The sequence below is a fragment of the Haemaphysalis longicornis genome, unplaced genomic scaffold, assembly GCF_048455015.1.
Source record: "Haemaphysalis longicornis isolate Haplotype H1 unplaced genomic scaffold, Haemaphysalis longicornis Haplotype H1 scaffold_33, whole genome shotgun sequence".
NCBI lineage: Eukaryota > Metazoa > Arthropoda > Arachnida > Ixodida > Ixodidae > Haemaphysalis > Haemaphysalis longicornis.
The window spans coordinates 2131659-2275259 of NW_027526346.1; the positions used below are offsets into that span (position 1 = coordinate 2131659).

The 143601-nt window shown below is 47.7% G+C and overlaps 4 protein-coding genes across 4 annotated transcripts; 3 read left to right on the forward strand and 1 right to left on the reverse strand.

Moving 5' to 3' along the window:
* The first annotated feature begins 1406 nt into the window (after positions 1 to 1406).
* On the forward strand, positions 1407 to 41685 carry Amnionless (amnion associated transmembrane protein). Its single transcript, XM_077705436.1, has 12 exons — positions 1407 to 1560; positions 8381 to 8544; positions 15909 to 15993; positions 17789 to 18039; positions 20875 to 21009; positions 22189 to 22288; positions 24351 to 24430; positions 26330 to 26486; positions 31770 to 31865; positions 34395 to 34512; positions 39469 to 39604; positions 41542 to 41685. Exons 1-12 carry the CDS (start codon positions 1518 to 1520, stop codon positions 41641 to 41643), a joined length of 1467 nt encoding a protein of 488 aa, XP_077561562.1. The 5' UTR covers positions 1407 to 1517; the 3' UTR covers positions 41644 to 41685.
* Positions 41686 to 43471: 1786 nt separating this feature from the next.
* On the reverse strand, positions 43472 to 81972 carry Yata (N-terminal kinase-like protein yata). The gene is made up of 19 exons (XM_077705456.1): positions 81576 to 81972; positions 81342 to 81401; positions 81161 to 81241; positions 80925 to 81044; positions 76969 to 77186; positions 74865 to 74955; positions 72396 to 72551; positions 71735 to 71893; positions 70686 to 70793; positions 68758 to 68964; positions 66284 to 66346; positions 62134 to 62322; positions 61104 to 61179; positions 57247 to 57396; positions 55845 to 55996; positions 51824 to 51940; positions 48145 to 48297; positions 45442 to 45544; positions 43472 to 43678 (listed from the first exon to the last, which is right to left on the reverse strand). The coding sequence occupies exons 1-19, from the start codon at positions 81687 to 81689 to the stop codon at positions 43530 to 43532; spliced, it is 2466 nt and encodes an 821-aa protein (XP_077561582.1). The 5' UTR covers positions 81690 to 81972; the 3' UTR covers positions 43472 to 43529.
* Positions 81973 to 87638: 5666 nt separating this feature from the next.
* On the forward strand, positions 87639 to 103535 carry LOC144177864 (uncharacterized). The gene is made up of 6 exons (XM_077705444.1): positions 87639 to 87854; positions 89511 to 89552; positions 99110 to 99148; positions 99946 to 100029; positions 100253 to 100321; positions 103371 to 103535. Exons 2-6 carry the CDS (start codon positions 89532 to 89534, stop codon positions 103533 to 103535), a joined length of 378 nt encoding a protein of 125 aa, XP_077561570.1. The 5' UTR covers positions 87639 to 87854; positions 89511 to 89531.
* Positions 103536 to 112357: 8822 nt separating this feature from the next.
* Positions 112358 to 124111, forward strand: LOC144177855 (uncharacterized). Its single transcript, XM_077705437.1, has 3 exons — positions 112358 to 112551; positions 114852 to 114884; positions 123817 to 124111. Exons 1-3 carry the CDS (start codon positions 112447 to 112449, stop codon positions 124105 to 124107), a joined length of 429 nt encoding a protein of 142 aa, XP_077561563.1. The 5' UTR covers positions 112358 to 112446; the 3' UTR covers positions 124108 to 124111.
* Positions 124112 to 143601: the final 19490 nt, after the last annotated feature.

Below are 143601 nucleotides of genomic sequence, written 5' to 3' on the forward strand. Positions count from 1 at the left end.
CCCCATAACCTGTGTAGTTTCGGTGCCTTAAACCCCATAAACTTTCTAGCGTGGCCAGATAACGTCACAAGCGCTTTTCCTAGCAAGATAGCAGCATCTGTAGCGAAAGAAAAGAACGGCGCGGCCACCGCGAGCGCCATTTTACCGCAGACCCCCGGAATGAACTGTGACCGCTTTCATATCGTCCACTACTCTCTATTTTTCCGTCGCAGCTACGGAGCTTTTAAATCCGCATTGGTTTTTAGTTGTAACAGTATGTGGTCGCTCTCTCGCGGCAACCGCAATGGGAAGTTTCTCCTCTCATATTGCCCCGTGGTTGGCATGCACGCAAGAAAATAGCAGCTACGCCGTTTCTGCAAATTCCCACTGCGTAGACCAGGGGTTATTTTCGAAGGCGAAAGCATTCTTTACACCCTCGTACAAAACAACAACGCCGGCGTTGTTGTTTGGTACAGCAAAAGACGCATCTTTAAAGAGTAGAAAAATGGCTGCGGCTTACCTCCGCTAACCGTGGATATGGAAAGCAAAAGCTTGGCTTAGTTGGTTGAGTCTTGGTTTCGCTTGGTTAACCTTTGATTTAGCTGCATTGCCGACCCCGCCTCAAAGCCGTTCGTTTCAAGCAACGCTCACAGAAGGAGGCCGGGCGAATGTAAAAACGCTATGAATAACATTGAAGAGATTGTGTCTCCTTGTCTGACGCCCTTCCCTAGAGGTTTTTATACTGCATTCCTTAGGGAGGTCTATCTGTTTACCCATTGTAGATATCCTCGACTATTATTACTTAATGCCCCACAAGTAACGACATAAAGCTAAAGGGCTATAATATAAAATAAAAGCCCACCCCGTACCACATACGTATCACGGGTGACGCCAATTAAAAATAAACAAACTGGACTGAGGTCAACTAGAGTTTTGACGAGAAGGAAATACCCACCGAAGTGGAAAATAAAAGGGAAAAATGCTACACAGCGACACCACAGCCAGGAGAGCGGGCCCGGGGAGACTCCCCTGATCTCCCCTGGGACGGTAGCAGGAAAGGTTGGGATAAGGACAGAAGAATTAAAGACTGCTTTAAAAGAAATGCAAGGGGGCAAAGCACCCGGTGAAGATCAGATAACATCACACCTCTTGAATTATGGCGGGCAAATTGAGTTAGAAAACTGGCAAACCTGTATGCGCAATGCCTGGTGACCGCTCTAAGATATAACCATCCTTAATTCAAACCTCAGCTGCCCACTGTACGGATCTGCAGATTCAATGAAGCGCGACGTCACTGACGGAAACAATCTCACGACTCTACGGCGGTGGGCGTTAGCGGGAGGCGGAATTTGAACCAAGAGGAAGGGGAGTTGCTCGCGACGTTCTGCCCCCGGCGTAATCGAGAGAGCGCCCGAAGCAGCGAAGTGTAGGATGTCACTAGTAAGACGCGTGCCTTTAGAAGCAGTGGGCCATCGTCGCCGCTGCCCTTGCACCTGGCCTCTTGGCGGCTGTTTTACGTCGGCAGCGCTGCGGAAGCAATGTTCGGGGCCCTGCTGTGCTTATCGCTGCTTTCCCTACCAGGTAGGTGTGCGCATAAAGTAGCGTTGAGCCTTAAGTAGACTCTGCAACACTTCCGATAAATGCTTTCACTCTTTCGTTCGCGCCTGGAAGCACTGCGGTAGCTACAGCTATCGCCAGCCCGGAGTGGCACTGCGGGATTTGCTCGTCACTGCTAATGCGCCTTCCGTTTCTGCTTTGCTTTTGTGGCATCTTTTTGAAGCGGCTGCCGAATTCGTTTATTGGTACAACCGAAAGGAAGCCGGTCAATAGCCGCCACGCCACTGTAATGACGTAATTCCAGCGCTCTAAGCACGACAAGACCGGGAAAGAGGAAAATTATTTTTAGCAATTTTTGAGCAAGTTATCTGACGCGCATAGAGCAGTAATTTTGGGGTGGGGTACTTTGTGACCCCCTTATTCTAAGTACTGAGTGTGTTTGTTGACTACGTTCTGAAAGCATTTTGGACCTAAAGAGAAGTCGAAAAGTTTGGCAGGGTCACTTTAAGGTTTGCTTCAGATGTTTTACTCAAAGTACAGCGAGGCGTCGCGACCATGCCTAGAACCGCCTTGTAACGAAGCTTCAAAGCTGTCGAAGCAAAGGAAGGCTTAAGGGCCACATTGTGCGAAAAACCTGCGTTCTTGTGAAAAGTTTGTAGCACTAACACAATTAAGGACGAAGCGAGTGGACACAGACTGTGCGTATACTTCTAACAGTTTTAGTAATGGAAGGTTTCCTGTGTATACATGTAACATTGTCACTCATCAAAATACGTATTTAATCAATGACATCCGACACAGAAAATCAAGCTCTTTCTTTCTTTGATAAGCCCGCTGAGGAGTACTGACGCAGTGGTCCTCTGCGTTTACTACAATAAAAGCGTTATCAAAAAAGAGCCTGATTTTCTGTGGCGGATGTCACGTGATGAAGTACGTATTATGCTATCAAACATTTGCAATATCCTACCATCAGGACTAAACCAACACTTTAGGGGTTCTTGTTGTTGTTCCTGATGTTGTTCGGTACAGAAAATGGAGCCCGTGGTGAAGAGCAAATGAAAAACACAATTGATTTCATACGGGAATCGAACCCCGGTGTCCAGTTTTATCTCCTTTACGGTCGCAATAAATCCCTTAAAACGACTACAGTCATCCGCCTTGCCGCCGCTCTAGTATAGGAGAAACAACGATAAAGCGCACGGTCATTCAGTGCGCATTGCAACGCATATAAATATTCCCATTTCCCTCTCGCTTAGAACGTTAGAACGCGCTACCAAGTGAAGCTGTAAATAAATACTAATCTAGATCAATTTGTTTCATTCGTGGAGCAGCTAACGGAGCCTGTATATTAATTTTTCTTGATGTAAAATCACAGAAAGTGTCTTGCGGTGTTGCATTTTACTGTCGTGACTTTACATCTCTTTTCCCATGTGTAGCTTGGGGTTTATAGTAGATTTCTTTTCCCGTGTACGTGAAGTGTTCCAATGTACGTATTTACTCGTCGTCTAATGATCGCACTATTTTTCCAGGAATATGACGCAAATTTAGTGGTGCGTTCATTAGGCGAGGTAAATTTTTTCGCGAAAAACGTTTCAGCGCAGAAAACGCAAGTGGCACGCCAGAATTTTTACGATAGGTCTTATGAACATAATATGCTTAATAAAATATAATAAAAACTCCACGGACCACCACCAGTTACGTTGCAAGGTGACTCAAAATGCAGTGTTTTTTGCTGCGAGGTGAGAACAGGTCAACCAATAAGTGGCTGCTGCTGTCACAGTGTGGGACAACAAGACACGGCTGCCGACGCAGCAAGCCGAGCGCGTTTTTTATTTGTCTTGTGAGCACATTATGTGGATTCAGTGAGAGTTTCTTCCGCACCAATGATGAACTCATGCTTGCCGATGTCTCTAATCGGCAAGTCCGCGGCAATCACGTAGCCATGTCCGCTTTGAAAGAGGAGGAAACATAGGTAAGCACGACCATCGTCATGTAGACATGGCACACAACGACATATGGCTGCGGCAAGTTCAGGGTGAGGCCATTGCGCAAAAAAAAGTCGCATTTTGACGACGATTTCAGGGGTGCGATCATTACGCGAGTGCGATCATTATGCAAGTAAATACGGTAGGTATTATACTGTTGATGTATTATATACCTACTTGGTATCAAAAAAGGGCTCCTCTATTCCTCGTATCGTCCCTTAAAAATATTGCATTTCTTTGACCTTATTGTATATTATTATATACCTGTGATGTTCTATGCCCGATGGGTCTCCAGAAGACCTACAGTACCGATAAATAAACAAATAAAAGAGCCCAATACGTTCCCTCCGCGCCACCTGAGCACGTTACCAGCGGCCGAGCAAGAGCTGGTCCAGTGAATGCACGCTGACGTCATCTCGTTAGACTGTTAAACTATTGAGCTATTCTCCGTTAAGCTATTCTCCGATTTTTGTTGACGGCTGTCGAATAGAACAAGTCCACGCCAGCCACGGATGACTCGATTCTGGGGAAGCTGTAGCGTGAAGTGTCGCCAGCCCGCCTGTCAATGTAATTCGCGCTGAAAGACGAAGAAACGAGAACGAATGAAGAAACGCAAATCCAGCAATTAGAAGTTTCAAAGGGACCCTGCAACACTTTTTTCAACTTTTTTTGAAATCTTAAACGCTTGCAGAACGTAGTCACCCAACACCCTCAGTACTTAGATTAGGGGGTCGGAAAGTACCTCAGCCAAAAATTACTGTTCTATGCCCGTCAGATAACTTGTAAACTCGCTCAAAAGATTTTTCTCTCTTTCCCGGTCTTGACGTTCTTCGTCGGCTCGGATTACGTCACTAAGGCCATGTAGCAGCTGTTGTACGGTTTTCCTTCAGTTGCAGCAATGAACGCTTTTTGATAGCAACTTTAAATCAAGCCACAAAAACAAAGCAGAAATGGAAGGCGTATCTGGTGCGACGAGCGAATCACGCAGTGCCGCTCCGTGCTGGCGATAACTATAGCTTCCGCAGTGGTTTCAGACACGAAGGAAAGAGTGAAAGCGCTTATCGAAAGTGTTGCAGGGTCCCTTTACTAGGTATTGCCAAGAGAAGCCATAATGCTTTCGCTTTCAAAGCACGTCAGCAGACTCAAGAGCCACGAGGAATTTTCTATTGAGCACTTGAAAGTTCCTTTCTTCTACTGCTTTGCAGTCCTTGTTAATGACATTGTTGCCCTACAGGCTTCATAAATTGATAAAATCTAAGGTTTCACCTCGTCTGGTCGGGTAAACGGTTCATTTAAAAGCGTAAGAAATACGTCTCGGCTTCCGCACGGAAGCCTTGTTCAATGAGCGAATAATACCGAAGCGTGAAGCTTTTAAGTACGCCGGAGTAATAGCCCCAGTCATCTTGCATACGTCGGAGGGAGATTGCCTTGATTGTGGTTCAGGGTTTTTTAGGTCCCTTGTGTAATCAGAGACTCGAAATATCGGCGTGACAGCCATTTCGTCTCTCTGGTGATAACTGATGCGGCTTCACACTCTAGTTTGTGTTCAAATTGATTCAACCTCCGGATTGCTTTTGTAAGAATTCACATCCCGTCAGCCTTGTGCGATGTCACGACTGTCATTTCTCATACTTTTCGCAACTTCCTTCGCTCTCGATTGTCACAAACTCGAGCGTACGACGTCCACAAAGTACTGTATAGCTTTTTCATATTATTGTACAGCGCCTAATTCTTGTTAAAGTCGTCCTATTCATTCAGTTCGGTTCTATTCGCCCCGAGAAAACACTAGAACTCTCTCGCACGAAGCGGCGGTAACGCCGCTTACTCGCCGGCTCGCCGGCAAGAAAATACCAAAATAAAAGCTCCGCCGCTCAGCTTTCACCGAAGCTTCGAGTTCTTTCGAGGGGGCGAGCGTAGCTTTGCCAGTGCTAAGGCGCGCCGATTATTCCAGAAGGGAGAAAGAGGGAAGTTGTTCGCTCGACGGCGGCAGGCGCGTTGTGTGTTGTGCCCTCTCTCTCCGCGCCGGCACAGTTATAAAAAGAGAAGCCGCGCCGAAGCAAATCAGCTACGTTTGGACGTCGTGATGTGACAACGGCTTCTGCCAGTTTGTGCACCACACCATCGGTGACCCGCGCCCTGGAGGACTCCAACGTACTCCCGGGCCTCGAATCACCGTGATCGTCTCGGACGGCCTGGCCTACGACGAAGCCACTCTTCCCAGGTAGCCGAATCACTTCCGACAGCGGTGCATCGTCCGGCCCGGCCGGTGAATATTGTGGGATTCTGTCTCGCATATGCATCGAACTGTCTTTCTTTTAGTTGCTTCTTTTACCTCGTAATATTCCTGGTCAAAGCTCCCTGTTGTACCTTTTGTATTTGAACTGTTTCCCGCAATTGTATTCGTTTTGAGTTACATCTCGTTAACGCTACTTGTCTTCGTGTTTGTACCGTGTTTTGCCTGTCCAAATATAAGTCTCTGTTGTTGTTTAGTTCAAGGCTCTGACTCCTTCTTTCCGCTCTGGTCGGCGAAAGCCGCACATCAGACGGCCGCCCCCTTCGTCACCTGTGCCCTGTAGATTCGGTGGGGTTGTTTGCTCGCTTGAGTCCACTCCCCATATCTTCTCACAGCGCACTTAATTAAGGAAACGGTGACATCGATCTTCTCGCGAACGAGCTTACGGGACGCGCTCGTGTATCCAAACCTCACTGGAGAGTAATCGAATAATAAGGAATAATGAATAGCGGAGAATAATAATAGACAAGTGCGTAACAAGTATTTACTATGAGCTATCTCACACAGCTGCTTTAACATGTCTACTAGTTAAAGAGCAAGCTAACAGCAAATATTTAGTCTTTCATCCACTAAAACCAGCAGACAATCCTTTCATACATTATTTCGCCTTTCAATTGGGCTGCCTTCCGGATGCTGCCCGTGTGAAACCGACTTTTGTTCCGGACAATACGTCTGCCTCTGCACGGCTATTGTGTTGTCCCCTCATACAACTGAAGTCTAACCGTCCTCTAAGTTTTACAGCGGAGCTGCACTGGTTCGCATACATTTGTCTGTCCGTGTCAGAAAACTCAGAAATGAAACTCCTGACGCTCCGCAACTCTCTGAAGCGCAAGGCGTTCCACAGCGCGCGCGTCAACTCGGCTGTAGCGAAAGGCGACCATCAACGCTTGTACACCGCAGGTGAAGTAAGGACGCGGAAGAACGCAGTCAAAAGAGGGAACAGACGGGCAGCGAAATCCACCACTGCTGTCCACTCTCCGAATACATGGCGGCAGGGACGATCGGTGGCCCAACGCGTAGGAACCAGATCGAAGCCATTCGAAAGCGTGAGGCGGAAGAAGATCACAAAGCGAATCGTCTCAAGCGGCAAGAAGGTGAAGCCCTTTGACAATGCGGACTAGAAGCAAAGCGTCTTGGGTGTTCAATCGGGCATTCATGCTTTCGCATTCACAGCCCTCGGTGTCTTCGGACTTTCTTGCCTGCATTGTTAGCGGAAAATTCAAAACTTAATTTAAGTTCTCTATCCAGGGTAAATTAACAGCATATTCAATCGTGGACAAATGAAAAGCGAACACGAAATTGTGAACCAGAACCCGTAAAATTTTTAAAAATTAGCAGTGGCTTAGCTCGGCTGTGCCAGGATATACGTAGCGTGAGCAGCTGGTTATTCCATGGTTTCCTGGTTTTCTAGGATTAGCTGATTATCATGCTTACTGCGGCTAAAACGATTTCCAATCCAATCCAATCCAATCGAAATTCAATCCAATCCGATCCAATCCAATCCAATCCAATCTACTCCAGCTCAGTCCCGTCCAGTCGCGGCGGCGGCGGCGGCTCCAGCGCGCCAGCTGTGCGCCGTGAGACGTCACTGCTCCGCGAGCATGCTCAGCACGGCTCTCCAGGAACCACGCGAAACTGCTCAACCTCTGCCAGTGTAGCTCACGCTGTAAAACACTATTCGTGCAGGTTCAATAATGGCTCGCTATTCGTACATTTGGAAAGCCGCATTTCCCGGCCTTGTTACTGTAATCAAGCCACGTGTCACTTGCATGGAAAGAAATCGCGCTATTTGGGTGTTCCGGTTCATATTTTGTAGCCTGAGCTACACTGGCCGAGGTTGAGCAGTCTCGCGTGGCTCCTGGAGAGCCATGCGGCGCATGCGCAAGGAGCAGTGACGTCTCACGGTGCACAGCTGGCGCGCCGGAGCCGCCGCCGCCACGACTGGATTGGATTGGATTTGATTGAATTAAATTCAATTGGATTGGACTGGATTGGATTGGAAATCGTTTATTAGCAGTAAGCATGATAATCAGCAAATCCTATACAACCAGGAAAGCTAAAAATAACCAGCTGAACCTTAGTTCACGCTACGTATATCCTGGCATAGCCGAGCTAAGCCACCGCTATTTTTTTGTGTGATCATGTTTCATTTGTCCATGACTATACGTCGCCCGTGGGTTGTTGGCGTATTCATGGGAGGTTGTGGCCAGTACTACACCAGGGTGGCCAATCCTGCTCTGGTGAGGAAGTGCGTTACCGGCAATGGTCGCCGGGGTCAGGCCGCACCCCAAGCCTCATTCTGCAATTCCATCAACACGCGGATTTCTTTTAATCCGGTGGGAATTGTCTGGCACCGGGATTCGAACCACGGTCCATCTGTACGCGAGACTGATGCTCTATCTCTATGCCACCGCTGCAGGGCTTTTGCCCTGCAGTGGGCGTAGATAGGATGACGGCGACGACGACGACGACGATGATGATGATGATGATTATCATGATGCTGCTGATGATGATGATGATACGTCGCCTATGGAAAACTGACCCATTGTCTCTTGCCATTTCGTAGGTTCGAGCCGGGCGGCCGTGAAGCGCTGGCTTCCGGACACCCGGTGGGAGAACGGGAAGAACTGGGAAGGGGGAAAGGTTCCATGCCCTGGCCAGCGGGCGTCCCTGGGACACGTTCAGGGACTCTCCGTCTACCTCAGCTCAGCCGCTGAGCTCGGAGCACTGGTACGTAAGTTCATGCTTACAAGGAGAGAACCGCGAGCGAATGATATGTCTCTCAAAAGGAAAAGCGAAGGGCCTAATTCCCCGGCACAAGTGGCACAGACACTAGTATTCACTGCTTCCACTGCACACTTAAACGGCACAGCTGTAAACAAGAGATGAGGGGGTGCGAATAGCCAGTGATGCTTCCGCCATTTTGGAGTGGAGGGGACTTTATTTCAACTTCCGGGAAGTTACTGGACAGTCTACAGTCTGTCAAGTTCAGTAAACGGCAGGGAAACCCTGTGCATAAAAAGAACCAACGAAAAAGGACGCAGGACACGAGAACAAGGAGCACAAACACTACGCTGCTGTTTGTGCTCCTTCTTCTGATGTCCTGTGTCCGTTTAAAGTAAGCTTTCTAACTCTACCAACAAACGGTTCTTTCGTGGCGGGCGGGACAACAAACTCCCAACGCGTCAGAGGCGGTGGCGGGGTAGGGGGGGAGGGGGGGGGACGGAGGGTTAATCACTCACGGAGCACACTAGAGATGACACGACGAATTTACCCAGCGTTTCCCGCGGAAAAGCGCCTGCTCACCGGCGGTGGCGGCGGCGGTACGGCTTTGTCGTCTGCTTTAGCGACGGTTCGTTTGGGCCTGCGCTGGTACAGCTTCGCGTCCAATGCGCGGTGCCTTCGCACGGCTTGATTAACTTGTTCGACAGCAGCACCTCCAGGGTAACCCGCACCCGACGGAATTAAGTGGCCGTACGGCAAACATACGTCAAGGATTGGTTTGCAGGGCGGGGAAACAAAATGTACAAACAACATACAGACATCTGGCCGCTAGAGAAACGCAACCTTTTGCGCACTGCTTGCCACGAATGGGACTCTGTTTTCTAAAATGGTGATTACCAATTCGGTTGTGTTTTAAGAGGTACTACAAAAGGCGAAACTAAAAACTGCTTCTGATAAATAGTGATTATAAAAGTTCCCTCAGCTTTCGCGAAATTCTCAAACTTACTAAACTAACTAGTTTAAATCGGTATAAACGGCAATCACTAAGCTCACATGCCGAATTGTTTCGGTGCCCGCGCTCGTGTCGCGCGGTGATGTAGCCCCAAGCTAGCACATCAGGATGACTGGGTTCGTCTGTCTCACGCTTCTAAAGACGCTCCTCCCCGCTTCCTTTCTCCCGACTCATGGCCGGGCTACAGCGGCGGCGTCCGCCGCTCTAGCCCCGCCGTGGCCGACGCTGCTGCTGCGTTCGGGACGTCGCCCCGTGAATTCCAGGTAACGGCTGGCAGAATCTCTGGTTTCACTCTTCGTAGAGCCACGTGTGTGAATTCAAGTAACGTCGCATGGGAAATTCTTGTGGGTGTCGTTTAAAGCTTTGCTTTCCAACCACCTTCACCGCGTGGATTGGAGCCAATTTTTTCCGCTGGTCCTTTTTATGCACAGTATGAAGCAACTTTCCCAGCATTTTGCCCTCAGGGAAACCCTCTTATGCTTTTTAGGGTGCAAACACTGCCAGAACCAAGGCCCTCGAAATGCAAATAAATGACACGGAATTAGGGGCTCAACGACTAAACACGGAAAGGGAAGCCAGTAGTACAGCGCTCTACGGAAGCATAGTGTTCTGCCTCTGCACTAGTGTAACGAAAGTTTGGCTGATTTTCTAATGAATACGGCCAACTTTCAATGTGAGGACAAAAGCGTGGAGGAAATCACGCGCCCCCGGTTTGAGACGAAACCGACCCTCTTCGGATAGCGCGCCCATTGCCTTAACAGCTCGGCCACCGAGGCGGGTATAAACTTCCACCCCTTCTGGGATATGTATTTTAGCAGCGGAGTTGTTCAAGCTTGAGCTTGGTCCGTTGGCGTTACCTAAAAAATACTAAGAAAAAAAACTCCCCCCCCCCCTCCCCGAAGGGGATCGTGCGGAAATGCGAATGCATTGGGTGCACCGATGAGTGCGCTGCGGCAAGCAGTAACGGAGAGAGGCGTGCGCTCCACTGCATTTATATACATTTTCCGAGTGCAGCGAGCGGAGAGAGGGTACGCGGAGAGGAGAGAGAGACCCGCGCAACACGCCCGCCCCGCGCGCGAGCTCTCTCTCTCGCCGAGCTCCACGATGCGAGCTCCCTCACACGCCCGAGCGCGCTCCTCCTCTCCACTCACTCTCCGCTACTCCGCACGAGCTCCGCGATGCGAGCGCCCTCACACGCCCGAGCGCGCTCCTCCTCTCCCCTTGCCCTCCGCTACTCCTGCCCGAGCTACCACCTGCTCCGGTTGCTAGGCGCGCCACCGCTGTTGCTAAGGGCGAGGAGGAGCGCGGAGAGATAACACCTGCGGGCGCACGCCGACGGAGCACGACAACCCCCGACTGTAGCGGCGCGGGTCCGCCGCGCCGAGACGACGACGACGACGACGAAGGCAGAACTACGAGGCGCGCGCTCACGTACGCTCGCGCTGGAGGAATGCAGGCGCACGCCGACGGAGCACGACAACCCCCGACTAAGAAATGCATTCGCATTTAAAATCGTGCCGCCTCTAAAGGGTGCACCACTGCAGATAGGGTATTACAACAGTGAGGCCGGCTTTCGCGCCTGTTCGAGTGTGAACACAAAGGGCATATACGTCTGCGCACCTCTTCCTATAAAACTTTAAAAATGAGTTGTTTTTTTTTTATTTAATATTTGCGCAGCTTGCACTAGTGGTGCAACACTGGAGAAACAGAGGAACTGGAGGTCGACCTCCCCCCTCCCCCTTCCCTGGGATCCGCTGTCAGTGTGGGGAACATGGAGGAAGAAAAAGTTAGGAGACGGCGCCGCCGGAGAAACGTGAAGCCTATACATAAAAAGTAAAATCGAAGTCGGCCCAGGCGTCACTGCACCACGTGACCCCCCACCGCACCGCCTCTGTATGGGCCGCCGCGCTCTTCAATTTCGTCTGCTCGAAACTGCTCTGCGGCCCGTTGTCGCGAAGCCTGCTATATGTTGGTTTTTTTTTTTTCACGGCTTTTGTCTTCCGCACGTACGCGGCACTCCTGCCCGCACACGGGCATGAGATCGCCGAGCAGACAAATGCAGGAAGGACGGGGAACAGCTACGGCCAACGAAACACGAGAGATGCCCCGGAGTCGGAGACCGCCGCCGCCGCCGGCCCACCCGACCTTGGAGGGCCGACTGCGGCGGCTTGAGAAAGGGAAACGGCGGAGGGAGCGGCTTCAACGGACCTGGGCTTGCGAAGGCTAGCTGCGTGACGTCATGCCGTCTCCTAACTTTTTTTTCCTCCATGGTGGGGAACCGTTCGGAACGGCCTTGTAAAATGCGGCTAAACTTTGCCTCACCCTTCGACACTTGGCCTAGCCTAGCAAGAACATCGCAAAACATAACAAAACTTAGCAAAGCCTCGCAAAATCTTGCAAAACTTACCGCAACCGGAAGAAGCCAGGTGGACCCCCGGCTCCGCTGTTTCGCCGGCCTTGCAGCACTAGCGCAAGCTGCGCCAATTTTCTAACCTACAGACGATACTACTACTAAGTGTATACCCAACGCTTGGCCTGCCCAGCGTGAAGGATATACAGTCAAACCCGTTTATAGCGAACTGCAATATGCACCGCGATTAGTTCGATATATCCAATAGTTCGATATAGCCGAACACGCCTATAACGAGCTTATTGTTACGAGTTCGCAATCCGCGGGAGCCCCCCGCCCGCTCCCCAACTCCGCCATCCGCGTATGCAGAAACGAACACAGTACAGTAGCCATTACCAGACCAAAATAATCCATTTATTGCAAGTATCAAAGCTACTTTCCGCCTTAACTGCCCACGCTGCAAAAAAAACGGTGATTTTTGTTTTCACTTTCGTTTTGGCGGCTTCAACTAGCATAGCATTCTCTACACGAAACATTGTTTGCACCAGTTCGAGTCCGCGTCCTCAAAAATCTAAGAAGCATTGGCGGAGCACATCGATTGTTGAAAGCGCTTCATTATAAGCATTGGACGGATTTCACTGGCGACATCATCGGGAACGTTGTCGAGCTCTTCCCACAGTTCGCCGATGCTGCTGTCTTGGTCCGCACTCACTGACTGGGCGGGTTCCGTCGCGAGTCCCGCGCATCGGAAACAGTTCCGGAAAGTATTGAGCGTCACGTCGCTCCGTGCGAGGCGCAATGTCTCAGTCGCGGCCAATCCACATCTCACTCGCCGCTCCGAGATCATGCATTTCGGCGGCCATTCTAGGCGCCCAGAGTTCGATATATCGGATGTGAACTTCGTTATAAGGAATATGTTTCCCATGTATTTCCGTAACTGAATTATTTTTGTTCGATATATAGCATAATTCGCTCTATCCGGGTTCGTTATAGCCGGGTTTGACTGTACCTTCTTTTCAACCCCTCGGCAGCGATTCCAGCGTCTTTGTGTCAAGAGCAGCGTACTGGTGGGAAACGCTCTTATGCACCAAATGGCACCAAGACTACCACAGCAGAGGTCCTCGCTAAGCGTATAGCATCATCTAACTGAGAATTACGGGCTCGGTCAACAAATACAGAAAGGGAAGGCAGCAGCCTAGAACGCCATAAGGGAAGCATAGCGGAACGTATCCCTTGTGGTCGGCCCTCCTTGCCTTCCGCTCTAAGTTATTGATTCATTGGTTCACGAACTGCTGGTACCACTGGTGTATGCAGTAGAGGGCCAACGAGGCCACACTCCCCTCCTTCGAAATTTTCGATCTTGCAGGAGAGCGGGGAGGGTAAAACGGGTGAGGAAAACAAAAACATAAATGTAATCAAACAAAACGCGAAGACGCAGAATATAACGTAATATGTACAGCTAAACACTAACTAAACCATAACAAAATCTGGCTATTAGGCGAAACTCCAACGGTATCGTAAAAAAGTTTGATATATCGATGATTCGATATATAATTTTTTTGCATAGCATTTCCAAGAGGATGTTTGGACTGTTCGATATATCTGGGTTCGTTATATCCGGGATCAACTGTAAAAAAACTCACAATGAATACAAGCAGTGCAAGAATGCTGACACGTGAGTATAGACAATACTGACTGTCCTCAAATAACGACTACCGATCATTATTTTTATGTTGCAAGCTACGCACCAATGATATGAGGATTAGATGCGCTCTGACCACGTCGATCAGCTATTTTGCGATATCACGTGAAAAAATGAACGAAACAATCAGAAGTACGGCATCATCGAGGTATTTTTTTTTGTTAATTTCAATAAATTCCTTATTTGAGTCTCAAATTTCTCATAATTTTTCTCCTTTCATGCCCTCCTTGTCACTTTAGAAGGGGCGATTGGGCGAGGAAAAAATTCTGCAGAAATTCCGAGAATTGTCTATACTAACGCGTAAGCATTCTTGCACTGCTTGTATTCATTGCGAGTATTTTTACAGTCGACCCCGGATATATTGAACGCAGATATATCGAAATATTGCATATATCGAACAGTCCAAACAGCTCCTTAGAAATCCCATGCAAAAAAATCTATATCTAATTCCGATATATCGAACTTTTTTACGGTCCCCTTGGAGTTTGATATATCCGGGATCGCCTTAGAGCCAGATTTTGTGATGCGTTGGGATATTCTTCGTCTCTTTAATTCGTGTTTAGCTATACATATTACGCTTTGTTTTTCGTCTTCGTGTTTGGTTTTATTACATTTCTGTTTTTGTTTTTATTCGTTTTCCTGTTCTACCGATTAGACGTGTTACCTTCACCAATTACGCATTTGTGTACAGATCCAGGTCGTTACGCACTTCTTTCTCTTTCACGATATTTACTTCATGTTCGGATTTGTTTGTGGGGCGGGGAATTTGGCATTTTTTACATTTTTATTGGTTACCTCACCTGATTTTTAGTCATTCCTGCCCATTTCTTCAAACTTTTGATATTTTGTTTCCTTCTCAGGTTTTCTTCGACAAATAATCTCTATTTACACTATTATTACGATTGCATTTGTTTGCTTAACTAATTATGCATTTTTGAGCAGATGCCGGACGTTACACAGTTGGTGCTTTGGGGTATTTAGTAAAGAATGCTCCCGCTATGATGCATGTGCACGCGCACCATCAAGCAGCCACCGGACGTCCGTCGGCCGTCCACTCTACGTCTATTCCGGCTCTAGCGGACCTCCGCATGACGTCCGTTTCAGGGACGATGGACGCACCATGTACGTCCGTGGGGCGTCCGGTTTTCACACTTCTATACATCCAGTCGGACGTCAGAAATTGGCGGTATTTTGGATGTTCAGTAAAAAAAATTACGCCCACCTCCCCTCGCGGGAACCCTGGTGTGATGCAACGCTGAGGGGGGTCAAGCGCAAACGGAGAGCAACCGTCGACCGAAAGGCCGCCAGAGAGCGGCACACCGGTTATATGCGCAGCGCGCCCGAAGGAGAGGAGACCGTGGAGAGAGAGAGTACTGCACATGCGCAGCACCGCGCGCAGCGCCGCCCACCGGCGGAGTGAGAGCGCGCTGGGCCGCACACCCGCAGATGTTGAGAGAGAGTGTTCGCTCTCACCTGGGCACGCGCCGGCGCCAGTGCGTCTGCCGCGGCTATGACGCAACACAATCCAACACAATCCATTTTATTCCAATTCAATCCAAATCCAAGCCAAGCCAAGCCAAGCCAATCAAATCGAATCCAATGCAATGCCCCTCGCGAGAGAGTGTTCGCTATCGGAGAGGAGAGGGGGTGAGCGAAGAGTGCGGACGCCGACGACGACGACGACGGACGCACGCACGAAGGAACGGGCCGCCGACAAGAGATGCTCTCAGCGTCGCATCTAAAATTTCCAGAATCACATACCGAGAAGCTAATGTTCCTACAACGAATAGTACACGGCGCAAGGCTAACGCACTACCGGGCAGACGGCACACCGTGAACTTGCTTCACATGTTTCGTTAGCGGTTCTCAATTCCTATATATCTTTCCCCAAAGAAATTATCGTTGGAGTTGTTGAAGTGCATCAAAAAAAATTAAAAATTCGACTTAATCTCAGAAATATTCAGATGAAACTTGCAACCTTCAAGCCAAGGCGTTGATGTACGAAATCTTTTCAATTGAAAAGCACAGTAGCATTTTCGTTTTTGCTTTTACATTCAGTTTACGCCATTATTTGATGCTTCGTAGTAACTTTTTACGTCCGTTGGCGGATGTCATTCGAACTTGTACATCCGTTTACGGATGTCCACTGTACGTCCGAAAATGTACGTCCAAACATGGACATACAGTGGCCGTCCAAACTGGGCCTTGGATGTTCGGCTGTCTCTGGGACGTCCCACAGACGTCAGAGGTTGTTCGTGCACCTTTATTGAACAGCTATAAGTCATTTAGTCGTTCCCTCTTCGCAGGTGTTCCCGAAGACCGGGGAACTAGTGCTTGAAGAAGGTGCGGCCCTAAGTTTTGATGTCCTCGAGACAGACGGAGACTGCGTTGGTGAGTGCATTAATGGCGTTTACGGCACCCGTGAGCTGATCCGAATTTTGCCTCTCGACACGGTGTCCCGCAGTGATCGCTTTCAAATAAAATCAAAGCAGATGTCTTGATTTTAGGGGAAATGATGCGTACAGTCTTTGTCAAAATTTTCTAGGCCACGCCAAAGGTTCCCGGGCCACAAAGGATTCAGAGCAAAAGCTTAACCTTTAGCTGTGACCAAATTATTTTACGTAAGTAAGGAAAGTATTTCATCTCGTTTTCTGGAAAAAAATCGTTTCAGCTTCGCTCGGGAGGTAACCGTTTTACCTTGAATATTTTTCTGGCCTATGCCTTTATTGCATGACCTAGAAAGAAAGTTTAAAAAAAACTGTACATGTAAATATACAGACTGGGGTGCCAAGTCCATACGGCAAAAACGGAACATCAGTGGTTAATTATATATATATATATATATATATATATATATATATATATATATATATATATATATATATATATATATATATATATATATATATAGCGAATCAGAATAGGAAATGAGGGGCTTTTATCTGTTTCAATGACCTACCACAACCTCCTCTTTGCTTTTAGAGGTTTTCTTGGTTGCCAACCTTTATTTCTGAGTTATATACACACACACACACACACACGCACACATATATATATATATATATATATATATATATATATATATATATATATATATATATATATATAAGACAGAAAATAAGGGTTGGCAGTCAAGAAAACCTCGGAAAGCAAAGGGGAGGTTGTGGTGGGTCATAGAAAGAGATGAAGAATTTTTTGAGTCGAAAAGAAAGTGGTGAAAAAATGCCCGCCGGGTGGGATCCGAACCCACGACCTCCAGAATACCGGTCTGGTGCGATAACCACTACGCTACCGGCGGGGCTGTTTCCCCAGCACTTTCTCGGGTATTTATGTTAAGGTATTTTTGTTTCCTGCACTTCATCTCTTTCATCTTCATCTTTCTTCATCTCTTCAATTCTTCATCTCTTTCTATGACCCACCACAACCTCCCCTTTGCTTTCCGAGGTTTTCTTGACTGCCAACCCTTATTTTCTGTCTTATTTCACGGAGCCCCTCATTTCCCATTTTCTGATTCGCTACATGCTTAGCGAGGGCCTCTGGTCTGGCAGTCTTGGTGCCAAAGGGAGCTTAAGAGGGTTCAACGCTGGTCGACCACTCTCGACATGTCGTAGACACTCGAGTCACGGCCCGGGGGTTAAAAAGAAGGTCCCCTTCACCCCGAGTAGTCCGAGTGGCGCCAGCTACCACCCCCAAGTGCAGGAAACAAAAATACCTTAACATAAATACCCGAGAAAGTGCTGGGGAAACAGCCCCGCCGGTAGCGTAGTGGTTATCGCACCAGACCGGTATTCTGGAGGTCGTGGGTTCGGATCCCACCCGGCGGGCATTTTTTCACCACTTTCTTTTCGACTCAAAAAATTCTTCATCTCTTTCTATGACCCACCACAACCTCCCCTTTGCTTTCCGAGGTTTTCTTGACTGCCAACCCTTATTTTCTGTCTTATTTCACGGAGCCCCTCATTTCCCATTTTCTGATTCGCTATATATATATATATATATATATATACTAAGGTGTGGCCGCAAGGTTCGAGAAAGAGCTCAACAGCGGATCACCAGAAGGACCAAATAAGCTTTCGCCTTCACATTCTTTGAAAGTTCTAAGCATCAGCCGTCATTTTTTTACTCTATTTTCCTATGCGACTTTTCATTCGTTGGTAGCAGAGGCGCACTGCTCATTGTTTCGCAGGAGAGGCACAGTTCGTGGCGCAGGAGCGCGTCCACTGGTACAACCCGGACCACTGGGCATTGCGGGAGTCCTCACAGCTTCTGCCCGAGTCAGTGGAGAGCCGGCCCGACTCCGATCCGAGGCCACCGGCGGTGCCCGACGCCGAGATGGTGCCGTGCCCCACCGACTTCGTCATCTTCGAAAACGAAAGCTTCCACGTCGACACCGACGGTCTCACGCCGTTCGTCCGCGAGATCCAGATAGGCGATAGGGTGAGATGGCATATGACGTTGTCAGTAGCGAGTAGCAAAGTATCCCGCGTCCAGTATGTCCCACCTATATACTTTTCAGTGTCCTGGATTTGTTAAGGATTTTTTTTTTTTTTGGGGGGGGAGGGGGGGAGGGTTGAAGGCTTTCCTTGTAACTGCCACATCTTTCAAGATTATCATTTCCAGCTAGACTCAATAATTTATCAATGGCCTGAAATCAACATGGAATCTTCTCGTAATAGTACGTTTACGTATGGTCTCCACTTTAATTCACAAGTTTTTCTGAAGAATTCACTGAACCTCCTAATTCATACGTTCTATATAAAATACTCCATTACAAAGTCACCCTTTTCAGCGCACCATGCAAGGTTATTCTTTCCAAAACAAAACAATGGTATGCTCTGCTCCTTTGGAGTAGTAGTAGTATAAGCGTTTATTGGCGAGCGGGGGAGATGACCTTCATTGGTCTTGAAGGGATCATCCTTGGAGGTTGATTTCCCTAGACCGGGATTCATGGCCTTTCGCAGTATGCACGAACGGCCCGGGTCACCAGGCCACGATGGTTCTTCATGCGTACAGGTACGCACTGGTGTCAGCAGGACCTACCACTGATCCGGTGATCGTGTCGAGGTCTCCGGGAGTTCCTTACCGCCCTTAAACTTCCTCGCTCATGTGGTATGAAGTGTTGGGTGTTCCGCTGCAGAACTTGCATTCGTAGCTGTATAATGTGGGGAAACATTATATATGCAATTGTGGGCAAGTGGGAATGAATTTGTCTGAAGTCTGCGGGGTTGTGCTTCTCCTTCTTTGGTGAGCTTTGAATGGAGAGGCGGGTATTTTCTTCGTGTAAGCCTGTGGTGTTCCAAGGTGTCCCAGATTCGTTTGGCAATGGGCTGGCTATGTGGCATCCCTTGGGGGAGGGGGTTCCCGACAAGGACATTGCCCGGAGGAAGAGGTCTTGGGATGTGGCGTCAGCCGCTACGTTACCTCCTAGGGATTCGTGCCCAGGTTTCCACACAATGTATGTTTCTAGTGGGTTTTGGCGTGCTTGAATTGTCTTGGATATTTGAAGCGCCGTGCTAGAATTTTGTCCTTTTTGGTAATTCCGGCAGGCTGCTTGCGAGTTCGGGAGCAGTGTGATAGTGTCACGAAGTCAAAGACGACGCACTTGTCTTCAAGGAAAACACGTTTATTGGAGCGAAACTTGTGCTCCCCTAACAACTCAAAGAATACACAGGCGGCGAAGCAGCAGTCAACAAAGTGACGTGTGCAGGCGAGCTCCGGCGATTCGAATGCCGCGGCGTCTGCTCTGCAGGCTTTTATCATTCGGCGCGAGTGTTTCTGGAACCGTCGATTTACATCCAGAACATTGTAGATCAAAGAAGATCATTTTGGGCTAGTGAATTTAGGGCGAAACAGTCTGCTTATCTGAATGAGCCCGTGCGGCATAAAAATAAAGAATGGAAGACGCGCTTTGCTTGGGACACAGATAACAGTGCCGAGCGTGGCCGGGCAGTAAACAAACAATAAATAAACAAACCCATGCATGGTTCGCGGCAATAAGCTCTTGGGTTTCCGGCAATGGGCTGTTGATAAGCGCAGCCGCTGCCTCCTCTGCCGAGTCCGTGTCTCCGGTCCTAATTGCTGCCGATGATAGGTGGGAACCTTCGAAATTTATAAATCCCACAGGCACCTGTGTGTGTGGTAAGCCAGTGACGCGTTGCCAGAAATAATTTGCGGGAGATATTGCATACACGCTGCCGGGAACAAAATTAATGAAATGAAGCATATCATGCGCCCAGAGAATATCTTATTTTCGCTTTCTTAATCTTTTTACGTTCTTTTTTTTTATTTTAATATGAGGATATGCAGTGTGTAAATAGCATTAGCGAAAATAGGGCTTAAAAAATGGGGTGAATGTGCCGCTCAAAATTTCGGGTTCGGGGGAAGTTCTGACACCGAAATATCCCCCTTCCCTTTTGGCTACGCCCCTGTCGTAAGCGCACGCCCGTAATGTAGCGTACGTGGCAATAAAAGCTAGAGAAAACAACGAGAAGGGCCCCGACTCGTGTTTCTTTCCTTCCCATTTCAAAAGCTCACGGGTACTCCACTCACTCAGCAAACTGGTCAAAATTATATAAGCACTATACCCCGCATCCCGTTTATTATAGTGTTTACAAGAGTAGTGTTTATTAAGTTGATTACAAGAAGAAATGTCTTGTGTTTTATGGTTTGTGGAAGTTGGGCTGGGGGAATAAAGGTTCGTAGTTCTTGTGCCCGGAGAGACGCCCAACACGAGGTCACCTCGCAAGCCCCCTTCTTTGAGTGAATGTCCAAAGGGCGTAAAAGCGAATGCCTGTTGTTGACTCGATTCATTGTTGTAGTTAAGTAATGGCGGGGTATTGAAGCGATGCCCCGTCCTGTTGGAGTAAAGACCAGTCCCAGACGAGTTGGTCGATGGTGGTTCAAGTAATATGAAAAAGGCGACAGGAAAATGGGAGGGGAAGGCTGTGTCATGGCGTCGGGTTTTCTTCTGCCGAAACGTCCGTACCAGGAGCAGCGGTCATGGATGTCCGGGATGACAGCCGCTCTCCTAGTGGCCTTGTGCAGAAGTCTGCGGGAGTTTTAGCACATCAGCGGGTATCTGCAGTCTTTGACAGTGTTCAAAATAGCCTTGCAACACATTTTACGCACATCCCGCCACTGAGCAAACCTCGAAGAACTTCTTTTACGAAAAACTTTTTCAGTCGACTCGGGCTCGTGGAAGCAATGCTGCCCCCAGCTATTGATCGCCAATGTTGTCATTAAAAAAATGTTTTCCACGCTCTAAACACGCAGATTTATGGCGGCCCCGAGATGTCCCAGCTGCTGGCCTCAAAAGAGGGCAAAGCCATGTTCAGCGGGGACGTCAAGAGCGGCACACCGGACTGCGATAAACCGGAGGGCTGCTCCTGTGGGAATGACCAGCCGGAAGTGAGCGATAAGTATAGGCATACTTCGATATTTTTTTCGCTAGCCGTGCTAAACAAGCGACTTTATGCGCGGTATATTTACCAATCTTCGCGTCCAAAACGTCAGCCTTAGATCATACAGCAATGTAATATGATTACGAGTACGACTTTTATGTTGAGAATTCGATGAAGCTTGTGGTCCCTGCGTGCTCGTGTTAAAGGGGCCATAAGGGCAACATAAAGCCTAGATCAATTTTAAAGAACTGTGGGCGTTAGCAACCCGCTCAACTCTACTCTGGCTTCATTGCCTTCACAAAAAAATATCCCTAAATATTGAACATTTCTAAATTTCCTAGTTCGCACTGCCAGCAATCAGGCAATATGGCTATACCTAAAAAGAGGTCATCCGGACGTTAATGAAGTAGCCTGACGGACGCAGACTAGAGGTGCCACAACAATAGCACAGCTGTAGTTATCACTGTGTTAAATCTATGTCAGCACACGAATGGCCCAATCAAACGAAACTAGAGCCCCAGTACAGCCGCACAGACATGCTTCTTGGCGGTGGTTTGTCATCATGACAGAGTGAAATAGTGAATTGTGCCGTCGCCTTATGTTTTCTTGTGATATATTAATCGTTAGATCTTTGTTTTAAATTTAGCATTGGTATTATTCGGTCAAAGTAATCTCTTTAATTAACCGAGCTTGAACTTTGTCTCATGGTCACTTTAATAAGGGCGTGCCACATTTTAGTGGGTGATAGCGCTAATTTTGTAGCGCAAGCTACACTACCCTACCTCGGGCAGTCTTGGCGGGGTGACCAGTTTTGCCCTTCCTGCAAGCGCCCGTCACGGAGCAGCGTCCCCATAACGGGGACAGATAGGCAAGGAGGGAACGGAGACGTGCGCGGGACCGGTGCGCAGAACGAGGCGGAGGAAGGCGAGGAGACCGCCGCCGCAGAGGTAAACGCGCAACGAAGGAAGTCCGCAGAACCGTGTGTGATAGAGGAAGACGAACACCCAGCTGCGGTCCCTCGTACAGCGGCGAGGCTTAAACAACACCGTGAGGCGAAAAAGAAGAACAACGACACTGTTGCGTACAGCTTCGCTACCTTCGAGTCTTGCAAATTAGTGGGAGCGTCCTTCATTTTTGTCCGCTAAATTTGGGGGAAGTTCGTCCCACAGCCGGTGTTTCTGCGCAGCCCCTGGAAAGAATCTGCCTGCAGCACGCTCCGAAGTGTTCCGAGAACTTGCCCTGCCAGGACTCCATCGTGCTGATAGGAAACTGCTGTCCCATATGCGGTACGTGGAGTTCACTTGAGCCTGCCGTGAGCGGGGGTCCGGGGGCTCGGGGTTCACCCCATAAGACCATTATTGGGAAGCCCGGGCGACAAAGGGAAAAAATTAGTCGTTCCACTCAATGAAAAAGCTGTCGGAAGTGCAGAGCTGTGATTCGCCATATAGCTGTGATTCGTTGTCCGCTCACTGCTACCATCCATCACGCTCTTTGCTGCCCTGTCTCACTCTTCTCTTGATTAATAGAACGGAGGTTTGTCCAATGCAATTCAAATTTCCCGTCTTCGCAGTGCTCGCTCCCCCCTGCCTGAAACTGCACCAGCGGGAGTTCTGTTCTTTCTGTGCTTGCTTTTCCTCCCGCACGTGCCGGCGTTGCGTTGCACTGCCACTTTTTTTCGCTTGCTATCGTAAAAACGAACCGAATGAGCGTTCCTAACTGAATAAACGCGGGCGCTGCCGGTTAATTACGTATATTTTGCCACAAATGTACCTGCACTTTTCTTTGCGCTAAACAACAGGGAGTTGTAGGACAAGTGCCAGCGGTTCACGAGTCTCGAACACTTAAGGCTACATAAACCGCTTGGTTTTCGAAGCCTCTGTGGGACGCCGCGACGACGGAATGCCGTGGGTCTCTACGTCGGTCCAGCGAGCGAGCGAGCTACGACGACAAGTCGAGCCCCTAAAGTGCTCTGCACTTAAGAGGGATATGTTATATGGGCCTGCGTATACACTTGTCACGCAATAATGGTCCTTCCTACGGGGTCTCCCACTGCAATCGCACGAACCAATCACAGTGCTGGCCCCGCGTCTGCGACGCTTCGGTCGCTGCGCCCTCCGGGATCTCTTACAGCAAACACACGACCCAATCACAGCGCAGGCACCTTGACTCATGGCCTTCGGTCGTAGTGCCCTCTGACGCGTCTCTAGAAGTGGACCTACGCTCCGGTACCGAATAAGGTCGCCGACCCCCCATGTTTGCCAGGATAGGCTCCTCAGACGTACAGGTTCCTTTTTTGTTGTTTTGCAATAGTCTGCGCGTTTTCGCCTAAGTTGGACCAAGGTTTCGGGAAAAAACGCCTCCTTGAGGCGTGGCAGTGGTCGCTGTGCGCTTTGTGCCGATATCACAAGTTGTATGAAATGCACGCGCAGAGCATCACGTGATTTATTTATTTATTTATTTATTTATTTATTTATTTATTTATTTATTTATTTATTTATTTATTTATTTATTTATTTGTTTGTTTGTTTGTTTGTTTGTTTGTTTGTTTGTTTGTTTGTTTGTTTGTTTGTTTGTTTGTTTGTTTGTTTGTTTGTTTGTTTGTTTGTTTGTTTGTTTGTTTGTTTGTTTGTTTGTTTGTTTGTTTGTTTGTTTGTTTGTTTGTTTGTTTGTTTGTTTGTTTGTTTGTTTGTTTGTTTGTTTGTTTGTTTGTTTGTTTGTTTGTTTGTTTGTTTGTTTGTTTGTTTGTTTGTTTGTTTGTTTGTTTGTTTGTTTGTTTGTTTGTTTGTTTGTTTGTTTGTTCATTCTTTAATACGCGTGCCTAGAGCAGATGCCAGAACACCCCTGTGGAGAGCATCCATAGGCCAGAATACCCAGGCTGTGACTGATTTTCCGTGCCCTTGCATCCAGGTCTTGCTGTATAAATTAACGTAATCATCAAATGAGCCAGAAGAACGCGAATAAATAAAGAAGCCCTTCCTGTGCGATACCCGAGTGTAAAAGAAGTGAGATGTTCGACTTGTGACGCTTTTCAGTAACCTACCCATGCAAAGGAAACTTCCTGAAGTGTGCCACACAATGTAAGAATGCTTCCGTTTGTGGGCTCAGTAAGCACGGAGTGTAACCTTTACTGGAAATTAGTGACTCGCAAATGCGTCAAAATCTCGCCCAAACATCGCATTTTGTGGTTTCTTTTCGTTTTCCTCAGCACTCTCGGTAACGGTTCATGTTGGCGGAAGTGAGTTATGGCAATGCTTAGTCGCTATCTAAATACAACGGGCTTAGGTTACAATCATGATAGACAGCATTGAAATGTGGCCGCTAATCAGACCCTGCTCTTTGTATTTGCAGCTTCGTCGGTGTCGCTGCACGTCCTGCCAGGCTTCGTTTTTGACAACGTCGTGCATCTGCTCTTCAATCACATCATCAAGGTGAGCCCGTGTGACTTACGGGGAGTACTCGAAGCGTAAATACCGTGTTAGCACGATTCTAACGCGCTACTTTTTTTTCTGTAAAAGTAGCCCTAAAATTTGCATGCACGTTAGAATCGGGATCGAAATCGAAATGGGCTTTCAATGTTTCCCGCTTTGGTTTTAATGCTCGCACGAGCTGGATAAGCAAGTTTATGAAGCTGAAGGGATCTTTAATGTCGCAGTTACGTGCGTCAAATCAAATTTATTCTGCCAGGTACGTTGTGTCACGGTATTTACACCCGTGCGGTAGAACCGGCATCAAATTAATTTTTCGAATTTCCATATGCAAACTTAACTGCACGTTAAAATCGGAGGTGCGTTACAATCGGGCAAATACGGTTGCTTGCTCATTCTCGTGAAATACTCCCCGTACGGTGTAGTTCATGTCGTCTGATAAAGTTATGGCAACTACACGTTTACTTACACGAGTCTCAATATACGACGGTGGCGTCCTGCAGGGGGCCAAGTGAATGAGGACAAACGGGCTAGTACCGTATTTTCGCGCGTATAACCTGCACCAAAAATGCGAAAATTTCAGTGGCAAAGTGTGGGTGCGGGTAACACGCGGGCTTTTTCCTCTAGTGCCGCTTCACGGCAATGCCCGTTGTGCCGTGATGCTTCACTACGCGTTGTGCCGTGAAGATGACCTTGTATACAACAGTGAGGACTGCAGCTCAAGTGATAGCTCTAGCGAGAGCAGTTACACTGAGTGAATTGTGGCTTTCGTTTCGCAATGTATTCTACTTGCTAAATATATATGATTTTTCTGTCTGCATAGTAGGTGGTGTGTTGCTGGAGCCGTAGCTTTGGTGCAGCCTTCCCGGTACCAAATGTGCGGGCAATACGCGAGGGTTTTTTTTTTTTCTTTTCTAGCAAGGTGAAAGTGGGGGTGCGGATTATATGCAGGGGTGGGTTATACGCGCAAAAATCCGGTAGGTAACCGCTAATCGGGCTCACTGGACTGGAGCTGTGGGACCAAAACCATGCCGTGGCCATGCGATTGGGAGAGTGTAACGTCATCAGCCTGCAAACAGGGTAGAAGCTCAGGTACTGAGACGAGGTGCGGAATCGAGAACGGTCTGAGATCGAGTCATTCCCGGCAGTAAGCGCCGCAAACTTCACTGCGATTCGCTTTGAGTTCTGGCGTAATATAAAAGCATTACGTGTAACATTGTGTGGCAAACTGGCGTTGGCATTACTTCGTCGGGAAAATGGTTGCCGCTGTAGGAATTAAAAACGTACAGAATGTCTGAATTTGCTGTTAACGGCCTATGTGAAATCATTTCGATAAATTACATTAATTAGTTACCAAAAGAAAATGGGTACAGCGGTGTTAGTATGGGAATGATCTTATTGTAGGGTTGAATGCACCGACGCAACGCAGGCGATGAGACGCGCCGTAGTGGAGGGCTCCGGATTAATTTTGCCCACCTGGGGATCTTTAACGTGCACCGAAATCTCATACACACGGGCGATTTTGCTTTTCGCCTGCACCAGAAGAGTTCGTACGGGAAAAGAACTCTGGTCCCAAGAATAAGAGCCGAATGCATTGCAACGTGCTTCAAGAAAGAGAACCTAGTGCACGTGTTACTGGCGTCATATCGCGTGACAGGTGCAAGTGACAGAATGTGACAAAACAGGTACCCCAAGCCACAAAGAACATTGATGTTGTGGAAGTTGTGGTCACATTAAAAAAAACCGTAATGTCTCCCACGTTACTTAATATGCTTGCAGTGCACGTGTGAGTTTGGGTAATGCATCCTACAGAGTAGCACCAGCGAAGTGCTCTCGGAATCCCCCACCCTCACGTAAAAAAAGGCTTAAGTGTCTTCTTGAATTTTAATTTTTACTTTTCAGCCGAAGTATGGAGGATATGTGCAGGCCTACGTGCATCGTACCTACAACGACCTCATTCAAATCATTGCTGTCGACCTTGGGAGCACCAGAGACAGCATGCCAATGGCACCCGGCTATGCACACAAGCTCGCCACCGATATCTACAACACTTTAACAGGCAAGGAATGCAATCACGATTACTGCGTAAAGTTCTGCCTATTTTAGTATTAGTACAGTAGGCTCGCGATAATTCGAACTCGAAGGGGATTTTGTTTGGACTATAAGAAGTTTTAATTATCACAGGTTTATAAGTATAACCAGAGTCCTTCAATGCTTCTCTGGTCATTGAACTCCCGGCCAAGTTTCGTACAGGGACAAAGGCTACCGCAAGTGGCGCCACCGCAGATCGGAGGGCATCGGGCGGCCGCCGCTGCTCTGTAGCCAGACCGGCAGACAGAAACGCAGTAGCAGCATGCCCGTTCGCACCAAATTTTTTCGCCACTCACAAAATGATAAGTCCATTTCAGCGGCCCACAACAAATAAAGCGAAAGCGCACTGCTGATAAGGCGGCGACCGTCTGTTTTATCTTACTCCGTGGTTCGTTCCCTGCCACATGCGCTCTGGCCACGCCCCCGGCTGCCCTCCGATCAACACCAGCGCCGCGGCGCGGCAGCGTACGAAGCTCTCCCATAGCGTGACGGCGAAGTTTCATGACCAGAAAGGCATTGAAAGACTCTGGTATAACCCTGTAACATACACTGGCCAACATACCAAATGGTGTTGTAATGCAATATTCCCATATATAATAATACAAAATTCACACGCAATACTGAAGTGCTATTTACACTTAAAAAACAATCAAGAATATTTGAGTGCTATATCTTTGCAGCAGAGTTGAAAAATTTTTCTTTTTTTTTTCTTCCTTTCCCAATCCACACACTCTTGTTGGCGCGCATTGTTTCACTTTGACATGTGCATGAACGTATAATCGGTTTTACTTGACATTGTTAGTAATATCAGACTGCAAATGTGCAGCTACAAGCGGCAAATGCAGCCGGTATTTTCCGGTAAGGACAAGCAAAAAGTATGAATGTCACGCAACCGAGCAGTTCGAATTAGGCGGCTTTAAAATAGATTTAAACGTAACGGGCCAACTAAACTTTTGAAATATGTTTGAATTAACCGAGAGTTTGAATTATCCTAGTTTTAGTTATCGCGAGTCTACTGTATTATTTGGTATTTAATAATATAGCTGCTCCTACGGTATGGCACATCGAGACGATCTCCTGTTGCGCACAAGGAACTGCTGTTTTTCTCCGCCAGTTACCTTACTCTTTATAGAATCGAAATAAAAAATTCCAGGGAGCTCGTATTATGCACTCTAAAGAACTTCAGGTGGTTCACATCTGTTCACGGTAAAAGTCTCCGAGTGTTTATCATAGTGCACACTGAAAATCCCATTTGGTTTGTATAGATGCTCAACAGGGATCACTTCACGATTTCCAAAGGTGCATGTCAATTAACTCCAGTAGATTATCTTACAAGGCATAATAATCGATGCAAGTTAAGGAACCCTATAGGGGGTTCCTTTGTAGCTAGTTTCAATTATGCATCATTCCATTACTTAGCGAAATACTAAATATAGCTTCAGTTAACTTTTATGTTCCATAAGTGAGAACACCCGATGTCCGATGTGACTCAACAAACTACTGCAGTGACGTCACACTAGCTCCATGTTGCCTGACGGCATTCCAGTCTTCAGACAACTTGACATTTGCAGGGTTTATAAAGATATATGCAAATTATACAGGTTATTTTATAGAGATAGCAATGTTAATGTTTGCCGTTTGCTCGGTACCATCCCACTATTTCTTTAACACCAAAGTTGCACTTATAACAAAACTAAGCTACACTGACCGAATCTTCCAAGCCACCTGGAAATTTGAAGAAGTGGCGTTGCCTTCAAATTGCCGTGATCGTCATACATAATTTTTTTAATGTCAAAGCATTAATCCCATTGATCAAAAAACCCGGAGTTGTGTCGTCGGAATCGTTATTGGAAGCAGCGAAATATGGTCTCTGTAGAAGCGAGACAGCCCCTGAGTTCCCATTGGCTGCAACGCGTAATGAAGCGCATCACGCACACGCCTTTCAAGGTTGTCAATCATAGTGGACACGCCTCACAAATGAAAAATGGAGTAGCTTCGCGCTAGTGGAGCGAAGACTGGGAAAACAGCGAAGCTGGCGGCCCCACCTAGCGTATTCTTGGTTCGGCCAAGTTTTCTGCGTGGTTATGCTTTGATACTCGGTCAAGCTGCATGCGTAATGTCGTCGTTAGACCCCAAAGAGCAATGACCACTCGGACATTTAAGTATGTACAATGTATGCGTGCCCATCAGCTTTGCGGTGAAGCTGCAAGAGTAGTAGAGGGCGCAGCGGGACGAACGTCTGCTCAAAATTTTACAGCGAAGCTGTTAGCCTCTAGATAAACTGAAAATTCCCTACCGTAAACAAAAAAAGCGCTTCGAAAGCGCGGCAAATTTTCAAAGAAAGTGCTACGAGTTGTGCCGCGCCTCCGCCAGATGACGCCACGGGTCCCGCGACCGATAGAAGACGCAGTGCAACATCCCCCTCGCGAGGTGCACGATCAAATGCAGAGCATTTCCGGGGGCGCACGACGTTAAGTAGTTTGCGTTACGTTAATGTTGTTGCACTTGTGGCAACTGCTGACGAGAGAGCGCTCGTCAGCAGTAATTTTAATGAGTCAACGATATAAGGCGCGTTCGTAACGTCCCATTCTGTGTCGGCTTTGTGGCGCAGTGGGTAGAGCACCATGTATATTGCGTTCCGCCCGCAGGGTCGAGGGATCGAAACCGGGCGCCGGATAGTATTTTTTTATATAGTAGGGAGGGGTGCGGTGCGGACTACGGACGTCAACGCGGGTGACATCGTGAGTTACTGAAATGCTCTGCATTTAAAACACCTCAACGAAGATGCTTCAACGTAGACGAAATGAAGCTGGCAGGAGCACCACGCCTGTGCACAGGAGAAACGGATGTCCCCGTCAGAACACTATAGGTGACCGGTAAAAAGCGCCAAGGCTCATGGGTATGTCATCTGCTACCGCCGCTTCCGGTTCGAGATCTCTCCTGCCCTCCCGTACACCGGCAGCTTTCGCGCGCGCGTGTGTGCATATGTTGTTGGTTTGTCCCAAAGTTCTTACCCCCGTGAAAATGGGAAGAGCATTTCTAGCAGGAAATCATCAATTGCAGCTTCATTGAATTGATTTACAGATGCTAAGATTCTAGCTGAAATCGACTGCGTCCAACTAGAAAAATTATTAGTCCACCCAGATATGATTATTTCCAGCTTGCAGAGTTCTTTTTTTCTTCCAGCTGCACTTACAAATGCTAGCTGGAAGTAATAGCTGAAAGAAAATTTCAATCCATTTCCTTCCAGCTGAACTTACAAATGCTAGCTGGAAGTAATAGCTGAAAGAAAATTTCAATCCAGCTGGAAATGAGCTAGAAACTGAATTTATAGCTAGAAATATTTCTAGCTGGTAGAAATTTCTGGTTCAATAATCCAGCTAGAAAAAGTATTATTTTCCCCTAGGTATACCTTTCAGAGAAGCCTCTATACTAGGTGACAACTTAGGAACGGCACCGGAAGTTGGCGCTGTGCCTTATCACCGTAGCCGGATGTTTCTCCGCGCGGCGCAAGTAGGGCGTTACTGGGAATATTTTGAACATGCGTGAGCCGTTTCCGTAATTTTTTGGACTTATTATGTTTATAAACGACTCCAGTGACGACAAACAAACTGCGTGAGACAAGGCAGACGATATCACGCATTCATAGCAAACCCCTTTCGAAACACGCGCGCACTGGCGTCATGGGTCCGGCGCTTTGGCGGAGTGATACACTACATGAGGTGGTGCCGTTCTTGAGTTGTAACCGAGTGTAGTAGTAATAATCATTGTTATTCATTTCATGCGCGATGCATGAGCGTATATTTTTCGGTGGAAACACATATAAACACGCACACACGGGCGTGAAAGCCGCCGGCGTACGGGAGGCCAGGAGAGCTCTCGAACCGGAAGAGGCGGGACTCCACGGGAGGAGACAATGTACCCATGCGCCTTTGCGCTTTTTACCGTGGCGGTACGCGAGTGCTGGCCATCTTTCAGCTGCGCAACAGTCATTATCAAGCCAGGGAGCTTAGAGCGGCACACCACCGCACTCGATCATGCCCGTGCAGCGGCTGTGTCTGCTTTATGGCTGCGCCCACAGTACCAGCACGTCCGTTAGGCGCCACGTCTTCCCCACAGCTTTCAAAGCGTTGTTGTATATTCAACCCTCATCAAAAGTAATTGAGTGACAAGTTGGGTGTCCGTGGACTTTTCTTATTCATCGCACTGTTTTGAGAAGCTGGTGTCAAAGAAAGAAAGCCCGCGATCTGACACACCGGGCTAGTCAGGAGTAGGGCGAGCAGTGGCGTGTCTGTCCCCTCTTGTCCTACAAAGAAATCACGCAGCACTACCGCCTGCAACGAACAATGTACCCTCTTACACGCAAAAAACCTCACAAAAGAACAAGAACGCCACCTTCGAGGTATCCAAACCAACACCTTTCCCCACCCAACTAGAGCCACAGTCTCCTGTACTCCTCGCAGTGCCGCTTCTGTGAGGCTCCGGGCACGCTTTACCATATTGTATGGGGCTGCGATAAGAACCCCAACCTACTCCCCCCTGTCCTTCCTCTCCCCTGAGCACTGGGAGAGAGCACTGTCCAGCTCGGACCCTGACGACCAGCTTTGGCTCGTGAAGAAAGCCCAAGAAGCCGGACGGTCCCAAGACTTCCTGGAATAAGGACTCTTCCCCAAGGCGAACTGATTCATAGGGACTTTTATCCCCCCTCCTCCTTCCAACGACTCAAACCTCACTCCATTACCGTGGTCTTTGAGAAAAGTAGCTGTTACTGTTTAAAACACTGCTTTTAGTAGCTGTTTGAGCCTCATGCACTAAACAAAGGCAACAAGTGGCGTGGGGCACAAATCCAAGGGTGTTTCCTGTTTCAATTCCCAGGTGAAAATAATATTTTTTTCTAGCTGGAATATTTAACCAGAAATTTCTTCCAGCTAGAAATATTTCTAGCTATAAAATTCAGTTTCTAGCTCGTTTCTAGCTGGATTGGAATTTTGTTGCCTGCTATTACTTCAAGCTAGCACTTTTCAGTTCAACTGGAAGAAAAAAAACTCTGCAAGCTGGAAATAATCGTCTCTAGCTAGACTAAAAAATTTTCTAGTTGGAAGCAGTGGAATATTCCACCTAGAATCTGTAAATCAAGTCAGCAATGAAGCTGTAAATTATGATTTCTGGCTAGATTAAATGCTCTTCCCATTTTCACGGGGGAAACTTCCTCCTTAACTAGCACTTACCTTCCCGCTGATTCCCCCCACAGGCACTGAAGCCGGGCACTACAAAGTTTCCAGTGCAAGCATCAGTGGAAGTGTCAAGTGGAATGGCAGTTCAACGGCTACTGGCGGCGCATCGCAAGGTCAGCCGACCGTTCAAGAAATCCCTCCATTATAAGTGATGGCTTGCATCAATGCAAGCTATATCATTAATGTGGTCCCTTTTGGGGAACACGTTGGGGGAAGTAGTGTCTGTCCGAAATGAGGAATACACAAGCAGTCATTGTGAATTGAGCCAGAGCAGGCATGCTACGCCCATTAGGCCATGGTCAGCAACCTGCAGTCGTATTATGTCGTACCTTATTATCACGTTATGTGGTTTCGTATTATGACGTTGTATTATGATGCTCGTGGTGTCATATTATGTGGTGTCGTATTATGACGTTATGTGGTGTCGTACGTATTATGACGTATTATGACGCTCGTGGTGTCGTATTATGACGCTCGTGGTTTTGTATTATGACGTCAGAACCGCCCCTCCCCTTGTCACTTCCTATCTGAAGGCCGACACGGCAGTTGGGAACCCAAATTGGGTTAGAATGAGGTTGTACCCCAAATGGGGTTAGAAAATGAACATCATTCTTATTCCAGAATTGGACATATTGTTACGTGGCAGCAAGCCAAATGAGACAAAGCATGGAAGATGCGAGCGGTGCATTTAGGTACATGATGTGCCGCGGAGCAATGCGTTTTATTTACAGGCAGCCATGACTGCTCGAACCACGAGTCCATGCCATCCACCGTTTTGCCGCCGTCGGTGATGGGTCCCCCGGAGCTATGCGCCAGCGCCAACTTGCGCTTCCCGTAACAATATTACTGTCTGTCAATTCGCCTAATTTTTTGTCTCTGACTGCAAAGCTTCCCCGCACCCCCTCTCCGCATTGCTTTGCCGTCCAGCGCCCGTCGTGTAGGCTTGATGAAACTCAGCCCTCAACCTCAAAGGGTTGCCAACTCCTGCATTACGCCATACACAGTTGTTCCAAACTCATTTGTCATGGTAGCTTCGTGGTTTTTTGGGTGTATACAAGCAGAGAAGGGTGTCCGTTTTTCACGCTAGTTTTGAGGGCATCATGGAGAGCTACTCCCTTCCCAATTTCCCTCTGCAGGGGTTTATCCAGAACTTCTATTTTGGAGGGGTGTCGACATCCTCCTTGCAGGGGGGGGTGTATATATCCCGGGGCAGGGTGCTCGTGGTTGTGGAATCTTTTTGGGGGGGTGTCGATATCCTTTGGGGGGGGGGGTGTTAGGAGTCTGTTGGGGGTGTGTGTATATATCCCTGGGCAGGGTGCTCATATATGTACGTGGAATTTCTCTTTTTTTGGGGGGGGAGGGGGTGTATATACCCCTGGGCGGGGTGGGGTGCTCGTGATTGTGGAATTTTTTTTGGGGGGGGGGGGTGTTTGGGGCGTGTTGAGAGGGGGGGGTATAAATCTCTGTCCCTCTGGCTATTCACTCGCTTCCAGGACGGGCATATAAATGGCACACTAAGTTTAATGCTGCAATGAAGAATGCAAAGTAACCTGGAGGGTCTTAACAGCAGGGTGAAAACACCCAGCAAAAGACCACGTGCCTTGGACAACACAAGCAAAAAGGATTGACCTTAGCCAAGTACAGTATAGCTTTTAAAGTTAGTTTTGGTGGCCTCACCTAAAATTTTGCGGGAAAGAAACGGTACTTTGATCATTCATAAGTGTAATAAAAAGGATTCACTGAAACAGTGGAGTGTGCGAGGTGGTGGCAGGAAAGGGAGAGTAGGGCATCCCACCGCCTGTAAGCGCCATAATATCTCCTAGAGTGTTTACGATGATTACGAAAATTTGGCTACCACTTTTGAGGCCAGGAAATTTCGGAGTTAACTCCAAGGCAGTCAAATAGCAAGACTTGAATGTCAGTAGCTCTCAAGTTGTGAATACACTTTGACATTGGATCTGTAATAGTTTTTAGTGGCGAAGCCCCTTAATGGCTGGGGCTGTTGGCGTCTCCTGTTGTCTTCGAAACTGTCCTCATGGAGTCACGGTACTAATACACCGGAAAATTGGTTTACGCCTCGCGCTAGAACGTAACGCGTACTGAGAAAAGCACCGGGGCCCTCGTTTACGCCTCCCGCTAGAGAGCTTCGTGCTTCAAAGACAAGAGACTTTTACAGCAAAGCTGTATACCTAGCTCTACCCCGCGACGGTTTCATCTCCGTTGGCAAAAACGTCAAGGCGCCAAGAATACCCTTATACATTGCATGCTTCACCCCCTCCCCAGATTTCACGTTAGTGGAGATCTGGCCCGGGATTTTTTATGATTTTCTCTATCATCAACGTTTGTCCCCTGCATCCAATGTCACCATTGGCGACTACCTATGAGTGGAGGGTTTCTTCACTAACTACGCAAACCAACCCAGGCGAAAAAAATAATTGGAGGACCATTTAGGCCTGCCGAAAAAATGGAACCATTTGAAAATGCAAATTGCTCCATTTGGCCCCATTGTGTTCTCGACAGGTCCAATTGGACCTCCATTTGTTTTTTTTTTTTTTTTGTTTTTTGTGTTTTTTTTTTGCCTGGGAAATTGAAACCACCGAGTTGTTGCTGATGCCCACTTTTTTTTCTTTTCCTTTTTACAGGCGGCTCAGTAGCGGGGATAGTGTTTGGCATACTGTTCTTACTATTACTCATTGCTGGCCTTGCGTGGTTCCTGATTCGGCGCTACGGGCCGCTGAGGCGCCCCAAAGCATTGTTCCGGTACGTGTACCAGATTCTCTTTTTGTATGCACGAACAGCACAAAATTACATTTTAACCGGATGCGAAATGTAATTAAAGAAAGAAGAAAACGTGGCGCAAACTAGACGTGGACGAGGAAGACAAGGTACCACATGTAGGTATTTGAGAAACCAGGGCACAGAGGTGTTGAACTTAACGAAACCGCTGATTACCTGGCAGGAGTAGCTTTGAATCGTCCTCTGGTTGATGCTGTGCCCCCGATAGCCTACGTTGTTGCAACTAGGTTTCGAAGGTACTGTTCGCTGGACAGGATCCCGCCAGACAGTATCGCTGGCTGCCCTGACATTGAGCACCTCCGGTACTCTCGGAAGTGTGACTTTGCGCAGTCTCGACTGTGCGAGGTCACACGTGACTTGCTTTCCCTGCCGAACACTTAGTTTGAATTTTTATCTACACCGCGCACGCATAGCGCCATCGGCCATTAGCGGCTTCTGTCAAGAGGAGGAAACAATTGACCACTTCCTGTTGTCTTGCCGGCGGTTGTCTTGCCGGCGGTTCTCCTCCCTCCGAAATCGTTACCTGGAGGTTCTCCTACGGCGACTGGGTCTCGCCTTGTCGGTGCCTAATTTATTGTCATTTGGGGCAGTCGGGCTTGGTTAGTGCAACGGGGATGTTTGTCGCGCTCTTCACTCCTTTATTGCCGAATGAGGTAGCTTGCCATGTTAATCAATCGCATCAACCAATTTTGAATAGTTTATTTAAATACCTGTTGGTACAGCAGTATTTAATTTTTTTTTGGTTCCCAAATTGTTAGCATCACTGTACCCTATTTTCCCTTAGTTTGAAACTAATTCATAAGCTTCTTCAACAGTGAAACCACAATCAGACTTGCCCAATCCCCTAGAGTGCACGTACGCGCCATTCTTGTTCTGGACCTACCAATGAGCGTTTTCCGAACTTTTTTTTTATTTGCGATAGTATGCCCGTTGGCATAAATACTATGCTACAAGTATAGGTTAACTCCCGTTTCGCGAACAAACGCAAGGAGGGAGCGGTGGTGGGGTCCCCATATCCACCGATGGAGGTCAGGTGGTCTGCCAGGGTGGAGGCCTGTGCCTCGAAGGTGTCGTGTTCTGGTCGCTTGCAATGAAGGGCACGTCCACAGCAAATGTTCTGTGTCGGCATCTTCGGCAGGAGCCGTGCAAAAGGGGCAGTTCTGGTCGAACGGGGCATGGATGGCCACTCCCGGGTAACAGCGGGAGAGAGGGCTACACCAACACAAAGTCTTCGCAGCAAGACCTCCTCCCAGCGAGCGAGTCGGCTAGGGAGGTCCGTTCCACACGGTGGAATTAGAGCTCGTGTGGCGCGACGAAGATCTTCTTTCCTTTGGAGAAACTGTCCTGGGGTATCTAATGTCAGTAAAGGCAATGGTCGTGGAACAAATGCAGTGTGGCAGGCACCATCCGCCGCAATGTGAGCGGGAAGCGTATTTCGCCGGAACCACGAGAGCCGCAGAGGGCATGGGTACGTATCCAGTATGTCATGAATGTCCCTCGAGATAGCCGAGTTGTTATTCACTCGACGTAAATCGCCGCCGTGGAGTCTGTATAAATTTGTAAAGTAGTACCTCCAGGGGCTTGATGAAGAACAGGAGTTAGTGCTTGCAACCCGTCCCGGATGGCCGTAAGCTCAGCCAGCATAGACGGTAGGGTGCGGTGTGTTTCGTAGAAGCACGTTTGACAGGCCTCTGGGCCTCTGGGTGGGAAGGACATTGTAGTGTTGTCGTCACCACGTCGCCCTTGGCCCCAGCGTCCACAAATGCCTGCACCACCTGGGGTTGAGAATCAGCCGCCAGTTCTTGTGCGACCGGGAACAGCGTGTCAGAATGTCCGTTGGATCGACTGTGCAGTCGCGTTAGTGGCCTGTTGTCGGTCACCTGGTGGTATAGCCAAGGTGGCCTGGTAACGGCGCAGGCTAGAGATTTGGGTAGCGAACGACCCATGTAGTTTCCTAACGCCGCTGCCTCAGCAACAAAGGTGAGTTTATGCATGCGGGCGGACCGACGCTGATGGACAAGCTCATCGAAGGTGTTAACTTGAGCTTCAGCCTGAAGATCAGGGATCGGTGTTATCCTAGGGAGGCAGGAAAGCACATAGGGGCGCGATATACTCTGGCGTTGTCTCGTAGCGCATCGCCGGGGGTGACCATGTCTCGCGCATTTCGCCATACTTTCCTCCGCTTTCCTGCTCGCTCTGTCTTCGGCGGCGTCTTCGTTCTCTCGGTTATATCGCAGTATATATCGGTTATATCGAACTTGTAGTAATTTATACAGTTGACTGCATACAACGTGTGACATCTTTGCTGACACAACCTCCGAGCTTGAGGGTGTAGCAGGAATGTATGTGGTCGGGACACTTTTTCTTAACTTTCAGCGCTTGACTTTACATCAGAAATCTCTTTCAAAAAGGCTACATCGGCCCAAGCACTTGACAGTACAACAGGGAAAACAAGCACAAAGTTCATCATATCAGTAATTGCACGGTTGTCATGATGTGTAGATGAATTGTGATATTGTAAAGTCTGTACAAAACGTTGTAGATGGAACACTTTGTATAAGGGCAAGTAACAAATCCCTTCAACTTACTTTTTGACAGAACTAACAGCTGAGCAGACGCCTTGTCGCATCCCTCACCAGTGGTTGCCATGCGCTACAATGCGCAACCATGAACAGAACAGCTGAACCCTACCCACACTAGATTTCAAATTCCAGCACGCGGCATGAGAAAACACACGTTGCTGACATCGTCACTGTTTAGTGAGGGACCCTCAACACATTGCCTTTTTTAATGCGCGGCTAAGTGCCTGCTTCTGTGGTTCCACAGCGCCATTGTCACTCATTGTAACCAAGTGAACGAAGGGGACATTGAAGACGAACGAGATAGAACAAGCAGGAAAGCATGGCAAAAGTGTAAGGGGGAGGGCAGCATGCCGAGACGACGCGATACATTTTCTCCGGCGGCGACGCACTGCGATATAACCGAGAGAATGAAGACGCCACCGAAGACAGAGCGAGCAGGAAAGCGGAGGAGGAAAGAATGGCGAAGGTGTGAGGGGGTGGGCAGTATGCCAAGACGACGCGATACATTCTCTCCGGCGGCGACGCACTGCGATATAACCGAGAGAATGAAGACGCCACCGAAGACAGAGCGAGCAGGAAAGCGGGGGAGGAAAGTATGGCGAAAGTGTGAGGGGCAGGGCAGTATGCCGAGACGACGCGATACATTCTCCCAGGCGGCGACGTACTGCGATATAACCGAGAGAACGAAGACGCCACCGAAGACAGAGCGAGCAGGAAAGCGGAGGAAAGTATGGCGAAATGCGCGGGACATGGTCACCCCCGGCGATGCGCTACAAGACAACGCCAGAGTATATCGCGCCCCTATGTGCTTTCGCTGATGCGGCGATCACTTAGCAAGACGCAGCAGGTATGCAACATTGCAGTTTACCCTGCATGCAAATTTCCCATTAGGCAGTATCGTAATGTTCGGCCAAATTTTTTTAAAGGAGTACTGACACGAAATTTCAAAGCTGAGATAACTATGTAAAACGCTTCCTTTTTATCAGGAGATATCTCCCAGCAAATTTCAACAGCAACCGTTCAGCGAAACATATTTAAAATTCATTTTAATCTTCGCCCGCACGAGAAAGCCCAGAGCGGGCCGACGTGACATCATCTGCTAGGTGCCCCAAACATTAACTCTATGCCCCAAACTGCCGACGTCGGGGCTCCCGTGACGAAGCCGACGCGCTGGCTGTGGTTGGCGCGCGCTGCTCGGGCGTGTGTACACGTCATGGTTTTGGGACTGACGTCATGCTGCCCGGGCCTGTGGGGACGGCGAAAACCTCGGCCGGTCTGGGCGCGCGCGTGCGCTCGCTCGCGCGCGCTTCCAGAGAGGCAGCGATACGGCAAGAATGGTGACGTCATGTTATACATGCTGTCATGGCGGCCGCTCGGCGTTTTTCAGTCGAAACCGAAACTGGCACGAATAAACGACGCCGTAAATGAATGTTTACGCTGCGCTCGACCGTCTAATCTGTCATTCTATGATTAGTGGGCTGGTAGGCACGCATAGCAGCGAAAAAAACGTAACATAAAAATTTCGCGTCAGTACTCCTTTAACATCGAAGCTGTTTAGCAAATCGTTAGTTTTCGTGCCCGGAGTTAAAAATAGCAAGAAATTGTTGAGCGCAAGTGAGCGCATGGCAACCCCCCAGAAGTTAAAAAACGAAGAAAATGTCGTGCGCTTGTGTGCGTGCCTCCTGGTGACCACCCAGCGTCCCTGGCGCAGGTTTGTCAAGCCAAGCATACCCACTCAAAGGGATTGGCCAAGGTTGCCCAAAAAAACCTCCAGTGTTCGCGGCAATCGTGGGAACACTTGTCCGGAACGACAGTCTCCAACATTCGCTGTAATCAGGGCATCATTTCCTCAGAACGAAAAAGACACGTCGTAGCGTACGCCCCTCCAAGGTGATGTCCAATGATTATCACTTCCAAAAAAATGAATGAAGCTCACACTTATAGCAACAAAGATGGAGTAAAGGTTGTTGCGGTAGCCAAGAAGAAGCAAATCGGCTGCAACCGTAGGCCTAAACCGTCGTGATTTTCATGAAGGCTGTTTAAAGCTTCGCTATCTGCAAATCTGATGCGTTAGTGTGAGCTTACTTAATTTTTGTACCATGCTATGAATGCGTGCAGGCTCCATACAGTGGACTAGCATCATGACCCCTTTATCATGAGGACAGTCATGCGTCATCCAGTGGAATGAGTACAGGAACCATGATTTGTTCGCTCTATACTCTCAACGAGCAAATAAAGGGCTGTGTGTGCATGCTTTAAGCACACTGCACTTTCCTGGCAAAGCATTTACATTAATATGTTCAAATGCAAGCAATGAAAGTGAAATTACAAATTCCAGTGGGAGGCCCCTGCTGCCAATGGCTCGCTTTGACGACGGTCGCATCGAGCTGGAGTTGGGCACCACACCTCATGACGCCCTGGTGCCTTCCGGAGATGAGTCCAGCTTCGAGAATCCATCGGCTGGACCCTTTGAGGTAAGAGCGTCTACCGTATTTACTCGCATAATGATCGCACTTGCGTAGTGATCCCACCCCTGAAGTTCGTCGTCAAAATACGATTATTTTTTTTTAATTTCCCGCGCAATGATCACACCCCGAACTTGCCGCAGCCATATGCCGTGTGTGTGCAGCCAAGTCCAGCTGACGATGGTCGTGCTTACCTATGTTTCCTCCTCTTTCAAAGTGAACATAGCTCCGTCATTGCCGCAGACTTGCCGATATTAGCGATATTGGCACTCATGAGTTCATTATTGGCGCGGAAGAGACTCGCACTAAATGCACATAATGTACTCAGAAGACAAAGAAGAAAATGCGCTCAGCTTGCTGCGTCAGCAGCCGTGTCCCGCACTGTGACAGCAGCAGCCACTTATTGGTCGACCTGTTCTCCCCTCGCAGCAAACTCGTTCCAGCGCGTTCCACAATTCAAGGAAACAGTATATTTTGAGTCACTTTGCAAGGCGGCTGGCGGTGGTCCATGGAGATTTGATTATTTTTTTATTGATTACGTTTATTAAGTTCATGAGACCAACCGGAAAAATTCTGACCTCCAACTTGCTTGCATTTTCTGCTCTGCAATTTTTTTCGCGAAAAATTTACCTCGCGTAAGCACCCCTAAATTTGCATCATATTTTTGCAAAAAAAAGTGTGATCGTTACGCGAGTAAATATGGTAGTTACTTGATGTCCTATTGCATTGTCCTGGATGGACTGAACATGTGTGCCATTCAAGCTCACTAAAGTTTAAGGAGCCATGTACACAAAAAATGTTTGTGAAGAAAAAGCTTATGTTACGTTACTTCAAGGAAATTCTCACATTCCTACACCTGGCAAGTGATCGATATTCCATGCAAAGATGATTTCACATGTCTCAGTTCAAAAGAAAACATAAGTAATACTGAAAGCTAAAAATTTGTAGATTGCCCTGATCTCAAAGTTTTCTCATTGAAAACGCATTACTGGATCATCAGATATTTGTGATGTTTCTTCTGTTCAGCTCAAAGAGCAGGGCCGTTTCTACATTACGTATCAGTGGGAAGAAAGCAAAACACGTTAATTCTTCAACCCAACACTCCATGGGATCTGGCCAGCACTGCACAGCCATACTGCATAGATAAACTTATGTGCATTGTGTTGCTGGATGTTGTCAACAGGTTGGCAGCCCACGAGTTCTTTTCAATCAGAACAATCGTTAGCCCCTCAAAACACTTTGGATCAAGGGGCATGTTTGATCAGTCTTTAAATTTAGCGAGTTCAGTTCCCCGTCGAAAAAGACAAGAAAAGTTTCTGTAGTTTGTCGTATTTTTGCGTCGTACTGTCGTCTTATCGTGTCGCGATTCTGATGCTCTGTCGTGTGACGTATTCCTGTCCTGATTTTGATGTTCCGTCCTGCCAAATTTCTGTCTTGGCATGATCTTGATTTCCCATCAGTAGTTGCACATGGTTTGAATGTCATTGCCGAATGTGAAGAGTAGCGTAAATGGCAGTTCTGTTGTGACTGTAGGAATGTTTGTTGTTGAGAAAATTTTGACTTCGTCATTACAACAGAAATGTGTCGTAACTACAGATGGCTTTGGTGTAACAACAGGACTTCTGTTGTCAAGACAAAATGTCTTGTCGTATGATAAAAGTTAATGTTAGGTTTTTGCGGTATTCCTGTTGCGATTTTACACTCGGTTGCTACTAGTGATACCAATATATATGACAATGTGCTTACGTTTCACAGTAATGTTTGTAACAACAACAGGACTTCTGTTGTCAAACAAAATTTCTTGTCGTATGATAAAAGTTCTTGTTAGGTTTTTGCGGTATTCCTGTTGCGAATTTAAACTCGGTTGCTACTAGCGATACCAATATATATGACAATGTGCTTACATTTCACAGTAATGAACAAAGCCGACCTCTTTTCCTTTGCAGAATTTCCCCCATTTTGGGCCCAGCGAGAAGCAGTCGGGGGCGTTCTCCAATCCAGTATACGATGAAGAGAAGAGCGACAAGACCCAAGATCCTGACTCATAGCGATGAAAAAAACAATGTCAATAAAAGACCTGGTGATATGGCTTTCATTATCTCTTTAGCACTAGAATATCCAACTAAAACTTCAGCCACGGAAGACCCCAAGCGGACAAGAGATAATGGTTTTGATTGTTTCAGAAAGGTACGTTTTCTTAAAACTCACACAAAGAACTGCTTAAAGCCAGGATATAACCAAAGCATAACCTGATGCTGCTTTAATTTTACCAGCCACATGCTTTTCAGCATCTATAATCTCCATCTGTATGCAATTTGTGAACCCCAAATACAACTGGCCTTGCACGACTAACCGCCATTTCTAACCTAAGCAAAATGAAATTTAAGCAGGCAATAAGCGTGGCTGTAAGATAACAGGATGCAACAACAGCCTCTGTTCTGGCACAAGCAAGAGAGGAATGTGACAACCTAGAAGCAGTCTGCAAGTCATCAGCTGAATGTGCTCTGCCACACATGGTCTGCCACACAAGCAATATGGTTTTCTGACTGCATTCTTTTTCCAAATACTAGCGCATTTTTCATGCAAGTTAAAAACAAAAACAAAAAAAGGAGTTTAACGCTACATTCTAATAAGACGTTATTACAAGGCACTCCATCCTTATGAAGATTGAAAGGTTTGATTATGCAGTCATTGTCAATGATACGAGGCCACAGGATTCCTTCTTTTCTTTCTAGGCGCAACATTTCCGTGAAGTTTACACGCAGGGATGGGTTATACACGTGAAAATACAATACTCTTCACAGCTTTCCGTTTCATATGGCTTTGTCCTGAGGTATTGTTAACCTTGAAACAACTAGCAGGGTTAGTACAGGCTTCAAAAGCAAAAATGCAAGGGTTTTCAAGGACTTTCAAGGACCAGAAAACAAATTTTCAAGGTCCTCGTCTAATGTTTTATCAGGGATTATTTTATAACTTTCTCAACACAATGCAAAAGTTTTTTTATTGCAGAATACCTAAGCACATTAGTGCACATTTAGATAGGCGCTAACGGGTTCGTCAATGCTCCCCCAGCTCTATTTTTTATTTCATGGTCGGTAGTTAAAGGTTTTTCTTTTTTCTTGGTGTTTTGCTCAGGCTGTTTGATTTCAAAAGTTCGTTAATGTTACCTGCATCTCCTGCTTTGTCAGCAAAGTATCAGTTGAAATTAAATCCGCAAGTGTTGCTGCAAGGCAGGATGAACAATGTGCACGTCCACCATTTGCACATAAAAGCAAACGCAGATGGAGCGTATGAGGCACAGCAAACATGCAAGGAGCGAGCGTCCACAGACTAGATGGAAGATGCAAGATAGAGAACAGAAGCTGGCTTTCACTGGATTGTATAGTGACATGGATTGGATTGACAAGTGCCTGCTCTCAATGTTGCCTTGTAATAAAAAAAATCCACCAAACTTGTCATTTCACGCAATACACTTACTTGATTGTTACGTTTCTTTACATTTGTTAGCACCAAAAAATCCACGACAAACACTTTAAATTCTTGTGAAAAGACAGGGCCATCGATTCTCTCTGGAAAAATCAAGGGTTTTTAAGGACCATTTAAAAATTCCAGGACTTTCCAGGCCTTGAAATTGGCACTTCTAAATTCAAGGGTTTTCAAGGTTTTCAAGGACCTGTGCGAACTCTAAACTAGGAAACATGCTATTTTTTTGCAGAGTGCACTAAGTCCCCTGACAGTGACTGCCAATCAAAGATTGAAAGCACCTAAAATCTCCTGCACGTAACAGCTTCTGGTTATAACCGGTCACCCTTTGGTTCTCCCGCTCACACAGCCAGAAAGCCCATTGCAGAGGTAATGTGAAGGGACAGGCAAGTCTTTTGTAAAAACACTCGAGTACTCCGCATTTATTCACACGTTCCTTTCTTGCAATGCCCTAGAATTCCTTCTTCACTCCTAGCTTCATGGGTCCGGCTGCCTGCCGAGCCGCTCTCCGTTCGAGCAGTTCCTTCTGCCGCTGCTGCCGTCGTGCCTCTCGCTGTTGCCGTGATTCCTCACTCTTTGAGTCACCCTTGCCTGCAAGGCCTGAAAAACACGGAGCACATTCCGAGTTGTTGTTGTTGTTGTATCCATTTATTTTAGACAATTCAAAACTGCCTTGGATGGCATGGCAAAAGGCAAACAAAACTGCCTGACGGGCCCTGCCACCCCCCCGTTTCATATTTCTACTACAATCCAATCCAATCCAATACTGAAAAGCATGGAGCACATTTTGAGTTAATTTCATATTTCTACTACAATCCAATCCAATCCAATACTGAAAACCACGGAACACATTTTGAGTTAGTTTTATATTTCTAATCCAATCCAATCCAATTCAATACTGATTGGTTGTAGGGTTTAATGCGCCAATGCAGCGCAGGCGATGAGGCGCGCCGAAGTGGAGGGCTCCGGATTAATTTTGACCACCCGGGGATGCGCCGAAATCTCGTACACACGGGCGTTTTTGCTTTTCGCCTCCATCAGAAAAGCGGCCGCCGCGGCCGGGAATCGAACCCGCGACCTCGTGCTCAGCGGCGCAACGCCCAATTCAATACTGAAAAGCACGGAGCCCGTTTTGAGTTAGCTTCATATTTCTACTACAATCCAATCCAATCCAATTCAATAGTGAAAAGCACAGAGCCCGTTTTGAGTTAGTTTCATATTTCTGCTACAATCCAATCCAATACTGGAATTCAATGCACTCACTGGCCAGAGCAGGAGCGTGTACACAGTGCACGAATGCTTGATCAAATCACATGGGATGGAAGAAGACAGCCCAAATTATTTTAATAAAAAGGGGAACACTCCAAGTGTACGCCAAAATGATCAGTTCCAAAAATGTTGAACCGAAGAGAACTCTATGCTTCAGCACTTGTAGGAAATAAACAGCATTAGATGTGGCAAACATATGGACCAATAAAAACTTGCGACCATGATCTGTTCGTTGGGCTCAAATGAGCTGTACGCTTTCTTCGAGGTCGGCTTTAATTTGACCCCACAAGTAATTATGGAGAAATGTCCTTCACACTTCAGTTGGTAATCCATGGCCTCAGCTCTAGGACGTCGCAAGCTGACATGGGCCAAGAAAAAGGCAAGTCACAAGTGTCAGGTCAGAAGTGAGCACTTTGGATTTGTATTGCTTTTTCTGCATCCTTTGCCATTCTGGGCTGTTAGCAGGCAGTCCTTACATATCCACAACAAGCACTTCTTAACAGAGGCAGAGTTCTGGTATCTTTCGGACATATTTCTCAAGACGGTGTTCTGTTCTATACAAATTACCCCTTTATTAGGGCATACACTGGAAAAACCAACCCAACGAGCGTTCCTATCTAAATAAACGCAGGGGCGGCCGGTTAATCACGCTTATTTTGCCTCAAACGTACCTGCAGTTTTCTCAGCGCTAAACAACGGGGAGATGTATGACAAGCGCCAGCGGTTCACGGGTTTCGAACGCTTATGACTACATAAACCTCTTGGCTTTCGAAGCCTCTGTGGGACGCCGCGACGACAACGGAACGCCATGTGGCTCTACTTGGGTCCAGCGAGCAAGCTACGACGATAAGGCGAGCCTCTAAAGTGCTCTGCGCTTAGCAGAGAGACCACAGAGCACAAACACCCAGGGACAACAATAGTCTATGCTCTGTGGTACCTCTTACTTGCCTTCGTTACATCAGCGCTGGCGCCAATACTTCGAATCAATAAACAATACCTCGCGAAATATTTTGAAAGCAAGCTTTAGTGCCACCAAGAAGGGTCTCGAACAACTGAATTGCTGAGACATAGAGGGAGGGATGACGGCGGCTGACCTTTGCCGTTTGCTCCCCAGCTGTCCCAGTCGTCATTGTTTTCCCAAGCATTCTCCGTGGAGCCCGAAGATTGCTGTTTCGATGCGGTGGTCGTAGGTTTGGACTGCAAAAAGCAACGTTGAAGAACTCTTGAACAATGCTGAAGAAATGAAGAAAAAAAAGTCCATTTACCTGCCCCATCATCTCCCCCCTGCCCCTCCCACCCTGCCATAAGGCATACACACCTTCAGAGATTAGCTGCACACAACAATCAAAGTGCAAGCTAGTCTGCTGAAGGCTAGAACTATATAGATTCTTGCAACTGAGATTAGATTCGGTTGATATGATTGATTGATTGCAGGGGTTTAATGTGCTGACTCAATGCAGGCGATGAGGTGCGCTATAGTGGAGGGCTCCGGATTAGGTTTGACCACATGGGAATCTTTGACGTGCGCCGAAATCTCGTACACGCGGGCGTTTTTGCTTTTCACATCCATCAGAAAAGTGGCCGCCGCGGCCGGGAATCGAACCCACGTCCTCGTGCTCAACTGAGATTAGATTCGGGGCCCAATCCTGGGAAAAACTAGCAATGCTCACTTTGAGCTAACCAGCTGTCAATGCAATCAAACCAAGCACAGCGACATACGCCTACTCGAACACCCAGAATTGGTATCACAAGTTAAAGCACTCACAAAAACAAAATACAAGCTTGGTTTACTAGAAGGACCGGTTTGTCCCAATAATAATATCATCACGAACCTTAAAAAAATAACAATAGAGCCAAACCCGGTTATATCAAACTCGCAAAAAAAAAAAAAAAAAACATCAGTTCGATATACCAAATAATTCGATATAACCAAGCTAAGGAACTGAACGTCATAAAAGCACATACCATTTATAAAAACACAATAGACAAAACTGCCTTACTTTTACACGAAATACACCTGTATCTTCTTCTGCTTCAATAACCTCACTACCTGAGACAGCACACAACTCTCCACAATGTGTGAAGAGTCTGAGCAGCTGAGGCTGCAATCTTTCACATTTTCAAAGGAGCGCCAGACTAGTGCGAGTGCACCATCACCTCGGAGGTTGTGGAGAAAGAATTGTTGATCGTTGTTGCGTTCTTCGTTTCACCCACTTTCTCTTGCGCTTGGTGCATGTCAGCAACGTATTCTTCCAAACACTCCCATGGTCGTGAAAACATCGTCCACACTCACAAACTCGCCGACCATTGATCCGGCAACAGCGCACAAACATTCCGACAGCTCGCTCCACACTTCAGCAACGTCGGCGGTGGCTTCGTTGCGCTCCCCAGGATTTCCAAAGACATCACTGGCACACACAAGCCCTTAGATTTGAAAGATTTGAAGTAATTTTGGGCAGTTTCTTCGGTGATACCCGCCGAGAACCTACTTCAAGAAGCTGTTCTCAGGAACCTCATCCATTGCGAGAACCTCATCCATCCTCAACTTCTCACCTGGATCGAATCAATTTACTGTTGCCAGCTTCCTGGCGAAAGGCAAATTCTGCCGTTTTGAGCTAGATGCAGGTCCTTAAACCTTGGTGGCACCAGTGGCAAGAAATAATTTCGAATGCCCATTTCAAACACCAAAGTTTAATGAGCTGTAAAATTAGTTCCAAGTGGTGCATCAACAAAAAAAAAAAAAAGATTCTCTCACTGCACTCACCAGGGTTCATAGTACTGGAAAATATAGATTGCAGTTTTATGGCCAATACTGTTTTGTCCACTGTTCCTCCAGAAGTGGGTAATTATCTCTAATTATCTTGGGAACTAATTGACTTACTCAAAAAATAATGCCATTTTTGAAATCAGTGGAAAGAAAGCAGCACGACTCGCAAGTTTCACAGAGTTTACATAAAAATGAAAAGGAGCCGTTTCAAGAGCAGTGTCCCCCTTTAAGCCTCACGTGGCACTACTACTCTGTGCATAGTCTTGCTTACCGTATTTATTCGAATGTAGGCCGGCCCCGATTCTAAGCCGACCCCCGAAAGTCCGAAGGCGCGAAAAAAAAAAAAAACTTACCTCGAATGTAGGCCGAACAAAAAGGCGAGGTCAGCGTTCACAAAAAGAAAACACGTTTATTGAACAGGAAGATGCGGTGCTGGAACTCAACCAGTTTCTCTTGAAAATCACCGGGCAACAAAAGCTCCCTTGCTTTTGCCTGGAGCACTTCCGTCGTTACTGGAAGGGCAGCTGCTCGCTGCGTCTGAACGAAGTCAGCCAATGCCATCTCCATTTCATGGTGACGGCATTCTCGTGGTTCGGTGATTGCCAACCTCGTTGCGGCGCACGCAAATATCGTCTCCCGTTGCGTCCTCCAACGACGGACATTTTTTTCATCCACGCCGAAGTCCCGCCCGGCTTGAACGTTCGACAACTCCGCAGCTAAAACAACTTTTCTTTTAAAAGTGGCACTATAATGGCACCACTTCTTTTTGCGCTGTCAAAACCAAACGCCACACCGCACGCAGGCCACTGTCTGCACAATTCAAAATGGCGGCCTATGGCCCTTAAGTGGCTACTGGCTCGTCTAGTAATGGCTACAATACTTTCTTTTCTGGGTGGCGCTAGCTGCGCGCTACTTCACTTGGAAATTGGCGCGTATTTCAAAATCCTCGAATCTAAGCCGACCCTGGAGTTTGATATATCAGTATTTCAAAAAAACTACCGGCTTAGATTCGAATAAATACGGTACGTACCGGTTTCCTCGCCGCTGAACGGGATTCAGAAGCGAAGAAATCTGGACCGTCGTCGTCTCGAGTCGAACCCCAGTTGTAGGCACTGGCCGGCTTGACGTCCGACGGCTCTGGCTTCGACTCAAAGCCGGATTTGCCCGAACCTCCGTCGGAAGCCTGCAAGAGCGAACCGCCATGCTCAGTCCACATCTCTGATGTGACTTGGTCACCAAAAAGAAGCACTGGTCGCGGCATCTAGCAACTTGTTTACAGTGCAACGCTACACTTGGTGACGTTCGCTCTCCCTGAAAGCATGCGCAAAACGCTTAGTGCAGTGCTGATTTCGCAACCTCTTGCATTTCCACTGGAGGTTCTCTTTCTGGCACCTGCCAGACATTATCAGAGTAACTACAATGTCACACAGCTTGGAACGCTCTCACGAACTGTATACATGGGCAAAGAATCACTAAACTCGCTCTCTCTAATAGACAGTGTTACTACATGTTATCACGGATTCCATAAACCATCACCAAAACCTTCCCTTACTATCATCATCACCATCACCAGCCTATCTACGCCAGCTGCAGGGCAAAGGCCTCTCCCATAGATCTCCAATTACCCCGGTCCTGTGCTAACTGCGACCAATTTATCCCCCGCAAACTTCTTGATCTTATTTGGCCATCTAAATTTCTGCCGCCCCCTGCAACGCTTGCCTTCTCTAGGGATCCACTCTGCTACCCTCAATGACCAATGGTTATCTTGCCTTCGCATTACATGCCCTGCCCACGTCCATTTATTCTTCTTAATTTCTACTATGTCCTTAACACGCGTTTGTTCCCTGACCCACTCTCCACTCTCTTCTTGGCCCTTAACGTTACGCCCATCATCTTCCGTTCCATTGCTCGCTGAGTCATCCCTTACTATAATAGCTGCCAAAGACACGAAAGAATGAATGTGTAAGCTGACCCAGCTGACCCATCCCCACAATCAAAAAATCTCGCAGCTTACGTATGCGCATCCTATGTCACAGCACTATGCAATGTCTGCAAATAAAAATAAAATCTACTGCGGTGCTTATCAACAAATCGTAATGCAATGCTCGCATTGGAGGTAGACCATCACAGAAATTAAAACGGCCACGGAACATTTCCTACTCCTATTCAGCTCAATGCGAAATATGCATTTTTTTTTTCTGCCAGTTAGTGCCACAGTTCTTTCATGTTGTATCTCAACCCCTTTTGGGCTTTCGTTTCCTTCATTTCAGGCAGGCATTGGTCTCTGGCAGCCAGTGTATGCAAACCGGGGGTTAAAAAAAGAGAGAGAGAGAGAGAGAGAGAGAGAGAGAGAGAGAGAGAGAGAGAGAGAGAGAGAGAGAGAGAGAGAGAGAGAGAGAGAGAGAGAGAGAGAGAGAGAGAGAGAGAGAGAGAGAGAGAGAGAGAGAGAGAGAGAGAGAGAGAGAGAGAGAGAGAGAGAGAGAGAGAGAGAGAGAGAGAGAGAGAGAGAGAGAGAGAGAGAGATTAAAGCCGTTCCGTTCAATGAGAAAGCTGTCAGAAGCGCAGAGCAGTGATTCGCCATAATGGGCTGTTGCGCCGTCATCCGCTCACTGCTACCACCCAATGCAATTCAAATTTCCCGCCTTCGCAGTGCTTGTGTGCCCCCTGCCTGAAACTGCGCCAGCGGGAGTTGTGCTCTTTTTGTGCTTGCTTTAATTTCGTACGCTGGAGCTGTTTTGTGTCATTTTGAACGCCCCATTTCTGTCTTGCGCAGCCGCTTTTTATCGCTTACTATCGTAAAAACCAACCCAACGAGCGTTCCTAACTAAATGAATGCAGGCGCTGCTGGTTAATTATGTATATTTTGCCTTAAATGTACCTATAGCTTCCTTTGAACTAAACAACAAGGAGATGTATGACAAGCACTAGCAGTTCATGAGTTTTGAGTGCTTACAACTATATAAACCGCTTGGCTTTCGAAGCTTCCGTGGGACGCCGTGACAGCCGCCACGATGGAACGCCGTGTGGCTGTACTTGGGTGCACCGAGCGAGCTAAGACGACAAGGCAAGCGCATAAAGTGCTCTGCACTTGAAAGTCGGCGCTCTTTTTATTAGTCTGCCTAAATGATGCCATTGTTAACTGTACTAGACAACAATGCCACGCATACCGAGTGCTAGCACATCTGAAAGAACTTCCTCGACACTGCATCATGTGCCAGTGTGGGGCAATGCCCTAGACGATGTTGTATGCTAATGCATCCCAATCACTCCTAACACACAATGTAGTATCTAGAGATGACAGAAAGCACGCACCATCAGCAAGTGGTGTGGTTTGTTTCCCTCAACACAGAGCAGCAACCACAGCTGACAAGTACGTCAAAGTTACCGTATTTACTCGCGTAAAGAAGCCACTTTTTTTCCATATAATTTGGCATGAATTTGGGGGGAGAGTTCATAATGCGGGAAAAAATTGCAACAGATTTTTAAAAGTTGAAATTTCATACAATAGAGTTGCTAAGAAAAGCGCTGTTCAGAGCTTTACCCTTTTCGTAAAAACCCATCGGTAATTATGCAATGAAATTTATTTTTTATTCCCAACATGCCCGTGGCCTCCTACTCGCCATGGAGCTGTCCTCCTCACTGAAGTCACTAGTGGCTTCACATTCGTTGTCGGCCCACAGCGCACCGTCTTCCGTACCATCAAGGCACTCGAAAACTTCTTTTCCGACAACGAGAAACTTCCATTTCTTTGGGCCCACGAAACACACGACAATCCATGTTCACCACTTAAAAACCTCTCGTTTTCGCACGCAGCGTACAGGCATATGGAAACCACCCAGTTGTGCGGTTTCCATATGCATCAACGCATGTACCACCACCTTCAGTTTAAAATCGGCTGTGTGGCTCATGCACTGGCCTACCGTACAGCGCGCACCAAGAGCACAAAAACAGTCAGAACACAGCTAAACAACAAAACCACAGAGCATAATGGTGAAGTCGCAAAACAAAAAGAGCAGAGGAGTTTGGAGTACGTCTAGTGCTTCGTTCGCACGCCACAACCTTTTCATGGCGAAGGTTTGTTTTGTGTTTAGCAGGTGGCGCACCACAAGAGCGCAATTTTTAAATTGTGAGCTATGGCATTCGCACTCACGTCTTCGGCTACTGTTAAGATTTTTCTTTTTTGTCAGAATGCGTTTTTTAGCGTTTCTGCTTGTACTGCAGTGTGATATCAAGTTAATGCGATCGTCTACGGCATCAGCAACCCTGCTGAGATAACAGCATGTGCCTGGTGAATTTTTTATTCTAAGTGACAAAAAAGTAAATTCTTAAGAAGTGGGGGGAGGGTTCATTATGCGAGTAAATATGGTATAAAGACATGACGGCTTGATTCATTGAAAGTATCTAACACTGAGGGTACATTTCTCCTTTGAAGGAATCAGCAAGAGCACAGAACGTTACCATGCACGATGAGATGGACATATTCATCACATGCATGCAGACAAATGCACAAACATGCTTTTTGTCAGTCGGCTACATTGAGGAAGAATGCAACACACATGAGGGGTCACGAATATGCCCATAATTTCACTGCACCACACATCCCCACATCCTCATGTGAAGAAGATGATGATGATGATGTGAGTATGGACTAAGTTTCATTTGCAGCCAGGCACCAGTCCTATTCAGTACAAAAATAAGAAATTTCTCACGGGGCTGGTTTCGTCTTCAAAGCTCTCCCAGCCTCCGTCGTCCCAGCCGTCGTGCGCCGAAGAGGCCGGCTGCGCTGGCGAGGTCACGCTCTTCTCGGAGCCCGCCTTGGTTTCATCCTGCAGTGCCACCAGGACATAAGCCCCACAAAATTACCATCGACTACTCGGAATGTATTTTGTATCTCCTCCCTCAAGAATTATGAAAATCTGTTCACTATCACTGAAACTACGCACGATGAGAAATTGCCCATAATTGTTCCCTCTCAACTCGACCACGGACAACACAACGAAAGCTGCCCGCTCTCTGCCGGAGAGGGGGGGGCGGCTCGCGGCGTTCTCTTCGGCGGCCTTCAATATATCACAGGTTGGGGAGTTTTCTCCTTTTCTCCGCAACGTGGAGGGGCTTATTTCCGGTCTGGTGCCACCAAAAAGCAGGCATGGCTGCCTGCTCGCAAGCGTGCGCTCAGGCCGGTAGGGCGTTTTTGAAGCAATAAACGTTTGTTGTCGAGGGGTCTCGTTGAAAGGGGAGTATTGATCCCGTCACTCAAATTCCGCGTGTACTCAAAACACAAAACAAACACCAAAACTATGCGTACAGGTTCAGGCATAGAAGAGGTTGGTACACAGCGCCAACGACGGCACCGTCACAGGAAATGCGAGAAATAAGCCGCGAAGTTGACCAGCGACAGCCAATAGGACAGCCATGGCCAAAATGATGTTGTTTAGGCCATGTCAGGGGTGCATAATTAGGAGAATTGAAGAGAGCACGGTTGGTTTTTCCGCGCCTTTCACGGCGATTTGCGCGCTTACTGCTTCACGTGCACGTGTAATATTTGGCTCAGGTATTCCTGGCAGTGTGATCGAAAACGTCGTGCAGGTTTATTTGCACTGCAAAAAGTGTTGCAGGGCCCCTTTAAAAGAAAAAAAGAAAGCACACGTCAATTGTAGTTTACCAATAAAAATTGCCCGTTGTGTGCAGTGCGAGTCCTATTCTAAGAAGCCATTGCCTGGTTGTTCCACTGTACAAAAAGAATTTGCAAAAACAATACAGTAAATTCTGTTGTTTTTTTTTGAGGTTTTAACGCGCCGAAGCTACATCTCAGCTACAAGGCGTGGTGTAGTGGAGTGCTCCGGATTAATTTTGACCACCTGGGGATCTTGAATGTGCGTCGAAAGCTCCAGCACGTGGGCGTTTTCATTTTTCACCTCTAGTAGAAAAGCAGCCACCGCAGCCGGGATGAAACCCGTACACTTTTGGTCAGCAGCGCAACACTTTAGCCACTGAACTACAGTGTAGACCATTTATAACGTAACCGCTTATAGTGCGGGACCGGATATAACGCGGGTTTTTGTGACTACCGGTTTGCCTCCCATAGAACTCAATGCATAAGCATACCGCTTAAGATGCGGTTGGCCGAAGCACAATACCGTTTATAGTGCGGTTTTTCGGCGGGTCTGCTGATCGACCGGTGCAGCTGGGGCATCGTTTTAGGGTAGCAAAAGAAAAAAAATGATGAAATCGGCCATCTGACGCAGCGCGCACCCCTTGCTCTCCTCTAACTTCGACACAGAAGAAAAAAATAGGCACCCTTTAGTTCGCGCGTACGTGATAACCACAGCTGTCCTTGCTTGATGCACCTCGGAAGATAGCGACCGACTCCCCGTCCGCGCGTGGCAAGTTGTTTCTATTAATCGTGAACAGCATGGCCCGTTTTCGCACACGAATTGTGCACGTCGGCGTTGCGTCTACGATTCCAAGCTCGCGGTGGCTTCTTCGCGTGGCAGTGGGAGGAGCCTGACGACTTGCACCAATGGAAAGACGCGCACCTAATGGCGGGAGATTCGAAGCGCTCCGAGCTGGCTAGCCGCGCCAGATCAGATGAAGGATTACCACCGCGGTATTTTTTGATGGGCACTTTCACAAGCAGCGTGTGCGGTCACATTATCAGCTCTTCTCTTGCATGAGCATCTTCGCTTGCGCCTCGTCCGGCATTTCAGCGAGCGGTTAGAAGTGGTCGCTGGAGCTGCCTGCACCGCTTCACGGCCAGTGCCGACGCCATGTTGCCGCCTCTTACCGCGCCGCACACATTACTCCAGTTGTATCCGCGCCGACGTCGCCGCGCCTGCGGCGTGCGCTGCACGTTTTCGTGAGAAATCGCTCCATGCGGTTCACGCTTTAGAACGTTGTGCAGATAAGCCACCGCTCTTTTCGAACAAGCGAGCCGCGCGAAGATTTCCACCACCAGTACGTTGCGCTGATAAGCAGCCGCCTTCGACATCGTGAACACAAGGCGGGGTAAAAAAAAAAAAAATCCCGCTGGCCTTTCTTATCATGTCCTGCGGCATCTTCATAGGCGCAGAAAGCGCAGCCATGGTCTTTCAAAACACAAACACAACGGAAGTTAAAGCCGCACTCGCCGTTTGTATGACCGCGCTTTTGCAAATGTGTTAAAAATAATACAAAATAAGGACCCTGCCTTCGTTTTTAGGTGCTGTGCGTTTGGGTGATAAAAAAATTTAGGATGACTTGAGAGGTAGGTGGCAATTTGGCTGAATTCGCGCACGTTTTGGTTATAGTGCGGTACCGCTTATAGTGCGGATTTTTGCGGCTCCCGTGACATACGTTATAAGCGGTCTACACTGTACTGCTGTGGGTCACACTGAAAGAAGTCAACACTGGCCTTTTTTGCAGGCAAAGTGAATGCAAACCAGTGAAAACTACCGTTTTTTTTTTTTCTTCTTTCAGGTGTGTTCTGTGGCCCACTTTTACATCAGGGTCTAGCACAGGTATCTTAAAAAGAAACTTGCAACACTTTTTCCACCTCAACTTCTTCTCTACAGGTGTCAATTATGGGACCTTCCTGATCAATAGTTTGCAGTGAAATGGGGGAAAACACCTTTTCCCTCCACACCGTAAAGTACCCAGGCTTTTATGCGAGGTACAATCCCGCTGAATAAATGTAACTCACACTCTGTTGCGTGTATTTTGAAACAAATCATACGATGTTTGGCTCACTAGGATGCTTCGAAAAGCTGCATTTCATCTCATTCTCCGGCCCCAATAACCAGCAATCACAGCTTTAGTACAAATTAAATGATGGAAGTACTTTTGCAGCCAACACAAAGGCTGCTGAGGGTTCAAGACAGCGGCTATAACAAACCAGCTGGAAGTACTTTTGCAGCCAACACAAAGGCTGCTGAGGGTTCAGGACAGCGGCTATAACAAACCAGCTGCAACGATGGTCATCTCAGCGATGGCCAGCTGAATCGATCAATGGGTACAACTAGAGCCACTAGATCAGATTTCAGAGTATCGGCACTCTTTTCTGTCATTGTTGTTTGCCGCCGACAGCGGTCATTGATCGAACCGCGTCACATGAAATTTGTTTACAACAGAAGACCCACGGCCGCTGACATTTTGGTGCCTCTGTGTTGCCGTGGGCGCGCGTTCTTCCATAAATTGTGATTTTCGGAGCGCAGTGTGGCTGTATGACACGTTAAGAGTGAGTTTTTAAGCCCCAGACACAGTAGCGATGCGTGCTGCTCTGTACCGGGCTGTTTCAACCGGACGGACGGAAGGTGGAAACGCCTGCATCGCTTTCCGCTGCAAAAGAACGACTGTGGCCTAGCATAAACTAGATCAAATAAACAAGCTACGCTAGCGTAACCGAATGTGACTCTGTCACACCGGTGTGCAGGCTTGAAATCCTCAAAATGTAAACACAGCTGTCACTGTTGCCAAGTGGCACCCGGACCAATTCCGCCCGTCAATGTCGGCCGCAATAGGTCGAATAAAGCTGGCCACTCTGGCGTTAGGCACCAAAATGGCTGCCGCCATGCATCAGTGTCATTATTCTAAAGCGTAGCTTATTTAGTGGCTCTAGGTACAACAAGACAGAGAGCACAGGACTTAGCGCTGTGGTGGCCAAACAATTAACACAGCAGCCAGTAAGTCCAATCGGCCAATGCCTCAAAAGCCTTAAAGATTTCCCCTGTATAGCTTTGCCAGTTCAGGCCTCACCTCCATGTCTCCCCAGTCTTCTTCATGGTCATCCCACTTCTCGTCAGCCCCCGATCCCGAGTCCGCATCTCCCGACATGCGGCGTTCGCTCGAAGGGGCCACCTCTGAGGTCGGCGAGGTCACAGTTGAAGCCGGCAGGGATTGCGAGCCTCCTGTCCGAACCAAAATCACAGTGCGTCACAAAGTTTGCCGCATTGGCATCCCAAATACCATATTTACTCGAATCTAACGTGCCGTCAATTGTAACGCGCACCCGTTTTTCGCAGTCCGAAGAAGAAAAAAACGCCATGTCCTCGATTGTAACGCGCACTAGACTTTCATTATTTAATATAAAAATGCAGCTTTTTCTCACTTGGAACAAGCAAGGTTCATTCCAAAGGTGGCACGAAATGAAATGTGCCGATTATTGCCGGCAAGACAGTCACCATGACGACAATCCAGGGCAGCGCCGTCGCTGCCCCGGCTGCTCTGTCATTACGGGTCTCTGAGCCACTCGCTGCAGCTGCATGTACTCCGCCAGCGGGTCTTCTATTTGGGGATATCGCCCCCTCTTTGGTCCGCTGAACTCTTTCCGTGTCGCCTTGCTTGCGGAAACTTTCTCTTTCTGTTTCTGCCAGTCACGCAAGTGTCCGGAACACTAAGCGCACGTGACGCGGCGCGATTTTCATTGCTTTCCGCGCACACGATTACTTTCTTCTTAAACGCAGCACCATGGTGAACCCGCCGTGTCTTCGCAGTGGGAAATTCCATGGCGGAAAGAACAGAGCAAGGCAAAAAATAATACACAGACAACAAAGGCAAACATGTGCCGACTACGAAGCGCTGGCTATGCGTTCAGTAGTCAAGCAAGCCATCTTGAAACGTCAATGGCGATACGGCGCCACAGTTTTGAGTCGTACTCAATGGTAACGCGCATGTGATTTTGAGACCTATTTTTCCGGAAAAAAGGCACATTTTAATTCGAGTAAATACGGTATGCCCTTCAGTATATCCACCTTCCCAAAGCCCTAGTCCTTCAAGGCAATTCAGAGAAAGTGAACCATAAAGCTGCAGAGATGACTAAACAAAGATTGGAATGCTGTTGGAGGAAGGGCAAAGAGGGGAACACAGCATACAACATGCAGCCCTTGTAACACAGAAAATTTAATCAGGGCCTCCTGCTAACAAAAGTACTCAATTAAAACAGAAGTACAACATGGATACTTTGCAACTTCTTCGGTGGGATGACATACATCTCCGTGCTAGTACAAAGGGGACGCTATTAACACTCAATCATGGAAAAAAACCCACTTTATGAACAACATTTCTCCTCGTGGCTGCCAGACCGCACGGCAGTTTTTCCCTAGCTCGATTCCTGCTAGGGAAACTAGGGAAACTCCTGCTAGAGAAATGTGGAACTCGCCTGCGCTGGTCGCTCCAGCGGCCCCAGAGGCCCCCCCTGCCGTTGGCTTGGACCGGTAGAACTTGGAGGTGAGTGACGTCACTGCCCAGCCAGCCCAGCTAGCCGCCAGGCTCGAAGGGACGCTCGAGCTGGCCGCATTCACATCCGCCTCTGTGAGTTTTTTCCCACACACACACACAAAAAGATAAATGTAAAAAGGGAAAAGAGGGTCTTCAACTGTGGCATAGCATCCAAAACTAAAGTGCCACATTGCTTTTTTTTTTGTTTGCTGGCTGCCTACTAGGTGACAGGTTTTTCAATGCAAAGGCCTTAAAGGGGCCAATTCTTCAAATTCCCCGCTGAACCTCTATTGCACCCAATGCAAATGCCCTTCAGTTTAACGAAATTCAGCGCAGTGTGCATTTCAGTTCTACGAACATATTGAAGGTACCATCCTACGTCTTTAAACCACATTGATCACTTCAACAAATTCAGCACGCACGTTTTGTAGCACATTTCTCGTTGAGAACCGAGTTTCATTACCGCGCGACCAATAGGGGTGCTATTTTAACTTTGAACTGGACTGGCTACCTAGATAATCTTGTAGCCAGCCGAAGTCATAGCCATAGCCACAGCTACAGCTTTAGCTCTACAACCACTACAAACACAAAGAAAAAGCATTTGCATGCTGGTTAATCAAGAGTACCAAACGAAAGCACCTTTCTCTAGACAAAAAAAAAAATTGGATGTTCTGCGTAGGTTCAGGGTTCATGAGAGCTTGGATACGCTAGATGTTTTCGCAAGTCAATTTAAATAGTATTTACACCGCGTTCCACTGCTCCAAGTAGAGTGCCTCGATGCCAGCGCTGCCATATGGCGTACACACGCGTGAATCGAGGCACCCTACTACAACGTTTGTAGACCCACGTTGCCCTACTCCCTGAACATTCCAAGGGGAACGTGAAACCTATCTAGTGGAATGGTTTGTTGCTGTTGCCGTTTGAATTTTTTTTTTTTTGCCACCAGGTAGCGCGGGCAACAGCAGGCAATGGTTTTCTGCAGTTGATGTAGTATTTAATTTGCATCCATGAAATTTTTAAAAATGTCACCCTGCAAATATCACTGATGTACAGTCGAAACCCGCAATAACGAAATCGCCGGGGAAACCGGAAAAATTCGTTTTTGCGAGAATTTCGTTGCTGCGAGTACGAGACATAAAAACAGTGATATGGCCAGCAGAACGAAAATTTATTGCCAGAAGTCCGTCAACTTACTTTGCCGACCCTTGCCATGCAACAACTTCAAAGCTCTCCCTTCGCACTGAAAAAAGTGGTCCATTGCCACGTCGTCGTCATGTGCGGCGAAGAAGGACCGAAGAGTGTCGAGGGCATCCAAAACAACCCGCGGGTTGGGTTTCTCCGCGTGCTTGTCTTCTTGGTCCTCGGTGTCGTCAGCTTCACGCACGCTTTCGATAATGGCCTCGTCGGTCATTTCTTCGTGCACGACAACATCGTCATCGGCGCGAATGAACGCATCAACCGTGAGCCCATCTGGGATGTCGATGTCGATGGCTCGAAGTGCCCCCCAGGCCTTGGTCAGCGATAGCGGCACTGCGCTACCAGCACTCTTGCCGTCAAGTGCACCTTCGTCGAAATCTTCATCTGGTGACGCTGAAGCGCAATCCGTGCGTGATGCTTGCACGGTGGTGGTGAAGCCCGCGTGCTTGAAGCAGTTCTCAATCAGCGAAGGGGATGTTGCAACCCATGCGGCGGCCACCATCTCAAAGGCCATGCACAAATTCACGTCGGTGGGACGCTTGTGGTGGAGGTTGAGTAGCAGACGCTGGATCAACCTCTCCCTGTAGGCACACTTCATGCTCCGAATTACGCCTTGATTGAGCGGCTGCAGAACGGAAGTGCAGTTTGGTGGAAAAAAAACCAAGCTCACGTTCGTGAGCTCTGTCTCGTCCATGTGGTGGGCGCTGCAGTTGTCTAAAAAAAGGGCCACCGACCTGCCCGCCTTGCGCATGTCGGCATCGAACGCCTCAACCCAGCTGGAGAAAAGAGCGCGAGACATCCACGCCTTCTTGTTAGCGGCGTACTGAACGGGCAGCGAGCGGCGGTTTCCTTTGAAGCAGCGGGGCTTCTCGCTCTGGCCGATGACTAGAAGTGGCCGCTTGTCTGTGCCGTCCATATTGCAGCACAACAAAATGGTAACGCGTTGCTTGCTGTGCTTGCCCCCATGGCATTTCTGGCATTTCAATTCCAGGGTCTTCGACAGGAGCATTTGAAAGAACAACCCCGTCTCGTCCGCGTTGTACACGTCGCAGGGCTGGTACTGGTCCAGTACTTCTCTGTTGGTCAGCAGCCATGACGACGTTGTTACAGGGTCAACGCTTGCTGCTTCTCCTAAAATCGCCTTGGCCACGATGTCGTCCCGGGCTTTAAAGCGGCCCAACCATCCAACACTTGCTCGGAACTGGTCGTGCCCGAGGATGCAGGCAAAGTCCAGTGCCTTCTGCTGTAGTATTTTTCCCGACAGTGGCACTCTGTTGGCACGCTGTTTGCAAAACCACGCGAACACCGCCTTATCGACGTCCGGAAAGGCGCCGCGGTCACCGTCTTGTTCTGCCCACGTGCGCCATTACCAAGCGCAGCGAGAATGGCATCTTTGCCCTTCAATATGGTCGAAAGCGAGCTGCACGCAATTCCATACTCGTCGGCGATGTCTTTCTTTTTTCTGCCCTTTTCAACTTCCGCAATGATGGCAGCTTTATCGTGAAGCGTCAGAAACTTCCGCTTTTTGGCTGGTAGAGGCATCTTAGCAAGATCCGATGGGCCGGTCGCCACACACACAACTTTCACGCAAACAGTGACACGTGACACTGGCCACACACAACGATCTCGCGTGTGCGAGGCTACGGAAGTGACGGAATGACGGAAGCAACGCAGGATAGGATTGTGTCGCCCCCTAATGGTGTCGCTCCAAGGCTGCTTAACATGATGATGATATTGTTGCCGTTCTTTTCTTTCTCCGCGATAACAGAGAATCTGCTTCCGGCGTCAAGCTTTTCTCAGGCACCATTGCAACTTCGTCTCGATTTCGCCACCAGTCCGTCTTCTCTTCGTCGTTTTGATTGATTCGAACTGTTGGTGTTGCTTTGGCCTGTTGAGCTCGTCCGATGGCGCCGTCTGGTGGCACCGCTGACTGCATCAGCATGATCGTTTGCCATCGCCTGCTGCAGTGTGGCCAGGCATGTTGCCGGACACAGACCCCATCGCTGATTTATGTAAACAAAAATGGCGGTACCCACGCTAGCACGCCAAAAGCAGACATCTACGAATTTTGAGTGCGCACAACACGCGTACTAGCATATTTTTGACAGTTAACCTTTGACGGGCGGATAAAATAAGGCCCGCACCGTAGTAGAAAATTCGTTAATGTGGGATCGCTGTTCAAAAACATTTCGTTGCCGCGAGATATGAAATACATGGGCTTCTATGGACGTTCGCCGGGGATCCGGAAATGTTTCGTTGCCGCGGGGATTTCGTACTTGCGGGGTTTCGTTATTGCGGGTTTCGACTGTATTGATTTTCCGCCTCATACTTGCGTAACGTCTCGTTCGGCAATGTTGACAAGCGTGAACATTGACACCGGACTGAGATGTTTAGATTTGGCTGTGTGCATATGAGAATATTGAGCAGATTCTGTTTCACTTTGGCCGGGTGGCTGAATCGAGCCTGGCAGACAGACAGGCATACAGACAGATAGACAGACAGACCAAAATTTCGGCGTTTAGGTAGCCCGAGAAAGACTGTCGTCTTTCTTGGTGAAGCCCTATCACACCTGCTGATGTAAAAACGATAAGAAGCACTCACCCATCTGCTCTGCAAGGCTCGGGTCTTCGGACACCTTTTCCAGTTTTCCCAGGAAACCCTTGATGGCCCTGAAAGCCTGCAGAGCAAAAAAAGGCGCATAGATGCACAAGAGAAAAATAATTTTTAAACGTAATACGAAGAAAGGAAGAAGTCTGGACCTTTGAAGCCAACTTTCCAGTTTCACGGTGTATCAAGTATCAAGAGATGCAGTATCAAGAGATGAGATCACACATAAGCCTTCGCCAGTTTTTGCCTTGGGCTGACATTCCCATTTTTCAGCTATTAAAATGCTTCCCTCTTTCATCTTGGCCCCACAAAAAGATGGTTGTAACTCCCACAATGGAAAACACTGTATGCAATGCCCTTGGCCAGGCAATCTTCCAAAGTTTTATCCCCCTAAAATTTGCACACGCTACAGACATAATCAACATTCTACTGAATTGTAATGCACCTTTTTTGTGATGCATTGGGGCTCGTTTTTGATTTGCACATTTCCAGAGGGCTGTGTGACGTTTGCAGGGTTTCGCTGAAAGTTTGGGCAGATCTGGACCACCTGCTATAAAAGCTTGGAACAACTAGCCTTTTAATGTTAAATCTGCATCATCCTTGTCATCGTTCAGGCATGCTCTCAGGACATTTCTTTTCTCTGACAATTTACGCTAATGTAGGTGCTGAGTAATGTATTCCTTTCCAATTTTTTATGTACTTGTACTTCATTTTCTGGTATTTAATATTCCTACATGTTTGTAATATGTACAGAGTTTCTTTCCATATCATAGTTAAGTATTATTACTGCAGCAGTCTGTTTATGCATATCATTCGCGTTCATGACTGCTACTAATTGCTTAGTTGTGTACAATAAATAAAAAGGGGTCCCATTACAGTTTATAACTCTGGGACCCCTTTCTGTATATGTACTTTTACACACTGTATTTTCAATACGAGAATAAACTGAAACTGAAACTGAACCCTTCCTTGGAAAGTCCACCTGGCTTCCCGATGTGGGCATCTCACCCGATCTGGCACTCACGTGATCGCGGACGGTCTTCTCGGGGTCCATGGTGAGCGCGCACAGGGCCGGGAGCACCTTGGTGGCGCAGTCGCGCAGCGTGAAGTACCCCTGGGTGGCCGACAGGGCCAAGATGGCCGCCATGCGGGACGGGTGGAACGGGTCCCGCATGGCTCGAGTGAACGCCACGATCAGCACCTTCTGGCGGGTCTGCAAAATGGAGGACGCGGTGGTGGCTGAGCACGAGGTCAAGCCGTTACAAGGTCGCAGCGGCACCTTCCGTGTTTAGGTAGGCCTGGAACACGTCTGCTGTGTCCTCTTTTCATTTATCCTGCACACTCTAAGGCGGACTTTTGGCCAAGCTGGTACTCCACCAAAGCAGCGTAAAGTGCAAAATTGAGACGAAGCGCTTGCCCTGTCGTACTCCTATCTCCTTTGTCTAAATCTTGCGCTTTACATGTCTCTAATGCCACACACTTCGTCACAGAAGATGCCACTTGTGAAGACACAAAAAAAGCAAAAAAAAAAAAATTATAGTTCTTCCACTCAATGTGAAAACTGTTGGAAGTGCACTGATTGCTACCACCCAGTGAAATTCAAAGTTCCCGCCTTCACAGTGCTCGGGCACCCCCTGCCAGAAACTGTGCCAGCAGCAGTTCTGTTCTTTCTATGTTTGCTTTTCCTTCCGCATGTGCCAGTGTTGCACTGCCCATTTTTTCACGTACTATCGTAAAAACCAACCCAACGAGCGTTCCTAACTAAATTAACGTACGTATATTACGTATACTTATAATTACGTATATTTTACCTGAAATTTACCTGCAGTTTTCTTTGTGCTAAACAATGGGGAAATGTATGACGAGCGCCAGCAGTTCGCGAGTTTTAAACGCTTATGACTATGCAAACCGCTTGGCTTTAGAAGCCTCTGGGTGATGCCGCGACGACAGCCGCTACGATGGAACGCTCCGTCGTGTGGCTCTACTTGGGTCCAGTGAGCAAGCTACGATGGCAAGGCAAGCTCCTAAAGTGCTCTGCACTTACAAAAGAAACAGAAACGGGGCAAGCCTCAGTTACGATTTGACGTCGCAAGGCTGTCGTAGCGCGAAGATTACAACAAAGAAAAAATAAAAATCTGTGGTGTGCCTCTTCACAGTGTGTTGCAATTGACTGTGGAGGTTGCTGCTTTGCTGAAAGACGCTTTATGAACTACTGCGATTACTTTTGCTTAGTTTTTTTTTATTCCCTTGGTGTGAATGTGTGACGCAAAGTGATTGCAAATTGACCTTCGTTCCTTGGCCAAGCCCGTCGTGTTGGTACATGCAACTTCATTTTAGTAATCATCATTGTCGCCGTCATATCTGTCATCATCATCATCACTCACTACAACCCCCACCAGCACTATTACTCTCTTCACCGCATGGCACACCGTGTAAATGAATTTCTTTCAGCTGTCCTCGTAAAAACGCATGAATTTAGGCTGCTTCACCTCCAAGTCTGCGTTTAGAAACAGCAAGTTCTGTACCTAACAAAAAAACTTCTTGCAGCCATTTTGGTGAGATGCACACAAACTATTCCTCATCACACTCTAAATAGTACTCTGAAAGTGGACTGAAACTAAATTTGTTACAGAACTAGCAAATATTCCGTTAATCGTACTTCACAGGCTTGCAGATGCTGGTCCTACTTATAATTAAAATGGAGTCTAGATCTAAAGAAAATTGCTGTCTAGGCATTGCAAACGGCATGACTTTAAAGTTAAACAGAAAAACACATTAAAAAAAAAGAAACAAATTAAACACAGAAAACCATGCCGCCACTGCCAACGTAAAACCCGAAGAGGGTCGAAGCATGCAGTGTATAAGCGTATTCAAAGATTGTAAATCTCTCTCTTGCCACATGACACACGCTGATATACACGACATCCTAATTCAGAAGACGGGAGGAAAAGTGAAATTTGAAGCGGAGAACTACGAATTTCAAAGTTAAAGCCAGTACGGAGTGAAATAGACGGGAGCAAGCAAGCGCGAACGAAAGACGAGAATGCCGGTGTGTTCTTTTAGTATGCGTATTTGCCTGCGGAGATGAAATGTTCTAGCGCGAGGCATTGGAAAACGACCCGGTGTGTTCTTTTAGTACGCATTACGCTCCAGCACGAGGCGTTGGAAAACGAGTGTCCCGGTGTTTTAGTACCATGACCGCATGAGAATACGACGACGAATGATGACGACGACAAGAGATGGCCACAGCCCAAGCCCCTAAGGCGCTTCGCCAGTCTGTGTGAACTTCTCAATGCACGCACAATGCATAATTTGGCACCTGAGTGAGCCTTCTACAGTCGTCAGTTTCCTAATAGCTCAGCTCAGCTGCCAGACCAGAGTAGATATACACAGATATACAAACAATAACTCAAAGGGGGGACATGGCTCTTAAAAACAGCTTCCTTTAATTTTTAAGTAAACTCTGTGAAACTTGTCAGACTTGCTGCTTTTCCCTTACTGATTTCAAATATGCCACCATTTTTTGAGTCAGTCAATACGCGACCAAGATAATTAGAGATGATTAGTCATTTTTGGAGGAACAATAGACAAAACAGTGTTAGCCATAAAAGTGTAATCTTTGTACTTTCCAATACTATTAACCCTGGTGAGTACAATAAGAGAATCGGTTTTTTGATGCACCGCTTGGAACTAATTGTACAGCTCATTAAACTATGGTGTTTGAAATGGGCATTCGGAATGGTTCCTTGCCACTGGTGACGACAAAATTTAATGAGCTCTAAATTGGTTCCAAGTGGTGCATCAAAAAACCGATTCTCTTATTGCACTCACCAGGGTTCGTAGTATTGGAAAATATAAAGAATACGGTTTTATGGCTAACACTGTTTTGTCTATTGGTCCTCCAAAAAGGACTAATCTCTAATTTATGTTGGCAACTTATTGACTGAATCAAAAAAAAAAAAAACATTCTCGAAATAAGTGGGAAAAAAGCAGCAAGACTGAGAAGTTTCACAGAGTTTACTTGAAAATTAAAGGAAGCTGTTTTAAGAGCCATGTCCCCCCTTAACCTGATTTAATTGCCGCATTCCAAACTACTACTACTACAAGCATGCCTGCACATAAAACATGCTAGCCTGCTGGATGTGACTAGTTAGGACTCCTTCAATTTTGCTTTCACTTCAAACTACACCAAAGCAAAATGTTCTCAGTAACTCTGCAGCTGTACCCCATGCTACAACTGCTCTCTACGACAGCTTATAAGTGCAAGAATAAAAGCGCTTTTACACGGAACCAGAGCCTTCGCGTAGCCCAAATAAAAATAAAATAAGCATGCCTCATGCAAATGAATTTTACAACCACACAAGCAACATGACATGCTAATGCAATAACAATTGAAATACATTTTTGCTTAAAGGAGCCATGAACACAAAATACAACTTCGTTTAATTTGAAAGAACTAGGATTCAGTATCTCACTCAGCTCCATTACAGCCAGAAAAGATGTTTTTTTAGCAAAAAAAAAAAAGCAAGAAGTATTTAAAAACTTTCAAATTTTGCGCCACAGTGACATGAGCAAGAATGACGTCATACGGGCCAACAATAAAACATTATTTTCAGTATGTTAACTGCACGTTAGCATTCAAGTGATGCGGTGAAATGGAACTAGAGGCCCCATTACAGACGTCCAGCCATATGTGTCGTCCCGACAGGTCAGTTAGGCGCGGCCGCCAATCGCACAAACAAGGTTCCGTGACGTCATAGAAAAGTTGCGGAAAATTGGCTAGGGGGTCGCGACTGCTTCACACATTTTCTTTAATATCTTCGTTATTTGTTCGAAGATTGCGATGATGTTGGTATCATTGTTATCGGGACTAAGCAGTCTTTCTACTAAACCAAACTTGTATTTTGTCTTCATGGCTCCTTTAAAGTGGGAAGGATTTGGAGGCTGTCTCTTTGTAATACATTGACTGGAATACCAAAGAGGGCATCGTTTTTACTACTAAATTTCACTGAGATCTTACTTATGCAGGAGGGAATAAGTGGTTACAACAGCAAGCATTAAAAATGATAAATGTATTTTGATAAAACTGCCAAGCCCCAATAGAGGGGACTGAAATAAAAAAAATGGAGGATAACAAAAAGAAAAGAGAACAGAAATCAAAAAAAGCACCATACCTGAGGGTGTAGGTGACTGGCTATCTTCCCAAGGCACACAGTGGTGTTTGTTCGAATACCACCCTGCACACAGAAGGACAAAAACACGCTTTTAAAGCCATACGAACATGCAGTCCACTGTGGATTGCTGAGCTGCGCTTACAAACCCAAGTACAGTCGAACCCCCGCAATAACGTAACCACCGGGGAAAGCCCCAAAAGGTTCACTTTTGCGGGAATTCCGTTGTCGCGAGAATGAAACATAGACGTCAAATCGCTCACAAACAGGAAATTTATTTCTGAAGGTCTGTTATATCACTCTGCGAGCCTTACCTTGCAGCAACCTCAAAGATCAGCTCTTACACTACAAGAAGCGGTTCACTGCCAGTCGTCGTGCATGCCTAAGAACGACCAAATCGTGACGAACGCATCCACAACATCCTGCGGGTTCGCCTTTGCTGCCAGTTTTTCTCTTTGGTTTTCGGCACCGGAGTATGTCTGAGCATGCAACTGAAGTTCAGCTTCTTCCGTTGATGAACTTTGCCAGAGAGTGGCACCTCGTTGTTTCAATGCTGTTCACCAAACTACTTTGTTGACGTCCATAAAGGCCACAGCCGTCACTTTTGTCTTGCGCACGTGCTTTTCAAAATGGCAGAGCAAGCTGCAGGCGGTTCCAAACTCGTCACCGCTAGCTGTCGTACTTTTCTCCACTTGGACCCCTGACTTGGGCAATGCTGGCTGCCTTATCTTGCCGCGATAAAAACTTCCGCTTTTGGACTGGCGGAGGCACCCTATTGAGTGCAAACGTGCCGACCGCCACATACACAACGAATGCACGCGCGCTGTTCGGCGGCAGCCACCTAGCATAGCCCAAGCCAAAGCCGTGCCCTGAGTCACCATGTGTCGCCCCCTGGTGCTGTCACTGCACAGTCTTTTTCGCAAACAAATATGGCAGCGGCCATGAAAGTGCACTGTGACAGAAGTTTACGCACCGTGAAAAAGCTGCATTCCAGCACTTCTCGGACACTGTTCCCCTCATATTGGTAGAAAAAATCCAACCGGACTTGTAGAGAATTTTCTTAACACAGGATCACTTTTCAAAAACACTTTGTTGCCACGAGATATGAAATTCACGGGCGTCTATGGACGTTTGCCCGGGATCCAAAAATACCGTATAATGCGGAATATAGGTCGAGATTTTTTACAGAAAAATTTGCCGAAAAGTCACCCCTCGACCTATAATTGCAGTTACTGGCAGTTGTCATCTGGCGACCGGGCAGCCCATCGAGCCCATCCAAAGCCCAAAGGCACCATCGCCACCACCATCAATCGGACGCGACGCCATCTTTGTTTTGTTGCTTCTCTCGCTGTCGGCGAATCTGTGCGTGCTATTTTCTTCTTGCTCAAAATGAGTTTAGGCACTTGGTGCCAGTTCACAGCAGCATTTAAAAGAAAAGTTGGGGGTTTTCCAAGGCCAATGACGTGTCCGCTTTGCACCAGTTCGGTATCACCAAAAGAAGTGTTGCTAGCGGCGTTAGCTGAAGGGGCAGCTCTCAGTATGCAATGCTCGGAAGGCCTCGCTTCATGGGTGCTGCTCTGTGCACCTGTGCTGTTGTACAAAGAGGCAAATTTTGTCCGCTAGCGTCGTGCGATGTCTCTACGAATGGATACTCCAAGACGTTTGCTGACCACCTGCAGAGACTGGCTGTCGCTCCGGTCTGCACACGAGTGTCCCATGCTTTGCGCTCGCTTCACGATGACATCGTCTTGCGAGTGTTTAAGAAGTGCTGCATAAGCAATTCCCTGGACTGCACCAAGGACGACCTGCTGTGTGGGCGACAGCGAGACAGAAGCAGTCGTCCGACGATACTTCAGACAGTTTTAGATGAGTAATCTGAGACGAAACTAGTTATAGTCTCAATAAAACAATGGTTGGTACCTAATTATTTGTTTTTTGCATTTTTCGACTACAAAGTAAGGGGGTCGACCTATATTCCGCCTCGACCTATATTCCGCATTATACGGTACTTCATTGCCATGCAAATTTCATGCTCATGGGTTTTCACTATTGCAGGGTTTGACTATTTTCAAATGAATAAACTTTTTAAACAAAAAAAAAGGGAAGGGGAGGGGGGGGGGGGCGAGAACAGGCCCAATGCACATGCATAAAACTAAGTTGTAAAACATTAAAGCGCGGAGAACCCAACGCCAAGGCAAAAATTTATATTACTGTTCATTTTTTGTTACATTACTAAAATGTTCACCCCATGGAATTCACAAAGTTGAGAAGAACAGACACTGCAATATGGACAACAATTTCAATTATGCACCCAGCTCAGTGTCGATTTATCTACAGGCAATTGGCGTTTTTAGTCATCAATCTGATTCCTTGTCACAAGGGTTGTTTTCTCCGAAGTATGAGCCAGCTAACCCAGAATTCCTGCACTAACGAAAATTGAGTCGGCTTGAAACAGAGCACCCAAGCTTCGCACCGACCTGGTCGTCCCTGGCCTGCAGGCGGGCGAAGTGCTTCATGACCTCCTCGTTGAGGTTGGAGTAGTTGAGCTTGGGGGCCATGTGCACCATGGCCTTGACCGTCTGCTCCCGGATGGTCGGGTTGGTGTCTGAGAAGCCCTGGACCACGTGCGGGAACACCTCGCCGTTCAGCAGCTCGCTGCTCAGGTAGTCCACGAACTGGTCCACCTGGAAGGAGGCCGCAGAAGAAAGTGCCAAGCTCCAGACACTCCGTCGTTCATAGAAGGACTTGAAGGGGAAGTATCACGAGGACTACTCCGTACAAGGTAGCGATTGCGAAAACATTCGTGTCGACTTGCCGAATGTGTTCTTTCATTATTGTCACCATTTTTCACCTTTTGTGTCCTTTGCTTCGCCTTTTTATTACTATGACCCGGCACAACACTGCGTATGCAGCTCCAAGCGAAGATGACATCTAGCCGGACCATACCTAGCTGCTCACCGAATTGCTACTTCTGTTATTACTGCACACAAATTACTTCACTAGGCCACACTTCAAATCACTCATACATTCCTTTTTATGACACACATTTCTACGTAGAAGGCCTCAAGCTTTATTCAGCTAGATTCACCTAGATTCAGGTTCAGATTCAGGTTCGATTCCGGTTGTGGTGTTGGGGGTGCATCCCAGTCTCGTATCCCGGACGTCCATGGTTTAAACCCCACCCAGACCCAAATTCACTAAACTTTTTTTCCAATTACACTGTTTCTTATTCTTTGAGGTATTGGCTATTTTGCGTGCCCTCTACAAGCCCGAGACAGAAGATTTTCGACCAGTTCACTAGCGTTTTTGCATTATAATCTGGAAGCAGGAGTTTTTAGCAGTAACAGGGGTTGGGAAAGGACATTTCATTACCAGATATCGATTCAAGAGAGGGGGGAGGGAGAGTGGTAGAGGCAATATTTCCTGCATGCTTCTGTAATCAGTGACCTCAAGGCAGCTTGAGAACCATGCCAAGTGAGCCAAGTGGCCACTTGACATGAGCCAAGTTCACTTGGCACGGGGAGCAACCACTTTTATGCATTAGTACGTGACAAAACTACCAATATCTAGCAACATTTACTGAGCAAAGTTCGAAGGTTTAAGACAAAAGACAGTTGCGATGCGAACAGACTTTACCTAATGAAATTAGCGTATTTTCTAACTCTTGGTGCGCATTCATTGTCATGCAATTAGCCTTCTTGAGCTATTTTACTCCATTTTTGGCCTATCGGTATCTAGGTATCTGTTTTCGCACTCTAGGGTGTCAATTTGTCCTAGAGTGGGTGAAGTGCATTCAGTTTTTCAACGAAATTTGAAGAAATCCAAATTCAAATGCAACCAGAAGAATGCTGATCACATCACGGCAATCATTACAGATATGTTTTGCCAGATTTGAGACAAAAGGACCAAAAAGGTGGGTAAATAGATGACAAATAAAGAGATAAAAAAGGACATTTCACTAAAAATTGAACGCGTAAGCCAATAAACAGAAGTAACAAAACACTTTGGAATTGTGAATAGTCCACTTAAAGCTATTCGCCGGCCCCAAGGCTGGAGTCCAAGGATTCACATAGCTGACATTTGTAAGGTCAAGGACCAAGGATGGTTGCTAGCATGATTGTACCTCAGTTAAAAGACACTGCATTCTTCTCAAGGAATTTAAACTTTGCTCACAAGAGCTGGCGTGCGGCCCCTACCCCTGTGATAACTTCCGTTCTGTTTGCATTTTGCCACGACTGGGTGGGTAAGAAGAAACCATCAAAGCCCTGCTTCCACTCGGCTCAAACGACACATGCCAATTTTAAATTGGTGCTGCTGGGTCGCGACACATGCAGGACATCAAACATTGCTGAACAGCTTATGCTGAAAAAAAAAAAAAAAGAAAAAATCAAAGGAAAGGGCTTACCTGCTGTAGAAGGCGTGCTCGCGTAGCCCTGTCTTTTGAAGAGAACAGCTTCACAACACAGGGGACGATCTTCTTTTGAAATTCCTCGGCCTCCAGTAACTTTCCAATCTGTGTCCACAAAGACAAAGTGACACGACGTCCTCCTAGAACTTAAGTGCACAATGGATGACTCCCACATATGCACTTGTTACTGAGCATACTACTAATGAAAATAACACAGTCGACATTGACTCTGTTACATATTACAAAAAACAAACCGCGCGCAAATTAACGGGGACAAGAACACATAAAGACAGCCCAAGCGCCGTGCTGTCTTGTGCTGTCTTCATGTGTTCTTGTCCCTGTTAATTTGCGCGCAGTTTGTTTTTTGAGATGCATCATTACCAACTCGCCCAACTTTCAACCCTTTTACTGTTACATTTTAATCAAAATGAAGAAAGAAAGAAAGAAAGTTCTGACATCATCGTGTTTAAAAAACTGCACACTTCCCTCGCTAGCATGTTCCACTAATCTGCTACACATAGACCAATACCCCCTCACATGACGCAATTAATCTCATTATTCATTCATTGCCCAATTCATACACACTTAAAAAAGATCTATGTTTTTGGGCTACCCTGTGAGGTACAATACCAAGACATGAAATGCGCTCTGTGAAGCCTTCGTGAATGCGACCTAATCCCTGCTTCCCTAACATCTTAACCCCACCTTTATCATGGTTACCATGTGTTCTTGGATTGGACTCTGGTTTAGACAAGAGGGCAGTCAGAAGTGTTCCTGGGTGGTTTCGGCTTCACTGGTTTGGGCCATCAACGGGTGGTTGGGGGGGGGGGGGGGGCTTGTTCGGCAATGTACGAAAACTAAAAATACTCATAATATGAGAGGGGGGCGCTTGTATTGGTGCAGGATCTTCATCAGTATTTTACGGTATATCCCTATGGGGAAGAGAGTCGTCGAACTATCCACGGTGATCCCGCGACTGATGACCAAAAAATACCACTTCCTTCCCCCTCCGAGAGGTAGCAAGTAGATGTGAAACAGTGGCTCACCTTAAACAGTGGTGTAAGCACTGCAGAGCCCGCGTCCCCGAATTCGAATGCGTTTATAAGCTGCGGCAGGATCTTGTACTTGCAGACGTTGGCCGGAAAGTTGTCCATGACGGACGTGAGACCAGCGAAGAACCTATTCTTTTCCGTGCTGTCTTTGATCTGAAAAAAGAAGAAAAAATGATGGTAAGCATGAAGTTAGCAGGCCTATAAGCCCCTTTCTGCATCATTCTGTTCCTAGACTGATGCGAACACCAGGGTGTGAGGGATAAGCTTCCAATCCTATTTCTCATCTAGGACAAAGACACTCCAGAAAATTAAAGCCATTCCACTCAATGTGAAAGCTGCAGGAAGTGCAGAGCAGGGATTCGACATAATGCGCGTGGGGTGTGTGGGAGAGCGAGCAACATTCTCTGCACCGTGAGACGTCCCAGCTCCTCGCGCATGCGCAGCACGGCTCTCCAGGAGCCACGCAAAACTGCTCAGCCTCGGCCAGCGTAGCTCATGCTACAAAAAATGTCGACTTACATTCAGACTTATACAGTAGTCACTGAGCCACCGCAGTGGGTAATAGGATTTAAGACCTTTGTTTTATACTGAAGAAGCACCAGACAGCACCAAGGAAACCGAGAGTACGAGAAGCAGTTAACACGGCAGCCCAAACCTGTATTTCTTCGATGAAGAGCATCGTGTCGATGAAGCTGTTCTTGAAAAACCCGCCGCCCGACCGGCACCTCGTGAGAACGTCTGTGGGACTAGGACGAGAGGCACAGTTGGAGTGAGTCAGCTGAGTGAAGGCCGGCACCAGTGACTTGGGAATCTGAAAGGGGGAGTATGAACCGTAATCAGTGATGTTCCATTCTGAGGAGAAAAATTCCCATTTCTTGGTCCACAAATTCCAAGTTTTTAGCATTTTTTCCCTCATCTTTCTCAAGAAATCCCTACAAATTTTCCTACATTCTCTTTTTGCAGCTGATAGATTATTACATGGATACCTTGGTTGGTTTTGGGCGTTAGCCTGCACCACCTAGGTATACTTTGCATACTGTATTTTCCGGTGTATAAGTCGAGTTTTTTTTTCTGAAATTTTTGTTGGTTCCATCAATTATTCCATCAGCCACTCCGGGGTGGCTGATGGAATAATTCTGGTATGGAATAATTCCGTTACGTGGTGGCCGCGCGTGGTCCACGCCCGAAAAGGTGCCTGTGCGCTGCGTGATGTCAGCACTCGTTAAGAGACACAGCTCTATAATCTAAATGAATGAATTGCTTCTGAGAGAGTCGGAGGAACAAGGCTTCAATGGTTTTACCTAAACGCAGTCTGTGAGTACATGCCATCTATGTGTATCAATAAACCATTTTTGAGAGGTTAGTTCTGTCTAGACTTTGGACAGTAGATGCACTTGTCTGGCACTGTTTACCGGGGGATGCCCTCAGAGACGGCGGCCGCCGCAACTGTGTACTGTTGCTGCACTTTCTAACGAATTGATCCTCTATGAGTTTACCTGATTAACAAGTGCGTTTTGTAAACCGGTGCATCTTATACACCGGTGCGGCTTGTATACATTTCTTTTTTTTTCCCCGGAAAAACTGTCCCTTTGAGGGGGTGCGACTTATACAAAAGTGCGACTTATAGACTGGAAAACACGGTACCTGTCCAGACGCAGACGCTGTTCAAAGAATCAAGGTTTCTGCGTGAACTAAATTGTTAGCCGTATCTGTCGTCAGGTGATGCTGAACTCGTTTAATTTAATGCGCCTGCGTTTAACTTTACAAAATTGATCTGCTTTCTTTTTTTCACATTTTAGCTCCGCGCCGGGACTGCTAGCGCCATCTCTTTTTGACAGCATGAAGACGAAAGCACAGCCAAAATATTTTTTTGTATATTGCACAGGAATACATGCGAACAGGATTCAGCCCTTGTTTTACTAGCTCTTTCTAATGAAGTATTCTTTCCTCTATGCTCCCTCCTGTTTTATGAACTGGATTGAAAACGATCTGGGATGCTTGTGGCTTGCAGGAACAAAGCTGCAGATATTTGAACATAAATTCGACGGTCTTAAAGGGACCCTGCAACACTTACCATCGACTACTAGGAATGTATTTTGGGGTAAATCTCCCAGCAAACTCCTCCCGCAAGAATTATGGAAATCCATTCACTATCACCAAAAACTACGCGCGATGAGAAATCGCGCATAATTGTTTCCTCTCAACTCGACCGCGGACAATGCGACGAAAGCTGCGCGCTCTCTCCTAGAGAGGGGGGCGGCTCACGGCAACTTCTCCGGCGGCCTTCGATATATCACATGCCGGGTAGTTTTCTCCTTTTCTCCTAAACGCGGAGGGGTCTATTTCCGGTCTGGTGCCACAAAAAAGCAGGCATGGCTGCCTGCTCGCAAGTGCACGCTCAGGCTGGTAGGGCGTTTTTGAAGCAATAAACATTTGTTGTCATGCGATCTGGCTGAAAGTAAAGTATTAAGTTCGTCACTCAAACTCCACGCGTACTCAAAACACAAAAGACGTCAAAACTGTGCGTACAGGCTCAGGCATAGAAGAGGTTGGTACACAGCACCGACAACGGCGGATCGTCACAGGAAATGCGAGAAATAAGCCAATAGGCAGCCATGGCCTCACTGATGTCGCTTAGGCCATGCCAGGGGGTGCATAATGAGGAAAATTGAAGGGAGCGCTCCGTGTTTTTCACAGCGATTTGCGCGCTCACCGCTTCATGTGCGCGTGTAATATTTGTCCCAGGTATTCCTGGCAGTGTAATCTAAACGTCGCGCATGTTTACTTGCACAGCTCAAAGAGTGTTGGAGGGTCCCTTTAAGGAAACGTGTTAAAAAAAAACAATGTAATAAATGATGTGAGGTCTGTTTACTGACACTATTTATCCTCCTTACTTCACGGCTCCTAGAATTCCCTACATCTGCTAAAGATTCCCTTTATCCCTTTTGGCTCAAAATGACAGCTGAAAATTCCCCCCAAAAAAGGGAGGATTTTCTGCACGGGACATCCCTGACCATAACGTGGAAATGGCTCATAACACAACACGACCGACAGGATGCAATGCGACAAGAAGAAACCATTTGCAGAGAAAATGAGACGTGCAAGCAGACAGAAAAGCACAAACCTTTCCCGGAGATTCTAGGTGGGATGACCTGGACAAGGGTCCATTGAATACCTCCCAGATAAGGCAGCCAAGGCCCCAACTGTCTCTTGCCCTGTAGGGAACAAGGCATGTAAGCCGAGTTAGCATCACTGCAATTAGGCTTAGGCCATATTCAGTTTTATGGGACTGTTTCTTTTGAAGGGACCGTGAAAATGAAAACTTTGCTTGAATCCAAAGACTGGGCCTTTTTACCCCTCACTACATTCTCGCCCCATGAAAAGCACTACCACCCGAACCCAAGGATTTGTAATTAGAAGGGCTCATTTCAGGCTACTCGCGATCCCTCCCTATCATTTGCAGAGTAATTTCAAAAGCAACCAAATATTGGCAGTCAGTGTGCTGATGTCATACCAGACGACAATTGGCACAATTCAACAGGAACCAGAAGTAGCCCCATTAACAATCAATCTTCACAAAACCTAACGGTGAGGTGCGGCGGCCATGAGTGTGATACTTCCAACGGCAAAATACTTGCTTCAAAGATTATTGGGTAAGAATTTGAGAACTCCCGGACAACTGAATCACTGACTCTAACAGCGCAAGTGGCCAAAGTGGCCAATAGAGCAGTATGAAGAAAATCCCAGATAATTACAGCGCTAAACAGCCATAGAAAGACGTGTTAAATAGTGACCCAGAAATGATGTCGTGCCCACACGTCTTAGCTCTCTATCAGTTCAGTCAGGGATCTAAAGTAAAACCCTGGGGCAAGGCATTCAACCACCTCCACTTCCTGGAGCACTTTTAAGGAGCAATTGCTCTCACTGTATCCCCTGATATCTGCCCATGGCAGCGATTGTTTTTACACATGTATATAAAAAAAATTAGCCATGCATCCGCTCACCCCGCTGCAAATGACGGCGCAAGATGATAGTCGTCTGTGGCCCCTGCCACGTAAAATACCTATCTTCTCTTTTCCACTTAACTCTCCCCCCGTCCCACTTCTCCCACCATAAGAGTGGAGGTTTGCTCAAATCAATTCAAATTCACCGCATTCAACTGCTTGCACCATCTACTTGAGCATGCTGCCACTGTTCGACTTCTTGGAACCCCACCTCGAGGGCTAGTGTCGCATGTAAGCGGTTTTTGTATTTTGGGGTCGGAACATTGTTTTTACGGCATATTTTTTTAATTTCCCATCCCAAAAATCACGCAGCCATGTATATCTAATAAAAAAAAACACTGCAAGTATCACTTTCGTATTGATGTTTTACCTCAAATATGCCTAATGTTTTCTTTTTGTTCAACAATGTTCACAAGTATGAACATAACAACCTTATTTGGTAGTTTGGAAATGTTTTACCTATATAAAGATATCAGTCAAAAATTTTTTTAACTTTTGGCTGGGAGGCTAAACCGACGGGCAGACAAACATACAGACAGGCTAAAATTCTTGTGTGTGAGTAGCCAAAGAATGGCTATCATCTCCAAAATTTGCTTGTACTATGCATGCACATGTATAGAAGTTGCACCGAAACATCATGATGATAAACATTTGTTTTGCTATAAGTAAAGTCAGAGACAAAATGAAAAGTCAAATTACAAAGGCACATATGCCGCAATGGCACTTTAATTCCCACAAAACGTATTCATAAATTTTGAGTTTTCTTGTTCATATTTTTGCATTTCTGCACCACCTCACGATGAGCACATGTACACTTGGCCGTGATTATGTGCACATATACGCCACAATAAAATGTCAATGTTTTTACTTTACCAACCATTTGTAAACTGCATATAAAGAACCAAAATATCGATTTCACCCACAATCCTTTAAAATTTGTGGCTGCTTTAACTGACCTCCCAGCCAATCCAATCCAGGCAAGTGTGCCAGCGAGGGAACTGCCACAAAGCTTCCAAAGCATCTCCATTGTTTCTTGCGCTCCTAATTACTTTATTTCATTAAATCCAGTCTGCTTCACAAATGGCAAGTTTGTTATCCTTATCTGGTGATTCATCAAACTCCAAAACCTGTATTTTTGACGTCACAGTCCTTTTAAGATGCCCTGGCACATCAGGACGTTTTTGCAAGCCGTTCATTAAACAAGCATCCCAAGACTGATCACACCATTTCGGCCCGGGCTTCTTGTGGGAGGAGTCCTTCAGTTCCGGAGGAGTGTAGCACTCCAAGGCAAGAAGGCTCTTCCTCGGTGGAGTTTCCGTGACGGGACACATGTACTCCACGCCCCCTATCTTCCACTCCCCCGCGCGGTTGACGAACACGGACGCCGAACAAATGTTGTTGTGGCTCAGGCCACAGTCCCCAGTCAGGAAACCCAGTCCTTTCTGCAAAAAAACGAGAAGCAAGCACACGCACGAGAGTTATGATCGAACGTGTATTCAAAAAAGAGAAAAACAATAAAAAACGATCAAGTATCAGACGAGTATTCCCGAGTAACGGTCGAGTATTCACAAAATGATGGGGTATGCGTGGTCTGCGGAAAAGAAACAGAAACTATGCGGCAGATAGTGTTAGAATGCGAGGGTATCCATCCAAATCTACATGAGGGAAATATTCAGCCTCTAGAAGCCCTAGGGTTCAAGGGTAGCACAGAGGAAGTTAACTTCAAGGCTGTCGAGGCGACCAAAAGAAGATTAGAATGCTGGAGCACGAAAAGCAAAGAGGGGAATATTGCCTAAGACAGTCACCACCTGTAACAGAAAAAAAACGTATTTTGCACCTAATAAGTTCTTTGTGCCTGCCCTAAGCAGCACTAGTATTAAACCAAGAGTATAAAACATAGGTATATTAGTCCTTTTTGGCAAGATGACACGTCATTACCCCACTACAAAGGGGAAACCAATAGCAATCATCATCATCATCAGCTTGGTTTGCTGCAGTTGTCGAAATACGACAGCCTTCTGCCACCTCGCCTCGTAACACCCTCCTTTCCCCTCCTCCCACCCCTCATCCTTTTCCTCTTCTTCAAATGATGAATGCAATGTAAATGTTCCCACATTCCCACTGCTCTCGCCCCACCTGTTAGGAGGTTTCTGCTCTGCTTGGCGCAGCCCCATCCAACATTTTGTTTTGTTTGCTTTTACTTTACCTGTCTTCGACGGCGTTTTTTTTAAGGCAGTGTCTATTATCACGGCAACCGTGAGAATTACCATCAGAAATTTCTCAGGGCAGCTGGCTCTGATTGGCTAAACACTCCACCCGAAGATTCTCTGGGACCAATATTCCCTACGATCTCGTTCTTACAGCTGCTCCTATGGCGCTGTGGTATAGTACTGGCTTTTTAACACCAAAACCCAGGTTCGAATCCGGCATTGATGAAGTTTCTTTTTTTTTTTTTTCCCAAAGCTTTCGGAATTTCGTAAGTTTTCGCTCATCGTCATTTTGCTTTTTTTATTCTGGTTATTACTATATCAAGACACCGACGCACACGGCTTCTAGAATGGGTTGGATTAGGTTTAATTTAGGTTGCGTTCTGCGTCATTGGGTTGGGTTAGGTTAGCTTTGTTGCAGTTGAGCTCGATTTGAGCAGGTTATAATACGTTCGGTTATGTTACATTAGGTTCGGTGAGGTTAGGTTATGTTGGGACATAATATTATTCAGTGAATTTTAAGCCAGCTACCTTTTAAGAAACTGTTGTGAGAATTTCCCGGGGGTAATTCTCACAGCTGTCGGGAGGTTAGACTCAGGTTTTCTTAACGCATCGGTGTTTTTTTTTTTGTGTGTTTGTTAACGTAAAAAATATTTCAATATGTGTTAATTCAAAGAATGCTGGTACTTTAGGTTATGCACTTACATTTTACTTCAAATATGGCTGCGGTTTGTGCTGAATAACGTGGACATGTACCTAGGAGGCATGGCAGCGGTTTTATCAGTTTGGAATGGTCTTGATTATATGTACTCCGCGTTCAAGCATTCTTTTCCATGTTTTCCCGCTGAGTGGCCGAATCAAGTGATAGGCAGACACACAGAAAGACCGAAATTTTCACGTTAGGTAGCCTAAGAAAGACTATCAACTTTAGAAGGACCCTGAAGGTACCCAGCAAGTTGGTTTCAAACGAAAGTCTGACCTTCCCATAGCCATTTTAGTATCGATACGGTGCTGAAAGTTGCCTAAATTGCTGAGAAATCACTAATCAAGCAATGCATTTCCCTTTTTCATTTCTCTCACAGTGATTCTATGACGCAAACAGCAGCTGCTGTTTGCATCATGATAAACCGGAAGCAAGTGAGGCAGCAGTGATGTATGGAGGTATCGAAGCAACTGAATACAACAGTACAATGTACCAAGCGGTTTCGTTAGCTTGGTCAAATCTGTCGTGCTTTCTCGAACTCCCATGCCCTTCGCTGCTTCGCACCACTAAGCATTTATTTATGCAACCCATGATCAGCATTGACATTTTGATGAGAAAAAGCATATTGTCCTTTTTACGCTCCGTAAAGGTTGGCGTCGAACCAACCGCTCGTGCACTGCACGCCTTCTCGCGTAGAGGTTACCACCACAAGAGTGGAAGAGTAGCACCATCTAGCGCTAGACATTGCGTGCACTTTAAAATACAAACTTTAGCCAAAATAACCGGTCCTATGTTTTCTTAGCCCAGCAAAAGCCCGCTGAGAATCATAGTTTAAGTGGCTACGCTCACACTACTGCACAAGGGTTACAGTTATCTGGCCAAGTATTGCATCGAAACCGAAACATACATGTTGGCATTTGGCGGCAGCGCGTGGTCTATAGGTAGGATTGTTTGTTTTCGGATAAAACGCGATTTTACCCGATTCTTACACCCCGAACATGTTTCAAGAGATTCGGGTTGATCCCCATTTCTCCCCGCATGGACCTTTTCAAAGGAGCGATCGATCTGCACGATTTTTACTCCCCCCCCCCCCGATTTTGAAAAAATATAAAACCCGAAAACGAACAACCTTATCTATAGGCTGGGCTCCCATGATATTGTTTCTAGCACTCTCTTTGTTCTTTGACATTCAAGCCTGACACTACAAAAATTGTGACGTTCTGCCGTTCTTCACCAGTACTTGCTGGAAGCCAGCCCCACAAACACACCTTCCAAACTCATTGAGTATCGAAATTACACTACCACCCGCAACCTCAGGCTGGAAAGTGCTACCCTGACATTGCTCTGCCTAGCTAATGGAAGTTGTGTTGTTGAGAGAACCTTCTCCCAGTTGAGAATACGCTCAGCGATCAGACAGGCCCCGAATGAAGACCCACAATTAGTTGCGCAAGCAGACCACAATAATGTATGCAAACAAGGATGAGGGAACAATCGATGAACAGCTATTCGTGAATAAAAATTTTCATTTGCTAGAAGTTATCAATGCTATTCTCCGTCATTATTTAGCCATTTCCAAACAAACAGCAAATTTCAGTGAGCATTTTGAAAAAAAAAAACACGGAAGTCCCACCAAATACCAGCTTGAAATAAACACAAATTTTAATGCGTTGGCGCTAAAAAGTTCATTATACCCTAAAATAAACCGAGTGTATTAAAATAAACGTAGTGCATCTGTCGATTTAGCATAAAAAAACCCAAATTTCGGAATTGTTTCACAAAAACACTGGATTTGCCCCCCAATATCAGTTCAAAAAATAGCACCCAATTTTTACCCCCCCCCCCCTCCCCCGATTTAAAAAAAATATAAAACCCGAAAACGAACCCTATTCTTCTATAGGCTGGGCTACCATGATATTGTTTCTAGCTTTCTCTTAGTTCTTTGACATTCAAGCATAACACTTCAAAAACGTCCAGTCAAGTTTTTACACACCTGTGAAGGCATATGGCGAAAATATGTCACGCAATTGTCTATACTGCGCAACGTACACCAAAAGTGGCTGACCCTTCCGGTGTAAGTTGTACGGTATGGCCAGTGGCGGCAGCACCGGCCTTCATGTTGTCTCTATTTTCTACCTTATTTGACAAAAGCTACGCACGAGTGGTATATTTGTGTTATCAGTGAGCTAATCTATCGATCTAGAACAACTCGTACCTTGACTGCACTGTCTCTTTAAACGTACAACTCGTTGGCGCACCAATGCGACACTCACCGTAATCTGGTACAGGCCCCACGAAGCAGCCAACCTCTTCTCCTCGTCTTTTTTTGACAGCTCCAAGTGAGTGACAAGAGGCTCAACCGATTCTGTCACTAGATAGATCACTTTTTCAGTCTGCAAGCAAGCGCGTAATGTCAGTTTTAATAACCAGGCTTTGAGAGTGGCGCGCAATGAGCAACAACGAAAGAAAATGCTCGCAACTAAACCACCGCAGAGGAATTTTCACGTACCTCGAGGCTGTCAACGTATTGTAAAATGTTTGGGTGCCTAAGCGTTTTGAGCCTCTTGACACATGCTTTGGCGATGTCCAGCTAGAAAGATTCCAGGCACGGTATAGTCCAGTGTCATGCATTCGTTAAATTCGTTTTTCTTTCCAGAAATATATTGGGCATATCAAATGTCAAAACTTACCAGGCCCTCACTGCCCACCTTCGCTTCGAAGACAAACACCGACACGTCTTGATCGCTACCCTGGAAAGGAAAGTACCCATCCAGTGAGCAAACAGTAAATCCCGGAAGTGCCCACGCCGGAACGAAACAAACAGGCGTCAATGCACCCAGCCGCCGTCGCGTCATTGACGATGAATTGCCTCAACCAAGTGCCACGACACATTCAAGATCAGTTAGAATGCGACGCAGCCGTACCTTCTTCTTTCCTTTATGCAGCTGCCAAAACGACTTCTCTTCTAGACCGGGGACGACCTCGCCGATTTCGTAACCGAAGTCCTTGGCCGGATCTCTCGCAAAGAAGGACCACATTTTGACCTGTCGACACAAACAACGCACCCACTTCCGACGATAGTTGAGGCCGTCACTAGCGGGCTGCGGCGCAAAGAATGGCTTGTCGGGGTCAGATCGCGGGCGAAGCCGCCGGCGTGCCGTGCGTCTTCTTATCTGTATCTATCGGTCCCAAGGCGTTGCAGTTTCATTTGTAATTATCAACTAAGCACCGTGCAAACTGCAAATCTCACAACACTCCACATCTGCGATTGAGCTCGGGGCGCTGACTGATGCTTCCCATGATGCCTCTTGGCAACGACGCACATTGTTTGCAGCTGCGGCTAAGAGTTTCCGCCGAACGCAGCCTCCAGGCGATGTAGGAACGTAAGGCCGTAGGGCCGTAATCGTCAAGAGCCGCGTAACTTCGAGTTGAAGCGTCGTGCGCGGTGACGTACTGGTAAAGACGTAGGGCACGACCTGGGCACGACAGCCCAAATTTCTTCGCGTGCAAAATGTGCAAAATATGGTAAAAGTGAAACAGAGAGAGATAGAAAACTTGTGAGTGTGTGCGCCATAGAGTTAATACTACTGACTCTAGAGCAAAAGCTGCCCGGCCAGCCCGTGCATTGAAACCGTGCTACACCCGGGCGCTGACATGATGCCACCCTCACAGCGTTGCCCGCTGCCTTTTTGCCTACTAGAGTTGGCGGCAGTAGTCGGTATTCACCTAGTAACCAACGCATTCCATCATGGCAGCCACCGTTGCTGTGAGTGCGCCGTGAAAACTTTGCTGTGCAGAAACGTTTTGTGAAGCTTTTCCTGTTGTAGGTAGCGAACTTTTGTGCCATGCTGCCGCGTTGGATGCAGTTTTGCATTCTCCGCAACTGAGAAGGGTAGCGCCTAGATTAGCGGGTACTTCGTACGCTCGGAGAGGTAGCTTTTGCGGGTGCGTCAGGGGAGTTCGGTCGTCGCTTCGGAGTTGAGCGGACGTGTTTTTTCGTGCTCCTGTGCTTCGGAGGGGCTTCATTTCGGCGGCCCGCGCTTGCGGGCCGTTGGACGTCGACTGGCTTTCGCTCTGCTGGTGTGGGCGGTCGAGTGCCAGCTCCCGCCCCCCCCTTCCCAGTACCCGTCTCCAAAGCGGTCGGGACCGCCGCAGACTTCGCTCTTCGTCGCACCATGCTCGCCTCCGCGCTTCACTGTTCCCTTCGAGGTTTCTCGTCTGCCGGACGCAGCATTACGCCAGCCAACAGTGTTCGTGGTGTGTTGTGTGCGACGGAATCGACCACAGTGGAACTACTCTTCTCTACTCTTTCCTCACCTTTCTAATCTTTACTTTTCTTTCTCCTATCCTATTTCCCCAACTATTCCCGCTTGCGGACTGTGTTAAATGCAGGTGAGCTCCCATGAGAGCTTAATAATATCCCCAGTCCATTTATTTTCCTGCTTCCTTTAACAAGAAATCCCTTCCCCTTGATTGCCTTTTTCCCCTGATTTTTTTCCTGGTGGCTTCCCCTGTATTCGCGCGTGCGCTGTTTCTGTATATATCATTTTGTGTGTGCTAAAAGAGTTCAGTTGATATGCAGCGCTAGTCCTGTGTAGTCTTTTCTTTGTTGTCCCATCTGTACCGCGCTATTTTAACATGTTTCACACGCCTCCCCCCCCCCCCCCCCCCACCACCCTGTATGCGTCAGCTGATTGTTTTTGCAATCTATTGAGGTGCTCTTTACAACTACTTGCTTTTCTAGCGAATGGAAGTTCGAACTGGACAACACTTACAAGAAATGCATGTAAATGGAAATCGCATTTGTGACTGCACTTTATGCTTAAACAAACATGCTTTCTGTGCCTGTTCCTGTGCCTGTCTATGAGGCCCCTGCAGCACGTGTGTCAACTTTTTTCTCCAGTTGAAATGCTTTTAGGTAGTGGCCCTTGCATTAGCTTAGATTCAATAACCGTAGAATACCCAAGCCTAATATTACTAAGTTATGTGCATCAAGAAACTCTCTCAAGAAATTTTCCGTTTTTCTAGGTATACGCTTAGAGGATTTGTCATTGATTATATGCTTCGGGACGTCACACAAGGTACATGATTAATGTTGTCAGGTTACATTAGGTCGCAATAATTCTATTTAATAGTAGCTTAAACAAAATCTCGACAAAAGCAAACCAGAGACTAGAAGATATCATGTAGAACGTGCATTTCCATTCTGGGTTTGTGGAACTATAGCTTTCAGTACTTCCAACTACAAAGAAAGTAGTGCAAGTGTTCATTAGTCGCTGCAGGGCTCTTTACCTTTTAGAATTTCATGCCCCCTCTCCCAGAATAAAGAAAGAGGAAAATTGTGTGAGGAACTAACTATTTCCAGCAAAGCTATGGCAGGTTTAACGCCAATAAACAGACAGGGTTAAAAGCCAAAAAACCTTTTTGAAGAAAAAACAATTTCATGATAAAAAACCTAAGCACTGGAGAAGAGGAGAGGAATGAAATAAACAAATACAAGCAGAGGCAGCATCAAAGAGCAAAAAATCAACAAAGCAAAGGCAGTTCGTCACGAAAGATTCCACGATGGAGCAGACACTTCAGGAGAAATTTTAAAAAATTAGAAATTATGTACCCTATTTACATTATGTACACAGAAAATCAGACATATTTCAGTGGTTTTAGACAAGATGGAGCTCAAGTATCCAAATCAGTTCTTGCCTTGAAGAAGCAGATTGCAGTGATTAAGAGAGAAAAACAGTCACAGGTGCTGTAGGGGTGTTACCAGCATGCAGCATCCTTCGTTTGCCCATTTTGTCACTTTGCCTGCTTCTTTTATGCCTATCTTTTTTTCGCCCATGGTGCTGTCTTTGTACTGGCCATTTCCTCGCCATGGTTTTTTTTCTCCCGAATTTTTTATCCTTTATTTTATGCCAGTCCTTTCCTTTCCTTTCAAGTTTACTGTTCTCATTTCCACATGTAGCACAGCCAGCTGCACAGTTCTTCTTCTTTCCTTGGTTAACCTCCCTAGCTTTCTTCTACAGTTTCTTCCTTTCTTTGAAGTCGCACATTAGGTCATCTTAGCCTTGCTCTTACCATCACAAACTTCCCTAGAGGTCTGGTGGTATTACTGGTGGTGAAATAAAATTTGTTGGATAAGAATTGCTTGTACATATGACCCTCTTGCTTTTTCTGTGTTTATTTTTGCTTCTGATACACGGACTGATGGCATTGCGATGGCCCACTATTTTTGATGAAAATAAGAATGCTGATGACCACAATCTGAATGAGCATTAGCCAGAACTTTCATAATCAGCTACAGCATTACTGGAACCCAGCTTCGGTAATGCAACTTCGTCATCATTCTTGTTGCTGTGAGCACGCTGGAATGGAAGCGTGGAAATTCTACAAGGTCTGGTGTGGCACATTTGTGGCCACCCGTTTGATGTTGGCATAAATGAGAAGGCTGTGCTACACATATCGAATTCCTTCGTTCTATCGCATTCGAATATTGCATTCCTTCCTTTTATCTAGTGTATACAGCTGAAGAACGTCTCCAGATGGCCCTGGCTGAACCGATACGTGCAGATGTAACTGTCGCAAATAATAAAATTGAGAGTTCAATTTATTGTCGGCTTTCTTAATGACTGCCATATGCAATGCACATTGTCTGAATACTCTATATTGGCGATTGATAGTCTCATGCTAGGCAGTCTGATTCACCTGCCATAGTTATGTTTGGCAGCTGTTTCAAAATTAAGTTATGTTTGGCAGCTGTTTCAAAATTAACCACTATGATTGAACTAATGAGCGGCAATAACAATTTATAGGTGCACTCAAATTAATTTACTTTTCGAGGGAGACGTATATCCTTCGTCGACTTCGCCTTGCACAAAATACATGACGGTCCCATCGCGACCCAAGAAAGCGCATATGTGTGTTACCCATAGCCTCCTCAACATGCTTCCTAGGCGGTCTCTGTTGACAGACAGATTTCCGGCCGAACCCGCAGGCATTTCAGGCAAAACCGCCTGCAGGCGGGGTGGTCCTGATAATTGGGCGTGAACAGAAGTGGCCACATGAACGAAGTTTACTCCTCCCCCACCTCCTCTGTGCAGGTATATACATGGGCCATATGAGAGTAGTGGTGCAAGTATACGTAATTAAACAACGTCGCTGATCCGCCGAATTTAAGAAATGTGTCATGCAAAGCATCAAATATATTCTCTAAAATTTCAGATTGCGTGTTTCAGTGATCGAAGGAGCATGCACCAATCGCACACACCCATACAGGAGATTTCTGCACCTACATTCGTGATGACCTTTCGGCTTCGCCTTGTCCTCCTCTAGAAAACCACCTTATCGTGCAAATAAAGTTACCATTATTATTATTAGTTGGCGGTTGTTTTATCTCTGACTCGAGTAAAAAACCGTTCAGTGAAAGTATAACAGCACCCGTAAACAAGAGCCTAGTTATACGCTAGGCATGGTAAAATGGTTCGTACATTTGTTCGTTTTTAATTTGTGAATCATATACGATTAAAAGGAGCCGATCTGCCCAGACATGTTTCGCGTAACATGATATGACCGGCTGACGGCGAGTTCAAATCGGCAGCAGCCACTACAGATATGTAGAGAAGGTGTCCTTGAAGATAGGCGGCGGCGGCTTTATTCCGTATCATCGGCAGTCTTCGCAAGCGTGTCTTCGCAAGCAACGAAGTGACACAGCAGACACTAAGGCGTGTTAGAGTGAACCTTTGTAAATTAGCCCCACACGACTGACGCTCCTCACAATATACCGAAACTGAATTTGGCGCCTCAGCCCGACGTCTTCTTTTTGCTTATTTTTGTTCGTCAAGCATGAATACTTCAAGAAAACTAATAAAAAGCATACAAACTCGTAAAAAAACTCAGTTATTGCCATAAAAGTTGCCTTATTTTAGCTTAGGGCCCTAAATTTGTGCCTCATTTGCAAGAAAAATTGTTAGCCATATCTTCAACTACTGATCTGGCAACTACAGCGTGGCATCATGGCGGCATTCGTGTTTAGACACATTTTTGAGCCAGCTTTACCCGCCTGGTGTGCGCGCGCTTGCTCGCGTCTTGGTCAAGTATGCCGGCGTTTCGCCCCTGTTCAGACCCGCGCCTGTGTGTAGGCCCCGAAATTATATCTATCTTACCTGTGCTGCTTATTAAGCAAAGATAAGTTTTAACATGATCTTATTAAGCTTTTAGTTCCGCAGTAAAGCGTTACCACAAAAATTAGCAGTGGCTTAGCTCGGCTATGCCAGGATATACGTAGCGTGAGCTGTGGTTCAGGTGGTTATTCTTAGCTTTCCTGGTTGTCTAGGATTAGCTGATTATCATGTGCACTGCTGCTAAAACGATTTCCAATCCGATACAGTCTAGTCCAGTCCAGTCCAGCCCAGTCACTGCTCCTCACGCATGCGCAGCACGGCTGTCCAGGAGCCACGCGAAACGGCGAAATGGCTACTGCGCAATCGAGACGCACAGCTAGGCACGCGCCAGCGCCAGTGCGTCTGCCGCGGCTATTACGTCACTCCTCTGGAATGCGCAGACAGCTGTGGCTATTCTGTAAAAGCGGTACGCACGTGCTCGCAGAGTGAGATTGGCCAACCGAAGCATCCATCGCGAGAAAGTTTCATGATTTTTTATGGTGAATTCAGCTATAGCCAGTAGAGCCGCTATGGTTGTCCGGGGAATATTGGTTGACAGGTGTGTCCGTATCTGAGGTGGGGCCAGAATGTTTCTGTATCGGCTTAAGTTGGCACAGTGCCAAGTGAGGCGACGAAAATTCACTTGCGGGGATAGTTGGGAATAGGGACATTTTGGTGTTACTGTGGCGCAATACCACTTGCAGGTCGTTTCGAGTGCGTGCGCGGCACTCTCGAATTTGTTGATGAAAATTTCAGCGGGTCAGTTAAACATTGCCACGAGTCTAATATGGCCGACGGGTGTGTGCGAGTTGTGGCGTGAGAGAGAGAGAGAGAGAGAGATCAAACTTTATTTGTAGCGGCCCACGTCCGGGCTGCCAAAAATGGGGTTCTGGTGGGGCGGAAACACGTACAGGCGCGGACTCCGCAGGAGTCAGGGCCCGATTTAAGAGGCAGACGAGCGGAAGAAGCGACCGACGGAAGCGCACGAGCCGGAAGGGGCATCGCCATCGAGGCGCGCGTGAAGAGGAAGATCCCGTACAACCACAGGTGGGTTCGACGTCTCTCAAAATACTCCGCGTCAGGGCGGGCAGACGCTCTAGCCTGGGCCGTAGTGACGGGGATGGAAGGCCCACCGCCTCCGGCGTTCCTTGACACGTGACTTGGCCAGCTAGCTAACGCGGGGTCCCTAATCTCAGGTGCATGCCTTGCAGCGCTCGTCAGAGTGCGGAGAAATGGCGCAGTGTTTTGTGGTGCACGATGTGTTTAAAAATAGGGTTAAAATAACTGTGGTTGATTCCTCTGTCATAAGAATCAGTAAAACACGAAAGTCAAATGTGCAGCGAAATCTGCAGCTGAGCATGGTTTGCGGGTCGGCGGCTGCCTTGTGGGTGTGCTTGGTGAGCGACGTCCGGCTAGCGGGTCGCTTCGGATGAGGTGTAGTGGCGTCATTTCCGTGACGGATGTGACGTCAGTGAAATCTTGGTGTATCCCGGCATAAGACACTTTCGTGTTAAAAATGCGTTCTATTTATCAAGCAACTGTAAATGCAACGCACTGCCGTGGACCAGCAGGATAACGTTAGGTTGTATTCTGCGGGCCAGACCACAGGTTAATGTTCAGCTCTGAGCAACTGCTGAAAGAAGTCCTCTGATCGGTCTTTGTGGCGTAGGGTCAGAGTCGTGGCTTTTAACGCTGACGGCCTGGGTTCGAGTCCCATCACTACTGAAAACTTTGTGACCGTGACTTTCATGTAAAATGCTTTATTAGGTAAGCTCTCAGAAATCCTTTCGCCAATTAGAGGGGCGAGGGGGAATTAAGCTCGACTATACCCCGCTATGGTCAACGGAATAAAACTGAATATTCCGGAGATTCTATGGGACAAATATTCCCTAAAAATCTTCGTTTGTAGCATGCTCCTGTAGCGCTGTGGTATAGCACTGGTTTTTAAAGGAGGAGGCTCAGGTTCGAGTCCGACATTGAGATCTACGCATAGGACTTCTAGAATGTGTTGGATTACGCTTAATGCAGGTTGTGTTCTGTGTCCCTGGGCTGGGTTAGATTAGGTTTGTTGCAGTTGGGCTGGATTTGGGTAGGTTACGATGCGTTCGGTTAGGTTACGTTAGGTTCGGTGAAGTTAGGTTAGGTTAGGTTAGGTTAGGTTAGGTTATGTTGGGATGTAATATTATTCACCGAATTTTATGCCAGCCAGCTTTTATGGAAACTGCCGTGGGAATTTTCCGGGGTAATTCTCACGGCTGCCGTGAGATTAGACGCATCCTTAAAAATACGTCTTGAACGGCTGGAATCGAGTTGGCTGAGTTAGAAAGGCAAACTCTTTGAAATGAAACAAAATCGTATTACGCGCTCATCTCCTCATAAAAATCAGTGCATTGTTATTTTACGTTATAGTGTGCTGTCGTGTAAGACGGACGTCATGTATTTTCAGGCATTTTGCTATCCGATCATGGCCTGAGAGCCGCGAACTTTCGAAACTGATTGACTGATTGATTGAATGATTGATTCTTTGATTGATTCATTGATTGATTCATTGATTGATTCACTGATTGATTGAAAATGGCTTTATATGGGGGCGCCTTGCGAAACGTTCTTTTTTCTGGAGGAATTCGCTTTGAAACGCGAAACTTCGCACCTGTAATCCCGCCATAATGTTTTTCCATCCTCTTTTTCCCTTTCCCATTTCAGTCACGTCGCCTGACCGGCATAATGGCGGAGCCTCCAGCCAAAGTGAGCACTCCACGCCAGCCCCAAACTTGCGTGTTGTCCTATCATAAAGATGAGTACATTCCGCCGGCATTTCACATGTATACGAGCGCGAGCGCAGAAGGGCTTTCTATGATATCAGTTTCACCAATTTAATCGTGCGTCCGTTTCAGCTGCCCGCTATATAGTATCTCTACAGCCAGCGCTGTCGCGATTGCACTACCAGCATAGCTTGGACGTGTGATTGGGGCTATCTATGCAAGGGCGTTATATTGATTGATTGCAGGGTTTAACGCGCCGACGCAACGCAGGTGATCAGTCGCGCCGTAGTGGAGGGCTCCGGATTACTTTTGACCACCTGGGGTCTTTAACGTGCGCCGAAATCTCGTACACACGGGCGTTTTTGCTTTTCGCCTCCATCAGAAAAGCGGCCGCCGCGGCCGGGAATCGAACCCGCGACCTTGTGCTCAGCAGCAGAACGCCTTAGCCACTGAGCCACCGCGATGGAGCATGACATTGTGTTGTTTAGGAGTGCAATGGTCGGGTGCAATGTACAGTCTTTGTCAAAATTTTGTGGGCCACGGCGACCGTTGCCGGATCAGGGGCGCTGCGCTTGCTGCTGTCGGCTGGTTACGCGGCTTAAAGAGAGTGAGGGGAGCTTTCACGCTTCCTTTCGTAGTATGGCTGGCGCGATAAGTGCCGTGGGGCCGAAGACTCACTTCGCTTTAGCGCAGGTTCTTTGCGCAGCACTTGTCGCGCCGGATGCACTACAAAAGCAGGCGCAAATGTTCCCCCCGCTCTCTTTAGCAGCGCAACCAATCGACACCACCAAGCGCAGCGGCCCCTGCCGCGCACCTGCTCCGGCCACGGTCGCCGTGGCGCAAAAAATTCTGACAAAGACTGTACTTTCTAAGATATGAGCTCAATCCGTGAACTTTAAAATTAGTTTAATTGATAAGGGCTTCCGTTCATTGTGGGTTAAAAAGCTGCCTGCTTTCATTTGAACAGCCAACGAACATATAGGCTACTATTTCGTTTAAGCCCCCGTACATTTTTAAACTTCGGTTAGCTAGTTACTGGAAGCATAAACAGGTCGTACTGAAAATGGCGACCATATCGGAGCGCTGAAGTTTCGCTTTCAAATTAAAAATATGAGACGGGTCTCTCTGTCGACTCGTACTCTGACGGAGGTTTTAGATGCACGAGCCAACAGTGCGGTCCTCAGGTCCATGACGACCACATACTGTTTGTTGGCTACCCCTGGATATCCATACTCTCCTCACCCTCGAGCAAAAGTCGGCGTAAGAAAAATGCGCGTTGATATGATGAAGTGACGGTAGTGCGGAGCTTCTCGGTGGTGATGGCATGGACATTGTAGCAGGGCCTCTATTAAACACAGAAGTTTTGGTCTGTATGTATGTCTGTGCATGTCTGTCCGTCTGTGCTAAAAAAATAGTCTTTCTTGGGCTACTTAAACACAGAAGTTTTGGTCTGTCTGTATGTCTGTACGTCTGTGACTCGGTTCAGCCACACTGCCAAAGTGAAAGAGAAGCTGCGCAATAGTAGTATGTACTCACCGCCAAATCTAGACGTCTAAGTCCGGTGTCAGTGTTCACACTTGTCAACATTGTTGAACAAGAACAAGACATTACGCAAATATAAGGGAGAAAATCAGTAAATAAGTGACATTTGCAGTGTTCCTTTACTAAAAAATTCACGGATGCTTGGGTTTTGCGATAGCAGATGAAATACTATATCAACTGGAGAAGCCGTAGCCTGCTGTTGCCCGCGCTATCTGGCGGAATTTAAAAAAATCAAACGGCAACAGCAACGAAAGGTTCCACTAGATAGGTTCCACGTTCCGTTTGGAACACTCGTGGAGTAGGCAAACGTGGTTCTATAAACGTTGTAGTAGGGTGCCTCTATTCACGCGTGTCTCTGCCGTACGGCAGGGCGGGAAATGAGTCACCCGACTTGGAGCAGCAGAACGCGGCAAATTTAAACTGTCCAGAGCAAACCTCTAGCGTGTTATCTTGGGAGGAACGATACGGGAGAGGAACAGCATGAGAGGTGAGCAGAAAAGAGAATGGATGTATTTATTTAGCAGGGGGCGCCAGTCGACTATCGTCTTCCGTCGACATTTGCAACGAAAGGAGCAGATACGCGGCCATTTTTTTTTGTCTTAACGTGCTCCACAATACCGTTCGCCGCATCATTTATGGGATGGTTGAAGTAACGACACCGTATCCTTGTGTCTTTCACTGTAATCCGGAGCAATTTCGAATGAATTTTCGCGAACCTTGACAGCCGGAAACAGCGCCATGACTAGCCGCCGTGTTTCTCGTTTGCTTTCAAATGACCAGAAACCTCATCCGAGCGATGTCAAAGCTGCGATTGTCGAATATGAACTCGTGAGTACATACCTTCTCTTCACTATCATCTGTACGTTCAGGTGCAGCTTTCGGGCTTATCGCAGTTCTTTCAGTAGCGATCACTCTGTATATATTCAGCACAATGAGAAACATTTTCGCTCAGCTAATCCTGGGGGCGAAGGCGTGCTTTTCGTGCAGTTTCGTGTTTATCGCGTTGTGCGACCAGGCTCTAGAGCCGCGGAAACTATCCCATTGAAATTCATTGGGAGTAAATTAAAAAAAAACAAAAACAAAAAAAAAAACAGTCATGAAGAGTATTTTTAGAGCGTTCACGTCCAAGTCGACTCCTTGCTCCATGCAAAATACCACTTTCCTGCCATTGTGTTACTAGGTTCTTGACAGTTCGGAATTTTGAGCGAGAAAGGCTGGAGATGATCACAATTTGGGGAATCCGGATTCCTCGGCGACCTAGACCGCTTGCTCGAGGTGCAGCTTTCGCGCCCGGTGCAAGCCCCGTCCCGCGCCCCCAGACCGGCTCACCGGATCCCCGACAAACCAATCACGTGAGAGAGAGAGGGACAGCCCATCTCGGGCGACTGGGGGTCGTGGCGGAACCTAGCGTTTCCCACAAAATGAACCCTTGATTGATTCTTCCGTCTAAAAACGGTAATGTGTACGGCCCGAGGCTGTTTGTGCTTTTGCTTGCCAGTAACGCGCCAGGTGCGAGAATACATGGAGGAGTTGATAGAAGACTAGGGCGCTAAACAAGGGGGACCAGAAGGAAAATGTTGAAACAGACACGGCGCCGTGTCTGTTTTTTAAACGGGGACCAGACGAAACACGTAGAAACCGACACGGCTTCGTGTCTGTTTCTACATGTTTCTTCTGGTCCTCGTTGTTTAGCGCCTTAAGGCCCAACCACATGCACGCGTAAAACCGACGTACTCGCTCAACGACGTACGCCCGCGACGACATACGCCGCTGCCTTTACGCCGACCGACGACGTCGGAGAGGGCGAGTAACCACATATCGCCGCAACGCGCGCGTAAACCAATGCGCTGCGCAGTGTGGCTCGACTGTCCCGGGCTCAGCTTTGTGGCGACCAGTTCAACTACATTTTAACTCAAATAAAACAAATAATGTCTATTCTTACAAAAGTACGTATATTTATTACAGAATCAGCTAAAACAGTTCTTGGGTCATTAAAAAACGTTGAGGATTAGTATGCATACTTGCCAGGCACAAAACCCTCCGCTACATTTGGCGTACACTGCCTTGCTCCAATAGTTGCTCGTTGCTTCGCTTGGTTTGCGCGGTTGTTTGCTCCCCGTATTTTACAAATTACTTCGTTTTATCGCATAAATAATAGTAAAGTTAGCTTATTTATGAATTTGCTGTCTTGTTATGCCAGATAACATCACCGCCAAATGTCTACGTCAACAGCGTGCGCCCGAAAGTTTGCGCCGATGCCTGGCGGGGTCTGACTTGGGCGTAACAAGCGCGTAGCAATTAAGGTCCCTGAAAATTTTAGGGACCTTAGTAGCAATGCATTCCGCGTACGCCGGAGTACGCCGGTTTCTTACGCGCTTACGCCGGTTTACGTCGTTGCGCGAGTAAGTCGGTTTTACGCGTGCGTGTGGTTGGGCCTTTAGTCTTCAGAATGTTCAACCAACTATACCGTGTCAAGCTTTTGTTACTATGGAGGAAGTTGGTTCCGTTTTTTTTCGGCAAGCGATGAGTAATCGCCGGATATGTAGCCACGCCTACCTTTACCTATAGCCAGATCCCGATCGACACCGCAAGATGCAGCAGGGGGGGGGGGATACGGCTGAATGCCTGTAGCAGCTGGCATGGACGGAAAAAGGGAGTCGCGTTTTATGCGGCATTTGAAACCACATAGGTTTCATCGCGGACTTTGAGTGAATGGTTGATTAAATAAATTAGAGGACACTTAAAAGGGACACGAAAAAAAACTACAAGCTTGGTTCATAAATAAGACTGATTTACCCTGATAAAAATAATAAAAACTATCTTAATCTTAAAAAAAAAATTCGGCCACCTTCGCAACTGAGATGCGAAGGCCGAGGAAACAGCGGGGCTGGTGGTCTTTACTATACTTTTAACTTGGATTTTCTTAGGTCTGGTCATCTTATAGGTGGACCAGACACTGATGCTACCGAGCGCACGCCGTCTCTCCCAACTGGGAGAACACCTGCACGTCAGAGCTTACGTCATCACTTGTTGCAGCCAATCCCTGACGCGCGCCTCCCCACCCGAACATCTGCGCCGCGAGCTGCAGCACTCCCCACACCTGCTCGTCGGCTCTTTGCCTACTCGCCCCTTTCCCTCACACTTGTTGGCCTAGCATTTTCCTCCTCTCCACTTTGCTGCGCCAAGTTTTGAGGCACGGATGGAACTCAAGCTTACACAGCTCCGCTGTTAATAATGAAGATATCAAAGATAACAGATGAAGCACTGGCGACGCCCCAGTCACTTGCAGGAGAGGTTTCTATGGCTGCGCTCCAACTCGCGGACAGCTAGGTAGACAGCCAAGACAGCCTACGAAGCAGTCTAACTAGACGTCTAAAGGAATAAAATTGGAGCGGTGCCACGGTCCCAAACGCCAAACCAGCGCAGACGACAGCCTCAGACATGTTGAGATATGCAAGCCGCGGGTTTCGTAACTAATATTACCATTGTTATTACAAACATTATTTGATTTAAAAATTAAGACAAGTCATCTTCACCACTCGTAAATTATACTAAATATTTCAATAAAAGAACAAGTGCTTTTGTTCTAACATTAATACGCAAAAAGGTGGCGCTGGCGTCACTTATTACTTTAGAGAGGAAGGTAGCCTGCATCGTTGCTGAATTTGATGCCGTCTCCTCGAAGCAGTCTTCGTTGACTGCTTCGTTCGAATTGGAACGGTGCTTAACATGGCGGGCTGTTCGCGAAGACGGCAACGAAGCCGTCTGAAGGAAAAATTGGAACGCACCCTGACGTCGCAGACTCTTGCTTGTGCGACTGGTGGCCGCCGAACAAGGTCATCACCAAGAAACATGACATGGACATTGTAGTAGAGCCTCTATTAAGGACGATAGTCTTTCTTGGGCTACTTAAACACAGAAATTTTGGTCTGTCTGTGTGTCTGTCCGTCTGTCACTCGATTCAACCACCCGGCCAAAGTGAAACGGAAGCTGCGCAATAGTCTTATTTACCCACAGCCAAACCTAAACATCGACGTCCAATGTCAATGTTCATACTTGTCAACATTATTGAATAAGAACAGGCCATTACGCAAATACACGGCAGAAAATCAATACACAAGTGATATTTACAGGGTTCCTTTATTAAACAATTCAGGATGCTTGGTTTTTGCGATAGCAAGTGAAATACTACATCAAATGCAAAAAAACCGTCACCTGCCGTTGCCCGCGCTACTATTGCTTCTGGCGGCATTTAAGAAATCAAACGGCAACAGTAGCGAAAGGTTCCACTAGATGAATTTCACGTTCCGCTTGAAACGCTCGTGGAGTAGGGCAACGGGGTTCTGTAAACGTTGTAGTAGGGTGCCTCGATTCCCTCGCGTCTCCGTCGTACGCCAGCGCTGGCATCGAGGCACCCTACTTGCAGCAGCAGAACGCGTTAAATTTAAACTGATTTGAGAAATCCCATAGTGTGTTATCTTGGGAGAAACGAGCAGGGAGAGGAACAGCATGAAAGGTGAGCGGGAAAGCGAAGGGAGGCATTTGCTTGGCAGTGGCGCCAGTCGACTATCGTCTTTCTCGACATTTGCAACGAAAGGAGGAGATACGCGGCCATATTTTTGCGTTTGATCGTATCAATTGAATTCCACGGTGCCGTTAACACACACTGATAAGGATGTTTTAGGGCTGCCTTATATTACATCCCACCTGCCTACGTTACGCCACTGTTGCGCGAAATTAAACAAGTTTTAATGTTGCTTTCATTTTTCTGGTTTTTTGTCTTTAGAAGCTGGAATAGGGTTAAGTGAGATGCCAAAGACTAGTGGCTGTGTCCTGAGTCTGCCATCCACTCCACGTGTTTCCTCGAGTTGGCTGAGTGGAGGATACCGCAGTATTTTTACACTGGGTGTCGAACTGCCACTGAACCTAACCGAAAGCCGGAACCGAAGCAGTATTTTTGCGGGGACTGAAGCCGAACCCGAACCGTTATTTTTTGAGAACGCTGAACCCGAACCGGAACTAAACCGAAAAAAAATTAGCACTGGATTAGCTCGGCTATGCCAGGATGTATACGTAGCGTAAGCTAAGGTTCAGCTGGTTATTCTCAGGTTTCCTGGTTGCCTAGGCTGGTTATCGTGCTTACTGCTGCTAAAACGATTTCCAATCCAATCCAATACAATCCAATTTAATCCAATCCAATCCAATACAATACAATACAATTTAATCCAATCCAAATTTAATCCAATCCAATCCGGTCACGGCGGCGGCGGCTCTGGCGCGCCAGCTGTGCGCCGTGTGACGTCACTGCTCCTCGTGCATGCGCAGCACGGCTCGATCTCCAGGAGACGCGAAACTGCTCAACAGCGGCCAGTGTAGCTTCAAGTTTCAAGTTTCAAGTTTATTTCAGACATGTAAATTACATGGCAAAAGAAATAACGGTCACCGGTTCATGACGAAACGGGTCAACTATCCGCTGTTGATAATGCGCTGTCAACAACATTCCGGGCGTTTCTATTTCCCGCACCATCAACTTCGCAACTTCTCACGCCCTTTGCCCTTCAGATCAGTCACAATTATCAACGCTCTTTTTGTCGTTACAACATGAAGAAAGGTATGCGCACCAATGCCGATATGCTGCTACTAGTATTGTGTGAGCAGAGTGCAAGGCTGAGCAAGCGAAATGGCACACTATGGAAAACCTGCAGTGACAATCGGGCCGCAAGATTGCTGCATTGCGCAAAGGCAAAGGCACACCAGGGGCGGTATTCTCGTGTTTTGTCCGTTTTGTGTCCGTTTCAAAAGTGTCCGTTTTGAGCAGGCACTGATTGGCTGAAAGCGAACACCCGGATGTGACGCCATGCAAGCGCGGCAGAGGTATATTGTATACTCAGATGTACGAGGCGCGGCTTCTCGGTGCAGACGATTTGGAGCAGACGATTTTTCGTCGCCTTGTTGTTGGTTCGCTAGCGGAACAATAAACATATAAAAGATAGTTTAAAATAGGTTTAATGGTTAAAATTTGTTTACAAAAACAGTTGCCCAAAAGTCAACCCAAAGACCGCCTACAACTGGAAGTTAGTCACGATAAAATGGACGCAAAACGGACGTTTTCAAAACGGACAAACACGAGAATACCGCCCCAGAAATGTGCATACTTGTTGCATTTCAAAATCTGCTTAACACACGTCGCACACCAGGATAGTATAATTGACAATTGTGACCCTCAAAGCTGCTCGGGGACGACGCTGTTGGCTGCTAACCACAAGGATGCAGGTTCGATAACCTCACATAGCGGCCGTTTTTCTGATGTCGACTGAAAATGATATTTCTACGCACGTTAAAGATTTCCAGGTGGCCTAAATTGCTCTGCCCGCTTGCAGAGCAATCTAACTAGCCCTATGACATCCCAGTTAATGCCCTCTAATTCCTCGAACAACACCTCTAGACTCGCCTGGATAGATGAAGTTCTCGCGTTAAACGTTGCCAGGTTCAGATTCCAATGGCAGTCTGTCCGGCTCCAGGGATTCTTAGCACCCTCTGCTGCGTCACAGGTGGTCTGACCGCCGCCGTGGTCAGTTGCTTCGCAGCCAGTGGAGACTGAGGGCCGTGGGTTAATTGGCGTGTTCATGGGAGGTTGTGGCCATTACCACACCAGGGTGGCCAATCCTGCTCTGGTGAGGGAGTGCGTTACCGGCAATGGTCGCCGGGGCCAGGCCGCACAGGCAACGTAAGCCACCACAAAGGCCCGAGGGGTACGGGGATAACGACGGCGGGGAACAATAACATGCACAGGAAAGAAAAAAATTAGTCGTTCCACTCAATGTGAAAGCTGTCGGCAGTGCAGAGCAGTGATCCGCCATAATGGGCTGTACCGCCGTTATCCGCATACTGCTACCACCCCATGCAACTCACATTTCCCGCCTTCGCAGTGTTCGCGCACCTCCTAACGCTCCCAGTGGTCGGAATCGAACCTGGATGTTTCGCGTTATGAAACCGGCGTCTATCCGGTTGCGCTATCCTCGCATTCCGGGCGCACAACATTTACTTTGGGTTCCTAGCGCGCGCGTTGGCTTTGGACTTGGCCGCGGGTTCTAACGTGGGCTAACGCTGTTTACTTCAAAGGAGCCATGAAGACAAAATACAAGTTGGGTTTATTAGAAAGACTGCTTAGTCCCGATAACAATGATACCAATATCATCGCAATCTTCGAAAAAATAACGGAGATATTGAAGAAAACGTTTGAAGCCGTCGCGACCCCCTAGCCAATTTCCCGCAACTTTTCTATGACGTCACGGAACCTTGTTTGTGCGATTGGCGGCCGCCTAACTGACCTGTCGTGACGACACATGACTGGACGTCTGTAATGGGGCCTCTAGTTCCATTTGACCGCATCACTTGAATGCTAACGCGCAGTTAACGCACTTAAAATTATGTTTTATTGTTGGCCTGCATGACGTCATTCTTGCTCATGACACGTCACTGTGGCGCAAAATTTGAAAGTTTTTAAATACCTCTGGCTTTTTTTTTTCGTTAAAAATACATCTTTTGTGGCTGTAATAGAGCTGAGCGAGATACTGAATCCTAGTTCTTTCAAATTACACGAAGTTGTATTTTCTCTTCATGGCTCTTTTAAAGAGAGATGTGATAGCCTACGGACGAAACGATCCGGGCCTGCCAGTCGTGAAGAACTTTCACAGGCAAGTTCGGAAATAAATGCGAGGTGCCACAGCAGGGTCCCCGACGCAGAGAGAGTGTGGCCGCCAGCTCTGCTATTTCGCCAGCCTTGCAACACCACTAGTTCAAGCTGCGCCATTTTCTTTAAATTTTTAAACTTCTCTAATTTCGGCACATTGAGTTTTGGTCTGAGTCAAATAACTCACCATCTCCAGCCTCCCTACAACGACTTAGTTTTTACTTTACGCGCGTCGAGGCGCAACGTGTATACTTGCCGCAACATTCTTTATTGAGCATATGGCTCCTCTCTCCCTCTCTTTTCAGACGACTGCGCCTGCAGAACACGTTGTTGCGAGTGCCAAAGTAAGCGATTCGCGAATGCTTGACCCGAAAAAGCGGCAGATAATCCTATTTAAACGCAAACTTTAGTTATCGTTGCTTATCCGTAGTTGACTTCTGCTGAAGAGGTCTGTCTGTCTGTCTGTCTGTCTTTTCACCGAAGGTATTAGGGGCGAAATTCAGCCGCATACGTCTGCGCACTGGCATTGGGCTTTCCTAGCGTCAATAAATAAAGGCTTTAGAGTATCCGCACTCTTTTCTCTCATTTTTATGTGCCGCCGGGATTTTCATTGGTCGGTCGGCACCACGTGATATTTGTTTACATATGGGCGCAGCCATTTTGTTTCTGGGCGCCTCTCCTCTCTCTCTCTCTGCTGCACGGACGCTAGAGCGGCCGGTCATACTCTGCCCGTCACAACCGGAAGCGGTTTTGTTGGTAGAGATGGCAACACTTCAAGCCAGAAACAAAATCGCCCCCAGATGCTTCTGGGTGCACGAAGTGGCGGTACTCTTAAGCGTATCTCATTTAGTGACGCTAGGCTTCTCATTTGCGAGTTCGGCATGGAGTGAAGATTGGTCAGGGCGCATGTGGAGAGCACGGACGCACTTAGCGGGCAAGTGAGGAGCAGGGGCTGTGCGCGTTGAGCGTACTCTCTGCACCGGTGGCGCGTGCTTTTGAGGTAACCGCAGTGTTCAGCTGTCTTTTCGAGTGGATTCACATCTTCAGAGTGGAGTAAATTTTCTCTCTATCTGTCATTTTCCTTTGTATTTTTCTTTGTGTCCCTCATGCCGCGACATCTTTCTCGGTAACCACGCAACAGGGGCCTACTGACAGTGCGTCCTGGCAGCCTTCGATCTGGACTCGAGAACCTTCGCTGAAGAGCCCGGATTCGATGAAGACGCCGGTATGGCATGCCAAACCACCGCGTAAACCCTTCCCTAGACATTTACGCCAACTAAGGTATTGCTCACTCCCATAGCCGAAGAATCTGGCTTAAAGATTTCAGGGCTGTGCGTACGCAATACAGCACCGCTTACGGCACTGATAATAATTAAACTAGGTTTCATTTCTGTTGTGCTTTGAGATTGCAAGAGTGGCTTGGGACGAAAGGCTGTCTTTGTGTCCAGGAGTTGGACTACTCGAAGGAGGCCATGTGCGGATCGAGGGCTGCCAAGGAGAGCAACGACGTTTCCGCGGTAATGCACCGCTCCAACATCAATGTGTTTCTCTAAATTGGCGTTTATGCTCGTGCTCTGTGCACTGCCAGCAACAACTGTAGTCGTGACATTAGGCTTTGGTCACGAGAAGACAAGTTTTAACAATTTGTCCCGTCTGGCAGCGATATACTTCAGTAACAATAATATGATGAGGTCTCCGCGCTTGGTAAACGGATCTTAACAAAATCCTTCGGCAAGGTATCCTACAAATCCAATGCCGACAAAGCCATGGTTAGCTGCGTCCTAGCAAAGCTATCGAGTGAAAAACGTTTTTAATGTATAGGCGTTAAAATGTTCAAGCTCGCCTTGTGTCACATTTGTTGCTGATTGTTATTTGACTGTGCAGGTAGCTGTATTAAAACTAGACTCATGATTGTCTAAAATTTGTTGCACTGTAAATAACACACACATACACACACATATACAGTAGACTATCGATAAACGGAACTTCAAGGGACCGAAATAATTAGTTCCGTTTAGCAAGAGTTTCGTTTACTGAGACGGATGTGTGAAAGTGCAAATTTAGGTGCATACACACTCTTAATACCATATCATGGAAGCACTACAGGGTGAATGTAGCTGCCAGTTTTTCAGAAAGCAAGAAAACTACAAGAGGTTAAGGCACAGCATTCACAAAGTTGATAAGCCAACAATGGGTCCCTGTGCACTACAAAATGCATCAATTATTTTTGTTTAACTCCTTGCAACTGCATCTTCATGGAGGCTAGAGGCCTCAACTTTGTGAGCGATTACTAGCCACCGAGTTTAGAAGACGGCAACGCGGTAATTAAGCGCGAATAGGAACACGATGTCACGAACGAGGTGGCAGGAGCTGAGCCCAGTAACCTCGGGGTCTTGAATCGAGACCGAACGACTGGAACAAGAACAGCGGTGTTGCTTTCGTTGCGCTGATACGGTTGACCACTGAGGAGACGAGGCGTACGAGGCCAACGAGGCTAAAAAAAAGATGGAGGAAGAAAACAAAAACGAAACAGCCGGAACAGTAAAAAGCTGATTCTCATGTCAATGGGTTTCACAAGAAGTTCCATTTCTGGTTCCGTTTATCGAGATTCTACTGTATATATATATATATATATATATATCCCATATGCCTCCTTTGGAGTTGTGGACTGCTGGAATTTCTTTCTGTATTTCCTAACGAGCCTATATATACCGAAAGAAATGCCGGCCGTCTACAACACCAAAGAAGGCATAGGGGAATGGTTAGAATATTTGTCTACCGTTAGTGACGTTACATTATTATTTTTCATTGTTATTAATTACGCGAGAAAGAAAGAAAAACACGCGCCCAGAGTGGGGACCGAACCCACGCCTTTCGATTAGATCTCGAATGCCTTACCAATTCGGCTATCTGGGCAACTGTGTTCTCCTTGGGGTATTTATATTTACTACAACTGTATGTTTCCAATGTCTCGACAAAACCCTCGCCTTCGTCAGTGCGAAGGCGAGTAGTCTTGTCACAGCGTTGGCAACGCCCTAAAGCCGCTAACTTGTCAAGCGTTTTTTTTTTAATATTTGTTCGGCGGAATATCAATCGGAATTCTGTTTTCGGAAGGACCCCATCATCGAAACGATGTGTGAACACAGTGCCCCCCTCCCGCCTTCCGTGTTCGCACGCAGTCACCATTCTTATCAACCGCCCCCGACTACTTCCACTTAAAGGGGCCCTGCAGCACTTACCATCGACTACTCGGAATGTATTTTGGGGTAAAGTCAATTGTCCCAGGAATCTCCTTCCGCAAGAATTATGAAAGCTACGTGCTATGAAAAATCGCGCATAATTGTTCGCTCTCAACTCGACCGCGGACAACGCGACGAAGGCTGCGCGCTCTCTCCTGGAGAAGGGGGCGGCTCACGGCGGCCTTTTAGATGCGACGCATCTCATTAACTCGCCTTGACCCGCGTTGTCGCGGCATAGTCCGCATCCCTCCCCCATTCTCCTCGCCGCGGCAGCTGCGCGCTTCGCCGCTCTCACCGCAGCGCCATCTGCGCGTCAGCGCGGTCAGCGCGCAGCTTGCGATCGGCTGCGCTCGCTCCCGTCGCCGTGCCAGCTGTGCGTTAGCGCGCAGCTTGCGCTCGGTTAAAAATTTACACCATCTTCCCGCGAGGGGAACCATGGGGTAGATGCGACGCATCAGGGGTGAACATGCTGCGTAAATAGGATACACAACAGCAATCCACACGCGGACATCGCTAACATAACGGAAACGCAACGGCAACCCCTGATGCGTCGCATCTACCCCATGGTTCCCCTCGCGTGAAGATGGTGTAAATTTTTCGACAAGCTTTGATATATCACAGGCCGGGGAGTTTTCTCCTTTTCTCCGCAACGTGGAGGGGTCTATTTCCCGTTTGTTACCACAAAAAAGCAGGCATGGCGGTCTGCTCGCAAGCAAGCGCTCAGGCTGGTAGGGCGTTTTTTTTTGAAGCTATAAACGCTTCTTGCCGAGTGGTCTCGCTGAAGGGGGTATTGAGTTCGTCACTCAAACTCTGCGCGCACTCAAAACACAAAACAAACGCCAGAACTGTGCGTACAGGTTCGGGCATAGAAGAGGTTGGTACACAGCGATGATGACGGCGGATCGTCACAGGAAATGCGAGAAATAAGCCACGTTGTTGACCAGCTACAGCCAGTAGGACAGCATGGTGTCAATGATATCGTCGTTTGGGCCATGCCAGGGGTGCATAATGAGGAAAATTGAAAAGAGCGCGGTTGGTTTTTTCGCGTCTATCACAGCGATTTGCGCACTCACCGCTTCACGTGCACGTGTAATAATAATTGGCTCAGGTATTCCTGGCCGTGTAATCTAAACGTCGCGCAGGTTTATTAGCACTGCTCAAAGAGTGTTGCAGGGTCCCTTTAAGATAATTGAGACGCGCTTTTACGCCCCTTACAATACCTGGGCTCTTAGTGTCACCGCTTGAAAACGTTATTGCACAAATATTTGTCGTTACAAACTAACCCTGGTGTGTTACTCGTGTGCCTTCTCCGTTCCACTGTTTGCAGAAGGACTCAACCCTGCTGCGTGTGATGAGCCCGGCCGCGATGTCGCCGGCGTCGGACCATGGCTCGCACAAAAATCTCGAGGTGGTTGGTACACGCCGACTGATTTCTAGTGACCACTGGTACAGTGTACTAGAAGAGAGAGGAGTGTCGTTCGGGGCCGGTTAGGGGGTCCTTTTAGCGATGAAAATTTCTGCTGAGGAACTCTTGTTGTAAGTAGCGCCCCTGGCGGCCTCTGGTAAAACGGTTGGTTACAAAAGTTTTGTTTGCTTAAGTAGTCTTTGTTTATTGCCCTAAATAGTGTTATTTCTTTAATTCCCCCACTGAAAAGTTCCGTATATACGGAATTATGAGAATACGGAGTTCATACGGAGTGTTACAGCCCCAAGCGTAATGAATGTAGATAATATTTCCACAAACACGGGAATTATATGAGTTCGCACAATATGAACGTTTGGCACAGTTTTTGTGTTTTTATCTTCAATATTAAGCAAAATCACGCTCCGTATCACTTCCGTGCACTCCGTATATACGGAATTCATACGGACAATGATATATCGGTTCTAGTGATCATACGGACTTAAAACAGGTGTCAAATTTTTCAATAGGCATGCACTTTTTCATTTTCGTGTGCGTCTCAAAAATCTTTCTTGTTTTTTGGCGGCTTTGCGTTACGCTAGGAACGTACTCCGCATTCCCATAATTCCGTATATACGGAACGTTTCAGGAGGGATCGTTCTATAAAATTTTATAAAACCCCGTCAAATAACGGTTAAGTTTGATTTAAAAACTTATAGTTGGTACCCGGGCTGCAACAGGAGTTCTTTGGTAAATGCCTGCGCTCCATACAGTTTTTTTTTTTAGCGCAAAAGGGACCCGCGCTCTCTATTGGTTTTCCCCCGCGCGCGGCTTCTAGTACACTGCACCGCTGGTATGGTGGGCACCGCAATGGATTTTTTTTTGGCTCCGCTATTTTGTCGTCCGTTAAGTACATATCACCCAGAGTTACTGGATATAGACAGTTGCGAAACTCCCCATAGGCCCCATGTATCGAAAGCCGGTCTTCGGTTGCCCCCCTGCGCCGGGGCAAACACGGGGCAAGTTGACTAGCCTGTCGTCTGTCGGCAGGACGTTGAAGCAGTACTCAAGTGCTTGCGGCTGCTGCCGTAAGTAATAAAAAGAAAAGCCGCAAAAACACAAATAAATTTTACGTAATTATTGTGTTTTAATTTAGAAAGCAATCTTTATTTTACAGAAGAATTTTGAATAATAATAGTTTAGCAAAGTTCCGTTTTCATCTCCTAGGTGCCGCGCGCGTCGACTTGCCCCTCAGCTTCTACGGAGTGGGGGGGCTAGCGCCGCCCGGATTCTGAAGCGGAGTTTCGCAACTGTCTATATTGAGTAACCCTGCATATCACCGAGGTCACAATACCGGACGTTCCGGTTCTGATGCTCCATGCCATCTTCCTGTCTAAAGGGGCCGTGAAGAGAAAATGCAGGTTCGCTTCACTAAGAAAACTGCTTTCTCCAGATTGTGGTAACGCCCGTTTTATCGCAAGCTTCCAACAAATAATGGAGATATTGAGGGAAACAGACGACAGCAGTGGCGCCTCCCCAGCCACATCTATGACGTCATGGAAACTTCTCCATGCTATTGGCGGCTGCTGACCACCAAGAAACATGATTGGGCGGTTGTAGTGTTACCACTAGGCTTTTTTAATGCTGGTAAATGTTACATCCCCCCTGCCATACTACGTCACTGAAGCGCGAAATATAAACGTTTTTAGTTTTTTTCTTGCGTTTTTTTAGGTTCAAAAACATCTTTCGTGGCTCAAATGGAGCTGAGTGAATTACCAAATAGTTCTTTCAAACTGAGCTGTATTCTGTTTTCATGGCCCTTTTAAAGCACTGGCTAATATTGGCAATGCCACTGTCATCATCGTGATCCGTCACGTGACCTGTGAAAAGGCGATTATGAATGTTTTTGTGAGTGAGGAATGTAATTTGCATTAATTTACGGTTACTGGTAACTGTAACGCGAACCCTGCGCTAAATAATTAATGGTCTGGTTAGCTTTTTTTGACGGTGGCATCCAATGGAGGTAGTCTACTCGGCTTGCGCACCGTCCGGAGTGCGCGCCCAAAATGATAGCATTAAGGCTGTAAACTTGGCTTCACGGTAAGCATCTGCGTACTTCAGGAGAGCGAACTTCATGAATCAGGACGCGATGGACTGAATGTGAACAAAAGTTCCGTGAAATCATCCCAATGTAAAGGCACGCAATCATTTTACAGTGCACCTAAATAGCCTCCTTATGATTATAATGATGATGGTGATTATTATTATGATGATGGGTGGGGTGGGGGTGACGGGGAGGTGCTGCCTTAGTATCAAAATTGGAACCTACATCGTAAGCTTACTGCACACGCGGTAGTGCCTCACCGCCAGTGTTGACGCCGGTTTCTTCTTGTATGAGTTACTATCTTAGTTTTAAGTGCATTCATGCGGAGTTCGTAGCGTGTGTACCACTCGAAGAGCTCGCAATAGCTCTCTCCATAGCGGAACATTTGGCAGTGTTGAAATCGAACTTAATATATTGGTGCCACCGGTATATAAAAGAAAAAGAAAATCATTAAATACCGACGAAACGTCATTGAGGAAGACTGATAAGAAAAACTGCGGTTGATTCCTCTGTCATAGGAATCGGAAAAAAAAACGAAAGTGAAATGTACAGGGAAATCTGCAGCTGAGCATGACTTGAGGGTCGCCGGCTGTCTTGTGGGCGTGCTTTTCGAGCGACGCCCTGCTGTCGGGTCGCTTCAGCAAAGGTGTACTGGCGTGATTTCCGTGATGGATATGACGTCAGTGAAATATTGGGGTACCACGGCATAAAACCTTTCGTGTTAAAATATAAAACCCGAAAACGAACAACCCGAGGTATAACGTAATGTTTAGTGCTAAAGGTGGCTTCCCCGCAAGAAGGCCCTGTGTGCAGGGGTGCACCCTTTACAGGCCGCGTGCTTAGTTGTACTGGCGTCACTTCCGTGACGGATATAACGTAAGTGAAATCTTCGTGAATCACGGAATAAAACACTTTCGTGTTAAAAGTGCCCGAGAGCAGCAAAGGGGGACACTACGGGCGTCCTTGCAGCGGAGGGGAGGCTACACATTTATATGCGTCGCACGTGGCCTTAATCATAGACAATACTGAGAGAGGAATGTGAGACACGGGTACAGATCGGGCTGAGATAGCTCGTGGCAAATAAAATCGAACTAACCGACATCTAGCTGGCATCCCCCGTGCACAGCTTGAGAAGCTAGCAACATAAAAGTAGCACAATGGTGCTAGTGATTGTTCGCCCCGCATTCATGATATTATTAACACTAATAAATTTAATAATAAAATTTCGGGTTCCATCTACACGCCGAAAAAAATAGTAAACGTTTCACAAAATGAATCCCCGTTTAACCGGAGGGCATTTTTCCTTTTAATTAAGCCGTAGTTGCTTGTCTTATTTAAAATTATAAAGTTAAAGTCGTTTCACTAATGGGCATGCATGTGGTAGCGCTCGAGCTGGCCAAGTGCCGCTGAGTTATGCGTGCTAGCAGGCGACGCGCTTCGAACGTTGCCACCTGCGGTGCCACACACCGACTATCTTGGGTGTTGCCTAGCAACACGTTTTATTGCTTGCGCAGCATTCATTCCACCTTTGGCCTTGATTGAGAGGCTTCACTCTCCGGCAGAACAACGCGGCCTAGCAACCCTCTTGGCTTGTATCGCCGAGCACCGCTGACTTAAGCGATGCGCGTGACGCGAATTTTCAATGGGCGGGTATAAATGGTCTGGTATTTACACGCTTAGTGACACTCCGTGTGAGTGATGACTCATTAACTCATCGAGGGCAATGGAGCGTAGTGTGAAAGATATCACTCGAGACGAGTGAGTGCCATAGGCTAAGCTTCCCGCCGCACGAGGTTAGCTTATGGACCGGAGATTAGATAGCATATGGTGCTTGCTGATCTTAGGAAAATTATGTCTGAATGCTTCCAAACTCGAGGAAAAAGGTGGGTTTCCCATTTTCCATTACAACGGCGCAGTAGGTGCGCATCAGGAGGAGGAGGGGGGGTAGTTGGTGGGGCATAGCTGAGTTGAAGGGACCCTGCAGCACTTTTTTCAACTTCTTTTGAAATTTAAATGCTTGCAGAACGTAGTCACCCAACACACCCAGTACTTAGATTAGGGGGTCGCAAAGCACCTCATCCAAAAATTACTGCTCTATGCCCATCAGATAACTTGTAAACTCGCTCAAAAGATTGTTCTCCCTTTCCCGGTCTTGACATTCTTCGACGGCCCGAATTACGTCACTGAGGCCATGTAGCGGCTCTTGGCCGGTTTCCTTTCAGCTGCAGCAATTAACGCTTTTCGATAGCAACTTCAAAAAAAAAAAAGCCACAAAAACAAAGCAGGAACGGAAGGCGTATCTGGTGCGACGAGCAAATTACGCAGTGCCGCTCCGTGCTGGCGATAACTGTAGCTTTCGCAGTGCTTCCAGACGCGAAGGAAAGAGTGAAAGCGTTTATCAAAAGTTCCGTTACACCTAAGGCGTTAAAGGGACCCTGCAATGCTTCCGATAAACGCTCTCGCTCTTTCTTTGCGAAAGCTATACACCATTTTCCTTGCTAGAGGTGGGCGCCGCCATTTGCTTTTTCTGACCGGATGCTAGCGCCGTCTATGAAGCGACCGCCGAAACTTCCGCGCTGGGCTGTTAAGTGCTCCGTTCTTTCCGTGCGTCTGCTCGGTACCCGTGCATTACCAAGTGAACCGTAGTGGTTTGGCGTTAAGTTAGCGGTTGCAGTGCATGTATATGTGTGTGTTCTGTTTTGTTTTCATCATCTGCGGACGGATTTTAGGTCCTAATTTGCTGCCAGAGCGGAAAATGCCGATCCCGGCTGTTGCGAGCAGCAGTAGCAGTGTGGTGGTGGTGCCGGTGGTGCTCCGCAGTTCCGCGATGCAAACGCACCGGTATGGCACCGACTGACATAGAAATCGATATCGGGGAGTAAATACGTGTTTTCAATGCCACCGTGCTCGTTATGTTCACCGATTAGTCATGTTTACGGAAGCGCGGACGTTGAATGCGAAGCGCGCACAGCATATGTGGGTCACGGTGATCCGTGCTCGCGATGGACTTTCGACGAGGCGATTGCTACGCTGTTGACATTGCAATGTAATATAATCTTTCCTAACTAGCCTTATGACGGTTACTGACGAAACGAAATTACCTGGGCGGAAAAATAACACGACCGTACAACCAGTCACATTACTATTCGAAGGTTGAGCAGAAGGGTCGACGTTCGGGCGAGTTAATTCTGGTTGATCATGATCGTGATTATGATTGATTTAACTCTGCGCAGCGCATGTGGCCTGTCGCTCGGAGCCCACCTTTGTGAAACCGCTGCTTCCACCACAAATGCTTTACGCGACTGTTTTGAAATTGTAATTAGATTCCGTGACAACGCAAAAGGATTTAGAAGCTTTTCCTTTGACCGCGTTGTGAACAGGTTGAGCTATTTTCCAAATGCAGCGTTCACACGTATCTCGAGCTTCGTTTCCACATTGGGCTGCCTGCTTATCCTGCTATCGACCAGCAGTGTGCGATGGAGAAAGTTATCCTTTCATATCGTTTGGCAGTGTAATGCGTTGGCCTGAAAAAAGCAAACAAAACGCCGTGATTTTAAAGGTTAGATTAGATGAAAAGGGTATTGTTTAATGCCAATCCGCTGTAATGACCAAACAATATATGGTATTTTAAATTGACTACAACGAACCAGAAGTTATTGTAATGTTGTATTGTATCGGCGCTCGTGAAAGATCCGGCGCGCCTCATCACCCATGAAGCGTCGGGGCGTTAAACACCATAATGAATCAATTAATCAATCAACCAATCAATCAATGCTGTATGGTAAAGGATAAAGTTGCTTCTAACATTTCAGGGGGTTCCGTTCCCTGCCGCAGCTGTGCGTGTGATAAATGGATTTTGCTCCGTCTGCTTGCCGTTCAAGTGCACCCAACAAACCCTGGAGTTGGTCGTTATTACTAAGTCGTTGCGATTTATCAGCGGCATCCACCAATATCTCAACTCGGTGTGTGTTGGGAAGCGATGCAGCAAAAACACGCCGCAACCGCACTGCATTTTCTCCAGGCAGTGTCGTGCACATGCGTGCTGTGTTTCTCACTTTCTCTGGTTGTTCAATAACCCACCACCGCGCAGTGCTGACCTAGTGACGTTTGCGCCTTGCACGGCATCGCAGCATTGGCTAAAACAGTTGAAAGTTCCGCAAAAACTAAGCACGCGGTGCCAAATACCCCCTGTATACGCAGCGGAGCATACCGCGCCGAGCGATGTTAGCAGCCCAGCGCGCACAGGCAACACTGGTCGGCCGCCGAGAGAACTGGTTTGAGAGTATTTTCCTCCTTTCCCGGCTGCTTATGGAAAATGGTGTATAGTTATCACCAGCACGGAGCGGCACTGCGCGATTGGGTCGTCGCAGCAGATTCGCCTCCGTTCTGCTTTACTTTCGTTGATTTTTTTTTTTAAATTGGCTATCATGTGCGTTTATTACTGCAAGTGAAAGCAAGCCGGTCAACAGCCGCAACTTCGCTGTAATGGCGCAATTCGAGCGCACGAAGAACGGCAAGGCCAGGAGAGAGAAAATTTTTAGGGGCGAAGCTCCTAAAGCCGTGGGTCTGTCCATACCTTGTGTCTCGTGGTACGTGACCGCCTAGTTCGATGACTCCCTCGCAGGTGGCGCTACGTGACCGCCTAGTTCGATGACTCATTCGCAGGTGGCGCTACGTGACCGCCTAGTTCGATGACTCACTCGCAGGTGGCGCTGGTGTGAGTGACGTCATGATGACGTCACTCGCACGTGACTGACACTATAAAAGGCAATCGCTGTTGACGCGCTTCCTCTTTCGCAACGAGTCACCGGATGGAGGAGGTGGTTGTTGACAAGGCTGCGGAGCGGAGGGCGCGCAGGGCGGCGGGAGCGCGCGCTCGCCGACAGGATCCCGCCGTGCGCGAAAGAGAGGCCGAAGCATCTCGTCTAGAAAGTCGCGCTTAAACCGCGCGTCGGCAGCTTCGGGCTGAGCTCGCTTGATGCGTTTTGCAGCCGCCTCGCGAGCTCTCACTGCATCGGGGTTTGCCTGCCGATACGAGCGCTTGCTTGCAGCCTCACGAACCCTACAACAACAACAACAAACGAACAAGAACAAAATAAAATAACAAAATAGAAGTTGATTTGTTTAATGTACGCACACAGTCTTACGTCTTTCTTAATGATGTAATGGTCGAACTTTCACGGGAGAGTTACGGTTACCGATGATCTCCCCCTTTCGAGCTTCGCCCCACTTATCATCATTCATTCCGTGGATATGGCGTGATTTTTTTTCTTAGAGCAAAATTACAAGTTCCCTGATGGGCATAGAGCAGTAACGTTTAGAATGAGGTACCTTGTGACCAACTATTCTAATTACTGGATCTGTTTGTTGACTACATTCGGAAAGCATTTAATAGAAAAGAAATTTAAGGAAGTGTTGCAAGATCCCTTTAAACATGTGCGGAAGCCTGTCAAATGTTAAGAGGGCGTTGTGTACAAGATACCGCTCAGTTGCGGCCAATAATACGTCGGTTAGAATGCTATAGATGACGTAACGAAAAGATTAGAGAGCCCAAGTGCAAGTTGGTAAACGCGCCTAGCAATATGGCTGCGCACTGCGCCAGATATATGGCAGCACGCACGGATACTGAAGTAATTTTGTTTCCCTGGGTCCAACGATGAGCGCCATAGAGATATATTCTATCAGGATCTCTTAAAATGCGGTAGACATTTTGCCGGAACCTTAAATGCGTGAGCGTGCATTTTGGACCATATGTGCGGCAGCCTGTATCAAATTAATTTACGTGTATGACCTTCACTTTGTATTGTTATGCACACGCGGTGCATATATGTGACGTTTTCGCTAATAATCCAGTTATTAGTGCGGTCTCGTCTTGCATTGCCGTCTTATTGCGTCAACGTTCGTTTTTCAAAGTTCAAGCGCGTTCCCACTCAACAGCGCAGGATTTGTTTTTCGTTACCGTATTGCTTGCTGGGTGAGTTACAAGTTACAACCACACAATAATGAGAAATAAGTGCGAACACGAGCGGTGTATAATACTCCTGCTACACTTGTGTCCGAATGTCATTCGGACCGAATGTCACTTGACTCAAATGAGGGGCTTCGAATGCCATTCAGAATCCGCCGTGCTCCGCTACAATTTCGATGGCATTTGAAAGCTTTAACAATCACTCGCTGCGCTGCGTGACGCTGCTGCTGTTGAGTTGTGTTTTTACACAATAATGCAACAATCAAACTTAGCAACAGTCCTTGGCATTATTATGCTATCAAATTATAAATAACGTAAGGTTTGGCGCTATTTTTGGTTAATCCTGACTCGCAATCGAGGTTTTTGGTGCTGTCTGGCCGCACTGATTTTGATTGATTGGGGGGGTTTAACGCGCCGATGCACTGCAGGCGATGAGGCGTGCCGTAGTGAAGGGCTCCGGATTAATTTTGACCACCTGGGGATCTTTAACGTACGCCGAAATCTAGTACACACGGGCGCTTTTGTTTTTCGCCTCCATCAGAAAAGCGGCCGCCGCGGTCGACTACACCGGTTTGTCGCTTGCTCGCACTGGTGCTGACAGGATCGAATTATTACGTCTTGACATCACGGTTTAAGTGGACGAGAAGTAAACGAAGTCCCACAATTAAGAATATTTTGTTCGTTTTAAGCACGGCTGTAATGTATTTGTTTATGCTGACTTGAAACGCTGTGCGCGAAAGTGCTAGAAATGGCATTCGAGAGACCCAAATGTCTCTCTGGGTGCTCATTTGGCTCGAATGTCATTTCGGCCGAATGGCATTTCAAAACCCAATGGAGCAACACAACTTTGCCTTTTAGTCAAATGACATTTGGTTCAAATGACATTCGGACGCTAGCGATTGTCCCAAAAAGGAAAGAAACACGTAAGGATGTTGGAGCTGACACGACTGTCGCAGGTGGTAAAGAGCAACAAGAAGCTGCCGGAGAAGCAACCTTCGGGGATGGCGGGCCATTCGTCGCCCAAGCTGTTTGAGGTGAGTGCTGAGCGCTGTTCCTTGCGGTCATCATAAACGATGCGTGAATGAACACACTGTAGTCCCATCGATGCTTCGAATTGGTTATTATTCCGTTGTCGTAACACTCCTAAAAAAGGTCGTGGCACTTACTAACAGAACACTAACCAGTTACTTGTCCCAGTATAAACTAGGTACTTAGTGGACTTTACTAACTGGCCTACCTACTACTTTTTACTACCGAGTAAAAAGCTGCGAGCGGAAATGTGTATAGGCTGAGCGTTCAGTGCGACATAGACACATTCAAAAAGCACACATTTCCTCTGGTCTTAGGAAACGGTAAAACACGAAAGTGAAATGTGCAGCGCAATCTGTAGCTGAGCATGATTTGCGGGTCGGGAGCTGTCTTGTGGATATGCTTGGCGAGCGACGTCCTGCTGGCGGGTCGCTTCGGCAAAGGCGCACTGGCGTCATTCCCGTGACGGATACGACGTCAGTGAAATGTTGGTGCATCCTGGCATAAAACAGTTTCGTGTTAAAATATAAAACCCGAAAACGAACAACCCTAAGTATTACCAGAGTCCTTCGATGCTTTACATTGAAGGACTCTGGTATTACGTACTCTTTGGTTCTAAAGGTTGCTTCCCCGCAAGAAGACCCTATGCGCAGGGGTGCACCCTTTACAGGCCGCTTGCTTCCTTGTATTGGCGTCACTTCCGTGCCGGTTATGACGTCACTCAAATGTTTGTCTACCCCGGAATAAAACACTTAATGTTCAAATTCTGCAATAAATTGCCCGGTCACATGATTTCAGTTTTATTTAGGTTCTACGTTCAACGGTAACATTGCTGATAGTTCGGGGGCGGAGAAAGATAAAGACCATGGTTTTGGAGACTAACCCTCAGGACTCGAGTCGCGATATGGTTGAGATGGAGGAGGATACTTCTTCGAGGAATACCACTGGCGAATGGCAGAAGTTATCGCTATCAGCGAAATTAATCAGCTAAACGGCTCACTATGGCAGCGCTGGCGTCTCTAGCGTTGGTTGTCAAAATATCGGCAGCAAACCTGGGGCGGTATTTTCGTGTTTTGTCCGTTTTGTGTCCGTTTCAAAAGTGTCCATTTTGAGCAATCCCTGATTGGCTGAAAGCAAACACCCGGATGTGACGCCATGCAAGCACGGCGGAGCTATGAGCGGCGGCTTCTCGGAGCAGACGATTCGGAGCAGGCGATTTTTCGTCGCCTTGTTGTTGGTTCGCTGGGGGAACAATAAACACATAAAAGATAGTTTAAAATAGGTTTAGTCGTTTAAAATGTGTTTACAAGAATAGTTGTGGAAAAGTCAATCCAAAGCCCGCCTACAACTGGAAGTACGTCACGATAAAACGGACGCAAAACGGATGTTTTCAAGACGAACAAACACAAAAAAGTTAGCCCCATCTTCCCGAAGGGAACGCTGAGTAGATGCGGAGCATCTCGGGGTTTCGTTGTGTTTCCGTTGTGTTCGTAGAACTTCATCGGAAGAACGGAGTGAAGTGGAGTCAACCGCAGCAAGCGCTGAACTGATAACGCGCGGAGCGCGCTACCCGATATACATTCAAGGTTGAAGGAGAGGAGACGAGAGGAGGAGAGATGCGCAAGCGCCGAGCATTCGCGCCGACGAAGCTCAGGGTCCGCCGCTAGCTTCAAGCGTTTGCGCTCAGCGTCGCGTGCCCTTCGCTGCGCAGCTTTGTCTTCAGTGGACGTAGCGTTGCTGCTAGTTTGTGGGGTGGTGCTGACGCTTGCTTGCGCCAACCCACTAACTGACCGGACCGTTGCTTCCATCACACTTCATAGGAAGAACGTAGTGAAGTGGAGTCAACCGCAGCAAGCGCTGAACTGAACGCACGCAGCGCGCTACCCGATATACATTCAAGGTTGAAGGAGAGGAGACGAGAGGAGGAGAGATGCGCAAGCGCCGAGCATGCGCCGCGAAAGCAGAAGCGAGAACGCGGGAGAAGCGAAAGCGAAGTGCACGCAGCTGGTACGAGAAAAGAAGTGGCGGGAGTATCGCGCAGCTGTGGGAGAGAGGGAAGGAGGAGAGTTGCGCATGCGCAGTGTGAGTGCGGACGCCGACGTGGGACATGCCCAGACTATAAGATGCTCCGCATCTAAAACACCGCTCCTGCAGACATTTCATCAGTGGCGCCGACAGAGGCAGCTGTCCAAATAGCACTGCCGCAGGTATTTAGGCGGAGAATGCCAATGGTTTATCTCCTTTGTTTAGAACCGCGAAGTATGCGTACACAGTGACGTCACCTCGTCGTATTTTTCTTACGCAGGACGAAGACCAGTTGTCCAGCGTCAGCACATGCGTAAGTAATTGGCACGCAAGTGGTTTCTTACAGTCTTTACTTTTGTCATTGGACGCAACTCAAGGCGAAAAAAAAAAACATTTATCGCGAGAGCGCGCCGCGTACCTAGCTAGCAGCTCGCTTTTCAGACCAAAACGCAATTTGAGCTTCCGCTTTCAGTTTTATACTTTCTACGGTAAAAGAAAAAAGCAGTCGCTAAAAACTTGCGACGCTAGGCGAAGTATACACACAAACAAAAAAAAAGAATTTAAAATATTCAGTCATATAGCTGTACAATCGGGCCGCATAAAAAACTCCTATGCTGTAACAGTTGAAAAGTATCATAAGTATTATGTTTACAAAAGTAGACGCTGGGAATCAGGAACTATAAATGTGAGGACGGGAGGAAGTAGTGTAATTCAAATTGTGAGCGTATTATTTCCATTATATCCTGGCATAACACGAGACCATCACACAAGCTGAAAATAAACTAAAGCGGATGTGTTCAGAAAAATACAGACCTCAAAATAATTTTTAAGGTTTAATGCCATACCACTGTCATTGGTCCGTTAAGCGAATCCACCTAACTCAAAAGCCTGAAATGGAGCGCAGTTTAATCTCGACTTAACGGACCCACATCTACCCGCATATCATTCCGTTCAGTTGGGAACTTCGTAAAATCACAGGAATCGTTGAGCCTGTGGGTAACTGCGGAAAAAAATACAAATGTGTTCGTTATATCGGGAAATTCGTAAAAACCGTTTTTATACGTGTCTTTGATGATTATTAGCGTTAGCAATCAACTGCTTCGTTCGGGTTTGCGCGTACATTATATGCGAACACATTTGACTCGCAAGTAGAAACGTTAATCGGCGTGTCTTTATTGATAACTCCCAATTTTTCTTCTTTCCCGCACTTTGGTAGAAAATGCAGTCGCTTATATACGGACGCGCGTTATGCGTCGCTTCGTCACGTCAGGGCATAGCAGGAATCATAAAATCTCAACCCTAGTTTTTTCCCATGGAGGCGAGGGCGTTATCGGCCTGTAACGAGCCAGGCGAGAACTCCTTACGAAGCATGTATACCAAATCTCGGAAGGAGCTTGATTATCACGGACGCTGCTGAAACGTCACTTTCTGTCGGAACGATCAAGTTTCGACGCCTGAGCATTTATCTTTCGAGTATCTTCGCTCGCAAAACGGCCACTCCGGCCTCTTCATGCCGCGTCTTTGCTGCAATTTCAAGCGCGGTTTGACCAGGCAACGCCGCCTGTATAATCCTTGCCTAACGCGTGAGCGATAAATGGCCAAACAGCCACTCTCCCGTTGCTCTCTCTCTTACCCTTTCCCGCTCCGTAGCCTTCCTACGTGCTTTCATGTCCGCCAGCCAGCGCCGCTTTTCGGAAACTATGAAAAAAAAAATTGGGCCCATCTCCCCGCGAGGGGGACTCGAGTAAATGCGTCGCATAGGGGGTGGGTGTATTGCGTTAACGTTTAGTGTTTGGGGAGTTGGTGGTAGTGAATGCGTTGTATCAGCAGCTTCTTGACGTAGTTTGAATGAGTCAAGGATATAAGGCGCGTTCGTAGCCTCCCATTCTGTGTCGGCTTTGTGGTGCAGTGGGTAGAGCACCATGTACATTGCGTTCCGCCCGCAGGGTCGAGGGATCGAAACCAGGCGCCGGATGGTATTTTTTTTATATAGTGTAGGGGGAGGGGTGCGGAATACGACTACGGACGTCAACGCGGGTGACATCGTGAGTTACTGAAATGCTCTGCATTTAATAGTTGACGCTGTTTTTCTGGTGTTCCTCAGGGGGCGCTCCCAAGCCTTTGAGGCAAGCTGACAGACACACGCTGCAGAAGTGGGCGCAGTCGGTGCAGTGTTCGCGACTCGCGACCAGTGACGTAAGGCGCGATGGCTAGAGGAACTCTAGGGACGTCCGCCGGCGCGCACCACATACTGGATGAGTGCCTGAACTAAGCGTCCCTACCGCTTCCATTTGAAAGCGGGCGACGCGTTAGGCAATGTTTATACAGGCGGCGTTGGATCGGCCGGCGCTTTCTCTTTTTTCAGAAATCTAAGGGTGTTCAGGGACGACCCGTGAGATAACTGGCAGAAGTCTTAATAGTGGCAAATGCTTATCGTATTTTAAGAACAGCACCAAGTACGGAAAGGAAAAAAAAAAACTGAAATAGGTCTCGGCTTGAGCCCTTCGCTGTCCTCTCAGCGCTATTTTTAATTGCTCAGCAATGGTGTTGGTGTCACGCACGGAATCACGTGAGTGGAAGGGCCCGAGGTGACATTTGTGCCCCTTGAAGCGAAACTTTATTAGCCTAGACGTCCATCACCTTGAACCCTTTCGGCCCTGGTGGTGAAAATTGACGCAAGCGCATAAAAGTTCATCTAGCGCACAGACCAAAACTGCTAGTTTTCTGGGAAATGGTTCTTCAATGATGCTTATTGCAATAGAGGCCACCGTTGTTGCGGTTTAGCGGGGCTGGGCGCTACAAAGCAGCAGCAGCTACGGTGAGGACAAAATTCCGGCATCGAAAGAAAAAAGGGGGCCCCTAGTTTTATTCAAAAGCTTGTAAATCTATAAATACATGCACTACGAAGCTGATTTTTTGTTTGAACGTTCGTGTGGTGATAAAATTTAGGAAAACATAAAAAAATGTCCCTGGTCAACCTAAAATATTTAATTGCCAGTTGTCATAATTAATTGCTCAATAATAATTCAGTTATCACTTGCACTACCAGCTCTATTCTTTTGTGGGCTTATGCGGACCGAACATTTAAAGGGACACTGAAGTGATTTGTAAACATTGCGGGATTACTAGCGCAAATTGTAGTTCGGAGTCCGTAGGCATTGTTTCGACCACTCTGGCCGCGTTTACGCGAATTTATTTAGTAGAAAAATCAATTCGAAAATGCTGTCCTCCTCTCTTTACGCTCGCCCATTTTCTGTGGCGTTATTGTGTGACGTCAGCAGGAGATGAGCTGGAAAATGGCTGCGCTACTGCACGGTTCGCCGACCAGCCGACCTACCGATCGAGTCAGTCGGCCCAGCGTTTCGTCCGCCGGCCGCCGACGGGTCGTCGCTATTCGCTCGCTCAATTGAAACTAAGCCACAACACCTTTGTGAATGAAAGAAGAGTCCGGGTCGCTCCACACAAGCGCTGCACAAGTGCACATGCGACGCTTCGCTGACTTTACGCTAGTAGGAAAATCTAAGGTCAATTGAAAGCGGGAGAAGAGTCAGCGAAGTCAATATAGGTACTAAGAAAATAAAATCAACTGAAACTTTTACCCTACAGCGCAAAACTAGGGAGCAGGAAGCACTTTTTGCGCTGGGTAAACAAGCACAGCGGTCAGCAGCACGACCGCACATCTGCGAACGCTTTTCCGTCAAAGAAATGCAATTGCTAGACGTGAGATATTGTGGAAGTTTGGGGGACACTTACTGCAGGAGTGATATACAACAAATAGTCATATGAAGTACTTAAAATGCTTAAAATAAATAAAAGTGTAAACTGGTCATACATTATAAACCTTATATATCCGCATCGGACAGCGCCGGCTCGTGGCCTAGTGGTTTGAGGCGCTGGAATTTATTTTGAAAGTCGCAAGTTCGAATCCCCGAGGGTAGATGTATTTTTTTTTTGTAAGTTGATTATTTCGTATGCGGCCGATGTTTTCTGAACTGAGTTCACCATTTTTGGCCCGTAACGTTCACTGCTACACGAGCGAGATCGCAGAACGCGCGCATACTGACGATGACGCGCTAGCGAGTTCTCGTTGGCGTGCTGTTGCCACAAGCACCGACTGCTTGCGGGCAGTGGGCCCAGGCCTGAATCAGCACACCCTTGGCCTGGTGCGAACTAGCTGTTTACGAACAGACATGAGTGAGACAAGCTCCGAATATGCAGGAAAAGCGCATGGCATTTGAGAGTCTGCGGTGACGCGGAGGGCGTTCATCCACTGCGTAGGCCTCGTCTAGTGATTTCTACGATTCCAAGCCGCCCTGGGAGGTTTAGCTTAGACATTTGACAGCCGACAACATGGCAGAAGCGCGGTACGGCGATAATTGAGAAATAGAGACTGTCCATCCAACAACGCCATCAGATGTCAAGCATGTTGTTTTACAGAACCGAAACCGAAACCGAAACTTTTAATTGCTAACCTTGGGCATCGTCCAATTACGGTGCCCCCCCCTCCTGACGTCACAGCCTTTAGTTGGTGCGGCCGCCGCAAACCGCGCATAGTAGTTTTTCTTCTTTCGCGCTTTGTAAAATAATTACCGATTTGTCAACCGGATAAACGATGAATAGTGTGTTAATTGGAGCCAGTCTACACAGTGCAAGCAAAAACGGGAGCTTGACAAATTCACTTCAGTGTCCCTTTAAGAAAACACACAGAAAACTTTGTTTTGGGTGAAATAACAAAATTAAAGCCGTTCCACTCAATGTGAAAGCTGTCGGAAGTTCAGGGCATTGATTCGCCATAATGGGCTGCACCGCAGTTATCCGCTCACTGCTACCATTTCATGCAATTCAAATTTCCCGCCTTCTCAGTGCTCGCGCGCCCCCTACCTGAAACTGCACCAGAGGAAGTTTTGTTCTTTTTGTGCTTGCTCTATTTTGGTATACTGCAGCTTTTTTACGTCAATTCGAACGCGCCATGTTCTTCTTGTGCATGGCGTGGAGCCTTCTTACGTCATTTCGAACGCGCCATTGTTTTCTTGCGCGGCCGCTTTTTTCGCTTACTATCGTAAAAGCCAACCCAACGAGCGTCCTAACTAAATGAACGCGGGCACTGGTATAGTTTGCCTCAAATGTACCTGTAGTTTTCTTTGCGCTAAACAACGGGGAGATGTAGGACACGCGCCAGTGGTTCACGAGTTTCCAATGGTTATGACCACTGATCTCCACTAGAGTTGCTGGATGGCGCTTCGAGCTCTCCGGCGCACGGCCGCCGGAAGTTCACGCGCTCGTCCCGGAAGTCGGGCCGTTCCAGCATAGCGCATGCTACGCATGGGCTGGTTTCGCACGCATTCCGCCAAAAATGCCGGCTTGTTGCGCCGTCAACTGCACACGCAGACCAGAGTAGTCGCCTGGGAAGACGTTTCACTTGGAAGCATTACAATATTCGGTACGACGTGCGTGATACGCAGCGAAACGCAAATGTCATATCAGTTTCGTTTTTAGATGCAGAGCATCTGATTCACTCGCCTTGTCCCTCCGGCGTCGTCGTCGTTGTTGTCGGCGTTGTCCACCCCTCTGCCATTCTCCTCGCCGCGCGAGCTGCGCTCTCCGCCGCTCACCCCCTCTCCTCTCCGATAACGAACACTCTCTCGCGAGGGGCATTGGATTGGATTTGATTGGATTGGATTTGATTGGATTGGATTGGATTGGATTGGCTTGGCTTGGCTTGGATTCGGTTGGATTGGATTTGGATTGGATTGGATTAAAGTGGATTGTGTTGGATTGTGTAGCGTCATATCCGCGGCACGTTGCGTCATAGCCGCGGCAGACGCGCTGGGGCCGGCGCATGTGCAGTACTCTCTCTTCCGCGGTTTCCTCTACTTCGGGCGCGCTGCGCATATAACCGGTGTGCCGTTCTCCGGCGAAGCAACATCCACGCTTGGCTCAAACACCTAGAGTCCACGCCGCTTTACAAGTACGCCAACGTCGTCATCGACTGGGACCAGCTTACGCAGTCCCCTCAACGTTATGCGCGCTATAAAACGCGTTCCCTTCGCCGCTCCGCCTATGCGTCGCATCTACACAGGGGTTCCCGCGAGGGGAGGTGGGAGTTTTTTTTTTTAAGCTGTAGCTCTTGTTACGCAGATTCCCTCGCTCTAAGCCGGATTTATACCGGCGTTGGGTGGCAAACTTATACCCTAGTTACACGGCGAAAGTAACCACAGTTAAGTTTAACCATGGTTACTAAACTTTAACCGCAGTTATCGCAAACTGTGGTTTTGGATGTTACACGCGAAATTGAAAGTTTGCTGACCGCAGTCACTTGGTTATGAGCGCAACAAATATAAATGCACACTTTTAACTTCACGATAAAAAACAAAAGAGAAGCAGTGTAGACAAAAAGAAATATCGTTAAAGCATTCGCTTCTGACACAAACGCAACGCACTCGTGCGCGGCGAGTAGAGGGGCTTCCCCAACAGCTCGCAACCGGCTTGGTTTGCTTAGGTCTGTTCGGTGTTGGGAACTTTCAGCTTAGCATCGCGGTAGATATTTGGCCACCGCTATCTCTACAACTGCGAACTACAATCCATAGCACAATTTTTCACCGCACTAACATCCATTTTCTCGCATGCGGAAGTTCTTTTTCGCGATCAGATTGATTTCGAAGAGCGGCGATGCGATAAGCTGTTGCTGCCGTGGTCTGGGCCGGTTCGGGCCGCAAGCAGTGCCGTGCGGGCAGGCGCGCCGGCGTGTTTACAGGCACGGCCAACGCGCGCGCCGATCGTTTCCGAGTGCTGAAAACGCTTCAAGATTACCTGCTATATCCATTTTTTGGCGGACGACGCGCGGAATTTACAAATTTAGCACGGCTTTTGTCGTAGTTAATCGGGCGGATCGGGAAACGAGCCGCTGCTGACGGGCAGTCGCGCTGATTGCGAGAGCGATGCAAAGAACGCAAGCGCGTCTTGGGGACAGCTTTGGGGCGCCCGCTATCCTTCGTCTCTTCCGACCGCCAGGTGATATTTTTTTTCGCCTCCGCTGATGCGCCGCCACTTGTGTCCGAACTGAATTGTGTGATTTTGAGCACTGCGGCTGCGGAAACTGCGTTTAGCGTGACCGAACTGGCCAAGCTCAGTTTGCGTTAACCATCGTTAGCGACGTAACCGCAGTTTCGTCTGTCGTGTAACGCAGCAAACTGCGGTTTTGTCTAACCGCGCTTTTTCTTAACCGCGGTTAACTGTGCCAGGCAGCAGGCTCTGCAGTGACCACTTTACTGACAACTGTTTTGACAGAACGGGCGCACGAACTCGGCTACAGCCTGACGCCGTGCCCACGTTGCTTTCTTTCTAGCATAAATCCCTAGCATAAGTTTGTAGCATAAATCCTGTTAGAGCTGCGTCGTCTCCTCTCAAACTGAGACCCAAGTGACATTTTCGTTCTCCTTTGCAATTAAATTCTGCTTCATATTAACGTCCAATATTTCGGTATAGCATAGGTTGCGATCTGAACGCGATGTGTACAGCCAAAATGCAATAAAGTGAGAACCAAATGCCAAAATGCGCCAATGGGGACGCTTATCAGCGGGTGAGAAGCTTAGCAGACGCCTGACTTCCGGGACGAGCCGTTCAACTTCCGGTGGCCGTGCGCGCGCCCGGCCGCGACAGCGGCGAAGCGCCATCCAGCAACAAAGTGGAGATCAGTGGTTATGACTATATAAACCGCTTGGCTTTCGAAGCCTCTGGGGTGCGCCGCGAACGACAGCGTTACTACGGGACGCCCTGTTGCTCTACTTGGGTCCAGCGAGCGAGCTACGACGATAAGGCGAGTGCCTAAAGTGCTCCGCACCTAAAAAAAAAGCTGCTGTGATGGAGAGGTTCCTTCTTAGATTCTTGATACCGTAGACGATGGCTCGAGTCCGGCTCCTGCCTCATGTGCATTTTGTCACCTGTACTTTCTTTCCATTAAGGTTAGTTTTTGGTTTTGTAGCATGAGCTACACTGGCCGAGGTTGAGCAGTTTCGCGTGGCTCCTGGAGAGCCGTGCTGCGCATGCGCGAGGAGCAGTGATGTCACACGGCGCACAGAACGTTGCTCGCTGCCCGGCGTCTCTCACACACTCCACGCGCCCAGCGTCTTCGCCGACCTCCGTTTCGCACGTGGCGGCCCGGTCGACTTGATGATCATGCGAGGGCGGGGCGGGTGCGGAACTGATGGCTCGTGCGTCGCAGCAATACCGGCGTGCGCCTGTGGAACCGGCTTAGCTCTGGGGCGATTGGTGACGCTGCGCCGGAACCGCTCATAAATATGCACGTGTCACATGATGCGTATACCGTGCGTGTGTCATTGAGGCAGCAGTAAGCATGATAATCAAGCTAATCCTAAAAAAGCAGAAAGCTAAGAATAACTAGCGGAACCTTAGCTCGCGCTACATATATCCTGGCATAGCCGAGCTAAGCCACTGCTAATTTTTTTGTCACCTTTACTTTGCATTAAGGTTAGTTCTTGGTTTTTTAAATGACCGCCTCCAGTTTATCCTACGTTAGGTTACGTTACGTTAGGGAGAGCGAAGTAGGGCCAGACGATTTGTTTTGTCAAACGCTGGTGGGCGTCGCTTCGGTGGAGTGCTTATAATCAGAGTTACTGGATATATACCAGTTGCGAAACTCCCCATGCCTCAAAAGTCGGTCTTCGGTTGCCCCCCTGCGCCGGGGCAAGCATGAAGCAAGTTGGCTAGCCTGTCGTCTGTAGGCAGAACGTTGAAGTAGTACTCCTTGCGGCTGCTGCCGTATGTCATAAAAAGAAAAGCCGCAAGAACACAAGTAACTTTCACCTAATTAATGTCTTCTAATTTAAAATGCAAGCTTTATTTTACGAAAATTTTGAATTATAATTCTTTAGCGAAGTTCAGTTTTTGACCGCTAGGGGCGTGCCAGTACGCTTGCATGTCATCACGCTTACACAGTATCACGCTTACACATCACGCTTACACATCACGCTTACGCATGTCATCACAGTACGCTTACATGTCATCACCCCGCTTCAAAGGGGAAACCAATCATTATCATCATCATCATCAACCTCAGCTTCAACGGATCAGGGGTGCTAGCGCCGCCCGGATTCTAAAGCGGAGTTCCGCAACTGGTATATATTGAAGAGCTCTGCTTATATAGTACCGTCGGGCAGCGTTAATCCCGACAACTGGCGTGTGTGCCTCCCTCCATTCTTTTCGCCGCATGTCTCGGCCGCGGCCAGGGCACGGCGTTTCGGGACCGGCTGCGCACGGTGCGGCTGGAGGTGATCCGGCACAAGGGCATCATCGCCGTGACGGCCGTGTCGGTCTTCAGCTTCGCCACCTACTTCTTCGCGGTGTCGGTGATCATGATCCTCGTGCACGCCACCTCGAGCCGGCCCGAGGACAGCGTGGCCGTGCGCATGGGCTTCAACCCCATCAACATCGCCATCACCCTCATGGCCATGGGCGTCGCCTGCTCGGCCCTCTCGCTCGCGCTCGCTATGTCCATCGAGGACATCAACTGGGCCTGATGTCCAAGCGTCCCCAATAAATCCTCCGCGCCGAATGACCGCGTGCCGGCTCAGGTCAATGAGAAAATTCGCGTTGAGGTGCTGATCCAAAGGATACGAAAAAGCAATTTTGGAGAGAGAGAGAGAGAGAGAGAGAGAGAGAGAGAGAGAGAGAGAGAGAGAGAGAGAGAGAGAGAGAAAACTTTATTTTGCAAAAAAAAAAAATGGAGCACGTGGTCGGATTTCTCATTTCAGGATCAAGTTGGAGCTTGCTGCCATGTCCGCACGTTCCACCAGCCGAAGATGAGTTTCGCTGCTGGAGCTGGACAGTTCTCTCTCCCACTGCTCATGGAAAGGGTTGGGGATTGGGCGAACATTTGGCCACGAAAGGAGCCAAAGGTCGAGAATCTCCGCCAATTTCATTAACGTCCTGCATAGGAAAGCTACTCGAGCACGTCATATCCTTGCCTACAACAATCCCTAGAAGATACTTGCCGAATTACTACATCCATGTACGGATTTAGACCAAGTCTTAGTGCCCAAGACATTCTTCTTCAGCTCAAAAAGAAAGTTTTGGAATGCGATAACATTTTGATGGTGTCCACTGTACTTCGCTCCGGTGCCGAGTGACCCGCGTTTTTGTGGCGGTGTCGTGTTTGTAACAGTATAGCAGTTTTCGTCACTGGAAATAAGCGATAAGATATGGCGGGCAACTTCCTTTTTTCGAGCGCCGCCTGCACTACTGCACGCCCTTGTTACTATTCTGTGCAACACAGATCCTTAAAAGAGCCATGAAGACAAAACACAAGTTTGGTTCATTCAAAAGATTGCCTCGTTAGAATCATAGAAACCACTTTTAAGTAAACTTCGCTCAAATGGGCTGCATAATTAGAAAAAAAGGAAAAGGCCATGCGACCGACTCGCCCATTTCGCGCAACAGAACCTATGATGTCATACCAGCCAGCTCTGCGATTGGCGGAGGCCGGCGAAAGCAAACGCAAATTAGGCAGAGCTTATACGCTTGCCGAACGAGCTGTTTGCGCTTAAATTTAGGCCACATTCTTTGTAAAGTAGTAAGATGGGTGGTGCCGACAGTGGAAGTTACGAAAGCACACGTAAACATAGAAGTACCGGTGCGTACTGGTGTTGGTACTGCGCGAACTATGCTTGGTTTAGCTCTAAGCACAGGACTGTGGAGCTTCGGGTTGTCTCAGACGACACTGGCCGATTGATGCAGACACGGTGTCTTACGTGACCATATTTGTCGAGCGAGCGCTATGTTTCACGAAACGATTATTTTCTCCCAGAACAAAAACAAGCCAGGTTCAAATACGGTCAATAACAAACCAGAAGCACAAAACGGCTTGCCACGGTATGGTGGTGCCATCTAGGTTCACTAACGGTAAACAAAGGCTTTGCAATTGGCTGCAGAGTGGTCGGTTCCTGCGATGTTATTGCAGACGACGAAAACACACGATTTGGCGGAAAAACCAAAATTTTAACGTAAATTAAATAATTTTTCAGCGAATAAAACATCGTTTACATCCGGACAAGCGCTGGGGACACTATAAAACACGAAAATCTTTTGAATAAAACAAACTTGTATTTTGTCTTCATGGCTCCTTTAAGGAAGGGGACACTCGGACGCTCTTCATTGACTGTACTTCGATTAGAGCTTAAAATGTTAATTTATTTTTTAAGAAAAAGGCACAAAATGAAAATCCGCTATGATAAGCACAATCGCCCCCCAAAATTATGGATTCCTTTCCAATCTTCTGCTACCTGTAGCAGAAGATAAGCTTAAAAGAATAGACAGATTTAGTTAGGCGTTCCGGGCGTTAGCGTACTGCTGGGCGTTAAGCGGAGCGTACGCTTTTCGCGACGCGTCCATGCATAGTTTTAGTACAGAGTTTTTTGTAGCGTGCGCTAACGCTTGCGGCGCCACCTGTTGAACCCAATGCGAAGTACCGAATTTGACCTTTTTACGTGACTATCCAAGACAAGCTGTAGCTGGACGGAGTTCTTGTTTCTCCTTTTCAATGCGTTAGCGCTGGTTTCGATTATAAAAATCTTGAAAGTATGATAAAAAAAGACCCTCTTACCTTGAATCAGTGTTGGGGGAAAACACGATACACCCGTCGCGATTGTTTTGCTCAACCGCTCAACGCCAAATTTTTGACGCAACACGCAGTGCTCGGCATAATCATTTTATTCAGCTCTGAAATATGCGAGGACCATGCGAGAAATAATACTGAGCATGGCATGTGACGCGCATAATGAAACAGCAGGTAGGCTGACACGGCGGTTTAGTGATACACTTCACCCGGGTGCAGCAACTCAACAAAATATACATTTGTGGAGTCCAACTACAAATCCTTCACGTTTCACACGGGTATCGCAACGTTCTCAGCTCGCACCCGAGAGTGTGACGACGGCGCGTTCGAAAATTCTTGAATGCCCGAAATGGAGGCGGCCGATCCGCACCAACACTGCGCACATTCGCCCACGCCGACACGCACACGAACGCCGCCACCCTCTTCGGGAGCCATCTTGGTTGTCCCTGATCGTTCATTTCTAGCCGGTATGCCTGCTAGAAGTGAAAGGTTGTCGCCTACTAAGAAATACACGCGACGGCCCGCGTTTTCAGTCGGCGAACCCGCTCTCTCGTCTCATACGCATGCAGCCGGCGTCGCCAAAGCGGCAGCCATTTCAGAATCTGCCTTCCCACCGGTCCGGAGCGCCTCGCGATGCGCCTCGAATACACACGCTCCAAGGCGTTGCGTACGTAGCACTGTATCGTCGAGGCGTTGCGTAGCGTCCTGCGCACGCGCAGTCGAGATCCGCCCCTCCGGGGCGTACGCTACTCCGGAGAGCGCGCCCTACTAAATCTGTCTAATAACGAATATTCCTTTTAGAAAACGTAGCCAAAATTTGATCACGGAATTTTTTTTATGCCCGGGTACACCAAGATCTCAATCCCGTCATATCCGTCATGGGAGTGGCGTCGCCAGAAAAAGTGCAATTGACGCTGCGGCGCCCGGATTCGAGCCCATGCCCTCTCGCCGCAACGGGAGGTACGTGGCGTTCTACCGACTGCGCTATGAGCAGAGACCTGAGCAGTTCTACAAACACGCCTTATGTCCTTCCCTGTGACTTATTGAGGTGGTGCTGCCGTCTAGGAGAGGCGAAGCGAAGTAGCGCATCATGACGCTAACGAGCGCCGACAATTGGCGTCTCGATTCCAGCGCCTTCGTGCACGGGGGACACGCGTGAATTGAGGCACCCTCCACTGTGGCGTTGTTCGTATGACCGTTGTTTCAATATGCTGTATCAGTGCATGTAATTTTTGGTTTTGTTGTGCCGGAAGAAACCTGTTATTTTTTGTTTCTTGCGTGTCGGCGTCGCTTCGTCTGGCGGGATCAGCCTAGCGAACCCTTCGCACATGAAGTAGGTTCCTTTAACATTTAACTGCTCCTGTGAAGGCACCTGTCACTTTCGTGTTTTACCGATTCCTATGAAAGAGGGCTCAACCATGATTATTTTTTTGTTTATTCACCTGCTTCCTTTTCTACAACCAAGGCGTAGAACAACGCTCTCGCACCAATCTCGAATTCATTTAATGAAATAACGCTCAGCACAGCAGGATAAATAATAAAGACATCAAATAATGTTTGTTCGCTGTCTGCTCCGAAATAAAAAAAAATGGCTCCAATCCACGCTGTGCAGGTGGTTGGAAAGCAAAGTTTTAAGCGACACCCACAACAATTGCCCATGCGACGTCCCTTGAATTGACACACATGGCTCTACAAAGAGTGAAACCAGAGATTCTGCCATCCGTTGCCTGGAATTCGCCGGGGTGGCGTCCCGAACGCAGCAGCGTCGGTCAAGGCCGGTCTCCAGCGGCGGACGCCGCCGCTGTAGCCCGGCCGTGAGAAGGGAAAAAGAAAACGGAGAGGAGCGTCTTTTGAAGGGTGAGACAGCGGAACCTAGCCATACTAGTGTGCTAGCTAGCTTGGGCCGCTACACCACCGCGCGACACAAGCGCAGAGACCAAAACAATCGCCATGGGAGTTTAGCGATTCCGATTTATACCGATTTAAACTAGTTAGTTTAGTAAGTTCGAAAATTGCGAGAAAGGTGCAGGAATTTCTATAATCGCTATTTATCAGGTCCATTTGCTACTTTTGCCTTTTGTAATACCTCTTAAAACCCAACCCAATTGTCAATCACCATTTTAGAAAACGGAGTCCCATACATGGCAAGCAGTGTGCAAAAGGTATACCGTTTCTCTAGTGGGCCGATGTCTGTATGTGGTTTGCACATTTTGTTTTCCCGCCCTGCAAACCAATCGTTAGCGTATGTTTGCCGTAGGACCACTTAATTTTGTCGGGAGCGGGTTACGCTGGAGGTGCTGCCCAACAAGTTAATGAAGCCGTGCGAAGGCACCGCACAATGGACGTGAAGCTGCACCAAAACTGGCCCAAAACAACCGTCGCTAAAGAAGACGACAAAGCCGTACCGCCGCCGCCACCACCAGCGAGCAGGCACTCCGCGCGGGGAACGCTGGATAAATTCGCCGCCATCCATCCCCCTCCCGCCGGTCGCCGCCGCCTCCGACGCATTGGGAGTTTGTTGTCCAGGACGTCACGAAAGAACCGCTGGCTGGTAGAGCTACAAAGCTTTGCTTTAAAGGGGCACTGACACAAAAATTTTGCATCTTGTTTTTTTTGTTGCGATAAGTAGCTAGTGACCTACTTATAACCTGTAGAAACCTCATTTGCTTCAGCGTACGACGGTTGTTTAATTAGAGGCATTTTCAATGCGGCCAGTCGCAGTTTCGGTTTCAGCGAGTGCCGCGAAACGATGGATTTTGTGGATTTTGTGTGAACAAAGCTGACCACGTGACCGTCGGAGGGATATCACAGAGCAGAGCCGCCGTAGCACTGTCGAATCCGCATCGACGGCAGTTTCTGCGAATGCCCCCACGTGCTGATCTCGTGAGGCGCTTAATTAAAAAGCGACCGTGGATGTGACGCAAGCGCTGCGAGTGCAAATGCTGCCGCGGCTAAAGAACGACGCGCGACGCTCAAGACGGTGGGTGGCAAGACGCGCGCTGGGAGCAGCCGGCCGGTCTGCCTACAGGTCCGCCTACAGATGTGTTCGGCTCAGCACTGCGGCGGATAGTCGAGTGCCGCTCTCGTAAGCGGTGCAGATGACAATTTTTAATGCAACCCGCCATCGCATCATTAACTCCTTTCTCATGTAAACCACCATGGTCGGGACTTGGGGACAATTTCGTGCAGCGGTAACAAGCTATCACTCGAGCTACCTGCGCCGGCCTGGGCCACTTCGCGGCCGTAGCCGCCGCCTGCACAGCGACCGTGCGGCTAGCTCAGTGGGCTTTTCGTGCCTCCGGCGCGTTTTCGCATCCAATGGTAATAAACAGTAATAGAAACAGAGTGCCTGGAATCGCTGTAGAACTTTGGTCGCGGCCAGCTGCCCGATTAGCTGACGAAATCACGGCGCCTCCGCCGCCAACGATCGGGTCGTTCGTTCTCGAGAGAAGCAGCTCCGCCCTCCGGCCCTCCGATTGGAGCGGCGAGCCGGGCGAGCCGGCGGAAAACGCCGGTAGTGCGGAAGCGGCAAACACAAACTCGTGACGTGTGTGGATGTTGTTTATTTACAATAGCGCGTGGTCCTCTGCTGGCTGCTCGGTTGCGTTTCGCACACTTCAAAATTGATTTTAAATATTGTCACGTAGCCAAGGACGAAGCAGTTGTTTGGAAAAGAAACAAGTTTATTGGAGCGAACTTGTGCTCCCCTAACAACTGAAAAGAATACAGAGGCGGTGAAGCAGTGGTCAACAAAGTGACGTACGTGCGTCGGCGAGCGTCGCAGAATCGAATGCCCCGGCGTCCGCAATGCAGGCTTTTTATCTTTCGGCACGCGTGGTTCTCGAAACGTCGATTCGCATCGAGAACATAGTAGATCCAAGAAGATTATTCTGGGCTGTTCATGTTAGATCGGAATGCTCTCCCTATCACAACAGATAACACATAAGGAACAGAAAGAAATAATGGAACACGCGCTTCCCTTGGCGCAGAGATAACACAGACCGGCGCAGCCGGGCGGTAAAAGCAAAACACAAATAAACAAACCCAATGTATGGTTCGCGGCAATATGTTCTAGGCTGTATTCGCCGCTGATATTTTGCAGATGATGTATATGTGTTCCCACCAATCTATCTCCGAAGTTATCTTGCCTTCAAAATTTTGTGTCAGTGCCCCTTTAAGAGACCTACTGAGTATTTAGGTCGAACGAGTGGTCTCTGCACTGCAGCCATACACCGTTTTCGTCCGTCAGGTCCCTGGACATTCTGAGACTGACAAGAATGAGTTGGCGCATCAACTGGCCCGCGATGCTCCAAAACGGGCTCTTATTACCACCTGGCACGGGCTGTCGGAGGAGGGAGGGAGGCTCTCCCTCAACAGCAACGAGGTTTACCTCGTGCTCCGTCTGGACAAACGCCTCTACTCATCCCCCGATCCGTTACTCAGTGTGCCAGATGCTCGTATTCCTTGGGAGATCCAAATGAAGGCTCTGATTACTTCCTCCTTCCTATTTCTTTGTCGCTTTCACTAGACCCCTTTTGTCCCAACTGTTCCACTGCCCATGCTGATTTTCGGCATTGACTCTACTGCCCAGCGTCTCAGCCGTACAACTCCCTTCCATTCCTTTTTCACCCCCACCTGTGTCGACTGGATTCGCGCTGGTCTCCAGGCAGTTGGTATTATTTGCCTATAATCTAGGCCTAATAGGAAGTTTTTACTCCCACTACTTTAATACGTTTGCCCCCCCCCCCCCCCCCGTGGTATCGAATGCGTGCACGAGAGCGTTATTTCCATCTCTGTTTTGCACGTTTAGCTAAAACAGCCAGCGGGGCGTAATCGCTCAGCTACTAGCTTTTTCTATTAAATTTGTTCTCTCTACAGATCTTCATACGACCTGCTTTTCAGTTCAGGCCATCACCCCGAGCACTGGCTTGAGGTCATGGCGTCAAAAATTTCACGGCTGCGCGTGCCTACCTGACTGCCGAATAGTCGTGGTTGGAGGAAGCATCAACTCAAATTTCTGTGACCGCCTGATATTAAATTTAATGACCAGCGGTTTTCTACGCACACATACGAGTCATGTATCTTGTATCCATGTGGAGCCGCGTGGATGGTAGGAGGTATGGCCCTATGGGCCAAGCAAGCACAGTGGACCACTTGAGCTGGACCCTCAGGAGGATCGCAAAAGGAAGACGGCGTGCAAAAGCAGCGTGATGGCCATCACCACCGCCAAGATGCCGATGATGATCGGCAGCGCCGCAAGCTCCGCCCTCACGAGGCCAGTCATGCCGGCGACCAGGAACGTGATGAAGCCGAAGCCGTAGTACTGCACGGACACCAGCAGTGGAAGGTCCTGACCACGACGCGAACCGAGCAGCCCGTTCAGGAAAAAGATGACCCCCATGAGCGCGTAGGTAAAGCCCAGGTTGCAGAGGAAGAAGAATACATCGAAAATGAAGCCTCGGGAGCTCAGCGCCATCACGATGATGAACGACAAGAGCACCTCCGCGATGCCCAACATGCCTTCCGGCGTCCGGTAGAAGCCGCGGTTCAGCTGGAGCCGCCAGTGGCTGCCTCCCACGCTCACTCGGCGAGGCCGCGCGCTGAGGCGCGAGGCAGAGCCGGCGAGTGAGCTCCGTCGAGGGGCGGCGCCGTCGAACGAACCCACTTGGGGTTCGGAAATGCTGACTGAGCCACGATGCGGACCATGCTGCGGACCAGAGGGCCTATCAGAAGGTGACGGATCAGAGGTAGGTGCACCCGATTGAGGATACGGTGCAGGAACCGACGAAGCAACCGAAGCAGGATTCGTCGGAGGCAAGGGTGGCGGGCCGCCGGGAGGAATGCTCCTTTTTGATGAGGAACGAGGCGACGCTCCCGCAGTTCGCCAGGTGTCCGTCTCTACACTAGACATCGGGGTGGCTAGACTTCTCAGGGGCTTGTCAGCCTGCGAGAACAGAAGCGAAAGCTTGGCCCTGGCGTACTCGCCATCCTTAGGTGGTGTTCGCTTACCTGGAACGGTTACGCAAAGGCGGAGGGATCCGAGAAATGGGAAAACGTTCGGCGTAGCGAACCGCCATGCGCGTGTCTTGGTTCCGCCGCCCTCCTGGCGCGTGCCTACGCGATGGCGTTGCGGTTTCCAGCGCCGGTTATTATGATGATGACACTTGGCGAGTTGAAGGTGAAGAAGCTCCAGCCTCGTTACATTTTCTTACATGGTACAGAATGTTTATCCAAATAAAGGCGCCAACGAACAGTGTCCATACCTAGATCATCCTCTAACGGGACAAGGAAGACCTAAAACAACGTCGGTTTAGTTAATTGAACCGCTATTCGGTAACTCTCGCTACTTCATTCCGGCTGCAAGAGGAAGTTCCCTTCAGGAATTTCTTTCGCACCAGTTAAGTTCGCTTACGTGCTTTGAAGGTGAAAGTCTGGTGATACTCGTCAGTGGTTCTTTACTGTTACATCGTATTTGACGACGATGGTGGTGATGCCCTGAATGTTTCTGGCACGTACCCACAATGAGGGATTGGCCAGGGCTAATTCTCTTTTTATAATTCGTTAGTACTTCAAAATACTCGTATTTGCGTGTCTTTTTTAGATGCGGAGCATCTCTTGCTCGGGGTCATATCACTTGTCCGTGCCCTGTCCGCAGCGCCTCTGATGATGATTGTGGCAGGATGCCCCTAGGAATAGGCCAACCAAAGAATCCATCACGGGATAGCTTCGCGTTCAACCACCATCGTCATCTACCCGTAGGGGAACCGCTGAAGAAGGGAAAGAAGACAAAGGTGCGAAGAGGAGGGCGTGTGCGTTGCTAATCCATCACGACATAGCTTCGCGTACAACCACCGTCGTCATCTTCCCCTAGGGGAACCGCCGAAGAAGAAGAAGGAGAAGACAAAGCTGCGGGGATCGGCTGGTTGATTTTATCACCATATTCTTCGCGGAATTCCTGGCAATTGTCCTGGCGCTACGAAAGCTGGATGTATCAATTACATCTCCAATCATAATTTCAGATTCTTTCTCTGCATGCTTAGCCCTTTCTTCCCCCAAAGACACTCTCCTCCTGCGGACGTTTCTGTCACTCCTGCCACCTGATTTCCCTGAAATTAACCTTCCTTGGGGTCCTGGCCATGCGGGGATCTCATTCAACGAGACTGCCGACTCTCTAGCAAGGATAGCACATTCTGGGCCTGTAGTAGACGTCGTAGAGCCGACACCTTGAATAACAGCAGCTAGGTACCGTAGGATGCTGAAACTCGAAGAACAGCAAGAATCGGTTTTATTATCATTAAGAGACTTTAATAATCTGAAATTGTCATGGAAGCCTGAATGGTGCCCTTCACGCAACGTTGAGGTGGTTATTACAGCCTTACGTTGTCGAGTACCCCAGTTAAATAGGTACTTACACAGGTCTCGTCTGGCGCCAACAGCTCTGTCCAGCTATTGCAAGGAAGACGAGTCTGTCGAACACTACCTTTTGACATACCGACGTTTTTCACGACTGAGACGTAAGTTTCCTGGAGGTGCCGCGTTACAGTTTGGTGGGGATATCCCTAAGAGTGCCTGCTATACTATCGTTCGGGGCATCCGAAACGGGGTTCTGCCGCCGGGATGTATGGTCTGCCCTCCTGCGCTACATTGAAAATTCCAATAGTTTCATTTCATGATTGCGATTGGTCACCCTCGCCTAAATTTTCCAGTTTTTCTCAAAACTCTCTCCAACCGGTCTAAATTATCTTTTAAAGCATCTCGTGATTAGATGAATTCCATTTATTTTAACCATCCTCTGTTTATTGACCGATCCCCTGATTGGGTATGTGCCATATCTAAAGGCGCAACAACAACAACAACAAAGCTGCGAAGAGGAGGGCGTGTACGTTGCTCTCAGCCGGTGCACCAACGTCAACAACCTTTACCTCACCAACGCTGACGGAGACTACCGATTCTACCACAGATACGACAACATCGACAAGAGCATGATGGACGAGTTTCGGCGCCTCGAGAACCACCGCCTACTCACCGTCACACAACAGTACTTGCGTGCCTTTGCCACCAGTGTGGACCCGGACGCGGAATTCCCTCTGGCGCTACTAAACACCAGTTCACTCAACATAACGGCAACACAATGGAACCACACGGAACCCCCATGATGCTTCGCATACTCATCAGGGTTCCTCACGGGACGATGGTGTAAGTTTTTTTCGCTTTCATGTCTTTGTCTTTCGGCGGGAAATGTTTCTACAGACAAACTGATGACACACGTTGCCCCTTCCCAAAAAATCTAATTTCCACGCGGGTGGGCTTCACCTGTTCTACGCATATGCCGTCACGTTCACTGGCCACGTGGCATGCATCAGTTTAACTTTTCATCGACAGCCAGTAGCACGGAGAGACAGCGCATTAACGCGGCGTCTAAAGGTACGCCGGACGTACTTGAAAATTTTCTTAAAAGTACGTCAGATGGATCCCCGAAATTTCTTATAGATACGGCGGAGAGTTAACACGCACCTCGCATGGGCTCTACTTCAACTGCCGATTTTCGCTGACCTGGTGACCACAGCGACCTGCAAATAATGCCTTTGAACTCCGAATGACGAGAGCTTCATGGTGATACCACCCGCAGCACCGTCAACCCCATCATTCGGACACAGCGATTACTGAAAGGCTGGACCACGCCGGAGGCGCGGCTAACCCTAACCGGGTTGGCCTCAACGCTGCCCCAACGCCGAACCCCAGCCTTGCCATGCCGAACGCCGACGGAGACGACATAGAGTACGATGCCTTCAGCGGCTGCACTCTGCCGAAACCTGGCCCCTGACAGCTTATGCTTGACTGAAAAATCACCAAGAAAACTGCCGTTGCACAAAAGACATGCCCGCCGCGAACACCACCCCTCCCGACCAGCCGCACTGATTTGGCGCGCCGACTACCCGACGCCGACTCCAAGATAGTCTTCTGACCTCGTACCGGCCTCCGAATCACTGCATGGACTGACCGCCCAAGCTCTGCAACTGACTAACGGAATACCAGAAGATCTATTTAATGTGAACGTGACGGTCCAATACCAACCGATTCAGAACCTCATCATTACCCTTACGAAAATGCCATACATGGCCCATAAATGAATTATATGTGGCCATATATAGTTATATATGTGTTCATATATGGCTACCACTTGCCATATATGGCGTGGTCAGCCCATATATGGCGTCAAATATGGCCTTATATGGCCCCACGTAGAGCCATATATGGCGCGTCCAACCCATATATGGCTCCAATTATAGCCATATATAGCCCAGCACACCCATATATCGCGCGAAGTACAGCCGTATATGTCCCGGCCAACGCATATATGCCGCCTTGTCCTACCATATATGGCGCTAGATGCTTCTTTATATGGCATGAACAACACCTATGTGACACCATAAAATTTATGTATTACACGAAATGCAGCCAGATATGCGTCCAGTTACTGATATTACAAATGATTCACGCAGTTCCGAGGCAATATACAGGGTGTCCCAGCTATCATGCACAAAGATTTAAAAAAAGAGCAATGGTGTTACTCTAATAAAACCTAGTGCATAGTGTTTGAAGTACTGTGGAGAAGCGGACAGTATTTTTTCATTAATGATGCTTAACAAATTAACTGCAATTATTATCTAGTTCGAGAATTATTCTAATCCCTGAAATGCCAATGAGGCAATTGTTGGTACCCACGTGGGGCGTTTAAGTGCGGTATTTTCAGCGGTGAACTAATTGCGTTCAAAGTTTTCTGACTGATAAAGAAAACCCGCGAAATATAAAAAAATACAACGTGACGTGACGGTGCTTCCACGAGCATTGTAAAGCAGCGTCCCCAAGTAAGCTGATTGAAAGCAATTGCTTCGCGTGTTACCCGCCCGAAGAGACAGCGCATCACCTTGATAATGGCATGCATAGAAGGAGCCGCAGCAGGGAGATTCGCGATGCACGTGTGCAGATAAGGTACAAACTCGGTCGCGATTTCTTCTTTGTGTTTATTTCATTCTGGCTAACCTAGAGGCAGCCTGTTTGAGGGCATTGCTTTACGATGTGCGCTAATGCAAGCGGAGGAGCCGGTCACGTGGTATTTTTTATATTTGGCGGGTTTTCTTTATCAGTCAGAATAAATGTGCACGCAATTAGTTCGTCGCTGAAAATACCGCTTTTATATGCCCCCCGTGGGTACTTACAAGTGCCTCATTGACACTTCAGTACTAAGGACTGTACTTCTTGAGTTAGATGATTAATTACAATAATTAGGTCTCATTAACTAAAAAAGGCTGCCCGCTTCTTTACAGTACTGCAACATTATGCACTAGGTTTTCTTCGAGTTACGCCATTACTCTTTTTAAATCTTGATGCATAATAGCTGGGACACCCTGTATATGCAAATACTATATATAATTAAGAATCACAGGAATATGAATTCCCTTTCATTATAAATTACCTGAAACCACTTGCTCTTTAATTGCCAACTTAGGGTCTGATAGTTTAGGGTGCGCTGTTTTACAGCTCACCCTCTCCGTCCCCTTTTCCACTGAAGAAAATCGAATTAACGTAAGGGCTTCTTGGTAATTTGTCGTGCGCGTACATACGTGTTGAGGTTGTAGCAATGGAGCTAATGCGTTTCCAAAAGTTGTAAGGGTGGTGACGCTTAGTTTTCTTCAAAGCTGTTAACCTGGACACTCAGTGTTTCCCTGTTTTACCACCTCTTCCTGCGTCTATTTTTCAAAACTTAGTGTGGGCCACTAGTTGGGCGGAGGTACAGTCGAATGCTTTGTGACAGTAAACACGGGAGCGCGCGCCGCTCAGTGCATGCACAGGGCTTTGTTGGGAGGCTGACGCGCCCTCGAGGGCTGTGCGCTTAGTGGGCGCTCTCCCTGAAACCGCTTTATGGCGCGGATGCCTGCTGCATTAGTTACGTCACGGAAGATAACGCATTTTTTTATCACTCAGTTGGGCAGCGAAAGTAAACGTTTTAATGCGTTCGCTGGGTAATTGACTGGAACATGAGAACGTGAAAAAACAACAGCATCACTTGTTTGGCAAAACAGGTTTGCGCTCGTATTTATTTGAAGGATGCGGTCTTTATCCCTTGTTTGGCAAAACAGGTTTGCGTTCGTATTTATTTGAAGGATGCGGACTTTATCTGGTGGCTTTTCACTGCTCGTATTAGGATGAAGTTTTTCACAGTGTCCACGCACGGAAGGGCGTTTTCTGCTTGTGCTGTTTTGGACGTCGCGAGTTTTTTTAAGCTTCTTCAAAATAGTGTGTTATCTTAAATCTTTTTTTATTTTGATTTTATCTGCTAGCTTCCGAGTTTTGAGCCCCGTGCTAGCCAGATATTGCTTAATTACAACTGAAATAGCACATGGCTTGATGTTTCACTTTTGTTATAAAAAATGTGCCACTGAATTGAAGCGTGACCAACCAAAGTTCGTATTAAGTTCGCTACAGCTGATAATTCGCTATATTAGCGTTCGTTATAGCGTCATTCACCTGTACTCCACTGGGCATTTAAAGGAGCCATGAAGAGAAAACACAAGTTTGGTTCATTCGAAAGATTGCCTCCTTAGAACCATACTGACACCACTTTTAACACAGACTTCGCTCAAATAAGCTACATAATTAGGAAAAAAGGGAATGACCATGCGACCCACCAGCTGATTTCCCGCAACAGAACCTATGATGTCACACGAGAGTGCTCTGCGATTGGCGAAGCCGGCAAAAGCAAACGCAAGTTAGGCAGGGCTTACCAGTTTGCTTAGTGAGCTATATGCCCGTTAAACATACTGCACATTCCTTTTATGACACTAAGAACGGTGGAGTAAACGGTTGAAGTTCCGAATAAACACGCAAGCGTGTATGCCAATGCGTACGAAACTACCGCCAGCCGAACTCGACATCTCGCCGTCGCCACCGTCGCGCAGACGAATTTTCGGGTTCGAGGCTCTTGGGGGCCAACGAACCGTCCCAGCACGCACAGCCGCGACCTTGCTTGGTATCGTAATCCTTTCACAAGAGGTTGGCTGTCATATCGCCAACCAGCAAAGGTAAAAATTGAAACGAGGGGAGTAAGGAACAGCAAGCAGCGACGAGATAGTGCCAGTCGTCGCGTAAGTTTCGAATGGTGTTGGCTTGCTGCTGTCGTTACGAGCTCGTTTCCCGTTTACAACCACTGAAAACTTCAGTTTGTTCGAGTACTTTACAATGAAATTTCGTTGCTGCGTTTTGAAATTCCCATGTAGTACGGGCAAATCGTCGAGGGAGTGCGACATCCCTACCGGTGAGGAGATCTCCTTTCATGTGCTGCCCAACGACGAACCTCGGCGAAGCAAGTGGCTACGTTTTGTGAACTTTGCAAACGGAGGAGAAAGAGAGCTAAAGGAAGTACGAGTGTGCTCGCTTCATTTCCGAGGAAGTGATTACGACAGGGACCCTTACGTTAGCTCACTCCTGGGACATGCTGGCGCTCGTCAAATCGCCGTCGAAGCGCTCTGACCTTGGGGGAAAAAATGCCGTACACACCGCGCATTGACGCTCGTATCTTTCTGGTCGAAGCAGAGAGCTCGCGCGAACGGCTTTCCATACACGACACCGGCCAACTGGCATAAGCGATACTGCTACTGAAATTTAAGTATTATTAACCGTAATAAAAATACTGCACATACGTACCAGTCTGTATTCGTCCGTCGCGGCGGGGCTGACGAGGCAGCGGTGCCGACGGCTGGGCGTTCGTCTGTTGTGGCTATCGCGGAATGGTCGCTTTTCGGTCCATCCGCGTATCCCACAACTCCTGCCGCTCGTTCAATTAGAAGAATTGAGCGTTCAAGTGGTGTGAGGTTGTTAAATACAAGCCCGAGCTTCTCGGCGAGAGCTTTGTTCTCCGGATCAGGCGATTCCATGACTAGGGCTGCGGGTGCACTAGGTTTTACTAGTATTTTTAAAATGGCCGCCGTCTCGGTTTCGGCACGAGTTCCGGTTCCTGTTTGATTCCCGCGTGTGGGTGCTATATGGAGTCGACATACTAAGTATCTGTTTCAGGGCCCGGCTCGTATGACGCCATTGTTCACGTCACGAAATGTGCAATTTAGTGGGAGATTTAAAATTTTGGCTTAAATTGCCTTATTTCTCAGTGAATAAAGCATCATGTCCTTCCGGGAAAGCGCTTAGGGTACTATGAAACACCTAATCTTTCGAATAAAATAAACTTTTGTTTTCTCTTCATGGCTCCTTTAAATTTAGCTGACACATCTTAATAAAATAATATCCACAGGGCTTTCACTTATACTTTAAAGAAAAGTCGCTGAATATAAATGCATGCTAATGAAATCTTAGTAGCGCTACCGCCATGTCAAATCTGCCCGAGAAATGTACCCTTTGCATGAGCATGCTCTGCTGCTGAATTTTGTTGATGAATATTCGGTCATTTCTGTTTATTGTTTTCGGTGTTAGGACTACAGTGGGGTGGAATAATGAGGCGCTTTTTGCCTCGTTACATTCTCCAGAAAGGGTTTAAAAGCCAAATGTTTGCACATTCCACCCATCGAGCAGACACCTCTCCGTGCAGGCATTGATGCCATTTTGGGCCGCTTTTTTCTTATCTACATAAGCAGGAAAAATGCTCTGTGGGCTGCAATTTGCATTTACGTTTGACTAAGTGATTAGCTGAAGTGCATTTGTTTAAACCTCACCCTGAATAGTCAAAATTAGGAGTTCTTGATTTAAACACGGAAAATTGATATTATAAAAGTTGCACGAAGGTATTAAAATGGACCATGGTGACAAAATTGCAAGAAATCACCTTTCAGCATCATCAATAACGATTTTGCTCTGTATCCTGTTGGGAAGAGTGTAAGGCAGAATAAAAGTATTTCCAAGGGGAAGAAATTGATTCAGGCCCTCTTGAGGTGGTGACAGTAAATTTTATGGAATTTATTTTCAGGATTAATATAAAAAGAGCCTAAATATTGGCTACTGATAATTCTATTTGTTTCATGTCATTTGCAGGGATTAGGAAAGCCACAGCTAAATACAAGAGGTAAATCTAAATAAATGGAGAGAGAAACTCGTGCTTCCATCAAAGGGGCCAAGCTGGCCTAGAAGAGTGCAGCCACTGACCCGTCGCCACAACAAAGCAACCTGCCACCACCTTAATTCGTCTGCACACGCAGCAGTTTCTGTAATAAAATGTGAAATGTATGCGATGAAGTGTTTGTCAGAATTTGGGGTGCAGCAATAATTTCTGCTGTTAAATGAAGTTCATTATATATGCCATCCACGTGGTCATAAGCTCAATCTATATATAGCCATATATAATATTAGGCCGCCATATATGGCTTACCCATGTATGGCCTCACCCATATATGGCACGTCAAAAATTGGCATATAAGGCCATATATGGCACACACCCATATATGGCCTCGCTCACACATGGGCCACGTCAGGAATTGGGCATATAAGGCCATATATGGCCCTATATGGCACACCCATATATGGCCACATATGCCCAATTCCTAACGTGGCCATATATGGCAGTTTTATATATGGCCATATATGGCATTTTTGTAAGGGCACAAGCACTCCCGACGAACGCTGCGCTTGAGCTCTAAGCAGCACCACGCTCGCGCACCTAGGAGCAACGACATACTGCAACCATGCTTGAAACCTTTCCCTGGTACGGTCCGCGGGGTCATTCACGGCCTTGACCAGGACACTACCACAAAGCAAAGCCACTCCCAAGCATTTTGGCGCCAACCGGCATCAACGGTGCCTCCATCATCGTCGCAAGAATGCTCGGCAAGACAACTTCGACCCTCATCACTTTCGAAGGCAAGCACGTCCCTTTTTACGTGAAAGCCTACGGAACACTTTACCTATGCCATCCCTACCGCCAAACAGTGCAACACTACTCCCTGTGTGGTGAGCCCGGACACCGCCGGGATGTGTGCCCCGAACCTGACAAAAGAGTGTTCGTGAAGTGCAACGCGCGTGACCCGACACCCGACCACGACTGCACTCCCAAATGCCTGCTGTGCGGCCTGGACCATCCCACCGCGGACAAAACCTACAAGAAAAGGTTCAGGCCCTCCCCGCCGCCTTCGAAGACCCCGGACCGCACGGCTCAGCTGAACCAGCAGCACCAGATCCCGCAGAACACCCGAAGACCAGCTGCCACACTATCAGGACCAGTCCGAGAAACCCAGGTGAGCTGGTCAGCCCTCTTTAAAGCCCCGCCCACTTCTCAAACACAATTCCCCCTCCTTCCCAACACAACCCCTATCCAACCATCACCCGACCCCCGCCTCCAGGAATTACAGCACGAAAATACGCAGCTCAGACAACAAAATGACAAACTACAACATTTTGCCGACATGCAGAAGCAAATGGATAACTTGCAAGCCAGATGGCAGCTATTTTACAGAATCACAATGCACAACAACTGAGCCTGGACACTGCCCCGCGCCCTGAGACAAGTCGCGCTTGCAGAGTGACGTATGAAAACGTCGACCAAAACGACGAGCTCACTCTGGCCTTGCTCAACACAAGGTCGTTGAAGCGCCATGCCGCTGACGTTAACCCTGATACCACAACGATACTAAAACTCAACTTTGTGTCCGTGAATGATCAACAACAAAAAGCTTCGCCATTGACGTCTTGCGCGTGAGTGCGAGCTTCCCTGAATTTTTTATCATTTCTTCTCTTGCGCTGCTGCAGGAGTTGGAAAAGCCAGATTTGAAAGCTTGTTATTAATTTATCCGTTCCTTAAGTGCCACAACCAGCGAAAAACTGTCTTATGTATTGTTGTAGCGCTGTGGTCGAGAAAATGGCCGTCACTGTAAAAAGAAAATAAAAATCACATTTGAGTTCTCACGTGATTTGAACCAGGGTCTCCGCAGTACTGCACAGTGCGTTACTGTGATTGATTGTGGGGTTTAACGCGCCAACGCAACGCGCGCCGTAGTGGAGGGCTCCGGATTAATTTTGACCACCTGGGGATCTTTATCGTGCGCCTAAATCTCGTACACACGGGCGTTTTTGCTTTTCGCCTCCATCAGAAAAGCGGCACGTAAGCGGACTTAACTGGCGCGAAACCACTTGCTGAAGGCAACGTCCTTTTGCAACCTGAATGAAGTTGCGGGAGTTACCGAAGACTGGTTCCTTTAAACAAAACAACTTCGATTTTTTGTCTTCCTGGCTCCTTAAAGGGACACTGGAGTGGTTTCTAAACACTGCGGGATTGCTTCCGGAAATTGTAGTCTGATGTCTCTTTGCCATGCTTCGACCACTTTAGCTGCGTTTACACTACCAAAAAGAAAAATCAATTCGAAAATTCTGTCCTACTTTCTGCATCCTCATTGCCAATTTCCATGACGTTTCGTATTATGCTCAATCGGGATGGATTGGCTTGACTGCGCTACTGCACTGCTAGCAGACCCTCCGACAGAATCAGTTGGCCCAGCGTTTAGTCGGCCGACCACGGCGCGTCATCGGGATTCGTTCGCTCAGTTTAAACTAAGCCACGGCACGATTTTTTTCTCGGAAGAATGCTCCTTTAGTTTGTTAGTTTGTAGAGTGTATGGAACTCTAAGTCCAAGTAGCTCCTAACAAGCGCACATGCGACGCTTTGCTGGCTGGTTCGCCAGTAAAAAATTTTAAGGCCAGTTAAGGCCGGGAGAAGAGTCAGCTAAGCTGATAGAGGTTTTAAGGAATTAAAATCAATCGAAACTTTTATCGTACAGCGCTAAACCAAGGTGCACAAAGCACGTTTTGCGCTGGGTGAACTCGCAAAGCGGTAAGCAGCAAGGAGAGAGAGAGAGAGAGAGAGAGAGAGAGAGAGAGAGAGAGAGAGAGAGCTCTTTATTAGAAGAAAGCAGAGAGGTCTGCAGGCATGCATGTATGCGCCTACATGCTACTCTGCGGGGATGGGGTGAAGGAAGTAAAGGCCCTACCGGAAGAAGGGCGAAAGAGAGGGGAAAAAGGGAAGCGGCAAAACATAAGATAACATAAAGTGTTCCGTGGGTCACGTAAAAGCCCAGGTGGTCTCACAGGATGACGATGTATAGTTCTGCATTGTCTCTGCGACGCCGATGTCATGTAAACAATCAAACACTGCATCTAATACTTTTTGCTGGGGTGATGGAGATGACCACGGTCCGTTTTTGAGGCACTCGATCTTCTTGGTGAGGTGGTTCCTTTCCTGGTTGTACGCCGGACACTAATAAAATGTGTTCAACAGTTTCTGGCAAACCACAGCGATCACAATAAGGGTTTGTGGTTTGGCCGAGGCCATGTCGGTAGGAGTTCGCAAGTGCTGTGTTGAGGCGAAGCCGATGGTAGAGCGTCTCAAGTGGACGCGGGATTCGCTCTG

Coding starts and splice junctions, on each gene's coding strand:
- Yata (XM_077705456.1), bottom strand. CDS start 81,689: ATGTGGTCCTTCTTTGCGAGAGATCCGGCCAAGGACTTCGGTTACGAA. Junction 81,045..81,160: donor AATACGTTGACAGCCTCGAG/GTACGTGAAAAT, acceptor GCTTGCTTGCAG/ACTGAAAAAGTGATCTATCT. Junction 77,187..80,924: donor GGGGCCTGTACCAGATTACG/GTGAGTGTCGCA, acceptor GTTTTTTTGCAG/AAAGGACTGGGTTTCCTGAC.
- LOC144177864 (XM_077705444.1), top strand. CDS start 89,532: ATGGCGGAGCCTCCAGCCAAA. Junction 89,553..99,109: donor TGGCGGAGCCTCCAGCCAAA/GTGAGCACTCCA, acceptor CTCTCTTTTCAG/ACGACTGCGCCTGCAGAACA. Junction 100,030..100,252: donor CGGATTCGATGAAGACGCCG/GTATGGCATGCC, acceptor CTTTGTGTCCAG/GAGTTGGACTACTCGAAGGA.
- Amnionless (XM_077705436.1), top strand. CDS start 1,518: ATGTTCGGGGCCCTGCTGTGCTTATCGCTGCTTTCCCTACCAG. Junction 21,010..22,188: donor GTGGGAATGACCAGCCGGAA/GTGAGCGATAAG, acceptor GTTTCTGCGCAG/CCCCTGGAAAGAATCTGCCT. Junction 31,866..34,394: donor TACTGGCGGCGCATCGCAAG/GTCAGCCGACCG, acceptor TCCTTTTTACAG/GCGGCTCAGTAGCGGGGATA.
- LOC144177855 (XM_077705437.1), top strand. CDS start 112,447: ATGTTGGAGCTGACACGACTGTCGCAGGTGGTAAAGAGCAACAAGAAG. Junction 112,552..114,851: donor CGTCGCCCAAGCTGTTTGAG/GTGAGTGCTGAG, acceptor TTTCTTACGCAG/GACGAAGACCAGTTGTCCAG. Junction 114,885..123,816: donor TGTCCAGCGTCAGCACATGC/GTAAGTAATTGG, acceptor GGCCGCGGCCAG/GGCACGGCGTTTCGGGACCG.